Source organism: Hyperolius riggenbachi, chromosome 3, assembly GCF_040937935.1.
Source record: "Hyperolius riggenbachi isolate aHypRig1 chromosome 3, aHypRig1.pri, whole genome shotgun sequence".
In the NCBI taxonomy this organism is placed as follows: Eukaryota; Metazoa; Chordata; class Amphibia; order Anura; family Hyperoliidae; genus Hyperolius; species Hyperolius riggenbachi.
In genome coordinates, this window is record NC_090648.1 from 467028200 (window position 1) to 467158444 (window position 130245).

General features: G+C 45.2%; 1 protein-coding gene across 2 annotated transcripts; it reads left to right on the forward strand.

Moving 5' to 3' along the window:
• Nucleotides 1-52267: 52267 nt before the first annotated feature.
• On the forward strand, nucleotides 52268-120698 carry GYS2 (glycogen synthase 2). Of its 2 annotated transcripts, XM_068277955.1 has the most exons (16): nucleotides 52268-52631; nucleotides 64863-65044; nucleotides 66853-67044; nucleotides 70448-70633; nucleotides 74659-74803; nucleotides 76333-76450; nucleotides 80609-80729; nucleotides 86529-86635; nucleotides 90067-90126; nucleotides 92458-92536; nucleotides 99574-99687; nucleotides 102091-102217; nucleotides 110236-110331; nucleotides 113416-113579; nucleotides 114157-114237; nucleotides 120246-120698. In XM_068277955.1, exons 1-16 carry the CDS (start codon nucleotides 52511-52513, stop codon nucleotides 120468-120470), a joined length of 2118 nt encoding a protein of 705 aa, XP_068134056.1. In that variant the 5' UTR covers nucleotides 52268-52510; the 3' UTR covers nucleotides 120471-120698. The 2 variants fall into 2 exon arrangements, with proteins under 2 accessions (XP_068134056.1, XP_068134057.1); XM_068277956.1 differs by lacking the exon at nucleotides 66853-67044 and having other exon boundaries at nucleotides 52269-52631.
• The last annotated feature ends 9547 nt before the right edge of the window (nucleotides 120699-130245 follow it).

The window sequence follows — 130245 nt, forward strand, 5'->3', positions numbered from 1 at the left end:
ATGCAGTGGGCTGAGGGCTCACTGAACAGAACAGGTATGCAGCCAGGAAGAAGTTAAGCCTAACTAATCTTTCCCTATGAGAGACTGCAGCAGCTCGCCCTACTCTCACTAATGCAGGCACACGAGTGGCCATAACGGCCGCCGCTGCCTGCCTTATATAAGGGGGGGTGGGGCTCCAGGGGCTAGTGTAGCCTAATTGGCTACACTGGGCCTGCTGACTGTGATGTAGAGGGTCAAAGTTGACCCTCAGGTGCATTATGGGGCGAACCGATTTTTTGCGAACTTTTGCCGCAAAACGTTCGCGTGCGACACCCGCACGCGAACCACCTAAGTTCGCGCGAACCACGTTCGCCGGCGAACCGTTCGGCCCAACTCTACCGGTGAGTGGACTTCTTAAGGGGGGCATGGTGCCTATATGAATTTCTCTGTCAAGAGCGCAACTTCACATTTAAAACCGGATTGTATTGCTGGCCATAATCCAGTGACTGAGCTGCAGCACTTGACTTTCTGGTCTTTTTAGATTGCACATGTGTGATCTATATTAAAGAGACACTGAAGCGAAAAAAAATATATGATATAATGAATTGGTTGTGTACTATGAATAATTACTAGAAGATTAGCTGCAAAGAAAATATTCTCATATTTTTATTTTCAGGTATATAGTGTTTTTTCTAACATTGCATCATTCTCTAATATGTGCAGATTACACAACACTCAGCATTCAAAATGATTTTCAGAGCAGTCTGTGAACCAATGACCTTTCCTCTGGCAGAGGAAAAAGGCCCATACACACGTCGGATTTTAGCGAACGACCCGTCGTTTGAACGTTCCGTCGTTCGGACGTTTTCGCGTCAAATCCGACGTGTGTACAGACTATCGATCGTTGGTAACCAGTCTTATCACCCGAACGAAAGTCTGTACACGCGTCGGATTTGACGCGAAAACGTCCGAACGACGGAACGTTCAAACGACGGGTCGTTCGCTAAAATCCGACGTGTGTATGGGCCTAAAGACATTTGTTTACTTACTGTTGAGATAATAAAAGTCAGATAACAGCCCTCTCCACGACTTTGAAAGTCGTAGAGCTTAATGGCTTTTTTGCATAGAGATAACAACTGGAGTTTCTTAACTCTTCCTGTACTGGAAACAATTAGACTGATGTATCTGATCTTAATGTTTTATTTCTTAGCTGCTCTACACATACAAATCATAATATCATCATTTTTTTCTGCTTCAGTGTCTCTTTAAGGACATTATCGAATTGATTGAGTACAGATAGTGGACAGCTGATGGTTTATCCGTCTGCATGAACTGCTGATCATCATTATTTGTGGAGCGAGCGCTTTTTATCAATTTTATTGAAGGTTGTAGGTGGGCGGCCAACCACTAAAGAGATCAGCAACCCCAACTCCACTCCGGTGTCTAGAGGCACTGGGCGCGGTCACACTCTTAGCAAAGCATTCCAAGTTGGTTGTGAGGGAGGGAGAAAACCTAATCAAAATAGAGCACCCCTCCCAAAGGAGGATGGGTAACACAAGGGTGTAAGAGGCTAGTGATGATCATCATCAGCTAATTACCATTTCGCAAACATTTCCGCAACTATACCTATACGTAATTACGATTTCTAAATTCAGTTGATTTTGTATAGTCATCATTAGCAATTTCACGTAAAATGTTGCATCATTTTCACATAATTTCAAGTCAATAAAAGAATTTCCCAAAAATATCTTGTAGTTTTAGTGAAAATCGATTTTAACCCCTTGAGGACCACAGTGTTAACCCCCCCCCCCCCCCCCCTCCTCTCCTAAAGACCTGGCCATTTTTAGTTAAATAAGCCACTGCAGCTTTAAGACCAAGCTGCAGGGCTGCACAACACAGCACACAGGTGATTCCCCCTTTTCTCCCCACCAACAGAGCTCTCTGCTGGTGGGGTCTGATCGCTCCCCCGATGTTTGTTTGTTTTTTTATAAATATTTATTTGTATTGTTTTTAAATAAAATTTCGATTTTTTTTTTTTTTTTTATTTATTTTATTGCCCGGACACCCTCCCTCCTCTGGTCAGCTGATCAGCGCGTTCGGCTGTGATAGGCTTCAGCCCTACCACACTGAGCATTGCTTTTTAGTAGGTGGGCTTTTTGAGCTCTTTTAATCCCTTATACTTTCCTAGTGGGTTTGGGTCACCCCGAGCTATTTGGATATTATGTTGTACTGGTCCAATCCCGATCCCATAGAGCCATATCAATCCCTGCAATGCACTGATGATGACCAAAAGTCTGAAACAGGCTGTCTGCATGTTGGGTTGATGACTGGCTGTGTAAAGTAAAGCTATAGGCTTGCTATACACTAGTGGTTCTGGATGTAAGCCTGGCTTCAGGGGCATAAAGAGATAATTTGCATATTCAGTAGCGGTGCATCGTGGGTAACCACAGATGTTCACTTATTATGAATTATCGCAAATACCTTCTGTTTTAAGAAGGCAAGCCACACCAAGCATTGGTAGTGCAATTAGCATTATTCCATTTGCATAATGCATTATAGAGCAACGTGTCCTAGAGTGTACTATGTCACTTATGGAAGTAAAACTGTCACGTGCTGCCTGCAAATGGCAATGTCACCAAGCAGAGCCGGGACAAGGTCCTCCAGCACCCAAGGCTGAGACACCAAAGTGCGCCCCTCCATCCCTCCCACCCCAGCTGTCACACACTGATTGCTATTAGACTAAGAGGCTCCCCAGGGCTCCCAACCCCCCAACACCTTAATCTTTAGTTATCTGGTTTGCAGTCACTGCCATGTGTCCCTTTTCTTATCTCTCTGCTTCAAACACAATAGGGGATTAATGACTGAGTGAGTTGTGTGCCCCCCTCCTACACTGTGCCCTGAGGCTGGAGCCTCTCTCGCCTCTGCCTTGGCCCGGCCCTATCACCAAGGTTTCGTTAACGTCACTTGTAGGTGACAATATATTGCATACTGACATCACTGATCACGGCTGAGCTGTCACAAAGACGAAATCGCACACACTATCCAGATGGACGTACCTAGGAGAGGCAAGGCTGTGGCGTCACTGTGCGTTCCTCTATATGGTGGCGAGCTCTGTATTCCGCAACACACACAACACAAAAAACAATTATCTTAACAAATAAACACCATGCCATCTGCTCAACGGGGGAAAGCGCTGCGACTTTATTTGAGCGCGACGTGACTGAGATCATCCAGTGTCACATCGGCTGCAAATTGGCAGTAATTTCCCAAAACACAAACGTGGACGCTCACCCTGGAGAAAATCACACATAATGTAACGTGTGTAATTGAGCGCCGCACAAAAGTGACCTTCACCTGCCCGTAAGATGGAGCCTCATGCCGCACTGGAGAGACGAATTTCATTAAAATGGAAAATGTGAAGAGGGGATTAAAATAAAAAAAAAATAGAGAACCAGTTTATTAGAGAAAAGGTGGTTTGTTCTCCGGACAAATCAGGATGTATAATAGTCTGGGAGCTGCGCGAGTTTCTCCGCTACACACGGAATTATAGACGTGGAGAGGCAGAAACTAGCGGACGCAGCACTGGTATAATGGAGGAGACATCGCCTGTAATGCCCCTTCATTTCACTATTAAGTGCCACTCCGGGCATACAGCTGTAATTCGTGTATAAGCTAACTTCTCTGCCAAAGGTTTTGTAATCCTGTCAAGCCAGTGTTGGGATTCACACCCCTGGTAGGCTGCACAGCCGGGCTGATAACACCACATTTCGGCCCTGATGCTTAGGGACAGAGTTACCAAAAGGCACTGTAGGCACCTGCCTAGAGGCGCCTGATGATGGAAAGGCGGGTCACGGCTCCCCCCGAGTGCTTCACTCCCTCCTTCCCTATGCAGAGTCCTGATGAGAGTGTAAATGAGAGGTTACTCACCCTGCTCTTGGCATTCCACTGACGAGATCTCCCTTCAGTCTGGGGCACCTCTAGCTACTTGATACTGAGCTTACCTCTGGCTATCTAATGCAAAAGGGAACCTGTAGCTACCTATGTCGGCCAAGAGAAGTAAGCGAGAAGTGACAGCTGGGCCAGCCAGCACACTTGCAGTGCAATTTGGAGGGGTTTTGTCGGTTCATCGAGGGCAAAATCTAAATTGCCAGGACATCTATGCCTATATGCTCCTGTAAGGGTTGTTTATGCTGTAAACTTTTCTCATGAGTTGTCACATCTGGCCTTTTTCCTTACCTAGTTTATGGAACACATTTTTGAGGACCTGGTATAGTAAAAAGCATTTTGGGGAATGTGTTTCCTCCACGAAAATGGCAAATTTGCGTAAAGCGAAATTATTGGGAGTTTGCAGCCTTGATATGCTCTGAGGCACAGCCTTGCGCACAGGTGTGGCTAGGCCACGCATGTGCAGAAGAGCACAGCCGGCCAGATTACTGGGAGCCATAATAAGTGAACGGAGTGGATGGTGAGGGAGCCCTGGACGCCTCGTGGGGCTAGAGGAAGTCCAAGGTGAGTATAGCCATTAACAGCATCTCAGCTACACTTACTATTTCCGCCTTACCCGATCTCTCAGTGCACTCTGGGATGTCAGGTGTTGTTTCTGCTCACTTTGGAACACATAAGAAACAAAGTTTATGCAGTGACGCACCTTGCCAGCAGTAAAAAAAAACTAAATAGAAGGGCCCTTATTTATTACACTTTTTCTCATAAGTTTTCTGCTTTTTGCTATTTCTACTACACCTTATCAATAAAATGCCTTTTAAGCCACCAGCAAGCATGAAAATACTCAGAATAATTTTGACAGTAATTTTTCATCTATTTTTTTGGTATTTTTTTGCTGAGAAGTTATTTTAACCCTTTAGTAGCCAAATAAATGGTATAATATACTGTAACTGGAAAACAAGCAAGTATTCAGAACTTTGAAAGTAGTATATTGAGTATGTAAGAGTAATAGCATATAAACAGCATTCCACTTTAGCACTTCAGTGTTGCTAATGCTATACGCTAGAGTCAGACTATTATATAATGAAAGTACATAACTAGTGAGCGTATTTGTGTATCTGAAAGGTTGATTGAAGTGTATTTTCCATTTTTAAAGGGTAGGTGGCACTGTTGACAGTGTCTTCTTATGTAGGAATGATGTTTGATTTCCATAGCGAGATAATAGCTAGTCTTACTACTATCATCAGGTGTTGTATGAGGGATGTGTTTGTATAGGAAATGTTGCCTAGGTCCATATTGAATAGAGCTATTCTGGAGTTGGGAGCAGAGCCGGGACAAGGTCATCCAGCATCCTGAGACACTAAAGTGCGCCCCTCCATCCCCCCCATCCCAGCCGTCACACACTGATTGCTATTAGACTAAGAGGCACCCCAGGGCCCCCAACACCTTAATCTATGATTATCTGGTTTACAGCTACTACCATGTATCCCCTTTTCTTATTTCTCTCTGCTTCAAACACAATAGGGAAATGATAGCTGAGTGAGTTGTGCGCCCCCTTCTGCACCCTGAGGCTGGAGCCTCTCTCGCCTCTGCCTCGGCTCGGTCCTGGTTGGGAGGACAATTTATTTTGAGAAGATATTGATATTAATATATAATGGAATTTATGAGCTAATGTCCCCACTTCCCCACAATTCCTCCAGCACACATTAGTATATACTGTATTTTGGAGAGTAAGTATGGGGATTTGGGCAATCTTAAAACCAATTTATAAAGATGTTTCCAATGATAAGAACAATGGTTAATTTTTTCTAAAGGTTTCTTAACACTACATTGCACATCTTGTTTGGTTAATTCTAGATTGATTGTCGTCCCTCCACCCCCCTCCATAGTAACAAACACATCTAGCCCTTAAAGTGTAACTGAGATGGTGGAATACAAAGATTTGATACTTACCCAGGGCTTCCTCCAGCCCCATGAGCACCGATGCGTCTTCTTCCGTCCTCCCGAGTGCCTCCGTTCGGGCAAAATCAGTCCTGGTGATCTGGCTCAGTCATGCCAGTCGGCTCTTCTGCACACGCAGAGGCGGCAGTGCAAGAGGGCTACTGCAATGGACATCGGCGTGAACTGCGGTAGCAGTGGGTCAGTGCGGCATGATGTCGGTAAGTGCTGTGTTTAAACCAGCAGTCTCTGGTCCTTAAAGGGATACTTAAGCCAACTAAAAATAATAATTTCACTTACCTGGGGCTTCTACATGCCCCCTGTAGTCATCCTGTGCCCGCGTCGGTCCTCAATGATCCTCTGTTTCCCCGCCACGGCTTAGTTTCTGAGCCACTGTGCCTGTGCAGGACGCTGTTGCGGACGCGAGCAAGGATACGTGTGGCCAGAGCCGTGCAGGCGCAGTGGCCCACCAATTCCCAGTCGAGAAAAACGACCTGCGTGGGCACAGGATGGCTGCAGGGGGCTAGCCCCAGGTAAGTTAAACACTTTTTTTTTAAGTTTGCTTAGGTATCCCTTTAAGGGGCCAGAGACTGTTGGTCCGTCCTGCACTGATCCTCATTCCTCTTCCCTTCTCCACAGCTACTGAATGCATCCAAAGCCTGAAGGCGATGCGTCTGTACAGCATCAGTCAGTTCCATGGCCGGATTTATACTCTTAGTGCAATTAGGCCAACTATATTGTTGCTCCCCTTCCATGTGCAGTAGTGTTCCAACATTCCATGTGCAGTCCCCTCCCCCATATGTAATGTCCATGCACACCTGCCATTCTCTTTAATGTTCAGCTCTCTTCCATGTGCGCTGTCCCGTTTTGCAGCCTTCTCCATATGCAGCAGCCCCTCTTCCATGTCCAGCTGCCCCTCCTATATGTCTAGCCTCCCCCTAGGGCTGCAGCCGCCCAAGGCCATCCCACGAATCCGGCCCTGGTCAGTCCCCTATTTGCCGCCCGAGGATTTGTTGAAAGGGGTCCTGTGGGGGGGGGGGGGGGGGGGTGTTGAAGATAAAAACAGACATTTACCTGGGGCTTCTATCAGCTCCCTGTAGCAGTAATGTCCCGCGCCGTCCTCCTCCGATCCGCCATTCCCCGCTGCCGGCACCGGACAATTATTCGTCTGACAATATGAATAATGCGCGCTCCCGCTCGCATCATCAGAAGCTTACTGCACAGGCGCAGTATGAAGTATTCTTGTAATGCGCCTGCGCAGTAAGCTTCCACGGCCGCGCAGCCGTAGTTGGATGGCTACTGCTACTGGGAGCTGATAGAAGCCCCAGGTAAATGTCTGTTTTTATCTTCAACCCCCCCCCCCCCACTCACAGAACCCCTTTAACGATCCCTGATGGGTGACAGTAATCGGATGTGTGTACACTATAAAGATGAACAAATAAATCTTCTTATGTGTGACGTTCCAAGGTACAATGGCTGCGTTAGTCATGTCATGCTCATCATTATGTCACAGAAAGACAATCAGCCGTTCGTTATCTGTCATTTCCCAGATGAATGGAGGTTAATTGTGTGCTAAGTGTATCTCATCTGAAATATATAATAATGTAACTCTCTGCAGAATCCATTTCAATAACCGTCAGATCATTGTGTCCAATCCATGGCCGAGCGACCAATCAGAGAGGAGAGCTTTGCCCGCTCACCTCTGCATAGAGGCGCTACAGTCTGCACAGCTGGCTTAATTGATTAGATTGGAAATAGAGATGTATATTTGTGGAATCAATCTGCGGCTCGTTCCCGGGGTCTATTGTGTATGGAAAGGCTCCTGGTGAATGTGACCCACATAAAGAGTAAATTCACTCATCACCGCGCCACCGTGGCCCCATCCCACAAATAATCAACATTTATTTCACCGTAACTCTCACCTGAATTCTGAGATCGGAGAGAGACTTCAAACTGATATCCAGATACAGTGATAGCCCTACATCTCTTCTGATACACACTTACCTCAGATTTCACAGCCTGCTGAGGAAGGACGATGATTAACACACAGTAGCATTTTTGTTCTGTATGCCGGTTGTAATTCTAAATATCTGCTCTTACTCTATATGTATGGATGATGCACAGTAGTTCTTCTCCTGTCCTGTATGCTGGTTGTAAGTCTCAGTATCTGCTCTCACTGTGTATGTATGGAGGCTGCTCAGTAACACTTTCCTTGTCTTGTGCGCTGTATGCAACTCTCAGTATCTGCTCTCACTGTGTATGTATAGAGGCTGCTCAGTAGCACTTCTCTTGTCCTGTGCACTGTATGCAACGCTCAGTATCTGCTCTCACTGTGTATGTATAGAGGCTGCTCAGTAGCACTTCTCTTGTCCTGTGCACTGTATGCAACTCTCAGTATTCTGCTCTCACTGTGTATGTATGGAGGCTGCTCAGTAGCACTTCCCTTGTCCTGTGCGCTGTATGCAACTCTCAGTATCTGCTCTCACTGTGTACATATGTATGATGCACAGTAGCACTTCCCTTGTCCTGTATGCTGGTTGCAACTCTCAGTACCTCAGTACTTCCTGTGAGAGCGTGATTGGACAGTGCAGTGCAGAAGGCCAGACCAGCAGCGGCACGCAGAGCTCTCTGATTCTCTCAGACGGTAAGTGATTCCCGCTCGCTGACGCTGCTGGCTGCAATTTCGCAGGGGGGAAATGGAAGGGGGGCTACAGGTGAGGGGGGGAGGCTTTCCCCCTCCCCGCCACTCTGTGCCCACTGCCCCACCCCCTTCCAGCCTAGGGGCACCCACTAACTGGGGACCTGCCTACCTAAACTGGGGACACCTATAAACCTGGGGCTACCTAAACTGGGGACACCTATAGACCTGGGGCTACCTAAACTGGGGACACCTATAGACCTGGGGCTATCTATACTGGGGACACATATAGACCTGCCTACCAAACTGGGGACACCTATAGACCTGGGGCTGTCTATACTGGGGACACCTACGGATCTAGACCAAGTTGTGCCTGGGGCAAGGTCAGGTTTTGGCGCCTAAACTGCCATTCCTCATCTAAATTTTGCCGCCTTTTTAAGAATTCAACAAACTGCGCCTGGGGCAAGATACCCGCTTGCCCCCCCCCCCCCTAGATCCGTCCCTGCACCTATAGACCTGGGGCTATCTATACTGGGGACACATATAGACCTGCCTACAAACTGGGGACACCTATAGACCTAGGGCTGTCTATACTGGGGACACCTATAGACCTGGGGCTATCTATACTGGAGACAACTATAGACCTGCCTACCAAACTGGGGACACCTATAGACCTGGGGTTATCTATACTGGGGACACCTATAGACCAGGAGCTATCTATACTGGGGACACCTATAGACCTGAGGCTATCTTTACTGGGGACACGTATAGACCTGTCTACCAAACTGATGACACCTTTATACCTAGGGCTATCTATACTGGGGACACCTATAGACCTGGGGCTATCTATACTGGGGACACATATACACCTGCCTACCAAACTGGGGACACCTATAGACCTGGGGCTGTCTATACTGGGGACACCTATAGACCTGGGGCTATCTATACTGGGGACAACTATAGACCTGCCTACCAAACTGGGGACACCTATAGACCTAGGGCTATCTATACTGAGGACACATATAGACCTGGGGCTATCTATACTGGGGACACTTATATACCTGGGGCTATCTATACTGGGGACACCTATAGACCTAGGGCTATCTATACTGGTGACACCTATAGACCTGGGGCTATCTATACTGGGGACACCCATATACCTGCCTACCTAAACTGGGGACACCTATAGACCTGGGGCTATCTATACTAGGGATAACTATAGACCTGCCTACCAAACTGGGGACACCTATAGACCTGGGGCTTTCTATACTGGGGACGGACACCTATAGACCTGGGGTTATCTATTCATGTGTATGTGAGCCCAAAATGGGGGTGGGGGGAGAGGGAATGGGGTGGTGGTGGAGAGGGTATCGGAGGGGGGGGGGGGGAGGCAGGCTAAAGCTTGGGCCCTTAGTGTCCCAGTCCGACCCTGGTTTTGGGTCTTTATCATGCTGAAATACTGCCCTGAAGCCCAGCTTCTGAAGGGAAGGGACCATGCTTTGCTTCAGTATGACACAATACATGTTGGCATTCATGATTCCCTTAGTGAACTGTAGCTCCCCAGTGCTGGCAGCACCAAGCATGAGAGTAGGCAAGACACACTTGTCTTTGTACTCCTCACCTGATTGCCATCACACATGCTTGACACCATCTAAACCAAACAAGTGTATCAGGGTCTCACATAACATGGTTCCAGTTACCTATGCTCTTAGTATGCTTGTCTTCAGCTAACTTCATGTGCATCATAGAAGAAGCTTCCTTTTGGGACAACAGCCATTCAGACCAGTTTGAAGCAGTGTGCAGCGTATGGTATAAGCACTGAGAGGCTGGCCGACCTATTTCAACCTCTGCAGCAACTATGTCATCACTTGTACTGTATGTCTGGAAAGGACACCTCTGGATATGATGCTGAGCACATGCACTCAACTTTTTTGGTTGACTGTAGCCAAGGTTCCCCCATACGCAGGGTCGGATTTGTAAGTTTTACTGCCCAATGCCAACTATGACCAGAACCCGTCTGCCCGCTGCCGCCATGCATTAGAGTTTGCAGATAGGTGTCCAGGGACTGACCGCGTCTGGCTGCATCTGTGCCCCATGTGTAGTGTGTTTACAGGTGGGGCTGGAGGAGCAGAGGACCCATCTCGGAACCGGATGAGAGAGCAGGCTGCAGCGGGCGGCATGACTGATAGCACCCTGTTTGCTCCTTGTCTGCCCCTACTATACTGCCACTCACTCAGCCAGCCCCTAAACAAGGCTGAATTTCTCGTGCCCTAGGCCTTGACCTATTTGGCCTTGCCAGAAATCCAGCCTTGCCCATAGGAAACCAGAGAGCCCCCCCAGAAGTGTACTGCATATATGTATTTATGTTGCACAGTACTCCTCTTGTCCTGTACATAGTGTGTAATCAGGGGCATAACTACAAATCATGGGGACCCCCAGCAAAACTTTGAGTTAACTGTGCTGCATATGCATGGACACTGCACAGTAGCACTTCTCATTTGCTTTAGTTACATAACGACCGCGTCACGCCCATGGATGTGACCGCGGCGGCAGCCCCAGGACCGCCTAACGCCAATTGGCGTCAAGTCCTGGGGCTGCAGTTTGCAGGACATCGCGCACAGGCTGCGCCTGCATCTCCTGCTCGGGGGCGGAGCTCCTTCAGTCTCCGAGCTGGCGATCAAAGCTCAGGAGACTGTTAGACGGCGAAATCGCCGTCTTTACACACAGTACAGAGCTGCGATCAGCAGCAGCGCTGTACTGGGGACGGCCGTGTGACACGGCTGTCCCCCTGGGCAGAAGAGCACGATTGGCTCTCATAGGCAGAAGCCTATGACAGCCGATCGCCAGGATTGGCTGGCAGGGAAAGGGAGGGATTTAAAAAAAAATATATAAACATGGAAATAGTAAAAAATATAAAAAAGCACATAAACATTTATTTAAAAAAAATAAATAAACGTGGGGGGGGGGGGGGGGGGGGGTGATCAGACCCCACCAACAGAGAGCTCTGTTGGTGGGGAGAAAAGGGGGTGGGGGGAATCACTTGTGTGCTGTGCTGTGCGGCCTTGCAGCTTGGCCTTAAAGCTGCAGTGGCCAATTTTGAAAAAATTAGTCTTGAGCCTGCGCAGTACATTCCGAACCACGTGGCGGTGATTGACAGTGCCGCTCACGCAGGCACAGTAAAGGCCGACCTCCAGGTTGGCCTGATGTCATCACCGGGACCGGAAAGCTTCACAGGCGAACAGCTCACCGCGGAGCTGCAGCGAGGGACATGCTGAGAGCTTGGGGCTGGACGAAGCCCCGGGTAACTAGCGCTTATTGTCCTCATATCCCCCTGATGACTCCTTTAAGTAAACCAAGGGTCTTATCTATTTGGCATAAATAACTCACAATCCTTGCAAGATCCCTTGAAATGAATATATCCGGATGTTGCTAATATTTGTAAAAAAAATTATCTCTACCTCCTTCTGATTGTGTCTTCTAACATTGCCAGTCAATTTCAGTCAATGGGAATAGAGTCTGAAGAAGGCTTAAAGCTGAAAGCTTAATGTTTTTCTTTTAAATTAGCCAATAAAATAGAGGTTGCATTTTACAGACAGAATAATACTAATATAGTCAAATACAAGCTCTAGTCTGCAGCAATGCTTACAAACAGTGGATGAATGTTGTGTTTATTTTGCATGAAGAATGTGGGATGAATGATTGGCCAACTCACACACCTGTTTTATCAGGTCTACTGGTATCAACAAAAAAGCTCACAGATGTAAGACCTGACATCATCTCATGTCTGTGGGGCTTGTTAAGAATAATAATATTTGCTTTATGTATTCCTAGTTTAAGCCTAGGAGCTCCTGCACTGAAGTCCATACTCTCCTACTTCCTCTGGCTACTAGACATCATTTTGGTAAATGGAAGACAGGCTTTCTATTATGTTGACTAAAAAGCCTGTCTGTCCCCGTACACTGATTGGTGACCTCTAGAGGTCAGAGGGAGTGGGAGAAAATGCTAATTGATGAGACTTCCATATAAACGTGTGGACCTAGCATTACCTGGAACAGCTCTACAGTATAATACCTTTTTAAACCCCATTCCAAGGGTGTAAACTTGGAGGAAGACTGCCTATGATGCTGACTCCCACTATCTCCACTATACGACCTCTAGAGCGTTACACCACTCCACTGTTCACCTTGACAAAGCGGGGTTCCGTACAATGGTCCACAAAGTTGTAAGCCTTTATTAGATCAGTACAAAACAATGGTCAGACACACAATGGTCCTTATTCATAGCATCACTCCACTGTTCACCCACCTATGGACTAACAGTAACACCAACTTCTGTCTACAGCCACCCAGAGACTTACACCACTCCTACTGTCTGTCCACCCACTCCGGGGCTTATACCATACACACTGGCCACTAACCGTGGAACCTACACCCCCCCCCCCTCCACTCACCCAGAGATTTACACCACCTCCACTCTCCACCCAGCGAGAGATCTACACCACCCCCTCTATCCACCCATCCAGAGACCTACACCACCTCCACTCTCCACCCACCCAGATACACGCTCCGCCTACCCAGAGACCTACACCACCTCCACTCTCCACCCAGCGAGAGATCTACACCACCCCCTCTATCCACCCATCCAGAGACCTACACCACCTCCACTCTCCACCCACCCAGATACACGCTCCGCCTACCCAGAGACCTACACCACCTCCACTCTCCACCCAGCGAGAGATCTACACCACCCCCTCTATCCACCCATCCAGAGACCTACACCACCTCCACTCTCCACCCACCCAGATACACTCTCCGCCTACCCAGAGACCTACACCACCCCCACTCTCCAGAGACTTATGCTAGGAATACACGGTACCTTTTGTACCGTGTAATCGAGCCGCTGGATCGATTCCGGCGCGTCCCCGCTGGTGCCTGGATTGATTCCCGCTCGTTCCCTGCGGGCGCTTCTTATCTTCTCCTCGTTTTCTTCCATTGTCCTGCCCGCGGTATCAAGTGCGGAATCGAACCGGCCGGTGATTGGACACGTCGGATTTTATCAATCGAGCCATCAGCGGCTCGATTACACGGTACAAAAATGTACCGTGTATTCTGTGGAAAGAATTAATGAAGGTTTTATAATTAATTGTGTGTATGCTTTTTATATTCCTATACTGCTAATATAATCATTCTAAATGTAATAAAACTAGTGTGCTAGAGCGACATTTTGAGAATATGAGATATAGGGCTTGATTCACAAAAGAGTACTAACTGTTAGCACGGCCGTTTTCGCACGAATTTTCGCATTGGATAGAGGATAAAGCCGGCACCATCAATGAAGTATTTAAAGTATTATGCTCTTTTATTGATTTTCATCATAGCAATCCGTCACATAAGGATGCGACGTTTCGGGGAGGTCCCCTTTATCAAGCAAGTGACAGAATGAAAATGAATACTTTTACATTACAATTTATATGGAAGCCACCATGTAACCTCCAATCGTTGGTCAGAAACATTAGGACCAATGGGAAGGCCCAATCTAACATGCGGACCTGATAGAGACCTTGCAGATAAGGACAGAGCCAATGAGAAGAAGGAAACACTCACCTGCATGGAAGCGCCCAGAAACGCCGCGCACCGCCGTCTCCGCGTGCAACAGCCGCCATCTGTGGCCGAGGTCCGCCCCACAGAGGCGGGCGGGACTCCCACATTGGTGCGCGGCCGGGGGAGCGCCACGTGACCAGCTACGTCGAAGCTGGTCACAAGCTGGGCCAGAGTGGAACGCGGAAGTGGCGCGTCGCATGCGAAGACGCATGCACGCGTCAATCTCCAGCGCCCACGTGACCCAGCCGGCACCGCCCCAACCGCATCACCATGGCAGCAGAAGCTACGGATCCGCATCTGCACGGAATCCCAGGCGCTAGACATGCTAGACAAGGGGGAAAAGTAAATAACAATAGAGAGAAGTGAAAAGTATAGTATAAAAGACAGATACATACTGCTACTTATATCATCAACATCATAATTTGATCATAGGTCAGTATGGAAAAATCCACAGTAACAGCTAGACCCAAAATTATTAGGTCCTGAGAACTAGGTCATGAAGATATAAATACATATTGGTCACATCATAATAAAGATGATAATTCAAATTCTCTATTAAGACCCCGAGGGTCAAGGCAATCTAGTGCCCTGATCCAGTAGGCTTCCCTATATAGTAATTTTTTGATTCTACTCCCTCCTCTATTCATAGGTGGAATAGCTTCAATAATTTGGCATCTAAGCTGATTGACATTGTGTCCATATTTAACAAAATGTGACGGAACAGCTTGTTCCACAAGTTTGTTACGTATCATCCAAATCATCCAGGGCCGAACGTGGCCCCGCCCACACGCAAAAAATTTCATCAGGTTGCTATAATTGTGATACTCAATATGTGGTGTACCTGCTTAAGTGTCCGTGTGGACTTATTTATGTAGGACAGACCACATCCAAATTTAAAATAAGACTATCTGCTCACAAATCAGCCATACGTAACAAACTTGTGGAATAAGCTGTTCTGTCACATTTTGTTAAATATGGACACAATGTCAATCAGCTTAGATGCCAAATTATTGAAGCTATTCCACCTATGAATAGAGGAGGAAGTAGGATAAAAAAAATTACTATATAGGGAAGCCTACTGCCACTTCCGCGTTCCACTCTGGCCCAGCTTGTGACCAACTTCGATGTAGCTGGTCACGTGGCGCTCCCCCGGCCGCGCACCAATGTGGGAGTCCCGCCGGCCTCTGTGGGGCGGACCTCGGCCACAGATGGCGGCTGTTGCGCGCGGAGACGGCGGTGCGCGGCGTTTCTGGGCGCTTCCATGCAGGTGAGTGTTTCCTTCTTCTCATTGGCTCTGTCCTTATCTGCAAGGTCTCTATCAGGTCCGCATGTTAGATTGGGCCTTCCCATTGGTCCTAATGTTTCTGACCAACGATTGGAGGTTACATGGTGGCTTCCATATAAATTGTAATGTAAAAGTATTCATTTTCATTCTGTCACTTGCTTGATAAAGGGGACCTCCCCGAAACGTCGCATCCTTATGTGACGGATTGCTATGATGAAAATCAATAAAAGAGCATAATACTTTAAATACTTCATTGATGGTGCCGGCTTTATCCTCTATCTACGATATCCGTTTGGTACACGGACAGCCTAGGCACATTGACACTGAAGACAGAAAGGAGTGCCTCCTCTTCATTCACTACGAATTTTCGCATTGTGCGCGATCGCGAATCTTCGCGTGAAACAATAACGGTTTTCGCGAGCAAACACGAATTGTTGCGAGAAAACAATATCGATTTTGCGCAAAGATTCGCGTTTGCGCTTAAAAACGTTATCATTCCACGCGAAAATTTGCGATCACGCGCAATGCGAAAATTCGCGTGAAAACGGCCATGCTAACAGTTAGCACTCTTTTGTGAATCAAGCCCATAGTATTGTTTTAAGAATTATCACAATGTAACTAAATGAATTCAGATCACAGTTACTGCTTCCTTAAAACAGAAAGAATTTGCGATAATTCAGGTTGGAGTGAGCTTGAGATGTCTCCCAGTGCATCACTGCTGAATATATGCAAATTAACCATGAGCTTGCTGGTTAGTCTGTACCTCTCAGTGTTACAAGCCCTACTGCATAGGGCCAAATTAATCCATGCCATGCACTGATGAGGATCAAACAATCCGAAACAGTCTGTATGCATGTTGGATCATTATGGCTCTGTACAAATTAACAAGCTGACACATCATTGCATTCCAGCTGTTTTGGAGGTGTGTTTAGCTTCTAAGGGTACAATGGTTAATTTGCATATATTCAGCAGTGATGCACTGGCAGACATCTCAAGCTCACTCCAACCTGAATTATCGCAAATTCTTTCTGTTTTAAGAAAGCAAACTTTTGTTTTTCTTAACATCTTAGTAAGGGGGCTTTTAGGACCATTGTAGTCCCTTACACACTCCAATGAGTTCTGGGTCACCATGAGCCTGCTGGTTAGTCTGTACCTTACTGCTTCCAAATCTCTCTCCTACAGGATAACCTTCCACCTCCTTCAAACACCCCCCCCCCCCCCCTCTCCTTTTCAGAGGACGTAGGAAGCATTTTGAACCAGATCATGGGGCTGGCTTTCTCTGAGGTCATTTTGAGGAAAAGAAACTCGAAAGATATCCAAATTCAACCACAGCCCAGAGGTGGGAACAACCTTTGAATGACACGATGGACCCACCCAGCCAGGAGGACCAAGCTACCATAAGACAGTGATGATTGGACTTTTGGACTTATAAAAAAGAGACTGCCTAAAAGGAGGAATATATTAATTGGGATATAAAAAATAGAGCAAACAAAGGATATGTACTTTTTCCTTGTCGGTGAGGCTTGCAGTTAGACTGCTGTCTTTGTATGCTGGCATGTGGAAAAGTCCTCAGCTGAGTGAATAAAGATTCTACTTACATTGGCACAAATAGGAGGGTTGCTGGAGTGACTTATTTTCTTTCAACAATTCCTAGCATTACACCACTCTTCACTCACCAGAGACTTACACCACTCTCCACTCACTCAAAGACTTACACCACCTCCACTCGCTACTCACCCAGAGACCTACACCATCCCCACTTTCCACTCCCCCAGAGATTAACACCACCTCCACTCTCCACCAACTCAGAGACCTACACCACCACCACTCTCCATTCACCCAGAGACTCACACCAACCCCACTCTCCACTCAGCTAGAGACCTACACCACCTCCAGTCTACCAGAGATTTACATCACCCCCACTCTCCACCCACCCAGAGACTTATACCACCTCCACCACTCTCCACTCAGCCAGAGACCTACACCACCCCCACTCTCCACCCACCGAAAGACCTACACCACCCCCACTCTCCACTCACCACAGAGACTTACACCACTCTCCACTCACCCAAAGACTTACACCACCTCCACTCACCCAGAGACCTACACCATCCCCACTTTCCACTCCCCCAGAGATTAACACCACCTCCACTCGCCACTCACCCAGAGACCTACACCATCCCCACTGTCCACTCCCCCAGAGATTAACACCACCTCCACTCTCCACCAACTCAGAGACCTACACCACCTCCAGTCTACCAGAGATTTACATCACCCTCTCTCTCCACCCACCCAGAGACTTCCACCACCTCTGCACCTCTATTTTCCACCTACCTCACTATGTTCCCGCCCAGTAACTTAAAGAGAACCCAAGGCAAAAATAATTAAAAAATTACTTACCTAAGGAGAGGGAAGCCTATGCATCCTCTGGTCTCCCATTGCCGCTCACACCCTCAAGCTGATCGGGGCCTCGCTCTTCTTTTGGCACAAGCGTGGGTGTGCTGCAGTTGCACAAGCATGGTCGCACCTGCACAGTAGCACGGAGCTGTTAATGCCAACAGAGGAATGCAGCCCTGATCAGATTACCAAGAAGCCATTATCAGTAATCTTTGGATCGCCCACAGAGGCAATGGAGTAGTCACATTCGGCCACAAAGGGCCCTGGTGTAGCCCATATATGCCAAATTCGGCTACAAAGGATGACTGGTTTAGCCTATATATGTCAAATTCGGGTACAAAGGGCGCCTGTTGTAGCCCATATATGCCAAGTTCAGTTACAAAGGGTGCCCGGTGTAGCTCATATGCCAAATTCAGCTGCAAAGGGTGCCTGGTGTAGCCCATATATGCCAAATTCGGCTACAAAGCTCCTGGTGTAGCTGAAAAAACTAGTTTTCGTTTATAAAAAGGATGGTGTTATAGGCAAAATTTGTTGGGCTATAAAAGGGCTCTAGATATAGCTGAGAAAAGTGATTACTATGACCTAACTTATCCCTACTCTCACACAGAATCCACCCCTGATGGTGCCTAACCCCTCCCTGGTGGTGCCTAACCTTAAGAAAGCCCCTGGTGATTACTATGACCTAACTTCTCCATACTCTCACCCAGAACCCTCCCCTAACCCCCCAGGTGGTGCCTAACCCTAAGACTCCCCTGGTGGTGCCTAACCTTAAGACCCCCCAGGTGGTGCCTAACATTAAGACCCCCCAGGTGGTGCCTAACCCTAAGACTCCCCTGGTGGTGCCTAACCCTAACACCCCCCAGGTTGTGCCTAACCCTAAGACCCCCAGGTGGTGCCTAACCCTAAGACTCCCAGGTGGTTCCTAACTCTAAGACTCCCCTGGTGGTACCTAACCCTAAGACTACCCTGGTGGTGCCTAACCCTAAGACCACCCAGGTGGTGCCTAACCCTAAGACTCCCCTGGTGGTGCCTAACCCTATGTCTCCCCTGGTGGTGCCTAACCCTATGTCTCCCCTGGTGGTGCCTAACCCTAAGACCACCCAGGTGGTGCCTAACCCTATGTCTCCCCTGGTGGTGCCTAACCCTATGTCTCCCCTAGTGGTGCCTAACCCTATGTCTCCCCTGGTGGTGCCTAACCCTAAGATCCCCCCCACACTTGTGATGCCTAATCCTAATCCCCCCTGCACCCCCGAATCAAAAATCTCAGCTATAAAAGGGCGCCCTTTTATAGCAGAATCAAAAACCTTGTAGCCGAAAACCTTGTAGCCGAATAAAAAATATGGGCTACGAAGGGGTGCCCTACTGTAGCCGAAAACCTTGTAGCCAAATAAAATCTGAGCTACCAAGGTGCGCCCGCTTGTAGCCTATATCAAAACTTGGGCGCCCTTTTTCACCACCTTGTAGCCGATATTTGCAGAAATAACATTGATGTCTATGGAGGAGCCCTTTTCATACAGGAAGCTCAGGCGCCCTTTTCAACGGATCCCGCTTGGAGACTTCAGCAGGGCAAAAATGATGGTGCCACCCAGGGCCGGGCCGAGGCAGAGGTAAGAGAGGCTCCAGCCTCAAGGCGCATTGTGGGGGGACCGCACAGCTCTCATTCCCCTATTGTGTTTAAAGCTGAGAGAAATAAGAAAAGGGGATACATGGCAGTGACTGCAAGCCAGATAACTAGAGATTAATTGGGGAGGGTTGGGGGCCCTGGGGCTTCCTCTTACTCTAATAGCAATCAGTGTGTGACGGCTGGGGTGGGAGGAATGGGGTGGGGGCGCAGTTTGGCTTCTCAGCCTTGGGTGCTGGATGACCTTGTCCCAGCTCTAGTGCCACCAGAATCATGCTTTATTTAATGTGAACCTAATCAAGGGTGTGGGGAATATTCCAGAGATCAGAGTTACTACCACACAGACTACTAGCTGATGTCAATTCTTAACTAATGTGAGAGAAATTGTGAAACCAGGCCTCGTTTTCCATCTCATCTTCCAAAATGTTGGCTTTGGGCTGTTGGATTGGGCCACTGTTGGCATGTTTATGGCAGGCATATGAAGGCCCCTTACTTCTATGTACTTTCCACACCAAGCTAGTGTGTGGTATAGTCTCGATCCTCTTGAGGGAGAAATATAAGTTTGAAAGGGCCATAAAATTACTTGAAAAAACATTTTACGGAGATAAGTTCTGAAAGCTGCAACGTGGCAGGTGGCCACCGCTGCAGAGCACCCGATATCTCTCCAATTACTCAGCGAACATCTGAAACAAAACCGCCATTATCTCCCAGATAAACGCTGCCCACTTCAACACCAATGAACGCCTTTTATTGTGTCGATTTAGAAAGAGGAACATGTGCAAAACACTCTTATTAAAAACACAACAGATAAAAACCAGACAGGAATAAACCACCGTATGACAATGCACGCTAATGCATTGTACTAAAATCCTGATTGCAGCCCCCCGACAGGACCAAATGCTACAGAAAACACGTTTCAGAACAGGAACTGGATATAAAATGTCAGCCCTACATCATAATAATCATAATAAATACATAAATATAAAAGGTGATCCCGCTAGCAGCTCTCAGCGGAGTCCTGCGCGCACTGTGGCGGCGTTTGTTTGTCTTTCAGTTTCAGGAAGTAGCGTAGAAAATGAGTGCTGGACGTGGTGGGGATTCTCTTCACGGCCTGGCCGCTGCGATCTCTTTTCCCGAATCGTAATCCGAAGGGGTTAAAGTTAAACTTACTCCTGGTGAAGCGCAGGCGGCAGGCAATCTGCCCCTCTGACACACTCTCATGGATGAAATAGCAGATATTGGGGTGATCCGCCCAATCCTGGCCGTCAGCGCTTCGCACCAACGGGTAGGAGTTCCTCTTTGCTGGTAGTTCGCTGTTGGAATAATCAGATTCTGGAGGGAGAAAAATAAGGCACAATCAGGAGTACTTTAGGAGCAAAGTCACAAATCAATACTTAGATGTAGATGTATAGGATAATGCTGGAAACTGAGACCTACACTTCACCCCAAACATCTACCTTGCAGCTGTAGTTGTGGCCCATCCAGCTTGTCTGTTTTTTGTTTGTTTTTTTGATGTAATGATGTGTCAGCTTGTTAACTGTACAGATGAAGGGCTCATTCCCACTGGAGGTGTTTTGTGATTATTTTAAGCGCTGGAGATGTTCAAAATCGCTCTGAAAGCGCTTGTGCAATGATTCTCTATGAGAGAGTTCACATCTGAGCGGTTTGTTTCCGATTCGCTCAGCAAAACGCTGCCTGTACCATTTTTGAGCGTGCAGTGAAAAATGGCGTGGGATAAAGGCGCACGGAGACGCCGATAAAGTTATTTAAGATGCTATTTAGCATTTTATTCAAACTGTGCTGCAGCTTGAACCCGCCATAGAGCCGGCAGACTTTGCAGGATGATTGGCTCAGGCAATTGCCTGCAGCCGCGATGACTATAGAAGCAGGACTGTGCGCTGATAGCCCCATAGTTCCGGTGCTGTTACCGCTCCTCTGCCTGACCAAAAATCATGGAGCACAGTGCAAGCTGGTCAGGCTGAGGAGCGGTAACACCTCCGGAACTGTGGGGCTATCAGCGCACAGTCCTGCCTCTGCAATCATCACGGCTGCAGGCACCTGCCTGAGCCGATCATCCTGCAAAGTGTGCCGACTCTATGGCGGGCTTCACTACAAGGAGGAGGGATAAGCTGCAGTGCGGTTTGATTAAAACGCTAAATAACGTTTTAAATAACCTGCGCCATTTTTTAACAGTTAAAACGATAAATAGCGTTTAAAAATGTAACTGAATGCGGCGCTATTATTGTACCTGCGGTGCTGTGCACCATTATTATCTGCTCCGATTTTTGAAAATTGCTTTGTGCAGCGATTGCATTCGCCGCTTTAAGAATAAATACATTGAATTTATTCTTTTCCATGTCAAAGAGTTCACTTCCTGACTTGCGTCAGGGAGTGAATTATAAAAACGCTCGGGAAAAGTGCTTAGAGAAGCGCTTTTAACAAAACTGCATCTCCCACCCAAGCGCTGGGAGAGGGAAAAAAAAGCCTCCAAAAAAGCCCAATGCGGATGGACACGCGAGCGGAACGCAATGGGAATGAGGCCTAACAATAACCAAACTAGCATACAGAATGTTTCAGATTGGTTGGTCCTTATTGCATGGCATGGATTAATGTGGCTCTTTGGAGTAGGATTGGAAACACCCAGAGCTACAGACTACACAGCAAGCTCATGGTGGACCAGAAATCCTAGGAGTGTCAGGGCTTGTTCGCACAAGAGGCGTTTTTGGGATTTTTTTTTAAGCGTAGGCGCTTTGTACAATTAGCCCGAAAAGCTCTTACACTATGCTTTCCAATGAGATAGTTCTCATTGTAGAGTTCCGTTTGCCTGGCCACTGACAAAAGCGCTGCATGTACCATTTGCAGGGCGATTTGCCCTGAATGGAAGGTACAGGGAAATCGCAAAGCGCTTGAAAAAGCGCCTTGTATAGCGATTTCCCCAGTGCTTTAGTGAATAACTACATTGTATTTATTCATTCCCGGGGGCAAAGTAATTATTTACTGACTGACGTCAGGAAGTGATTTAAATAACTGCTCTGCTAAAGCGCTTACAAAAGCGCTTATAACACGCAGAGCAGAGCATTTTGAAAAAGAAAAAAATCGCTCAGCGCGGGCGAGAGCATGAGGGCAACGCAATGTGAACAAGGCCTAAGGGGCTACAATGGAGCAAAAAGCCCTTTTACTAAAACCCTATGCAAAACAGAAATTTGACTTCTTAAACCAGAAGGTTTTTGTGATTATTCAGGTTGGAGCGCGGATCAGAGAATAATGACGCACAGCGCCTATGCATAAGAATGGCGCCGCATTAAAAAGATACGCTTATCGATATTTATCGTTAGTACTGCATAATAATGGCGCACAGGGAAAAAAAGAAAAGAAAAACGGCACACACTAACGTTATTTATCAATAGTGGCACACACTAACGTTATTTATCAATAGTGGCACACACTAACGTTATTTATCAATAGTGGCACACAGTAACGTTATTTATCAAAAGTGGCACACACTAACGTTATTTATCAATAGTGGCACACACTTACGTTATTTACTAATAGTGCCGTTCATTTGCCAAACAGTAGATGTTATTGCCCACAGTAACGTTATTTATCAATAGTGCCCTACATAAGCCAAACTGCAGACGTTATTTAACTGCAAAACGGTGAATGGATTTAATGTAACACTGTCAAGGTTAGGGTTAGGCACCACCAGGGGGGTGGATAGGGTTAGGAACCACCAGGGGGGTGGTTAGGGTTAGGCACCACCAGGGGAGTGGTTAGGGTTAGGCACCACCAGGGGGGTCTTAGGGTTAGGCACCAACCAGGGGGGGGGGGGGGGGTCTTAGGGTTAGGCACCACCAGGGGGGTCTTAAAGTTAGGCACCACCAGGGGGGTCTTAGGGTTAGGCACCACCAGAGGGGTGGTTAGGGTTAGGCACCACCAGGGGGTCTTAGGGTTAGGCACCACCAGGGGGGTCTTAGGGTTAGGCACCACCAGGGGGGTGGTTAGGATTAGGCACCACCAGGGGGGTCTTAGGGTTAGTCACCACCTGGGGGGTCTTAAAGTTAGGCACCACCAGGGGGGTCTTAGGGTTAGGCACCACCAGGGGGGTGGTTAGGGTTAGGCACCACCAGGGAGGGTTTAGGGGTTAGGGATAGGTACAGAGAGGGTTCTGTGTGTTAACGCTAAATAACAATAAGGCTTTAACGCTAAATAACAATAAGGCTTTAACGCTAAAAACAATAAGGCTATAACGTTAAATAGCGATAAGCGGCAAACGGATTAGCGGCAACACCATGCGCCATTATTCGCAGGCGCCATTTTCAGATGGATCCGGTTGGAGCGAGCTCCTCTGAGATGTCTCCCACAATGCATCACTGCTGAATATGCAAATCATCCCTTTTTTGTTTCCGAAAGCTAAACACACCTCCAGAACTGCTGGAATGCAATTATGGGTCAACTTGTTAATTGTATAGAACAACAATGGGCAACCTGTAACTGTGGGTGTTTCAAGTCCATAATTGGATCGTTCAGTATTTTGAAATTAATTCTGCTGACCAATTAAAATCAGAGCCGGGCCAAAGCAGAGGATGGACAGGCTCAAGGCTCTGGGCAAACGGCTTCAAGGGCGTGGGAAGGGAGCGCCGACATCTATCGTCCCTCCCTCTGCTCGGGGCCCCCTCCTGCAGAATGTGTGAGGCAGTGTGTCTGTGAGGCAGTGTGCCCCCCCCCCCCCCCCCCAACCTCCTCCACTGTTATGGAGTGCAGCAGGAAAGATTACATGCAGCACAGTCTCACAATCACCTCCTCCAGGTTCCAGGCGCGGCAGGTCCCGCCTGTCCTCTCTGCACCATCGCCTCTCAGTACTTCCTGCCTCTCAGTTTGGGCTCTAGCGCCACATCAGACAAGCAGGAAGTACAGAGAGCAGCGGTGGTTTTCATCTCATTTGATAAAATATTGAATCAAGTCAATCTTTAAAGCGGACCTGAACTCAGAACTTCCTCTCTGCTGTAAAAGATACCATTTTTCATTACTTATACCATCCAAGTAATATATATATTTGCTTTTAACTAGGGATGGTTGGAAATGCTAATTTCCGATTCCACCAAAATTCCAATTTCCGCCATTGCCAATTTCCGGTTTTCTAATTTTCCGATTTTCAATTTTTCCGATTTTCGAGGAGTATTTTATTAGTAATTTTTAGCAATTTTCTGCGTTAGAGATTGGGTATCATTCATGAAGGAGTTGTCGGTAAGGAGAATCAATGCAGGAAAACACTGCTGGCGGATTTTTAGACTTCTGGGTGGGCATTCATAAAAATGTATCCAGGTGCGATAGTAGTGCGGAGATTCCCTGAACTAGGCTGGCGGTAGGCAGGCGGAAGGGTTGCGGAGACACAGGAAGCAGCCGAGTTGATACATTTCTCTGTGTTCCGCTCTACTGCAGCTGCCTGGGAGGTCTGTGTCGCCATTAACTTTACATTAGTATCGCCACATGAGAGGAAGCGGTATTCCCCGTCCTCATACCGCTTGCGGTAATCTTTATGAATTACCATTTTGTTACATTTGTTCCGATAATCACCGCACAAGGCGGTGATTTATCACTCTGCTCGGTAGTGTCAGTTTTTCATGCGGAAAGAGGCTTTATGAATGCCGAACTTGCTGAGTGTTCGGTAAAGTCAGCTGTTTTAAGCATTTCCACATGCGGAAATGCTTTATGAATGATAGCCATTGGCCTCAATTCACTAAGCTTATCTCCTGTCTTTAATAACTCTTCTAGAGTTGTTACCATGGTGATAAGACATGTAGTATTCAGGAAACATTTTACCTCAGGCAAACCTAAAGTTAACTCTTCTGTCTTTAAGTTAACTCTCCAATCCTTAAAATAACTCCAGAGGTAAAGACAGGCTGTTAATTAACTGCGTGTGAACAGAGCCAGGACAAGGTCCTCCAGCACCCAAGGCTGAGACACCAAAGTGCGCCGCTCCATCCCTGCCACCCCAGCCATCACACACTGATTGCTATTAGACTAAGAGGCGCCACAGGGCCCACAACCCCCCCAATACCTTAATATCTAGTTATCTGGCTTGCAGTCACTGCCATTTATCCCCTTTTCTTATTTCTTTCTGCTTCAAACACAATTAGGAATGACAGCTGAATGAATTCTGCGCCCCCTCCTACACTGCGCCCTGAGGCTGGAGCCTCTCCAGCCTATGCCTCGGCCCGGCCCTGCGTGTGAAAATAACTACAGAGGAGGTAACTTAACTACAGAGGAGGTAAATTAACTACAGATGAGGTAAATTAACTACAAAGGAGGTAAATTAACTACAGAGGAGGTAACGTAAGGAATGAAGAGATAAGATAACTCTCTCACTGTGTGAGGTAAGTTTTCTCTTGCCTTATTATCTCCAGCATGATCTTAGTGAATTGAGGCCATAGTCTCACGATTCAGTGATCTGATTAGTGCAGAAAAATTCTGCATTGTCTGGCTGGTCCAATGCTTCCGAGGTCTGTCGTTGGACAAACATTACCGAATTGCAGTAAATCGCATTTCCTTGGTATTCTGATTTCCATTTTCTGATTTCTGTTTTCCGAATACTGATCGAAAATGCCAAATTCCAAGAAATCCGAATAAGTATTCCCAATTTTAACAATACAGCAGCAATAAAGAGTTGATGCAACAGATGGAGGAGAGGTCCCTGGTGCAGTTACAATCTATGATGCACCATATGTGCAAGAGCACCAAACAGAGACCCCCCCCCCACCCACCTCCTCCCCCCCCAGGTCCCTTAGGGAGGTATTTCCCTCTTTACATTACAATCTTACCTGACAGATCTTCTATGGCGGCACTGGCCTGATTGGCTGTACAGCCATCCCAGTACATAGCCAATGTGAGGAGCACGAAGACACAAAGTCTGGCCATATCCACAGTCTGTAACACAAAATGTCAGCATATCATGTACCTGCTATTACAGCATTACACATCGTATCAATATAACCTCTCATACTTCTTCTAAGCATTATTGTTATTGATTTAAAGGAACACTATCAATTAGAACAACTTTTATTTTAATACTGTATGTGGTGGCTGGACGGTGTAATGGTTAAGGGCTCTGCCTCTGACACAGGAGACCAGGGTTCGAATCTCAGCTCTGTCTGTTCAGTAAGCCAGCACTAATTCAGTAGGAGACCTTTGGCAAGTCTCCCTAACTGCCTATAGAGTGCTTCCTAGTGGCTGCTGCTCTGGCGCTTTGAGTTTGCCAGGAGAAAAGCGCGATATAAATGTTATTTGTCTTGTTAGGGCGCACATTACCACAAGTACTAGAAACTATTTCCTTCCTCACACAGCTCTCCCTCTGTGCTGTAAAATCATCCTGTCCGTTCCAGATACAGTGTTGGCGCTGCAGGACTGGGCCATGTTCCTGGACAGGGGGGTTGCTGACAACTCCTCAGTGTATAGTCAAGGCCGGACTTGTACTCTTTACTGCCCAAGGCCACTGTCACCAGAAGCCCCCCTTTGGTATAGGTAGCGAGATGACCCCTCCCCCCTTCCTTCCAGTATAGGTAGCCAGATGTCGCCCTTAATCGCTCCTTTCCCCACCCCCCTTTAGCATAGGTAGCCAGCTTGCCTTTATACCACAGCAGCCACCAGTGTCACTCATTTCTCCGCTTGTTCCCAGTGCAGAAGCTTCATCTTCCTTTCCATCACCAATGCTGCCCAAGTCCATAGCCACCGGCGGCGGCCACAATGCAAACGAGCACAGAGAGCAAGGTGGCTGCTGGCAGCAGAGTAGCGCAGTCAGTAGCTCGCCTGATCTCCCTGCATTGCAGCATTTGTAAGCTTGCACCAGTTTAGCCTGCTGCTTTGGTGCCCTTGCTCCTGTGGTGCCCTAGGCCGTGGCCTAGGATGGCCTTGCCCTAAATCCGGCCCTGTGTATAGTTTATTTAAGTGGACCTGAACTCTTGCACAGGACAGAATGAAAACATAGAGAAATGCACCGTGTATGTATTTAGAGTTAAACCTGTCTAATTCCCCCTCATCTGTGACTGATCACTAGTGTAATTTGATCCCTCAGCTGTGTCAGCTGCCTGCCATGGCAGAGAGCTAATTGGTAAACATAGGATGCTACAAATATGTCTGCTTCCATGAAAGCAGGAAGTAGACAAACTGCAAATTCATTGCAAGATTTGTATTAGCTCTAACAAAGAAATGTTTTTCTTTAAAGGTTAGTATGCTGTTGTGTATCTTTTAGAACAGAGAGGAAGTTCTGTGTTAAGTCCACGTTAATCACCTTGCTGAAAGAATCTTAAGCCCAATCTACACAATACGATTCTATTTGCGATCTAATTAAATCCAACATGTCCGATCGGGATTTGATTCGATTCAATCGAATTGAATCAAACCCCGATTGGACATGTCGGATTTAAACGGATTGTAAATAGAATCGTAATTGAATTGCACAAAGAATCGTATCGTGTAGATGAGGCTTTATTCAGGTGGTGGTAAGGGGTTAAGTTTCCAGAAATGTGTGTTCATTATCTTCACTTCTCTGACTGATAAAGACCCTGGTAATGCCTTTGTAAACAGTGTCTCTCCCTCCCAGCATGCACAGCACTGAGCAGCCTAGGAAGTAGATGCAGCCAGGAGTGTAACATCACAAGCAGTCAGTCAGGAGTAGTGTACAGGTGAAACTCAAAAATGTGAATATCGTGCAAAAGTTCATTTATTTCAGTAATTCAATTTAAAACGTGAAACTAATACATCACATAGGAACCCTTTGACGGTATTTTGAATGAATTGGCAGATTAGAGTTTGACACTTTAAGCCTAGAATACTGAACCTTTTCACAATATTCATAAGATGTAAGCCATAATCATCAATAATATAACAAATAAAAACTTGACATTTCTCGTTTTGCATGTAATGAGTCTATTTCATATATTAGTTTCATATTTTAAGTGGAATTACTGAAAGAAATGGACTTTTGCACTGTATTTTAAGTTTTCGATTTTCACCTGTTTATCTCCCTGACTGCTAGTTATATTACAGCAACAGGCTACCTGTTACCTCCTCAGATCAGACTCTCTTGCATGCTGTGACACAGTGAAATATATCTGTGAGCTGTGTGAGGAATAAAGGATGATTTTAAAGGACAACTGAAGTGAGAGGTATACAGAGGCTGCCATATTTATTTCTTTTTAAACAATATCAGTTGCCTGGCAGCCCTGCTTTTCTTTTTGACTGCAGTACTGTCTGAATAACACCAGAAGCAAGCACGCAGCTAATCTTGTCAGATCTGACAATAATGTCAGAAACACCTGTTGCTTCATTCACAAAAGCGTGATAACTCGGTTATCACGCCTAAAAGCTTTGCACGTGCAAACTAGGGTGCTAAGTAGTTTGCACGTGCCTGGCGGCGATCTGGGAGACTGATGACACAGCAGAGCTCCTACATTCAAGAAGAGATGTGCGATAAATCTCCTTCAAAACCCTGCCCCAGGACTTGACGCCAATTGGGGTTAAGCATTCCTGGGGCTGCTGCCGCGTTCATGCCAATCGGCGTGACATGGTCATTGGGGGTTAAGTCGCACCAAATTTTTCTATGGTGCTGTATGACAGACAGCAAATAGTACATGCAGTTGCATGAACAATGGGAGAGTACAGAAAATACACCTATGTGATGCAGTTAACTTGCATAGTGTTGCTTTGTGTTATAATTGAATGTTAGCATACTTGACATTTGTTTAAAGAAGCTTTTGTAACAACAGGGAAATATGTGGTTTTTATACATCTGGCCTGTAGATGGCACTGTTACACTTGTTTAATGCATAAGATTATCTATACTGTTGTGGGTAGTTGGTTCCTGTTTTGCCTTGCTAGGAACACAGAGAGAAGACAGAGCTTATATAGAGAGTTGTGGGGTGGGATGCAGGTGTACACTGGGGCACCCCATCCCCCTGGCATAGTAACATACAGTTGCAGGTGTATGGGTGTGTAGTGGGGTGTGAATGAATGGGTAGGGGTACATGTGTAAGGGTGTGTTGGGGATGCAAGTGTATGGGTATGTGGTGGGGTTGGCTGCAGGTGTATGTGTGTGAATAGGTGGGGGTACATGTGTATGGGTGTGTGGTGGGGTGAGATGCAGATGTATGTGTGTGTGAATGGGTGGGGGTACATGTGTATGGGTGTGTGGTGGGGTGAGATGCAGATGTATGTGTGTGTGAATGGGTGGGGGTACATGTGTATGGGTGTGTGGTGGGGTGAGATGCAGATGTATGTGTGTGTGAATGGGTGGGGGTACATGTGTATGGGTGTGTGGTGGGGTGAGATGCAGATGTATGTGTGTGTGAATGGGTGGGGGTACATGTGTATGGGTGTGTGGTGGTGGTGGGGTGAGCTGCAGATGTATGTGTGTGAATGGGTTAGGATGCAGCTGTATGGGTGTGTGGTGGGATGCAACTGTATGGCTGTATGGGTGTGTGGTGGGGGCAGTGGCGGCACTACACTGGGGCACTGTGCCCCTCTGAGTCACCCCCTCCCCCACATAGTAACATACAATTAACTGTTTACAAGCTCCATCAGCATCTAAAACTGAACAGCATAGGGTCTGTAAAAAAGCTTTATGTTAGCCTGAGTCCATGTAAGGGTCTTATCTATTTGCCATAAATACCTCCCAATCCTTGCAAGATCTCTTGTCCCTTGTAATTAATGTATCTGAAAGACACTTATATTTGCAAAAAATCTCTCTACCTTCTGATTGTATGTACAAACATTGTCAGTCAACAGGAATAGCGTCTGAAGAAGGCTTACTACTAGCTGAAAGCTTACTGTTTTTCTTTTAAATTAGCCAATAAACGGTATTGTATTGATTCAAAAGTTCCTGTCAGTAAAATACAAGTTCTAGGCCCACATGCAATTCACTTTTTCACCTGTATTCACCTGGAGATAATTTTTAATCTCCTGTTTATAGTAACTTTTCAGCACTTTGCAAATTAAAAAAAATATCAAAAGTAGGTGGAACAGTACTGTCAAAAGTATTCAGTATATATCCTTGCTTCCTGTTGGCATATAAAACATTTTATTGACAAGGAGTAAAAATACCAACTTGGAAAAAACTAAGGAGAAAAAGTAAATTGCATATTGGCCCTAGTCTGCAGCAATGCAGGAATTACACACAATGGGCCATATGCAATTCACTTTTTCACCTGAGTTTTCTCCTACGAGAAAATTTTCATCTTCGATTTAAAATAATGTTTTAGCACTTCTCAATGGAAAAAAAGTATCAAAAAGTAGGTAAAAAGTACTATCAATATAATTTTGAGCATTTTTATGCTTGTTGATGGTTTAAAAGTCATTTTATTGACAACTTTCAATATATCACTTAGGAGAAAACTCAGGTGAAAAATGGAATTGCATATGGGCCATAGTGTTTCTCTCCCTCCTGCCTTTTCCCCATCCCCTTGCTTGTTGTAGAGTCATCAGACACAGGTTAGGGACTGGAATGATTTGTCTATGATCTGTCCACACAGGAGCAGCTTGTTAGCAAGTAAAGATTAAAGCATGCCAGCCAACTAGTCAAATACATCTGTAGGCAACTTTTCTTCCATAATATTGCCATCAGTGGTTAAGGGCTCTGCCTCTGACACAGGAGACCAGGGTTCGAATCTCGGCTCTGCCTGTTCAGTAAGCCAGCACCTATTCAGTAGGAGACCTTTGGCAAGTCTCCCTTACACTGCTACTGCCAATAGAGCGCGCCCTAGTGGCTGCTGCTCTGCTCTGGCGCTTTGAGTCCGCAAGGAGAAAAGCGCAATATAAATGTTATTTGTCTTGTCTTATCATTTGGACAATCTGCTCTGCTCAAATCCTCGGAGTTATGTTTGTAATATTTACATTTTGTTCCTATCATTACTGAACTAGTTTGCTTTAATTTTATCACCTGAGTTACCTGAGTTTATCACCTGAGTTAGGCAAAATATATCCAAAGCTCGCCATACAAACATTGAGTTTTATCACCCAAATTGGCCCCACCAGCCAGCCATCTTTCCCACTTTTGTGCATACTCCCCCCCCCCCCTCCCTCTAATTTGCAGCTGGAGCCACCTTTGGCTTGGGGTGCTGCTGTGTGGAGGGGTGGGGGTGCAGGTGTATGTGTGTGTGGCGGGGTGAGAATGTAGATGTATGTTTGTATGAGAGGATGGGAATACAGGTGTATGGGTGTGGTGGGGAGGGATGCAGGTGTGTGTGTGTGTGTGTGTGTGTGTGTGTGTGTGTGTGTGCGTGTGTGCGTGTGTGTTTGTGTGGTGGGGATGCAGGTGTATGTGTGTGTGGCGGGGTGGGAATGTAGATGTATGTTTGTATGAGAGGATGGGAATACAGGTGTATGGGTGTGGTCGAGAGGGATGCAGGTGTGTGTGTGTTTGTGTGGTGGGGATGCAGGTGTATTTGTTTGTGTGTGTGTGAGTGGTAGCAGTGGTGGAGAGAGGGTAGGAGCTTGGTGGGGGTGTGGTTGGTGTTTAGTGGGGTTTAAGGTGTATGTGTGTGTGATTGGGTGGGGAAGCATGTGTGTGTGGTGAGGGTGCTGGTGTGTGTGTGTTGGTTGTGGAGAGGAGGGGGTGGGAGCTTGGGGTCCTTTCACTGCAGTTCTTATAGAACACTGTCACCTTTTCTCTGCACTAGACAGTTCTTCTGAAGTTGTTTTGTTGGGGATAATATGTAATTAGCTTTCATTATTTCCCTGCATGTCGTGAAGCACCCACTAAGGCCATAGAGTGAATTTTGGGAGGCCAGATACAATGGTGATTGGTTGAGGTCAAGATGACACTTCTCTTGAGAAAAGATCACAAAACAGATGCACAGAGTGCTAATTACACGACACAACAATGGACAAGCACAATTATCAGTTTATTATCTAATACATCCGAACAACAGAAGTGAGAGGTCCCAAAACTTGTCCCCATTAACATCTTCCCCTAATTAGTGTCCTACTCTTCTCTGTCTTCACACTGGGGATTGTTATAGCAAATCCTTCACCCCTAATTGCAGCTCATCATCAGTCACTAAGATTATGGACATCTATCTAGCTTTTCAGATTGTCAGCTCTTGGGACTCAGAAACCCCCCAAAATTGATTTGTGAACCCTAACATAAAGGTTGGGAGATTTTTTGACTCAGAACCTAGAAAAATTCAAATTGTATGCATTAGTGACTCAGAAATTCAAAAATAATCCAGAGTGTGACAAACAGAATAAGCCACCAGGACTTAGAACCCATAAAAGAATTCAGATTGTAAGCTCTGCTGGCACAAAAACCATATAAAAATTCAGACTGTAAGCTCTTCTGTTTCTGGGACCCCTGACTCAGAAAAGACCAAAACAATTCAGATTGTAAAATGTTGTGACTCAGGAACCTCAACAGAATTCATATTGTAAACCACAATGACTCAAGAACTTCAGATTGTAAGTACTGCTGTCCCAGAAACCCTAATAGAATTCAGACTGACTTAAGAACCCAACTGAAGTCAAATTTTACATTTTTGTAACCTGGGATCCCCAATGGAATTCAGATGGTAAGCTCTTATGACTCGGGGATGCCAACAGAAATTAAATTGTAAGCTCCTGTGATGAATCCACACTAAAAGCTCTTGTAGCCGAGGACACATATCATCTTGCCCTGTCATCTATCTGCTTCCCATTTCTCCAAGGGAATAAGGTCCCATCCAGATGTTGGAGAATTGTCTCAAAAGGTGAAAATGTATTGGTCAACCTGCTTTATCAAGAAGGAACATTTTTATTGGAGACTGAGCAGAAGATTGGGTGAGTCCTGAACTCGTCTCAAAGTAAACTGCCACCTCAGTGTCCAAAAAATATGGACTACCAGCTCAGTCTTTAATACTGGGTACACACAATGAGATTTACTGGCCGATTTATTGTCAGATCAATTATTTCCAACATGTCCGATCTGCTTTCCGATCGATTCCCGATCATTTTCCGATCGATTTCCTATTGAAGCGAACGGAAATCGATCTAAAAACGCTCAGAAATCGATCGGAAAGCAGATCGGACATGTTGGAAATAATCGATTTGACAATAAATTGGCCAGAAAATCTCATAGTGTGTACCCAGCATTAGATGCGGTCATTCAATCAGATTTTTTACAATCAAATTATACAGAAAGCAACACAGTATGTGGGGAAAGAAACTGTTGTGAAAGAATTCTATAGTCAATTGAAATACAGAATTATCAATCGGAGTGTTGGACTTTTATGGTCATAGCTGAGGAGGGAAAGTGCCCTAATCAATCTGTTGATGGGAACAAATGAAAAATACCTTCAGGTTACTTATCTGATCGAATGATCGCATCTGTGGGAAATATTGTACCTTTAAAGGGCACCTTTAGGGCGTACAAGGAGAAATAGACTACAAACATTTTACAGAACTCCGAATCCTAAAAGTGTAGAGGGCAAATGATCCAGCTAATGGTGGCCACACACCATACAATTTTTCAGATATCTGTTCAATTTAAGAATTACAATCAATTTTTCTGACTGATTGTAACATTTCAAAAATATTCCAGCGGTTCTGGAGGTGTGTTTAGCTTCTAAGGGTACAATGGTTAATTTGCATATATTCAGCAGTGGTGCCTGGGAGACATCTCGAGCTCACTCCTACCTGAATTATCGCAAATTCTTTCTGTTTTAGGAAAGCAAACTTTTGTTTTTCAAAAATATGACCAATGTACCACACACGTATGTTAAATTTTTTCCCAAATATGATAAAAATGATTGGAAACTCTGAGAAAATTGCTAGGGTGTGTATATTATTAAATTGACAATCTAACACACACCATACAATCTTTAGAAAGATTGAAGAAAAATATCTGGCATTCCGGATCGATAAAAATCGAAGAAAACGGGAAATCCAATCAGATTTTTCAGTCGAATGAAAAAAAAGCTTTCGATTTTTTTTTGGGGAGATCCAATCGTTTTTATCGAATTACCGTAAAATCGGATCATTTTATTGTATCGTGTGTGTGTGGCCACCTTTACAGTGATAGTAAGGCAAAGTGCATGTTTCATGCAATTCCCAACATTATTATAGCATTTTCCCCATCATTGATGACTGCATTGGCCAACTACCTCCTATTGTGGATAATATCATTTCAGGTACCCTTTGACACATATATTTGTTAGGAGTGTGCCATAAAATAAATGCTTTTTTTAAAAAATATATTTTTTGATGCCTTTAATTATTATTTAATACTTATTCAGGATTGTTTATATTTGATTTATCATTTTTTTTATTTCAAAACTAGTTGTAATGAATAGATTATGACAAGTTCAAGGATCTCCTGGGCTCTGCTAAAGTATCTTCCGGGGTACACATACCAATGTGTTGAGAGGAAATATTGGGGGTCCCCAGTTTGTCACTCACCTGAATGCTAGGAGGCAGCAGAGTGGAGCTGGTCGGTGTGGAGCAGAGTTGCTGTGCTGCTGTCACTCGCCTGCTGTCACTGCTTCAGTGCGACTCTCTTCCTGGCTTTGATGAAATTATCACTTTCAAGAATGACAGTTTGTGAACAAATAGAAAGAAGATGTAACACAACAGGGAGAACACAGGGGTGGAGGGATAAGCAATGTTGTGCTACCACCTAGTGGTCAGTCTGCATAGTCCACCTCCTGCTGCTCCTCTCACTATATGATTTTTATTAATATTATTATTGTTATTTATATAGCACTTACATCTTCTGCAGCACTTTACATAGAATAAAGTCATGTCACTAACTGTTCTTCAGTGCAGTTTACAATCCAATTCCTACCAGGGGCGTAGCAATAGGGGTTGCAGAGGTTGCGACCGCATCGGGGCCCTTGGGCCAGAGGGACCCTGAAGAGCCTTCCCTCAACTACAGTATTAGCTCTCTATTGGTCCTGTGCTCATAATAATCACTTCTATAGATACTTTGAATAGTGGTAATCATTAACAAGCTGTTCCCCATCCCCTTCCTGCACCTCTAACACTGTAGTTGCCATTGGCAGGATTTGGTGCGCCGTATCAATTGTTATTTATAGAGTGCTTGGGGGGGCCTCATTGTAAAACTTGCATCGGGGCTCACAGCTCCTTAGCTACACCACTTATCCCTACCCTAGTCATATGTCCATCGTAGCCTAGAGCCTATTTAGTGAAAGCCAGTTAACTTATCTGTATTTTTTGGGGGAGGAAATCAGAGTGCCTGGAGGAAACCCACACAGACACAGAGAGAACATACAAACTCCGTTCAGATCGTGCCCTGGCTGGGATCTGAATCACAAACCAGCAAGGTGAGAGTGCTGTCCACTAAGCCACCATGCTGCCCAGGAGCCCAACAGCACAGTGATATCCACTACAGGGGATCAGTATATAATTCTGTTTATTGCCTAACTAAACATCATTTTGGTTGTAAAGCTAGGTACTAGTGTTGGTGTCCAAATTGTTGATAGCAAATTTGAACCACCAGAATACTACCGATTACTGCTGTTCAACACCGAACAAGTGGACAGGGCCGGGAGGAGTTTACCAACATGGGTGTCACGTTTCATGTGACCCTGATATTTCCTCCCTTTGGTCTGGAAGGTGGACGTATCAGAGTCATGGAAGTCGGTTAACAACTTGTGACCCTGTTTGCTTATTTGGCGCTGAAACTGGAGTATATGGATACTTCGAATTCGACATGCTGAATTTGCACACCAACGCTACTAGGTACACATGGTAGAGGACATTGGACAGAGGCAGCCATTAAGACCCATCACGGCCAAGACTATGACGCATACCAGACCCCGTGACATCGCCTAAAGATGCAGCCCATTGGATCTTGGGTTCCACAAACCTCTAGCACATTCAAATTCAAAGGAAGAAAGGTGGACTCCAGCACTCTCCAGGGTGAACTTCATTTATTAGTTACGAATAACAGGTACATGTACAACAAACACCCGTGGTCTACAGAGGTTTCTCGTGCCTCTTTCTTCAGGACGCGTAGTAACCTCGAGCACATTGTTCTTCTCATATACAATGAGGTTGCCACAACCAAACTTTCAGCTGATTCATGTTTGCTTTATTGCAGAAATTAAAATACAACGGATACACTTGATGAAGGGCACACAGTCCGAAAGGTTGGATTTTGATTTCTGCAAAACCTAAGAGGCAATAAAGCAAATGTGAATTGGCTGAAAGTACAGCAACCTCATTGCATATGGTTTGTCGACTGGGGTGGTGCATCTCCATACGTCGCCGACTCCCCCCTCCATAGCAACAGACCCATCACTAGCCTCTAGTTGTCCATATAGAGCTTGGTCCCCAAACTGTCACCCGAGGTATCAAATCACAACCCCTGTGGCTGATAGACATTAAAGGTGTGTAACTTAAATTTTTGAGAAAATGTTGTTCTCTTCTTCAAGCAAGTTAACACTTGAAAAGCCTCTGTCTGAGGAAGAGAACTTAGCTGACATGCAAGCTGGCAGGCAATCAGTCAATCAGCCAATAACATTGATCACCTGCACTTTCATTTTTTCATGGCTTGTGTAGATGAGAGCTGGAGCTGTTGTTGTGTTGCTGTGATTTCCAAATATAGCATGATCTGTTTTGCTGTGTATCTAAAACGGCGAAAGGCATGTGGTATGTGTTACAACCATGGTGCAAAAGCAGTAAACCAATGTCCAAATGTGGTCCAACCATAGCTCCCAACCAGTGGCGTAGCTAGGGATCCTGGGGCCCCATAGCAAAACTTTCCTGGGGCCCTCAGATGTATCTTCTTTTAAAGGAGTCATCAAGCAAGATTAACTACCCCCCAATCTACTTACCTGGGGCTTCCTCCAGCCCCTTGCAGCTGACATGTCCCACGCTGCAGCTCTGCTCTCAGCCACCGGCACGGGGTCCTCGCACGGTGCAGAGGGCAACTGCGAGGTCGTCCTTACAGTTGCCTGGCTTCCTGCTGTACTATTTGACTGCAGTAGTGTCTGAATAAGACCATAAACAAGCATGCAGCTAATCTTGTCAGATCTGACAATAATGTTAGAAAAACCTGATCTTCTGCATCCTTGTTAAGGGTCTATGTCTAAAAGTATTAGAGGCAGAGGATCAGCAGGCTAGCCAGGCAACTGGCATTGCTTAAAGTGAACCAGAGACGAAGCACCCTCATGTATTTTACCATATATAGCAGTGGGAACATTACAGAAAACACCCACCCTGCTCTCTGTTTCATTCTTCACTGCTCAGCCTACTTCTAATCAGCCCTGATAAAATCCTCAACTGAGCATTCAGTCTGGCTTTGCTATAATGACTCAGCTATAATGATTCATGAGCAGAGCCACAAGGGGGCAGGCTTGGGCTTGAAAAGACAGCACAGAAGACAGACTCAGCTATAAAGATTCCTGAGCAAAGCCAAACTGAATGCTCAGTGTGGGATTTTATCAGGGCTGATTAGAAGCAGGCTGAGCAGTGAAGAATGAAACAGAGAGCAGGGTGGGTGTTTTCTGTAATGTTCCCACTGATATATATGGTAAAATACATGAGGATGCTTCGTCTCTGGTTCTCTTTAAAGGGAAATAAATATGGCAGCCTCCATATCCCTCTTGCTTCAGTTGTCCTTTAACATAAAAGTTGGTATCCTAAATAATTTATTGCAATATGTCCCATTCTTGGATAGGTGCCACTGTAATGAGATCATCAATATATATCTGTCAGTGGTTTTACTATGGTTGATCAAAGTATACAGGGTTTTGAAAGTCAAAATTACGTTTTAAAAGTGATGTCATAACCCCGCCCTTTTAAAACACACCAATTCTGGTCTCACCCACTGTTTGCTGCAACATTTTCTTTTCTGGGGGCTCTGGGTGTATTCTGCTGAGGCAGGAAATTTGGACGCTTGTCAGCGGCATAAGTTTGGGCACCTCACAGGCGCCCATTGAAAAAAAACAAAAAAAAACAAAACAATTATATATATATATATATATATATATATATATATATATATATATATATATGTATGCACCAATGCATGTTATTTGCAGTAGCTGCATTTTTCATTGCAAGCTCCCCCTGCATCCGCTATTTATTGAACGCTGCAGGTGCCCAATTTTCATACCTATGGTGATATTTGCAATGGGTGCCTATGAGGCCCCTGATAATCATTATTTTGCAGTAATCGGCGTGCACGTGGTGTACACTCCACACCACGTGCAAGTGATTGACAGCGGCGCTCGCGCAGCTGCACTAGAGGACGACCGCACCATTGGGTATCGGGAGCCAGCAGCTGAGAGCAGAGTAGCGGCGTGGGACATAGCAGCTATTAGGGGCTGGAGGAAGCCCCGGGTAAGTAGTTGTCATTTTTTGGGGCAGCTCAGATATTCCCTTTAAGGTTAGACATGCATGGGAAGGATTTTTTTCTTCAACATGTCTGACATAGTCAAATAAAGATCAGCTGACCTAGAGGCACTTTACCTCCACACGCCACTCCCCCATCTTGTCTGAACATAAACAGGAGTAGCCCATAGCCAACACAAAGTGGAGAGGGTCCACGATCCAAAGAAGCATGGGGGGGGGGGGGGATTGTAAGTTTTGTCATTGGGAAAGTTAAAGGACAACTGTAGTGAGAGGGATATGGAGGCTGCCATATTGATTTCCTTTTAAGCAATACCAGTTGCCTGGCTATTCAGCTAATCCTCTGCCTCTAATACTTTCAGCCATAGGCCCTGAACAAGCATGCAGCAGATCAGGTGTTTCTGACAAATTTAGACAGATATGACAAGATTAGCTGCATGCTGGTTTCTGGTGTGATTCAGACACTTCTTTAGGCAAATAGACCATCAGGGCTGCCAGGCAACTGGTATTGCTTAAAAGGAAATAAATATGGCAGCCTCCATATCCCTCTCACTACAGTTCTCCTTTAAGGTTAGGTGTGGGGGGAGTCTTGAAGTACTCCTATACCTTACTTTTAACCTGTTGCCGACTGCTCCACGGCCATTGGCGTGAATGGTCTTCTATGGGTCTAGCAGGAGATTGCGCGCAGGATGCGCGCGCATCTCCCGCTTGGGGGGTGAAGCTCCGCCCCGCCTTCAGTCTCCGAGCGGCAAACCGTCTAATTACTTTGTTCAGCGCTGCAATCTGCAGCGCTCGGCTCTCATAGCCTGAAGACTATGAGAGCCGATTGGCTGGCTGGGGGGGAGGGAGGGGAATGGGGGGGAAATAAAAAAAAAAAGTTAAATTTATTTAAAAATAGTTTATATAAATATTGATTAAAAAAAATATACAATGTGGGGGCGATCAGACCCCACCATCAGAGAGCTCTGTTGGTGGGGGGAATAGGAGGGGGGAATAACTTGTGTGCTGCGTTGTGCGGCCCTGCAGCTTTGCCTTAAAGCTGCAGTGGCCCAATTAAGTAAAAATGGCCTGGTCACTAGGGGTGGTTAACACTGCAGTCCTCAAGTGGTTAAGACCTGTAAAAAAACCAAACACAGCATAATTCAATTTTTCCAGGTTCCCTTCGCTGTCTTTTCCGCCCTGTCAGCTCTCCAGTTCTGCTGCTGTATCCTCTCGTATCTGCTAACATTTTCACCACTTTGGCGCTGACCTGGAAGTACTTTTGGGTTACTTGCAGGTCAGCGTCATAGCGGTGAAAATGCCGGCAGATACGAGAGGACACAATGGGGGAACAGGAAAGCTTACAGAACGGAAAAGACAGCGAAGGGAACCTGGAGTAGATGAGTTATGCTGTGTTTTTTTTTTACAGGTCTTAAAAGTATGGTGGTACAAGGGGGCGTTCCTAGAGAGGTTTATTGCCATTTACTCCTTACCTGTATTCAACATTCTAGTCAGTTGAAAATTTCAGCTGACTAGAACTGGGACTCTTGGGGCAATAGACTGAGAAAATGGTGCTGTGACATATGTCACAGCACCATTCACACAATGGCACCTGGTGCAATCAAACCCCCTCTCAGATCAGGGGTACTAAGTGGTCGGTTAAAATTAGGCATGGGAGTGGGGAAGATTTAGGATGGTTGGGCATCAGCAGGGGGTTAATTAAGTTTAGGCATCGGTAGAGGGAGGGTTCAGTTCAGGGATGGGCCGAGGCAGAGGCGGGAGAGGCTCCAGCCTCAGGGTGCAGTGTAGGAGGGGGCGCACAACTCACTCAGCTTTCATTCACCTGTTGTGTTTGAAGCAGAGAGAAATAAGAAAAGGGGATACATGGCAGTGACTGCATGCCAGATAACTAGAGATTAAGGTGTTGGGGGCCCTGGGGCACCTTTTAGTCTAATAGCAATCAGTGTGTGACGGCGGGGTGGGACTCGGGAGGGATGGAGGGGCGCACTTTGGTGTCTCAGCCTTGGGTGCTGAAGGACCTTGTCCCATCTCTGGTTCAGTTACTTGTAGTTAAATATCGGTATTATTTACTGATATTTTACTATCGTAACTGCCAGTCTAACAATGTAGAATATCGGTAAATTTACTGATTTTTTTTTTTTGTACTGCCCCAAATTTCCCAGTACCTCTTTTTTATGCACACGCAATCCGCAGCCAAGCAGAGTTCCTGAGTGATGGTTTTGTAACATTCATTCATCGATGGCTGCTCACGTATGGCCGGAAATGCCCATTTACGATTCTGTGGAAATTCCAATGTCAGATTTTCTGTTTTTACGATTTCCGATTTTCTGATTTCCAATTTTTGATTTGCGTTTTCCAATTTTCGTTTTTTCTGATTTCCGTTATTTGAGGAGTAATTTATTAGTCATTTTTTGCATTAGAGAATGCAATAAAAAATGGGAAAAAATTGGAAAAATGAAATCGGGAAAAAGGAAAATCAGTCTTGTGATTGGTCAGAAATTTTAATTTTGCAGAAAAATTTTGCATTCTATTCTATGATTGGTCCAGTGCTTCCGTTGTCTATGATTGGGCTAAAATTACGGAATTGCAGTATATTGGGTTTCCGCGTAGTTGCAATTTCCATTTTCAGATGTCCGTTTTCTGAATTCCGATCGGAAATGCAAAACCTTCCGCAGAATCTGAATGAGGCTCACTACTGCTCTATAATACCGCCAATAAATTAGGAGTGGAAAAGTTTGCTGTTTGCGCACCTTTTGGTAGTTTTCCAGCTCTGGGACTGTCAGGCAGCCATATTGTCCTGCAGCTCCACTGTGCCTCTGTATTGAGCGGGACCGGCAATTACTATACACTAATAAAAACATTGAAAACCCTTTTTTTTCCTATAATGCCGTACAGCGGTCTCAAGGGGTGCAGGACTAGCGTCGTTAGAAAATAATTACACTTTGCCCAACTTTCAAATGAAAAACGTGTTTGGTCAGATGCCTGCCAGTGTCGGCATCGGGGGAAATCTCCCTTTAATTACTCGGAATAAATTATAGGTCCATCAAGAGGTCAGAGGCAAGTATTTGGCACCGTGGCTGCGGCAGAGGCACTGAGCGCGTCCGCTGCGTTAGCGGAGCGCAGAGTTATATTTCAAATGTTTTTGTTTGTCTGTTTGGGGAAGATAATGCCTTTTTTTTTCAGCGGCGCGGGATGTTTATAGCGTCATAAAATGCTCAGCGGAGAAAGCAGGCGGAAGGAGCGAGATCTGACAAGACGTTCTGTGCTCAAACCGCATCTAATGTCAAAACACACATCCATTTCCCTGCAGTAATTTCCCTAAATTTGCCATCTTCGCTTGCGGTTGACGTAAGTGCTGGAAGTTACAACGTGGGATCGCCGGGAAGTAATCTGGCAGAACTGTTGTGACAGGAAGTTCTCCCCGCCCACCTGCAGCGTTCATGGATGTCACTGAGAAGTCTGCGTACTGCACTGTGCGCTGCAAATCATGAGAGCTCATAGAACCTGAAACTACACCCAATGCTTAAAGGAGACAACTATAGCGAAAATCGTAAAATTTTAAATACATGTAAACACATTCAAATAAGAAGAACATTTCTTTCAGAGTAAAATGAGCCATAAATTACTTTTCTCCTATTTTGCCGTCACTTCTAGTAGGTAGTAGAAATATGACAAAACCGATTTAAAAGTCCATCTTCTCATGGGGGGGTTCTCAGAGTTTTCTTTATTTTCAAAAGCACTTAGGAAATGGCAGTTTCTCTGTCCAACGGCCCAAAAAAGCGTGAAGCAATCAGGGAGGATGGTCAGCATCTTTGTATACATTGTATGATTTTCGCAATAGTGATCCTTTAACTCCAAATTACCCCCTGCAAATGAATAGACCACACACCGTTTTAAGTTTGTCACTGAAAAAAGGCCTTTGCACTTCCTTATTGGGGTGCGGTGATGTCCATGTCCCCCCTCATATGTAGTGGTGACGCTGGATATTAAATCTCCACTCCGCTCCCCGCTGGAGCGGTATGTGGCTATGACAGTTTCCCCCACACTTCTGTCCACCCCAGCATGTGCACCCCCCGCTAGAGCAGTATATGGGAATGATTATGCCCCTCCCCAAAGTGTCCCTCCGGCAATTGCAGAGCATTTGCACAGTGAAGCGTTCACTTACCGATCCTCGCCGACAGGATTCATCTCCAGCTCCTCTATCGCAGTCTCATCTCTATGACCCTTGCAGTGGCACATGTAATGTGAGGCTCCATTAGAGAAATGGTTCTGCGATAGAGGAGCTGGAGATGAATTCTGTCGGAACGCATGCTGCACACATTTTTTGCAGAAACGCGCGGCTGACCCATTCACTTGAGTGAATGGGATCAGCCACGCAACGCATAGAAACGCGGATGGCGTGCGTTCGTATCCGAACGCTCGACCATCCGCGTTTCATAATGTGAACGTGGCCTAACCCTCCCCACACACTACCTGCCTGAAGCCTAACCCTAAGCACACACTACCTGCCTAATCCTAACCCCCCTCCCCCCGCACGCACTACTTGCCTACTGCCTAATTCTAACACCCCCCCCCACACACACACACACACTACTTGCCTAACCCCCACCCCCTCACACACTACCTGCCTGACCCCTAACCCCCACACACACACTACCTGCCTAATGCCTAACCCTAAGGCAGGGCGGCCATCAGGGGGGGGGACAACTGAAACTGCAGTGAGGGGCCCAGGGCTTCTGGCTGGGGGCCCTGGGCCCCCCTAAAGCGCTGAAAGGCCCGCATGTGCTGTCTGTGGCTCACTAACCAGCACACCGCTTTCCAGCACTGAGAGAAGAGTGACATCAGCGCTTAAATGTGGGGAGCAGATGAGTGAGCCCACTACAGAGGACTTTCTATACTGGGGCACCACCTATACCTGGCTACAGGCTACCTATACTGGGGGCACCTGTACCTGGCTAACCTATACTGGTGCACCACCCATACCAGGCTACCAATACTGGGGGCAACTATACCAGGCTACCAATACTGGGACACCACCTATAGTTGAATACCTATACTGGGGCACCACCTATAGCTGGCTACTTATACTGTGGGAACCTATACCTGCCTATCTATAGTGGGGGCACCTATACCTGGCTAGGGCAGGGGGATGAGCTGAGACAGAAGGGGACAAGAGGTAACACAGAGGGACAAAAGAGGCACAGGGAGAAAAGAGATGAGACATTGGGAACATGAGATCACACAGAGGAACACAAAAGAGGCACAAACTGAGGTGAGACAGAGGGGGACAAAAGAGGCACAGGAAGAAAAGAGGGGGACAAAAGAGAATGGATAAAGGATAAGAACGGCCCTACAAGTCCCTATCTCATTTGTTAACCGGGGACTACCTGTATTTTGCTAGTATTTGGCTCCACCCACAACATGCCATAGCCACGCCCACTTTTTGCTGCATCACGCGGTGCATGCCGCTTTCTTCAGTGCCGGAGCCATGCACATTTTTCACTGCAGCGCACTTCGCGTGCGGACACGGGGGTGGGGTGGCTAGTGGGCAGACACAGCAACCAGTGGGTGGGCCCAGGCCTGCTGTGTGAAGGGCCCCAAAATTTCTGATGGCGGCCCTGCTGAGGGGCTTACCGGTCCTGCCACTGTATGTGCCATGCTGAGCCCAGGCAGCAGAGCAGCTCCCCAGAGCCAGCAACACACATACACCAGCCCCTCCAGCGCGCACCCACACTGTCACACTCCAGCAGCCACAATACACACATATACATATATATATATATATATACATGTCCTGTCAGTGGGCGGGATCAGAGATGGCTGGGAGGTGAATTCTGGGAGGGGCTGAAGGACTGCTTCAGCCTATTGGAGAGTTGGTTAGCTGTGACTTACGGTGGCCACTAACAATACAATTCAGCAATCATTTACAAATTAGTCATATGAACAATCAGAAATTATCGTTTGGGACCACTGACGGATGAAAATCTCCTACCAATCTGAACAGATTAATGAAATCTATCAGATTTTTTGGATTGGTTAGGAGATCTTTGTCTGCTAAAATGGCCACTTATGATACAATTGGACGAACAATCGCTTACAAAGGTTATTTGTATGATCGATCGGAACTGAGGGTTTGGCCCACTAATGGACAAAATCTCCTAACCAATCTGATAAGAATTTTCTCCTAAGGCTTCTCCTAGGTGATATTTTCACATCCTATATAATAATTTCCCTGTCCCTGGCCTGCGTCCTCCTGTGTCCCTGCATCCTCCTGTGTCCCTGCGTCCTCCTGTGTCCCTGCATCCTCCTGTGTCCCTGCGTCCTTCTGTGCCCTCCTGTGTCCCTGTTGCACCACAGTCGATAGGCACCCTAGTGAGGGTATCCGTGTGCTAGGCTGATGTGATCTCTTCAACCGTCCTCCTGTGTCCCTGCATCCTCCTGCATCCCTGCGTCCTCCTGTGTCCCTGCGTCCTCCTGTGTCCCTGCGTCCTCCTGTGTCCCTGCGTCCTCCTGTGTCCCTGCATCCTCCTGTGTCCCTGTGTCCTCCTGTGTCCCTGCATCCCCCTGCGTCCCTGCGTCCTCCTGTGTCCCTGCATCCTCCTGTGTCCCTGCATCCTCCTGTGTCTCTGCGTCCTCCTGTGTCCCTGCGTCCTCCTGTGTCTCTGCGTCCTCCTGTGTCCCTGCATCCTCCTGCGTCCTCCTGTGTCCCTGCGTCCTCCTGTGTCCCTGCATCCTCCTGTGTCCCTGCGTCCTCCTGTGTCCTTCTGCGTCCTCCTGTGTCCCTGCATCCTCCTGCATCCCTGCGTCCTCCTGTGTCCCTGCATTCTCCTGTGTTCTTGCGTCCCCCTGCGTCCTCCTGTGTCCTTCTGCGTCCTCCTGTTTCCCTGCGTCCGCCTGTGTCCCTGCGTCCTCCTGTGTCCTCCTGCGTCTTCCTGTGTACCTGTGTCCTCCTGTGTTCCTGCGTCCTCCTGTTTCCCTGCGTCCTCCTGTGTCCTTCTGCGTCCATGCGTACGTTGTTCCTGGCACCCGGGCAGACTTTGGCCAGTGGTCATGGACGGGCGAGCACGTGAGTCGTGGTCGTTTGCTCTTTGCAGAAGGAGCTGCGGCTGTGTGCGTGAGGATGCAGGAGCATGAGGCACATGCCCATTGGTCTAGTGCCCGTTATTTAACAGGCCCCTAGGGGACACTCTTACTGTGAGCTGGAACTAGGGATGATCGGAAAGAACAAATTCCGTTCCGCCGGAATTCGCGGTTTCCGCCAGCGCTAAATTCCGTCGCTATGACATTTCCGCTGGAATTTTGCGAAATTCTGCGGAATTCCACATTCCGGCAGAAAAATTAAAGGAATCGCAAATGAATCTTTGTTTATGCTAACTGGTAGCCCATAGCAGCTGTTAGCTGTTCCCCTGGTCCTTTTTCTTCTTCCTCCGTCTTGTCTTCCAGGGAATTTTAGGATGTCAAAAGCCAGCTCACATACATTGACCATGGCCAGGAATTGAACCCAGGTCTAGTGCTTGGAAGGCAGCTCTCCTCACCGCTATACCACTACCAACTGAAGCTGAAGCCAACCTAGCATGTACCATTGTGATACACCCAAGAGAAAAATGAGCTTGCTAAGGGATTTGTAGGATGTCAAAAGCCCACTACATACATTGGCCAGGAATCGAACCCAGGCCTACCGCTTGGAAGGCAGTTATCATCACCATTATACCACCAACACTACACACTACAATGCTACTTGCTGAAGCCAGCCTAGCATGTACCAATGTGATATACCCAAGAGAAAAATGTGCTTACTTAGGGAATTGTAGGATGTCAAAAGCCAGCTCACATACATTGGCCAGGAATTGAACCCAGGCCTACCGCTTGGAAGGCAGCTATCCACACTATTATACCACCAACACTACACACTACAATGCTACATGCTGAAGCACTAGACCTGGGTTCGATTCCTGGCCATGGCCAATGTATGTGAGTTGGCTTTTGACATCCTACAATTCCCTGGAAGACAGGAAGGAGAGGATGTTTGGAAGGTTTATGAAGTCTCTGGAGCTGAAATTGCTATTTTCCTGCCGAAATCCGTTTGAGGTAAAAAAAAAAATTGCATTCCGCGGAAATCCGCATCATTCCACGGAAATTCCGCTATAGCGATATAGCAATTCCGTTCCGTGACGGCGGAACAAAATCACCAAATTCCGCTGGAATTGTGGAAAACGGAATTCCGCTGAATTTTTTGAGCATCCCTAGCTGGAACGCAGGACAGGAAGAAGTTTGTAGATGCAGTGTGTGGATCATGGCAAAGTGAGTATTTGATGACCCCTCAGAAGCAGCACGTGGGGAGGACGAGCTGTACCCTCAGGGGCCCCAGGTCAGGTCGCACAGGCGACTGCTGCCCCTGCCTCTCAGCTAACAATACAGCAGTCAGAGGCTCACAGCATGGGTCACTAAGTAAAGGCAGCCTCTCTGGGTCACCTCTCCTGGTTCCCTCAGCCCCACATCCTCTTCTGCTGCTCTAGCTTCTATTACTGCTGTGACTTGGAGTCAGTGACTACCTGAGGTCAGGCATAGGGTGTGCTGACGGGGTGCTCTTTTTCTATATCAAGTCTAATGTCCAGGATCCTTAAGTGGCTAAGGACTCATTGACATCACCCAAGAAGAGGAGGAGATCCTCGGCATATGAAACCTTTATCTTTAAATCACCCATTAGGTTTATCAGATATCAGCTCAGCCCAAGTTTCACAATTGCCACATGCCAAATATAATACAAAAAAAAAATGTATGGAGAGGGAAGGCTCTGGAGGCAGAAGTGAAGGAGGTGTTTGCAGCATGTTTAGGTAAAGAGTAGCATATAGTCAGTGTGACGTGCTTAGGCAGGAAGTGCAGTGTGTGATAGTGTGCAGGGCAGTGTAGTGTGTGGTAAGAAAGAACTGCCAGGGGCATAACTAGAAATTCATAGGACCCCGCTGCAAAAAAAATAGCATGGGGCCCCCTTGGTCTCTGAACCACATGAGGGTCACCTGATTGGGAGTCAGCAAATGGCAGCAGAGAGTGTTCTGCTGTGAAAAAGCGTCTGGAAGCAGGAAAACATTACAGACACTCCCGCTACTCGCTAACCTGCATGGCGGGAGGAAGCGGCAGAGACTTTTTTTGAGCGAATGGGTAGATTTTTTTGCTAATTAGCTGCACTTACCGTTGGGGAGAAGAAGGAGGGCCCTCCAGAGCCTCAAGGCCCCCCTGCGATGGCTGGGGTCGCAGGGGTGATTGTTACGCACATGGCACCACCATATTCCCCTCTTTCACCGAGTCCATGAGTCCCTGCTAATCAGATGGATGTGTAACAGAGCAGGATCATCCACAAGGCAACCTAGGTGAGTGCCTGGGGCCGGTGGTTATCAAGGGACCCAAATGCTAGCTTCTCTGGGACATCTCCCCTCTCAGCTTACCAAAAGGATTAAAAAGGGCAGCCAAAGTTACTTCCTTGCCTAGGGCCCCATTGCGAATCCTTGTGGTGGGTAACGCTTTTCCTGTCCTACAATCCTGCAGCAGTAACTATGAGGTGTCATCACAGAGATACATTCTTGCCATCAATCAGTTAATGATGCGCTGCTATTATTTGTAAGTTAATTACGTAGCCTTTATGTCAGTTTTTCTGAGCACACAAAGTGTATCTATGTCACTCTACAGCACTTTATGATGTGACAGTAATGTTATAGTACATGGTACTCCATACTGGGGTGGGGGCATAATGTATAAAGAAATGAACGTCATTGTCATTATCCAGTGATGAAAATTCTAGGAATTTTCAGTCATTTCTCTCAGAAAGACACAAAAAATCCACTGAAATGTCTATTTCTCTGTTCACTTATGCCTGAAGTGAGAGGGGTATGCAGGGACAGCTCCAGCTTCAACATTTTTAATTTAATTTGTTTGGGGGGAGGGCGGGTCATGGTGGCTGGTGGGGCCCATCTGGGTGATCAAAATCGATGTTTGTATTGTGAGCTTTAGATATTTTTAGGTTAACTCAGGTGAAAAAATTAAGTCTAACTACTAGTTCAGCAATCCTGATTCGAAGCTCTGGCTGTCGCCAGCACCCAAATTAACCACAGAGCGCCACGATTGCCGCAATTCTCATTACAGCCCATGGCGACACCCAAGTGATTGGTGCAGCGCAGTGCCAACATTAGCTGATTCGCCCTGCCACTAGTCTCTTGGGTTACATAATGCCCTTCCCAGGGCCGGATTTACCATAAGGCAATGTAGGCTCGTGCCTAAAGGTGCCTGATGATGGAAGGGCAGCTCACTCAGGGGCACCTCTAGCTACTTAATACTGAGGGTACATCTGGCTACCTAATACTAAGGTGCATCTGCAGCTACCTATGTAGGTAAGTAAGGGAGAAGTGACAGCTGGGACACCCAGCACATTAGTGGGGTTTGTAGGTTCATAGAGGGCAAACTCTAAGGTGCCAGGACATCTGTGCCTATAGGCTACTGTGAGGTAAATCTGGGACTGGCCGTATCCCGCAACACAACACTGACAAACAGGACCCTGCTGCGGAGTGCACCAACAGGGTCTTATGCATAGCGCTGCCCCCCGCTCAGTGACGTACAACCTGCTGGGCAGGAAGTGTGTCACTGTGATTCCTGTCAGCCTGCACATGCGCCCCGCGCCACACTGTGCTTCGTCGTTTACACTACGGGCATCTCCAATAGACCCAGGGCCGGATTTGCACTCTCTGCCGCCCAAGGCCACTGTCACCAGCCGTCCCTCTTCAGTATAGGTAGCAAGTTGACCCTCCCCCCCCCCCAGTATAGGTAGCCCGATGACCCTTCCCCCCTTTCCCTCCTGTATAGGTAACCAGATAACTCTCTTAATCCCTCCTTTCCCCACCCTCCCTTTCAGTATAGGTAGTCAGCTCACCTTCACAATGCAGCTGCCATCAGTGTAACTCATTTCTCCACTCGTCTCCAGTGCAGAAGCTTCCTCTATCTTTCCGTCTCCAATGCTGCCCATGTCCATAGCCGCCGGCCACAATGCAAGCGTGCACAGAGAGTAAGATGGCTGCTGTACAGAGATGGCTGGCAGCAGAGTATCACGGTCAGGTGCCCACCTGATCTCCCTGCATTGCTGCATTTCCAGGCTTGCAAATGCTGCACCAGTTTAGCCTGCTGCTTTGGTGCCCTTGCTGCTGTGGTGCCCTAGGCCATGGTCTAGGAGGCCTTGGCCTAAATCCGGCCCTGAATAGACCTACATTATCCCAAGTAGTGTGCATCAAGCGTGGTGCTTTTGGTGACGCGATGTTGCCCTTGCATTGGATTGGATACTTCCAGTGCACCCCAAGGGAACGCAAAATGTGTAAAAGTTTTCATAGACTTTCATTGCTTTTGCGGCCCCGTTGCTGCAAAATAGGGTAACGCAATGCAGGTTTACCCTGCTAGTGTAAAAAGGGCCTAAACATTTTTGCATAGCTCCCAATTGTCCCTCTTTTGGAGGACAGTCCCTATTTGGGAAACCAATCCCTCTGTCCCTCTTTCTCCCTCATTTGTCCCTCTTTCTGGACTGATGTACAGATCTATGTAAATATATGGATTTTTCTACTGAAAAGTGTGTTTAATTGACTGTAAACTTTTTCCCCTTCCTTTAAATTGACATATTTCTTATTTTCAAATGTTAATATGAAGGAAAAATAATTATAATAGAAAGTAACAGTGTAGTTTGAATTATAAAACAACATATACAGTATTTCTTATGAAATCTTTATGATATGCATGACTAGGGGTGTGATGGGGGTGTGGCAGCGGTGTGGCTTAAGTGTCTTAAGTGGCTTAAGGCCCTCTTTCTTATCTCAAAAAGTTGGGAGGTATGATTTTTGTTTATTCTGTTTTTTCATAAAAGAAGGAGCCTCTCCAGCAACAAAACAACCCTTTCCAGATCCAGCTAGAAGCACAACAAAGTTTGGAATGGCGTTTCAAACCATAGCATATTCCTCATGTACCTGACATATAAGAGGCTCACCCCCCCCCCCCCCCCCCCCATAACCAGACAATTTTTAGGGTAGCCGTTCATGTGACTCGCAGTTTGTGTTACATAGCCCTAATCATCTCCCGTCTGCCCTAGTCATCTCCCGTCTTGACTACTGCAACGCCCTACTCTGTGGTCTACCAAAAAGCAGACTGGCACCTCTCCAATCCCTACTAAACTCTGCGGCCCGTCTCATCCACCTCTCTTCTAGATCCTCTGAGGCAGCCCCTCTCTGCCAATCCCTCCTTTGGCTACCAGTTGCCCAAAGGATCCAGTTTAAACTTCTCACACTTGCATACAAAGCTCTACACAAGCTATCACCTCCATACATTTCCTCTTTGATCTCCAGATACCTCCCCGCCTGGACCCTCCGTGTCCTCCAGCCTAGTCACCTCCTCTCACTCTCGCATCCAAGACTTCTCACGGGCTGTCCCTCTCCTTTGGAACTCCCTCTCTCAGCCGGTTCGTCATGCCACGAGTCTGGAAACCTTCAAACGTACGCTGAAAACACACCTCTTCAGACAAGCCTATAATTTGCTATAGGCAGCACTGAAGGCACACTGGCTCACCCACTAATCCTGGTGTTTCCTTCCCCTTTGTTTCCTCCCCACTACCCTCTAGATTGTAAGCCCGCAAGGGCAGGGACCTCCTCCTAGTGTTTCTCATACTGCTGTTATTTTAACATATGTACATGTACCAACTACATATCAACTATGTATGAATCTGTATTTATTCTATTCAATGTCATGACTGTACAGTGTCTTGTATTTCTTATGTATATTTGTTCCCCATTATTTGTTTGTACTATGTACAGCGCTACGGAAGATGCTGGCGCTTTATAAATAAAAATAAAATAAAATAATAATAACATAACGTGTTCAGAATGAGTATACAGTATAAGAAAAAGAGCGTTGGTCGGCACTGCAAGCATAAGCGGTTTATTCCATTCTCAAAGTGCAATCAGCAGTATTCCAGATACTAACACATGCAGCAAAAAAGTAAACTGGTGCTCATACGGTCCTGGTGCTCAGTTCAGTGGGTGGTGGGTGCAGGGTACAGCTGCCTTTCTGCACCCACCACCCACTGAACTGAGCACCAGGACCGTATGTGCACCAGTTCACTGTTTTGCTGCATGTGTTCTGGAATATTGCTGATTGCACTTTGAGAATGTAATAAACCGCTTATGCTTGCAGTGCTGACCAACGCTCTTTCTTCTATGAAGGCAACTATACTTTTAAGTCGGAGCACGCATAGCATGGTGATACGAATAACTACCCGGACCTGGATGACACAGTTGTAGCCCTCCTTTGTATATTGCAGTGCCAATGCTCGACTCTGCTATTTTACCTTACAGTATATATTGTACCTAGCGTTGTCATAGTCTAAGTCCAGCACGCTGTTGTAGAGGATAGTCCAGATCTGGCTAATAATTGGCTGGGAGAAGCCTCCTCTCTGATTGTTGATACAAGTCAAGGCTCTACTGTTTGGCCTCTCTCCAGATGAGGATTTGACGTTCAGGAGACCTCTGATCAGCTTTCATTCAGGATCCGTCCACTTAACAAGTCTGCTGGGGATTTGACTGCCGCCGTTTAATGCTTTGTGTCAGGTAGAGAAGCAGTAAGCTGGGGATTATCCTGTAAAGTGGGCCTGTCTTATTCTCATGTCTTAGTGAGGCCAGCGTGCTGGAGAGGGACAGTGGTCGGACCATCGCATTGCGGGTGACAGAGAAGACGTTGGTTGGGATAACGCAGCCATGAAACTAAGCAGATCCCTTTCCATCACCTCTCTCAATGGCCTACCACAGTGGGATGAAGAGGACCTTCCTATAGAGGACCTGCTGCTCTTTGAGGTCTCCTGGGAAGTTACCAATAAAGGTTGGTATTTCTAGGATTAGATGTGAAGGATCACAATCACCAGCAACTGGTGTTATAGGCCCACCTAACTGGTTTTGATAAATCTGCCTTGCTGATTCTGACTGGTTGCTCTGAGCAGCTAGGCAAGTCCTGTTTTGCACCAGAATTGCTTCAATTATCTTTTTTCTCTGGTTTTAATAAATTTGTCTCACTGGGTACCTAAACTGCACCTACACAACACAGGCACTTAAACTGTGCACAAACTGCATCTAAATAACACCCTACATGCATGTAAAATGTACCTGGAGAGCATGACAATTGCATGGAATTTGCAAAAACAGGCCACCGAATAAACTGCAACTATCTTTTTGTTGATTCAAGCCATGTTAGACACATAATAATCCCTCCATACTCAAGCTCAGAGGCAGGGCCGAGGCAGAGGCGAGAGAGGCTCTAGCCTCAGGGCGCAGTGTAGGAAGGGGCGCACAACTCACTCAGCTATCATTCCCCTGTTGTGTTTGAAGTAGAGATAAATAAGAAACAGGAATACATGGCAGTGACTGCAAGCCGGATAACTAACAATTAAGGTGTTGGGAGGGGGGGGGGGGGGGGGCCGGGGCACCTCTTTGTCTAATAGCAATCAGTGTGTGACGGCTTTGGTATCTTAGCCTTGTGTGCTGGGGGACCTTGTCCGGGCTCTGCTCAGGGGCGTAACTACAAGAGAGACCCCCTCCAATAAAAGGGGTCCATCCTTAAGTTTAGGTGTTTTTGTGGCTACACTTGTTATGGGTGTGAAGGTTATGATGTCCACACTTGTTTTAAAACCCTTGTGAGATGGGCCCCCAGTCTATGAGGGTCACCAGGGGTAGGCAAGGGAAAGGGTGTGAGCATTGGGGTAGCCATTACAGTTTTGCTGGGGGGGCGTCATAATTTGTAGTAATGCCCCTGCTTGGGCTGATATTTCAAGGAAACTAGACCACTTGAATCAAATCTACTTGAAACATTTCAGTACCTGTCAATCTCTGGGTGACTTTCTTGTAGTTTACTGATGATCAGCAATCTTATAGGGAGAGGTAGTAAATCCCTAAATAGACTGGTGATGGCAGTTCGGGGGTACACAGAGTCATACTCAACTGCTTTCCTCCAATCAATGTTCTCCTTATTGGGAACACCAGGCTGTTTGGCCACAGGAAAAGCACGTAGTGTGGAGAGCTGGGCTGGGCCTGCCTGGAAATGGCAAAGTATTTTTTCCCATTGGTTCGCCATTTCGTTGTGTGTTGAGAATAATGAGTGATTTGGTTCCCAAAGAGGGACTGTCCCTCCAAAAGGGGGACAGTTGGGAGCTATGCAATAATCCGCAGAGAATTTACCATTTATCTTCAGTCTTTGGGCTTGATTCACTAAGACAAATAGCATGCCTTATCAAAGTTAGCACGCTTTATCAGAGTAGCATAGCGAGCGCTACGAACCTGCAGGGGCTCAGGGCAGGACGAGCGGAGCTCTCGTCATTGCCAATTAGCAGGCATAAGTTAGCTAAGCTACTCTGATAAGGCTTGCTAACTTTGAAAAGGCGTGTTAACTTTGATAAGGCGTGCTATTTGTCTTAGTGAATCAAGCCCTTTAAAAGGGGCCCATACACTTGCACGATTTTCCACCGATATACAGCAGATTCGACCACTGTGATCGAATCTGCTGTGAAATCGTTGCGCAAACGCTGACCGAACGATCGATTTCCATCTGAAATCGATCGTTCCCGTCGATCTGTCCGCGCGGAAAATTTTGCTCGATCGCCGGCAGCTCGTGAGTGCATCGATAGCGGCGTTTGAATGTCCGACAACCGACGCTAGCGGCAATACATTACCTGTTCTGCCGGTGTGTGTCGCTGATGTCCCTTCTTCGTGCTGGGCTCTGGCTGGCTTCACTTACTTCCTGTCCCGACAGGAAGTTTAAACAGTAGAGCGCCCTCTACTGTTTAAACTTCCCCTGACAGAAAGTAAAGTGAAGCCAGCCAGAGCCCAGAGCAGAGAAGAGATAGCGGAGACTGGGGGACTCACACTAGCTGGATCAGGTAATGTATGCGGGGGGGGGGGGGGGGGAGGGGGGCGGTGGCTGCAGCAGCTCCACAGATTGTGAACCGGTTTCATAGTGAAATCGATTCAAACTCTGTTTGCAGTGTAGGCAGCCAATAGAGCACTCTTTGATCAGATTCTGCTGGTCGATCTGGTGGCAATCGACCAGTGTATGGCAGCCTTAAGTCTTATTTACAAAATGCTTTCCTACAATCCGCAAAGTGAATTTCAGGGGACTGAATTCACTTTACAGTGTAAGATCCATGCTGTGAAATCATGTACACCAGGGTTAACAGAAGATGAATGGGGAAGGTCATGGGACTATCTCCAGCCTCTGGAGGTTAATGATTGCTGAGGTCTGTTTACTGACTAAAGAGAATACAGGACCAAGAGTTGTGGATAATTCGAGGCCATTCACAGAAAGGGTCAGAAGGCAAAGTGCAATCACGTGACTGCTGGGATGGTGGTGGTGGTGGGTGGGTCAGGGGTCAGAGCCAATGTTGCACCTGCAGGATGGGTCATTGGACTGCGCACAGGTGTAATGTAGTGGACATTGTGCTGTATTACTCTGTGTGAGTGCTAGAGGGCAGCATAACACCACAGTTTCAGAATGAGCAAGTGTAGTCATGTCATTTGCTAACCATTACATAGGCTCTGTAGTGACATATAGTAGAATGTAGTAAATTATTCAGGATATCCACTTTTAAGTTAATTACCCTGGATTCAGCATCACAAACACTTCCTGTATCTATATTTAGCTGTATATTGGTATGTAGGGCAGTACGGTGGCTGAGTGGTTAGCACTCTCGCCTTGCAGCGCTGGGTCTCTCCCTGATTTTAATCCCAGCCAGGGCACTATCTGCACAGAGTTTATATGTTCTTCCCGTGTCTGTGTGGGGTTCCTCTGGGCACTCCAGTTTCCTCCCACACCCCGAAAACATACAGATAAGTTAACTGGCTTCCCCATAAATTGGTCCTAGACTACAATACATACACTACAGGATATATACATACAAAGACATATGACTATGGTAGGGGATAGATTGAGAGCTCAGTAAAGTGAGAAGACAGTATACTCTGTACAGCTCTATATAAATACTAAATAATAATGTAGCCCCCCTCCCTCCCAGTGAAGTCATAGCCTAGGCTGTTTAGCTATGCGGAATTCTCCTGAGAGACCAGGTATTATTTCTAATGGCTTCGGAGCACAGGAGGAGTAAACACCTGGCAGGACTAAAGTTGTTACTACCTGTGATAAATGTCAGAATGTAAATCAGGGTGAGGAAAGATTTTACAATGGGCAAACACTGACTAAATACATAGCTCCCAAGGGCAGCCATCAGGGGGGGACAACTGACACTGCAGTGAGGGGCCCAGGGCTTCTGGGGGCCCGGGCTCCCCAAACACTGGAAGGGTCGCCTGAGCTGGCTGTGGGCCTGTGGCTCACTAACCAGCACACTGCGTTCCAGCACTGACAAAAGAGGCACAGGAAGAAAAGAGGGGGACAAAAGACAATGGAGAAAGAATAAGAACGGACCTACAAGTCCCTATCTCATTTGTTAACCAGGGACTACCTGTATTTTGCTAGTATTTGACTCCACCCACAACATACCATGGCCACGCCCACTTTTTTGCCACATCTTGCTGTGCATGCCGCTTTCTTCAGTGTCAGAGCCATGAACATTTTTTTGCCGCAGCGCACTTCGTGCACGGGGGTGGGCACAGCAACCCGGGAGGGGGGCCGCAGACCTGATGATGTGTGAAAATTTCTGATGGCGGCCTTGCTCCCAACTGTCCCTTTGTTGGAGAGACAGTCCCCCTTTGGGAACCAAATCCCTCCCTCTTTCTTCCTTATTTGGAAATATCTCCTAAAATATATGTATTTTTCTATTGAAAATGTGTCCAAATGACCCTAAACTTTATTCCCACCCTTATGAATATATACAGTATTTCATACTCTCAAATGTTATTAGGGAAAAAAACTAGGTATGATAGAAAGGACCACTGTGGTTTGAATGATAACATTTTTATAATATGCGTGATGAGGGGTGTGGTGGGGGCATGATTAGAGGTGTGGCAAGGGCATGTCTTAAAGTGTCCCTCTTTGTTAAAGTGGATCCGAGTTCTTGCACTGGACAGAAGTATTTATAGAGTTTATCCTGTCTAATTCCCCTCATCAGCACAAGTTGTAATTCATGAATCTAATTCCCTGTGTCAATAATCACCGACATCAATGAGATGCCTGCGTCATTGTATCTTCCAGAGTAACACGTCCACGCATTACTTCCTATTCATTTACTTGTTGTATCCAAATAGTAAAATTACACCTACATTCATTTACTTTAATAAAAATACACATATTTACATTTAAAATTAACCCCTTAAAGGGAACCTTAACAGAGATATATAGGGATGTTTCCTTTTAAACAATACCAGTTGCCTGGCTATCCTGCTGATCCCTTTGGCTGCAGTGGTGTCTGAATCACACACCTGAAACAAGCATGCAGCTAATCCAGTCTGACTTCAGTCAGAGCACCTGAACTGCATGCTTGTTGAGGGGCTGTGGCTAAAAGTATTAGAGACGCAGGATCAGCAGGAAAGTCAGGCAACTGGTATTATTTTAAAAGGAAAAATCCATATCCTTCTCAATTTAGGTTCCTTTTAACTCCCACCCTCTCTCATAGTTACCTAAATAAAATAATCTGCATAAAAAAAGGACAATTAAAAAAATACATAAATAGTTACGGTACTATTGCATTAGCCGGGCGCAACCACCAGGTGGCGTTAATTACTATTCCCCCTCCAGGCCGCCATGGATAGTAGGGAAAGATGTAACTCTGGTGGAGTTTTATCGCCACCTAGTGGATGCGCCCGGCTAACGGAAAAGAACCATAGTTACCTTATTAATATTTATATAGCGCCGACATCTTTCGCAGCACTGTACAGGGTATATATTGTCTTGTCACTAACTGTCCCTCAAAGGAGCTCACAATCTAGTCCCTACCACAGTCATATGTCTATTTATGTATTGTGTAGTGCATGTGTATTTAAGTCTAGGGCCAATTTCGAGGGAAGCCAATTAACTTATCTGTATGTTTTTTGGGGTGCGGGAGGAAACCCACACAGACACAGGGAGAACATACAAACTCCTCGCAGATGTTGACCTGTCTGGGATTCAAACCGGGGACCCAGCGCTGCATGGCGAGAGCGCTAACCACTACGCCACCGTGCTGCCCATAGGGGCTGATCTTTCTTTGAATGTATGTCAAAATGCTATATTAATATTATGTATGAAGCTATGGGATGATAATTAGTGATGGACGCAAAATTGAAAAAAATGCACCTGTATTTCCAAATAAAATATTGGTGCCATACATTGTACTAGGGAAATATTTTAAATATTATTTTAATAACCAGGACAAATGAGCAAAGAATATGTGTGGGTTTTAACCCTCCTGGCGGTTTATTAAAATCCGCCAGGGGGCAGCAAAGCCGTTATTAAAATTGTTTTTTTTTCAAGTAGCGAGACAAGGTCTCGCTACATGATAGCCGCTGCTCAGCGGCATCCCCCCAGCCCCTCCGATTTCCTCCGGCGATCGGAGATCAGGAGATCCCGTTCAAAGAACGGGATCTCCTGGAGGGCTTCCCCCGTCGCCATGGCGACGGGCAGGATGATGTCATCGACGTCGTGACGTCAAAGGGGACTCCGATCCACCCCACAGCGCTGCCTGGCACTGATTGGCCAGGCAGCGCACGGGGTCTGGGGGGGGTGGCTGCGGCGCGACTGCTAGCGGGGGATCGGCGGGTAGCGGCGGCGATCGGATTGCACACGCAGCTAGCAAAGTGCTAGCTGCGTGTAGAAAAAAAAAATTATGCAAATCGGGGCCTGAGCGGTGCCTTCCGGCGGCATAGCCCGTGCCCAGCACGGGCTTACCGCCAGGGAGGTTAATTACGGTAGCATGTATTATTTTAAAACTATAATCGCAGAAAACTGAGAAATAATGATTTTTTTTCCATGTTTTCCTTATTTTTCATGTTAAAATGCATTTGGAATAAAATAATTCTTAGCAAAATGTACCACCCAAAGAAAGCCTAATTGGTGATATAGATCGTTTTGTTGTGATATGTAGTAATACAGTAAAGTTATAGGTGAATTAATGTAAGGTGAAAATTGCTATGGTACAGAAGGGTACCCTCAGTAGTGAAGTAGTTAAAGGTTATTATGCTGTTGCATACTTTTTAGAGCAGAAAGGAAGTTCTGAGTTCAGGTCCCCTTTAACTCAAAAAGTTGGAAGGTATGTAAATATATTATAAAGTAATATTGTAAAAAATAAGCAATTTTATTCATTATACTATTTTTAGTACAGGTCCTCTTTATTTGACATTTTTTACATAAAACAACTAAAACTACATACATCGGGCCTGATTCACCTGACTGCAGTAATATTGCTGTGCACAGACATGCACTCAGCAATATTACTCGTACTTCCGCCAGTAAGTACTGCAAGGTACGCTATTAGTACGGCTTTGGTACTCGAGAAGTGCAACTATTGCTTTGGTAACGCTTATTACTAACAATTGTTAATAAATTGTTAGGGCAACAGTTCTGAGGAAAAGCACTGCACAGTCATGCTGTTTGGCTGTAGCTGAACAGCAGACACTGTTCTAACGAAGGGAAGAGGGACGGGGGTGGTTAACTAGCAAGCAAAGTCCTGTGGTGCAAAGAAGCAAATAAGACAATGGCTATCATTCATGAACAGGCTGTCAGTAAAGAGAATCAGTGCGGGAAAACACCGCTGGCGGATTTTTAGACTTCTGGGTGGGCATTCATAAAAAAGTATCCATGTGCGGAAGCAGTGCGGAGATTCCCCGAACTAAGCTGGCGGTAGGCAGGCGGTAGGCTTGCGGAGACACGGAAGCTGCAGAGTTGATACATTTCTCTGTGTTCCGCTCTGCTGCAGCTGCCTGGGAGGTCTGTGTGTCTCTATTCACTTACATTGGTATCGCCACATCAGAGGGAGCGGTACTTCCCGACGTCACACCGCTTGCGGTGATCTTTATGAATGAACATTTTGCTACAATCACCGCACAAGGCGGTGATTTATCACTTTGCTCGGTAGTGTCATTTTCCCATGCGGAAAGAGGCTTTATGAATGCTGACTTTGCTAAGTGGTCGGTAAAGTCAGCTGTTTTAAGCATTTTCACATGCGGAAATGCTTTATGAATGATAGCCAATGAGGCATTTGGTAAAGTTCTCATGTTGTTTAGAGAATGCATGACAACAAACCATTACTTACAGTGACAAAGCACATACCTCACAACTTTTTGAGATAAGAAAGAGGGACACTTTAGAAACTCCACTGAAATAACGTAATTAAAAAAAAGTGCTTAATTTTTACAATCATTATTTATAAATAATTTAGTCAATGTTTGCCCATTGTGAAATCTTTCATTTCCCTGATTTACATTCTGCCTTTTATCACATGGTGACATTTTTACTGCTGGCAGGTGATGTCTGTAGTAAGAGATGATGCATTTTTGGCAGTTGGAAACAGCTGTTATTTCCCACAATGCAACACGAATCGCACAGTGTGATGTTAGAACCATGGTCCTGACATCACACTGTGGGAGGGGTTTCACCACAAAATCAGCCATACAGACCCCCTTGATGAACCGTTTGAGAAAAGGAAAAGATCTCTCATGGGAAAGGGGGTATCAGCTACTGGTTGGGAGAAAGTTCAATCCTTGGTTACGGTTTCTCTTTAAGCCATGCCCCTGTTACACCCCTAGTCACGCCCCACCCCATACCCCTAGTCATGCATACCGTAAAGATTTCATATTGAAATGATTTTGTTTGAGAATTCAAACCACACTGGTCCTTTCTATTATGGTCCATTTTCCTTTATATTAATAATTGAAAATAATAAATATATAATTCTAAAGGATGGTAATAAAGTTTGGAGTAAATGAAACACATTATTCAGTAGAAAAATACATATATTTACAAAGATGTGTACACCGGTCCTGAAAGAGGGACAAATGAGGAAGAAAAAGGGACAGAGGGAACTTTGGAAGCCAGATTTCTCTGTCCCCTTCTTCCTCATTTGTCCCTCTTTCAGGACTCATGTACACATCTACACAACCTTTTTATGTTTAAAAATAGTGCCAATTTAGGGGTCAAATTACCATTCATCCATGCCTTAATGGAAGTAGAAATTGAGTGTTAGAATTCCACACATTCTGCTGAGAATAGCTCCTTGGTACCCCTTCAAGAAGCTGTCACCCCAGGCGCCTGCCTGGGTCGTCTATGCCTAAAAATGGCCCTGAATGAGGCTGTGATGTAGGAAATGATGACAGGTAGTAAAGGGGGATGGTGGTTATGTAAACATGCTGATGCTAGGGCTCTTATTGCTGGGAAGTGATGGAATAAGGGCCGTAAGGGCCAAAAGTGCAAGTGCATCTTTACTTACATGGGGCTTCTTCCAGCCCCTAGAAGTCTGTGTCCCTCGCCGCAGTTCTGCTGTGACCAAGTCTCCTATTCTCCCCTCCATAGCAGCCATCTGCGCACACATGTAGCTCGCAGTCGCGATCCCGTGGCCAGGAGTGTCCTGCACAGGAGCAGTAGCACTGCCGCTACGGAAGGAACAGCATGAGACTTGCTGACTGCAGAACTGTGGGCCACAAACTCTTCTAGGGGCTGGAAGAAGCCCCAGGAAAGTGAAGATGCACTTTTACTTTTGGCCTCATGTATATTTAATTATATTTGAACCTCCAGTATATTTGAACCTCCAGACTAAAAATCTACTCAGCAGCACTGAAAAGCATCAGAACTTTGTTTTTCTCACCCAAGTCTCATTTTTAGCTACACAGAAGAAAACTGCCCGGGCATTTTTCACCTGATGCTGTGCAAAACATGATGGGATTTCTAATGTTGTTGCTCTCCTTCTGCTGTTTTGGCGCAAATTTGTTTTTGTTTTTTTTTTATTCTGAATTTGAGATTTGAAGCCTAGCGGTGCAGCTGGGAGGGGTGATCAGAACACAGGACACTTGGAACTGTGTCTCATGCTCCTTGTCACCTCCTTTCAACCAAAAAGATGGCTGCCCCCATGAAAAAGATGGCTGCCTAAATGAAATCACAAACATTTGCCTGTTCTTTTAAATCAGGGTGGGTAAGAGATTATATTACCTATCTATTTTAATTAACATAACTAATGTAACTTAATGACAGTGTGTTTGTTTGGCTGAAGTTCCCCTTTAAACAACAGATTAAAGGTTAAGAAAATGTGGTGGGGGAGGCTGCACATCCCTAAACACATGCTGCAATTGAATGGTTAATCTCATGGGCATACACCGGCTCTATTAGACTGAAAAATGCATGCCCTGCATCCAAAACAGCCCCGTTTCTATGGGCGTGCGATGCGTGCAATCGCCCGGGGCGCTGGATTGTTGTGGCCGGAGGGGGGCGCTGTGGTGGTGGGAGCGGGCATAATAGTAATAACTCACCTTTCTTCATCTTCATCTGAATAGCCGATCTCACGCTGCTTCAATGTACTTCCTGTCTCGGCATCTGTCCCAGTAACAGCGCCCCCTGTGATGATGTTCCGCATGTCAACACAGGGGGCGCTGTTACTGAGACAGATGCCGAGACAGGAAGTACATTGAAGCAGCGTGAGATCAGCTACTCGGCTGAAGATGAAGAAAGGTGAGTTATTACTATTATGCCTGCTCCCACCACCACTGCAGCACCTAACTACCTACCTAATCTATACTGCAGCACCTACCTACCTAATCTATACTGCAGCACCTACCTACCTACCTACTCTATACTGCAGCACCTACCTACCTACCTACTCTATACTGCAGCACCTACCTACCTACTTACTCTATACTGCAGCACCTACCTAATCTATGCTGCAGCACCTACCTAATCTATACTGCAGTGCAGCACCTACCTACCTACCTAATCTATACTGCAGCACCTACCTAATCTATACTGCAGCACCTACCTACCTACTCTATACTGCAGCACCTACCTACCTACCTAATCTATACTGCAGCACCTACCTACCTACCTACTCTATACTGCAGCACCTACCTACCTACCTACCTACTCTATACTGCAGCACCTACCTACCTACTTACTCTATACTGCAACACCTACCTAATCTATGCTGCAGCACCTACCTAATCTATACTGCAGCACCTACCTACCTACTCTATACTGCAGAACCTACCTACCTACTCTATACTGCAGCACCTACCTACCTACCTAATCTATACTGCAGCACCTACCTAATCTATACTGCAGCACCTACCTACCTACTCTATACTGCAGCACCTACCAACCTACCTAATCTATACTGCAGCACCTACCTACCTAATCTATACTGCAGCACCTACCTACCTACCTACTCTATACTGCAGCACCTACCTACCTACCTACCTAATCTATACTGCAGCACCTACCTACCTACCTACTCTATACTGCAGCACCTACCTAATCTATACTGCAGCACCTACCTACCTAATCTATACTGCAGCACCTACCTACCTACTCTATACTGCAGCACCTACCTAATCTATACTGCAGCACCTACCTACCTACCTACACTATACTGCAGCACCTACCTACCTAATCTATACTGCAGCACCTACCTAACCTATACTGCAGCACCTACCTACCTACCTACCTAATCTATACTGCAGCACCTACCTACCTAATCTATACTGCAGCACCTACCTACCTAATCTATACTGCAGCACCTACCTACCTAATCTATACTGCAGCACCTACCTACCTAATCTATACTGCAGCACCTACCTAACCTATACTGCAGTCACCTACCTATCTATCCTATACTGCAGTCACCTACCTATCTAACCTATACTGGCACCTACTTATTGAAGCTATACTGCAGTCACCTACCTAAGCTATACGGCAGTCACCTACCTATCTATCCTATACTGGCACCTACTTATCTAAGCTATACTGCAGTCACCTACATAAGCTATACTGCAGGTACCTACCTACCTAACCTATACTGCAAGCACTTACCTATCTAACCTATACAGCAGGCACCTACCTATCTAACCTATTCTGCAGTCACCTACCTATCTATCCTATACTGGCACCTACTTATCTAAGCTATACTGCAGTCACCTACCTATCTAACCTATACTGCAGGCACCTACCAAACCTATACTGCAGGCACCTACCTACCAAACCTATACTGCAAGTACTTACCTATCTAACCTATACAGCAGGCACCTACCTATCTAACCTATACTGCCGTCACCTACCTACCTATCTAACCTATACTGTCACCTACCTATCTAAGCTATACTGCAGTCACCTATCTATCTAAGCTACCTATCTATATTGCAGGCACCTACCTATATAACCTATACTGCAGGCACCTACCTTCCAAACCTATACTGCAGGCACCTACCTATCTAACCTATACTGCAGGCACCTACCTAACCTATACTGCAGGCACCTACCTACCAAACCTATACTGCAGGCACCTACCTATCTAATTCATACTGGTGGCACCTACATAGCTAACCTAAACTGTGGGCACCTATACCTGGCTCTATGGCGGGGAAGGGGGGACGATTTTTACACACTCGCCCTGGGTGAAATTTAGCCTAGAAACTGCCCTGATCCAAAACAAGTGCTAACATTTATTACACTAGGAGGAACTTTAGCTTCCAATATGGTTTGCATGCAAAGTATAATGTACTAGACACTTGCGCCACGGAGAGGCAAACCTCCGGGCAAGTGACCTAACCTAAATTAAAACAACATATGTATAACCTTGGGAGAAGCTAAGCAAAAAAATGTGCTATACGACTGTCTCCCCCCCCCACACACACACACAAATACACACATATACACACACCTAATAGGGTGCCGTGAAGCTGATATACCCCAAAGCTGAGGGACTAAACAGACCTAGGGTGCTCAGTATATACAGTACACTGGAAACAGAACCCACTCAACATGTTTCACCTATGTAACAGGCTTCGTCAGGAGTATACATAGACTGTGCATCAAGTGCAACATGCATAAAAGCCCCCCACCACACCAAAACAACATAGTCTCCCCCAGCAAATTTGCTCAAGTCAGAGCTCGCTCTATGGATGGCATCTATACTTAATTGTTTCCTGTGCTCTGTTTCAGTCGGAGGAATCTACACCGTCATCCAGACCAAAGCCAAGATCACAGCGGACGAATGGGGGGACAATTATTTCATGATGGGCCCCTACTATGAACAGAATGTGAAGACGCAGGTGGAGATCTGTGACCCCCCGCGGCCGGCCATCAGGAAGGCCATGGACTCTCTGCAGAGCCAGGGCTGCCAGGTAGACAATTCTACGATGACGCTAATCTGCTTTCAGGGAATTAACAGACTTCTTAACACGCGTAGATTGTTAAATTCTAAATTCAGTCCAGAGATCCTATTACTGCTTCCCCCCTGTCACTGATCCAATTACCCACAATGCCTGCCGCCCCCTGTATATTTTCCTGGCCACGCAGGGGTCACCTCTTCTCCTTATCAGGTGTGTTCCCTTACATGTCAGCGCTGTGTAAATACATCCAAACCTGATGCAATGCCAAGAGATAAAAAGATAAAAGACTGGCTGCATGCATTTTTGTATTATTTTCTCAGTATTGCACACAAGTTGACACACTATTTATAGTATCTCACACACGTGAGTACAACTCTCCCATTTTTGTGAATATTTTAGTTCTGTATATCTTTTCACGGGACAGCCCTGAAGAGATGACAATTTGGAGTTGATTCACAAAGCTTACTTATTTCTCACCTTAACTGTAAGGAGAGCTAATGCATTAGAAGATAAACAAATAGGGAGAGGTAACATGAGATGGTTCACTTGCTCCTATTTATACTTACGTGGGGCTTCCTCAAACCCCATGAGTACCATGGCCTCCCTCGCCGTCCTCTTCGGCCCCTCCGTTCTCACGCTATGCCCCTCCGTTTGCCTGGCAGTCGCGGGCTTTTGTGCATGCGTGGCTAGGCCATGCTCGCACCCCTTGTAGCATTCCCGCCGCCTGGAGCATTCTGTACCTGCTTGTACAACAATGAAAATGTTCTGTCCCAACTAAATAATTCAACACACAGCCATTAATGTCTAAACCACTGGCAACAGAAGTGAGTTGCCATAGCCCTCTTGGTAGCCTCTCTGACCAATTATGTCACTTAAGGTGCATACACACTCCTGATTTCTTCAAACGACGGGTCGTCAGACCCACCCTCAGGGTGGCCGTTCTGACGAGTGATGACAGATTGCCAGTGTGTACAGTCGAGCGGATCAGTCAAAGCCAGCATTATCAGCCTGCCGACAGACTGTACACACGGGGAAACTGTCGGCAGAATGGCTGCCCCACGGGTGGGTCTGACGACCCGTCGTTTGAAGAAATCAGGAGTGTGTACGTGGCTTAACTCTCCCTCAGAGGAGCTCATAATCTAATCCCTACCATAATCAAATATTCATCATAGGGTAGGGCCAAATTAGGGGAAGCCAATTAACTTATATGAGTGCTACAAAGAGGTTCTTGGAGGTGCTCGTATCTTATCACTAGAAGCTGCAAGGTACTTTTTATGGATGTTATTAACCTGAGGAAGTGGGTAAAGTCCACAAAACGCATTGTCACACCGTTTTTTTCATTTTTTCTTAAAAGTTGTATTGGCTACTATTCTTTAGGTGAGGTAAGCCATCTACTACCTCTCCCTTTTTTAAATGGATTTTAAACTGTTTTTAATACACCTTTGGGCGCCTCCATCTTCAGTTTTACTGTTCACACCTCTGTTGGGTGGTTGCTTTTTACAGTCAAGTCCTCTTATGGAGCATTTCCTAAGAACCAGGAAGAGTGCGACCGGTGAGGATCATAACAAACCCAAGCCAGGGCAGGAATCTCTCTGCATACCATATTGGTGGTTGCATATAATTGCAACCAGGATAGTTAGTTTACTCTATCTCCTGATATCTCCTATAGCCTCCTATATTGAACAATTGGCTCCTGTTTTCTCTTCTTGTGTTTTCTTGGTCCTTGGATTCAACAGGTCCTTCTTTATTTAAGGTATTTTGTCAACCTCAATGTAATTTCCACATCCAGGGTGTCATTTGAACATTCTGTGCTCTTTCAGGTTTATTTTGGCCGCTGGCTGATTGAGGGAAGTCCGTATGTGGTGCTGTTTGACATCTCCTCTGCAGCCTGGAACCTGGACCGCTGGAAGGGGGAATACTGGGAGGCGAGTAACGTGGGCATTCCCTTCCATGACCGAGAAGCCAACGACGCCTTATTATTTGGATCACTGGTGGCCTGGTTCCTCAGAGAGGTACTGTGCCTTCCTGTTAGCTGCTATGCCAATACCTCTGTTTTCTCATTCAATAATCCTTCCACCCAATCCTTCCACCCAAAGTATGTTATTGGGGACGCTGCTGTAATATTGTTCAACCACTTCATGGCACAAGCTGTTTTACCCTTATAGCCAAGAGCGATTTTCACCTTTCAGTGCTGCCTCCATTCATTCGGGAATAACTTTATCACTACTTATCATACCTAAATAATCTATATCTTGTTTTTATTCTGAACAAATTAGGCTTTTTGTAGGTGATATATAGTGTATGTATATATATATATATATATATATATATATATATATATATATATATATATATATATATATATACAGTGGGTTGCAAAAGTATTCGGCCCCCTTGAAGTTTTCCACATTTTGTCACATTACTGCCACAAACATGAATCAATTTTATTGGAATTCCACGTGAAAAACCAATACAAAGTGGTGTACATGTGAGAAGTGGATCGATAATCATACATCATTCCAAACATTTTTTACAATTAAATAACTGCAAAGTGGGGTGTGCGTCATTATTCGGCCCCCTGAGTCAATACTTTTTAGAACCACCTTTTGCTGCAATTACAGCTGCCAGTCTTTTAGGGTATGTCTCTACCAGCTTTGCACATCTAGAGACTGAAATCCTTGCCCATTCTTCTTTGCAAAACAGCTCCAGCTCAGTCAGATTAGATGGACAGCGTTTGTGAACAGCAGTTTTCAGATCTTGCCACAGATTCTCGATTGGATTTAGATCTTGACTTTGACTGGGCCATTCTAACACATAGATATGTTTTGTTTTAAACCATTCCATTGTTGCCCTGGCTTTATGTTTAGGGTCGTTGTCCTGCTGGAAGGTAAACCTCCGCCCCAATCTCAAGTCTTTTGCAGTCTCCAAGAGGTTTTCTTCCAAGTTTGCCCTGTTTTTGGCTCCATCAATCTTCCCATCAACTTTGACCAGCTTCCCTGTCCCTGCTGAAGAGATACACCCCCCGAGCATGATGCTGCCACCACCATATTTGACAGTGGGGATGGTGTGTTCAGAGTGATGTGCAGTGTTAGTTTTCCGCCACACATAGCGTTTTGCATTTTGGCCAAAAAGTTTCATTTTGGTCTCATCTGACCAGAGCACCTTCTTCCACATGTTTGATGTGTCCCCCACATGGCTTGTGGCAAACTGCAAACAGGACTTCTTATGCTTTCTGTTAACAATGCCTTTCTTCTTGCCACTCTTCCATAAAGGCCAACTTTGTACAGTGCATGAATAATAGTTGTCCTATGGACAGAGTCTCCCACCTGAGCTGTAGATCTCTGCAGCTCGTCCAGAGTCACCATGGGCCTCTTGACTGCATTTCTGATCAGCGATCTCCTTGTTCGGCCTGTGAGTTTAGGTGGATGGCCTTGTCTTGGTAGGTGTACAGTTGTGCCATACTCCTTCCATTTCTGAATGATTGCTTGAACAGTGCTCCGTGGGATGTTCAAGGCTTTGGAAATCTTTTTGTAGCCTAAGCCTGCTTTAAATTTCTCAATAACTTGATCCCTGACCTGTCTTGTGTGTTCTTTGGGCTTCACGGTGTTGTTGCTCCCAGTATTCTCTTAGACAACCTCTGAGGCCCTCACAGAGCAGCTGTATTTGTACTGACATTAGATTACACACAGGTGCACTCTATGTAGTCATTAGCACTCATCAGGCAATGTCTATAGGCAACTGACTGCACTCAGATCAAAGGGGGCCGAATAATTATGCACACACCACTTTGCAGTTATTTATTTGTAAAAAAAAAGGTTTGGAATCATGTATGATTTTCGTTCCACTTCTCATGTGTACACCACTTTGTATTGGTCTTTCATGTGGAATTCCAATAAAATTGATTCATGTTTGTGGCAGTAATATGACAAAATGTGGAAAACTTCAAGGGGGCAGAATACTTTTGCATTGATTGATATAAATATATATATTTTTAGTAATATCTTTATTTTCAATGTATTTTAAAGGAGAAAAAAAGGAAAAAATAAAAAATACACTATTCCACCAGATAGTTTTATAATAAACAGTGCTACTGTAGATAAAACCTACACATTGTATGTGCCTATGTATCTTGGTTATTACAACATTTAAATTATGTTCCTATCCTAGTACAATGTTTGGGGACAATATCTTTTTTGGAAATAAAAGTGTATTGTTTTTGTTTTGTGTGTTCTCATTCAATAATTGCAAGTCCCTATTGCAAAAAATTAACAGTAATATGTCCTCATAACATGCATATTTCGAGAGGAACTCCAGTGCAATTAATCTAATAAAAAAGTGCTTCATTTTTGCAATAATTATGTATAAATGATATAGTCAGTGTTTGCCCATTGTAAAATCTTTTAAATCCCCGATTTACATTCTGACATTTATCACATGGTGACATTTTTACTGTTGGCAGGTGATGTAGCTGCTGCTTGCTGTTTTGGCAGTTGGAAACAGCTGTAAACAGTTATTTCCCACAGTGCAACAAGGTTCACAGACAGGAAATTGCCAGGAGTACCTCGGTACTCAGAGGTTCTTATGGGAGGGGTTTCACCACAATATCAGTCATACATCGCCCCCTGGTGGTCTGTTTGTGAAAAGGAATACATTTCTCGTGTAAAAGAGGGTATCAGCTACTGATTGGGAGAAAGTTCAATTCTTGGTTGGAGTTTCTCTTTAAAAAGCTGAGTCCCTAGGGTAAAAATTAATGTATTAAATTTATGCTCCCGCCTTGCGCTCCCATCAGGACTCACTCAGCAGTGAATGGTAAATGGAAACCAATCTAAGGACTTGTGTAATGAATAAACATCATTACAGTTCTTTCTTAAAAAGGTTGTAAAAAGTTACAAAGTCTCTCACACAGTAAGTCTGTTACCTGAGATATTTGACCTTCTGAGGTGACAGGAGCTGCTGTGGAGAAACTTTGGTACGTTACACATTTTAACACATGTATAAAACTTGTACTCCATACCATTCCCATTAAAGTTGTTCCCTTCCCTAAGGGTTGGTGCACACCAAGAGCGCTTCTGAGAGCTTTTAAAAACCCCAGCGCTTTAAAAAGCGCTTGGCTAATATTTGAAGGGATGGATCACACCAGAGCGATGTGATTTTCTGCCAAACGCAAATGCAGATCAGAGCAATTTTCCAAGTGTTTTTGTTACAGAAGCTGTTCAGTTACAGCTCTACTGTTACAAAAAAATAAAAATCGCTACACCAAAATGCTCCAAAAATCTCTAGGCATGATTAGAAAATTGCTAGGCACATGCCTAGAATCGCCTAGAAACAATCACTTCAAAAAGCACTGAGTGTGTTTTTTTACGCTAGCACTTTTTGGTGTGCGCTGGCCCTAACTCTGATTTCTGATCTCTCCAGCTAACAGATCAGTTCCAGGAGAAGCCAAAGCTCATCGCTCATTTCCATGAATGGCAGGCCGGCGCTGGGTTGGTGCTCACTCGCTACCGCAAGCTTCCTGTGGCCACGATCTTCACCACCCATGCCACACTGCTGGGAAGGTACCTCTGTGCAGCCAGCGTGGACTTCTACAACAAACTGGACCAGGTGAGGCTCTTATCTTATAAAGATAACCTTTATACATGACGGGTGTACATGCACAGGTCAGCTCAGGGCCAGATATACAAGAGACCTGTAGGCACAGGCGTTCTGGTGCCCTAAACTCCACTCCTGGCCACACCCCCAAGTAAAAATATTCTGAACTCTAATCCCTGCCTTATGCCATTTACTGTTCTTAGAAGCTTACACTGTAATCACTCTCATCCTTATTGAAATGAGACTAGGATTAGGGTGTAAGTACCTGAGGTCAGTGATAGGAGGCATGGATCAGACTGCAAGCTCCTGAGATCAGTGATCTGGGGGGGGGGGGTGCCTCTCCAACATAAGGCACCTGTAGGCATGTGCCCACAGTTCCTTATGGAAACTCTGGCCCTATGTACTGGGAAATTTCTTCCTTTCAGAATTTTCCATCAGATCTGATAATGGGGGAGAATTTTCTACCTACGTCTTAGTGAATATTATTTAGTTGTCTAAACCCAACTACATCTCAGGCAATCTAACCCTTTGGTTAACGGAGCTGACATGTGACGTGAGGTGATAAACATGGGTAGTAGTTTTATTTAGAAATTGTCTGAGGTCTTGTTTATTTACTGTTTTCATTGCAAGGGTTAATAAACCACAGCATTTAGGCAAATAAGGCAGTTGAGCAGCAAAATCAGCCATGGCTCTCCCAAAACACAGAAGACAAATCACTTCTAATAGACTGAGGAAACACTGCTAATAACAAGACAGGGCTGAAGAATACAGTTCGCTATTTCTTCTGTTTTTCAGCTAAATCAAGTAGATTTTATTTCACATTGATTTGGTTGCTGTTCAGAATTCAGTCTTGGAAATACAGCTTTTAAAGGGAACCCAAGATGAGAGGGATATGGATGCTGCCATATTTATTTCCTGTTAAGCAATACCAGTTGCCTGGCTGTCCTGCTGATCCTGTGTCTCTAATACTTTTAGCCATAGACCCTGAACAAGCATGCAGCAGATCAGGTACTCAGACGACTTAGGTTTTTACTGGATGAGTGAGCCCCATTTCTAGCGGGTGGATGGACCGGAGGACTGCCCTGGGAGCTGTGAGGGTAGCGGGGGAGCAGTAAAGAAGGGAGTGCAGCAGCAGCACATGGGATTCAGCAGCAGGGAGAGGGACCCGACTCCTCCCTCTCATCGGGTCCAACTCCGTGCTCCTCCCTCCATTGAAGACAAGTGCGGCAGCTGCAGCGGGAAGCAATTTTAACACCCTCGCCCTGAGAGCAATTTAGCCTAGAAACAGCACTGGAATTAGGTATATGCTTGTTCCAGGGTTTTAACTCAGACACTACATATGCCAGAAGATCAACAGGGCTGCCAGGCAACTGGCATTGTTTACAAGGAAATAAATATGGCAGCCTCGACATCCCTCTCACCTCAGATTCCCTCAAAACTAAAGACAACAATATTCATATGTTGTATACAACAGAAAGGGCTAGAACCTCTATGAAGTTTTATAGCTGTCTGTGTCCCCACTGAAAATGTTTCCCTTACTTCCAGCTGTGTCCCTAAAGAACAGGAAGTTTGTTGAAGCATTACTGCAAGGTTACTGAAAGCAGTAACTTAAAGAGGAACTCCAGCCTAAACAAACATACTGTCATTAAGTTACATTAGTTATGTTAATTAAAATAGATAGGTAACATAATCTCTTACCCACCCTGTTTTAAAAGAACAGGTAAATGTTTGATTTCATGATGGCAGCCATCTTTTTGGTTGAAAGGAGGTGACAGGGAGCATGAGACACAGTTCCAACTGTCCTGTGTGCTGATCACCACTCCCAGTTGCTAGGCAACGTGAATAACAACTTCGGAAATCCCATCATGCTCTGCACAGCATCAGGGAAAAAAAGCCCGGGCTTTTTTTCTTTGATGGGTGGAGCTTAGCTAAAAAATCAGCTAAAAATGATGCTTTGGTAAGAAAAACAAAGTTCTGATGCTGTGAAACTGTTAAAGAAACACCAAGCCTTTTCAGTTCTGCTGAGTAGAATAGTCCGGAGGTTCACTTTAAGGTTAACTGAAAGCTATGTACTCACTGGAAAGAGAAATTGTGTGAATCAATGAATGATCGTTCCACGATCTATCTGTCAAGATATCAGATATAAGAGACCCCCTTTATACTAGGAGAGGTAGAGCTGATATACAAAGCAGATGCTCTGTTGCGGCTGTAGATTGAAGGGTGTCGGTGTTGCCCTTTGTACACGGTCAGTCTTTAAAGGTTAAATATGGGGAAGGAGGTGGATTTTAGTCACATGCACTAAATGACAGCTCTGACCTTCCTGATATCACATTAAATGTTCTGAACAGTCTTCAGAGTACTGCGGACCCCCCATCACTCACCCACCTCACCCGTTCACCACCCTTGTGGCCTTTGGGCTTTGGATGACCTTTCCCAGCCACAGACACCCTCATTAGGACATCTCGTAGATAGAAAATGTTAGCATTTGTCAGAAAGTTCCGGAACAAATAGAGGGATGTCCAGAGTAGGAATATTGCGCTGCGATCATGTCTGCTATTACTGGCTTGTAAATGTCAGGCGCTCGGCTGGGGAGGGTTGGCGGCTTGTTACTGAACTATGCAGTCTGAGGGAATAGCATGATTCATTGTCATCACAAACATCTCACAGGTGACCTTCACGTTACCTGCAGATGGTAGAGGCGTTGTACTACTACATCTACAGTAGTTCTACTGGGCATGGGGGTCTCTGATTCACAGGGGTCTGGGATACAGGGAGATGAAAGTCAAAGGTATAGGGGTATATGGGGTCATAGTTAGATAAGGGACTCTGGGGTACTTGGTTCTCAGGTATGGCGTTTTGGGTTTCTACTACAATAAGGGTGTGTGATGACCACACATTATATCACATGTGCCCTACCCTTCTTTCTAGTGTTATGCTGACCCCTTTCAACACAAAAATACTGCACACTGCATTTTTACTGATATTTTACTGTCGCTAAACCTAACCCCTATTCTTACTTGAATCCTCCTGCTATCGATGCCTAACCCTAGCCAATCCCCAAAATTACCTCCTGGGTGCCTTAAATACTTGCTTTAATACTTGGGACTGGTGTATTTGAAGTACATGGGATACCCCGAAAAAAAATGAATCAGATACGTGCCTAAAGGGAGGGAAGGCTCTGGGTGGGTCCTATAAAGCGTTCCCACTCCTCTCACGTTCCCCGTTTCCAGAGCTGGACTCCCCAGTAGCAGTATTTGACCAACCTGTCAAATACTGTTCTCTGCCACTGCAGGAGGCTTCAAAAGTCTTCGGGAGCCCGAGTGCTCCAGAAGATGGGTGGCTCCACACTGCGCTAGCGCACTCTCGCACGCTCACGCATGCGCAGTACAGAGCCGCCATCTTCCAAAGCCTCCAGTGGGGGTGGTGATGAGGAGAACAGGGAGGTTCTATAGGACCCAGAGCCTTCCCTCTTCTTAGGTGAGTATGTGCTTTTTTGTTTTTGGCTTCCCACTATCACTGCACATTTTATACTGTCTTGTTATATTTAGTAGGGCATTATAAATAGTATCATCCTGATTTAAAACTTCTTGTTATATTCATAGTTACATAATGATTGGTTCAGAAGTTACAGGCAGTGGCATAGCAATAGGGGGTGCAGAGGTAGCGACCGCATCGGGGCCATTGGGCTGAAGGGGCCCCATGGAGCTCACCCTCAAACACAGTATTAGCTCTTTGTTGGTCTTGCGCTTGTAATAATCCCTTCATTATATGCTTTGAATATTAGTGATCATTAACACACTGTTTCCCATCCCCTTCTTGCACCTCTGAGTCTGTGATTGTCCTTGATTGGGTTTGGCATGCTGTATCAATTGTTGTGTTGTATAGCATGCTTGGGGGGCCCCAGTGCAAAACTTGCACCAGGGCCCACTGCTTCTTAGCTACGTCACTGGTTACAGGCTGCTACACATTAAATGTAATGACTTCCAACTGCCTGTTTATTCAAAAATCCTTTCTGTTTTGTATCTTCATTGATACAGTTTGATATAGATAAGGAGGCGGGAGAGCGTCAGATCTATCACCGCTACTGCATGGAGCGTGCCTCCGCCCACTGCGCTCACGTCTTCTCCACCGTCTCCCAGATCACTGGCATTGAGGCCGAGCACATGCTGAAGAGGACAGCTGGTATGATGTGCAGGAACAGGATAAGATCAAAGTGGCCATTTAAAGCGGAATATAACCCAGAATTTCTTCTTTGCTTTAATAGATTATTCACAGCATATTATATACAACCAGCATTTTTTTTTACTAGAACATCATTCAAAGGGTTAAACACAGGCTTTTGTTTAGAAGCTTCCCTGCCAGTAGAGATGCAGCATCCGAATGTTAAACAATGTTGTCTTGTGTTTACTTAAATGTATCAAGTAAGGAATGTGACACATTCTCTGACTGTGGAGAAGCTCCCAGACACAGACAGAGAGTCAAAGCATGTCTGCCTGAATGAATGAATTAATTAATAAAAGCAGTTATTAATAAAATGTAAACTCAGCTCACAAAGCAAAAAACTGTACTTTTGGGAACAGATAGCTTATAAATGAATAATAATACTGATGCACAAATGCAAATATGATAACCGTATAGCATATAAAAAGTAGGAAAACATGTTTTTATTGAATATTGTGTCCGGGTTTTAAACCCGCTTTTAAAGAAAGTCAGGAAATTATTGAGCACCTTAAAGAATACCCGAGGTGAGAGGGATATGGAGGCTGTCATATTTATTTCCTTGTAAACAATGCCAGTTGCTTGGCAGCCCCGGTGATCTTCTGGCATAAGTAGCGTCTGAGTCAAAACCCTGGAACAAGCATAGCATTAATCCAGTAAAACCTGACCCAGCCGAGTCAGAGTACCTGAACTGCTGCCTGCTTGTTCAGGGTCTATGGCCAAAAGTAATTAGAGACACAGGATCAGGAGGACTGCCAGGTAACTGGTATTGTTTAAAAGAAAATAAATATGGCAGCCTCCATATCCCTCTCACCTCGGGTTCCCTTTTACAAACTCTTACAACTGAACTCTTTACAAACTCTGACAACCAGCCCTACCCCTGGGGGTCTGCTGTGGAACCTGGGCACTGGTAGGCCCCTATGTGATCACCAGGGCCGGTTCCGTCATGAAGCAAGGTGAAACACTTGCATCAGGTGCAGAAATTACAGGGGCAGCATTTTTGTACTGTGAGGGAGGTGAAGAGGTCATCATTGGGGAAAAGCAGCTTGTTGTGCTGTGTGAGGAGTCTGACAGTGAGTGAGGAGGGGGAAAGCAGGAGAGCAGCAGTGCTTCCTTTAAATTAAATGAATCAGAGTAAATTGTTGTATTCTGTGTGATCATTCCAGATCAGGAAGGGGGGGGGGGGGGGGGGGGGGGGACAGCGCATCCTTACAAGTTTACCTCAGGCAAAAAGTCTAGGACCAGCCCCGGTGATCACCCCCATTCTTCACACCAGAGGTTGAGGAAGAATTGATCTGTGATATGGTGATGACTACATGAACTAGTACAGTCAGTTAGCAAAGAGGAATGGTCACACAGGTGTCAGGTACAGTCCTGTATTACACTTGCTGCTTACAAAGAAAGAAAAAGTGATCATTGTTTGTATCAAGTGATTTCAGTATTAAATATGCATACATATATATGATATTTCATTGACTGTTTTTTTCTTGCAGATGTCATAACTCCAAATGGACTAAACATTAAGAAGTTCTCTGCTGTGCATGAGTTCCAGAACCTGCACGCCATGTACAAATCCCGCATCCAGGAGTTCATCCGCGGCCACTTCTATGGGTATCTATTGCCAGGTTACAGCATCACCCAGTGGGGTTCCATCCAGTGGCGTAGCAATAGGGGATGCGGAAGCTGCGCCCGCATCAGGGCCCTGGGACCAGAGGGGCCCACTAGGGGCCTTTCTTCATTCATCTTCTTCTTCTTATTATTTATTGTATTTATAAAGCACCAACATTTTACGCAAGACAATAAATAGGGATACATACAATGTAAACAAGGGGAGAGGTAGCAAACGGTTATACAACATAGCACAAGGTTATAGGTACAAACAGGGTATAAGATGCATGATCGTGTGATTTTACAGAGACCCAGCAAATGAAGTCCGAGTTAGTCCATGAGAAGGGTGTCATTGCTGGGGCTGCACGATTACGAAGGTCACATGTGGGGGCGGGAGAACCCTGCTAAAGGCTAACAATCTAAAGGGTGGGGGAGGGACACCTAAGGTAGATTTTTATTGGTGATATGCTGATAATGGACACTTCTATATATGCACTGAATAGTGGTAATCCTTAACAAGCTATTTTCTTACTCTGATTACACTTCTCTGACACTGCAGCTTTTCTTGATAGGATTTGGGTCTCCATAGCTATAGAGGGCCCCATGTAAAACTCACACTAGGAGCCCAATCTCCTTAGTTACGCCACTGGTTCCACCAATACGATCTCCCAAGTTCCCAGCTCTGCCCTGCAGCAGCCCTCATAAGGGGGTCTCACTATAGCCACTAATTTATTGCATATCACACAGGCTTTTTTTATGGTCACAACAAACAACTAGGACTAGTATCTCTGGCTTTGGAATCTGAGGATGCCAGTGAGAGGCCTGAAGATGTCACTGTTCTACTTGTGTACTGCATAAGATTTTCTATACTGTTGTGGGTTGTTGGCTCCTGTTCTGCCCAAACTAAACACATAGGGCCTGATTCACAAAGCGGTGCTAGTGAAAAGCCCTCTATCACGCCTAAACTCTGTTTAGGCATGATAAGTTTAGGTGTGATAAGTTTAGGCATGATAAGTTTAGGGGCTCGATTCAGTAAACCGTGCTAAGTGTTAGCACGCCTGTGAAAAGCCCTATATCATGCCTAAAGTTAGTTTAGGCATGATAAATTCACATCTAAAGACTTTAGGCGTGATAACTAGGGTGCTAACTGGGTTAGCACCCTTTACTAAATTCACATCGCGCGCACAGTCCCGCACGCAAAACTTTGGGCGCGCACCGCGAAAACAGCGCACCCGATGCGCCTATAAGGTCGCATTGGGTGCGACCTTAATGTCGCACCATGTGACGTTAAAGTCGCATGCAATGCGACCTTATAGGCGCATCAACGCACCGTTTTCGTCGCACCGCGATGCGACATTTCACGCACACCGCGCTGTGGGCACGCAAAGTTTTCAGTGTGGGACTTTGCGCGCGATGTAAATTTAGTAAACGGTGCTGACCCAGTTAGCACCCTAGTTATCACGCCCAAAGTCTTTAGGCTTGCTAACTGGGTTAGCACCGTTTACTGAATCAAGCCCTAGGTGTGATAAGTTTAGGCGTGATAAGTTTAAGCACCAACTGGGTTAGCACCGCAGTGCACAGCTGATCAAAAGTTTTGCGCTAGCAAAGTCTGGTGCACTTTGCATAGAGTTTAATGGCGCTGCTTTGCGTGCGGGACTTTGCGCGCGATCTAAACTTATCTAAACTTATCATGCCTAAACTTATCATGCCTAAACTTATCATGCCTAAACTTATCATGTCTAAACTGAGTTTAGGCATGATAAAAATGGTTATCACGCCTAAAGTCTTTAACTGGGTTATCACCGCTTTGTGAATCGAGCCCATAGAGAGAAGACTGTATAGCGAGTTAGGGAATGCTCTAAAGAAATAAATAAAGCAAATAATGGGTTATATAACTTATTAACTATCATTTGTCAAGTGTGATGGAATGCTCTGATCTTGTTTCACATCAAAATCCACCATCTTGTCAAGTAATCACACCCGATCGACTTATTACACAGACAGGCTGCTCATTAACATTGATCCAACTCATCAACACCTAATTAACTTTTGTAAGTCTGGGTCAATATTGATGGACTACTGATATAATAAGTCAGCTGCGTGCTAATATTGATTCAGGAAATAAGATGACAGACTCTGCATGGGACAAGATCTGACAGCAGTACAGCTGCCTGGCAGGTCCTCTTTATTTCTCTGTATAATGGCTGAAGCCTGACTTGATCATTTTGAATATGCCAACAATCTGTTCATTGATTAACTTACAGTTGATTTTGGACAGTTCATGGTCCAAAAGGGTGAAAGAGGGGTTTAATTTTCCTTGATCAGATTACAAGTAGATTATAGTGTTTTGCAAAAGTATTCGGACCCCTTGAAGTTTTCCACATTTTGTCATATTACTGCCACAAACATGAATCAATTTTATTGGAATTCCACGTGGAAGATCAATACAAAGTGGTGTATGCGTGAGAAGTGGAACGAAAATCACACATGATTCCAAACATTTAAAAAAAAAAAAATACCGGCAAAGTGGGGAGTGCGTAATTATTCAGCCCCCTGAGTCAATACTTTGTAGAACCACCTTTTGCTGCAATTACAGCTTCCAGTCTTTTAGGGTATGTCTCTACCAGCTTTGCACATCTAGAGACTGAAATCCTTGCCCATTCTTCTTTGCAAAACAGCTCCAGCTCAGTCAGATTAGATGGACAGCGTTTGTGAACAGCAGTTTTCAGATCTTGCCACAGATTCTCGATTGGATTTAGATCTGGACTTTGACTGGGCCATTCTAACTCATGGATATGTTTTGTTTTAAATCATTCCATTCTTGCCCTGGCTTTATGTTTAGGGTTGTTGTCCTGCTGGAAGGTGAACCTCCGCCCCAGTCTCAAGTCTTTTGCAGACTCCAAGAGGTTTTCTTCCAAGATTGCCCTGTATTTGGCTCCATCCATCTTCCCATCAACTCTGACTACCTTCCCTGTCCCTGCTGAAGAGAAGCACCCCCAGAGCATGATGCTGCAAACACCATATTTGACAGCGGGGATGGTGTGTTCAGAGTGATGTGCAGTGTTAGATTTCCGCCACACATAGCGTTTTGCATTTTGTCCAAAAAGTTCCATTTGGGGCTCATCTGACCAAAGCACCTTCTTCCACATGGTTGCTGTGTCCCCACATGGCTTGTGGCAAACTGCAAACGGGACTTCTTATGCTTTCTGTTAACAATGGCTTTCTTCTTGCCACTCTTCCATAAAGGCCAACTTTGTACAGTGCATGACTAATAGTTGTCCTATGGACAGATTCCCCCACCTGAGCGGTAGATCTCTGCAGCTCGTCCAGAGTCACCATGGGCCTCTTGACTGCATTTCTGATTAGCGCTCTCCTTGTCGGCCTGTGAGTTTAGGTGGACGGCCTTGTCTTAGTAGGTTTACACTTGTGCCATACTCCTTCCATTTCTGACGGGGTCTCTAGGCAGCGTGAGCTGCAGGAAATGGAGCTACAGTAGCACTGCTCTTTACCTCTCTGCCTTTACAAAAAAAGCCACTCTCTCTGCCTGGTGAAAGTGAATGAGCAGTGGGACGGCGACTTCAATCACATTGGGTCCGCAACACGCCAAACACTATGATTGCGATGATGTAGCACCATAGTAACAGCGGTAATGACATTAGTGGGCACATTTAGGGCACCACTGGTGGGCACACTGGAACCCCAGTATTGGGGCACACTTCAAAAGATTTGGAGCACGAGCCCCGAATCTTCCTCCCTAGCAACATACCTGGTGGCTAGCCTATAGGCTAGGGACGCACCTGTACAGAACTTGGCTTGAACCGTTGCCTAAGGAATACAGTCCTGATATTCATCATATGTGTGTACCCAGCTTTAGAATGCATACTACACACATCCATTTATGGTTGGCCAATTTTACCACTTCCATCTAGTATGATGGCCAACAGATTTTGAATACTATTAACAGATTGTGTAAGTAAGCTCTCATACTGTATGAAAGTGGTAAAATCAGCCAATCAAAATTGAATGTGTGTATGCAGCCTAACAGCCTGTGTTTGGCTCCATTCTCTGTATTCACTGTTGGATGACGTTGTGCATTAGAAATACAATATATAAATGATACATAATTGATACAATGACTTGTGTTCTCTGAACTCCATTCAGGCATCTGGACTTCAACCTGGAGAAGACGCTCTTCTTCTTCATCGCTGGGCGATATGAATACTCCAACAAGGGGGCGGATATCTTCCTGGAGGCCCTGTCTAGACTTAACTTCCTGCTGAGGGTGAGTTTCCTCATGGTAGCTTCTAGTATCCTGACTGCGGCACCATTCTGTCCAATACAGACCTGAAGAGATGGGAGTAGTAGCGCCACTGTGAGGTGTAACAGCAGCTCTGCAGTATAAACATAAGGGTAATGCTCAACTCCCTACTGCAGGCCATTTGCACACCCTTGTCACAAAATGCTCCTGGCCACGGGAGCACGATGAGGGAGCGCATGGCCAGGTCGCACATGCGCAATGAATTGCAAGTCGGGCAGAGTACTGGCCTGTCCTCATTCATCTCAGGTTCACTTTAATACCGGATATTTACCTCAGTAGTAAGACGCCTCTGGATGGTCCAGAGGGCGGCTTCCAGTTCCTCTTCTGAGGCTCCATTACTGCTCTGGACCTATTTATTTTTGTGCCTGCGCTCCTGTCCAAGTATGAACTTCTCTGCACAGGGATGCGCTAATTAGCTTCATGCATGCCCAGTACAACAAATACCCTCATGAATTCTCACACAAGGAATTTGCTGCACATAGCAGAAAGCATTGCACCTCTGGATCAGTAACCTGCAGTAATCAGTCAATGACCACACTCACTAGGCATTCTGCCTTCACTAATCCTGTGGCAGGGCCAAAGCTGTCTCTCCCAATACCATAAAAGTGATAAATATGAAATAAGATTTGCAAAACTCACTATAATGTATGGTTTGAATTGAGGGGATTGCTTTTCATAACTAGGGATGATCAATGAGATGCAAATATTCCCGAGTTCATGCAGATTTATGTACATTTTTATGCAAATATATGCAGCTTGAAAATGGACCAATCAATTTAAACCTGGGTGGGACTTGATTGGTCCATTTTCAAGCTGCATATATTTGCATAAAAATGTACATAATTCTGCATGAACTTGGAAATATTTGCATCTCATTGATCATCCCTACTCATGACAATGGAAAATATTACTTGAAATACATTTAAGCTGAGGTAAACTAACACTTTAAAGATCCTGTATTATTCGCCATCGGGCAATGCGTCAGCTAGAGGGACACTGGTACATAAAGAGGTTCAGTGACAGCACTGATATCTTCATCACATTGTCACAGTTTCCCTAGAGATAAGTACTATGATGTCACACGCAGGACTGAGAGATCCGTTATTCTAGACACTCAGCGCCTTCCAGCCGCCTGATGTAAACTGCGCTGTGTGGAGACAAATCCCTTTCCTCGCTGGCTCCTGAGAAACACTGGGAGCCAGAGCAATACTGAGGCCTCTAATGGTATAAGGAGGTCAGCAGGGAAAGTATCCTCTACAGTAAAATCTCTGGGAGCGCGGCATGCAGGGCCGGCCCTAGGTTTCACAGCACCCTGAGCCAAACCTGATTTTGGTGCCCCCCACATGCCATGCAATTCACCTTTTCTCCTGAGTCACCTCCTAGGACAGCGGTTTCCAACCTTTTTGAAGTCGTGACACATCACGCCAAATGCTCAGATCTCTGTGACATGTCACATATGTATAATAGAAAAATACTATTAATAACCACAAAACGGATGGAAAGAGTGCATTATCCTAAATACACTTAAAAAGGAAGTCTAGAACCTTTCAGGAATATTAATAAAAACAATCAGTGGGACAGTTAGGCACCCCCCCCCCCCAACCCCAATTTGGAATGTTAGCACAGCACGGACAATATTCACCACACGTTATAGCCGCAGTGCGCCCCCCCCCCCCCCCCCCAAAAAAAAAACAAAAAAAACACCCTCAGACTCAGTATAGGTAGGTAGTCAGGTATAGGTGCCCCAGTATAGGATCTCATGTGTAGGTGCCCTCAATATAGGTAGCCAAGCATAGGTGCCCTCAGTATAGGAAGTCAGGTGTAGGTCTCCCCCATAGGTAGCCAATCATAGGTGCCCCCAGTAGGAAGTCAGGTGTAGGTCTCCCCCCATAGGTAGCCAGGCGTCAGTAATTCCAGTATAGGTAGCCAGGTGTTGGTGCCCTCAGTATAGGTAGCCAGGAGTAAGTCCCCTCCCTCGGTTAGATAGCAAGCTCTAGGTGCCCCCTTGGAAGTCGGTACCCTGAGCGAAGGCTCGGGTCGCTCAGGTCAAAGGCCGGCTAATGGTGTCATGGGCAAGGCGGAGGTGAGGGAGGTCACGGCTGAGACTTAGCGCCCCTTTTTAAACGGGCGGACTAATGCTTAGTATAGTATAATCTCGTTATAGTAAAGTCCTAGGGACCAGGAAAAGTGGTTTAGTATATCAGAAGTTTACTATATCAGAAATTGTCCAAAAATAACCCCGCATGCCCTGGTACATTCTCTGCTGCAAAGGAGTAACTTTGTCCTCCCATTGGAAGTACAGTACCAGCACTCAGTGGCGGCGCCAGGGGGGTGCTTGGTGTCCAAGCACCCCCAAAGCACCCCCTGGCGTGAACTGACTTCAGGCGTCTAAGAGACGCCGAGTCAGTTCACAGCGGCAGCCCGAAGCAGCAGGGCAGGGCTACGGTAAGATGGCCGCCCGAAGCCCTGCTCTGCAGACTTGGAGTCTGCAGTGCAGGGCTTTGGGCGGCCATTTTCCCGTAGCCCTGCTCGCCGGGTATTAATGCAGGCTGCAGGCAGGAAGTCACGTGAAGGAAGAGGATCGTGGGAGCTGCAAGGAGGTCGGGAGAGGAGGAGGTCGGAACAGGAGGTCTTCTGACTAGGTGAGTAAATGGGTTTTTCTTTTTCAGGTGGTGCTGCTGATTGTGGTGGTCAGAACTGCTGAGCATTGTGCATATTGGGGTCAGATCTGCTGAGCATTGTGCATATTGGGGTCAGATCTGCTGAGCATTGTGCATATTGAGGTCAGAACTGCTGAGCATTGTGGATATTGGGGTCAGAACTGCTGAGCATTGTGCATATTGGGGTCAGATCTGCTGTGCATTGTGCATATTGTGGTCAGATCTGCTGAGGATTGTACATATTGGGGTCATATCTGATAAGGATTGTGTATATTGGGGTCATATCTGATAACGGTTGTGCATATTGGGGTCATATCTGATAACGGTTGTGCATATTGGGGCCATATCTGATAACGGTTGTGCATATTGGGGTCATATCTGATAACGATTGTGCATATTGGGGTCATATCTGATATCGATTGTGCATATTGGGGTCATATCTGATAACGATTGTGCATATTGGAGTCATATCTGATAACGATTGTGCATATTGGGGTGATATCTGATAACGATTGTGCATATTGGGGTAGTATCTGATAACAATTGTGCATATTGGTATCTGATAACGATTGTGCATATTGGGGTCATATCTGATAACGATTGTGCATATTGGGGTCATATCTGATAACGATTGTGCATATTAGAGTAATATCTGATAACGATTGTGCATATTGGGGTCATATCTGATAACGATTGTGCATATTGGGGTTATTGAACGTGTTTTTTGTTCAAATCTGCTCACATTACGTGTATTTTTTTGAGAAAACCTGCACAATTATGTGAATTTTCTGGGGAAAGGGTCACCAAAACTTAGGCCGCTGGTCTCCTCTTCTACATTGTCACTGATGCACACTAAACTTCCTGCTTAACAGGAAGTTTAGTGTGCATCAGTGACAATGTAGAAGAGGAGACCAGCGGCAAGTGAGAGGCGCCGGCGATCGGAACCAGGGAGGGAGGTGAGTTGTTCTCTCCGCAGTCTGCATTGGAGGGGGGAGCACGGAGGGCGGCCCGGAGAGGAAGGGAGGGAGAGGTCGGGCTGCCCTCCCCGCGGCTCCCCCTCCACTATGAGGGGGAGGAGCACCTACCTATCTAGCCAATAGTGGGGGCACCTACCTATCTAACCTATACTGGGGGGCACCTACCTATCTAATCTATACTGGGGGCAGCTACCTATCTAGCCAATACTGGGGGCAGATACCTATCTAGCCAATACTGGGGGCACCTACCTATATAACCTATACTGGGGGCAGCTACCTATCTAACCTATACTGGGGGCAGCTACCTATCTAATCTATACTGGGGGCAGCTACCTATCTAATCTATACTGGGGGCAGCTACCTATCTAATCTATACTGGGGGCAGCTACCTATCTTGCCAATACTGGGGGCACCTACCTATCTAACCTATACTGGGGGCACCTACCTATCTAACCTATACTGGGGGCACCTACCTATCTAATCTATACTGGGGGCAGCTACCTATCTAGCCAATACTGGGGGCACCTACCTATCTAACCTATACTGGGGGGCACCTACCTATCTAATCTATACTGGGGGCAGCTACCTATCTAATCTATACTGGGGGCAGCTACCTATCTAATCTATACTGGTGGCAGCAACCTATCTAATCTATACTGGGGGCAGCTACCTATCTAATCTATACTGGGGGCAGCTACCTATCTAATCTATACTGGGGGCAGCTACCTATCTAATCTATACTGGGGGCAGCTACCTATCTAATCTATACTGGGGGCAGCAACCTATCTAATCTATACTGGGGGCAGCTACCTATCTAATCTATACTGGGGGCAGCCCCATTAGTGTATGTGTGTGGTGCGCTCACACGCAAAGAGGATGAATTGGGGGGGGCGCCAAAATCTGGTTATGCTCAGGGCGCTGTGAAACCTAAGGCCGGCCCTGCCTCCAAGGCGGGACTTGCAGCGCCAGCCTAAAGAGAGCAGCCGCCCATGGGTTTCACGCTGACATATGACGCATTCGCCGCCCAATTTTTACTATATCTATAGTCAGCATCACATAGGAGCCAAAAAACATGTTTAACAGAAGTTTTATTATATCAGAGTTTACTATACCAGGCGTTGCTCCTGTGGATTTATAATGGACATTGGCCAGGATCTGGAGAGGTAGTTTATTATACCTGGATGTTTACTATACCCGAGTTCATTGTAACGAGATTATACTGTATGATGAATACAGTATGACAAAATAAAGAAAAATTCTTATAAACTATAAAATGTATAACAATAAAACAGAGACGGGCCCTTCTCCACTACCAGCATTTTTTGATCTGATTAAGATCGCTTGAACGCTAGTTGTAGTGAAATGGATGGTTGGATACCACAGCGAGCCGAGCATTACCATCAGTGGGATCCGTTTGCAATGTGATTTTTGAAGGAGCAGAGTGGTCTGTACAGGCAGATAGGCACCCAGTATAACAAGTTAGAACTCTTTACTGAAGAGAAATATGCAGAGATTTATCATACACCACCATCAGGAAATGTAACTTACTTAGAACAGAGAGGATGACAGAGAATACAGGAAGTAACAACCCCATAAAGATCATCATCACATTTTACACACAGTGACATCTTGTGGTTGTTTTACTACACTGCAGTTGTTAATAATGTTCAATCCCTAACAATTTTCTTGCAAGCCCAGTCACCGTCCTGCTGCATTTTCCGTGCGATCGAGCTCCTTAACTTTGTATAGAAGTAGGAGGAGTAGGAGTGATCAATAAGATGCAAATATTTCCGAGTTCATGAAGATTTATGTAAATTTTTATGCAAATATACACAGCTTGAAAATGGACTAATCATTTTAAACCTTGGGTGGACTTGATTGGTCCATTGTTAAACTGCATATATTTGCATTAAAATGTACATAATTCTGCATGAACTCGGATATATTTGCATCTCATTGAGCTTCCCCAATGTTCCTCAGTAGAAGAGGCAGTGATCCCCACATCTCCCGGCTGAGTCAGAAGAGGAACTGTGTCTGTTTTATGTGGAGGTGGCAGCCAGACACACAGACGAGATCTGCTGGTGCGTGGACGATTCTACAAAGTTCCTGTTTTTTGTGTTTCCCAGGTCCATCGCAGTGATGTCACCGTCGTGGTGTTTTTCATCATGCCGACAAAGACAAATAATTTCAACGTGGAGACACTGAAGGGCCAGGCGGTGAGGAAACAACTCTGGTGAGGAGAAGTGCCCAGGCACAGGTTTACAAATGTCATGTAATACCTGTTTGTATGAAATGAGGCTTACTCTGTTAAAATTTCCTGGCTTAAAATTTTTATCTACTGATCAGAAACAAAACATAGTACAAGAGTCAGTTGAGGCCAGGGTCGTTTCTGGGCATAGGCCGTGCAGGCAAAGCCCTGGGGTGCCCTCTAGTGTACAGGGCACAACACAGTATACTGCAGTATCCCCATATTGTATTCCAGCCTCCTCAGTAGTAGTATTCTTGGCTCAGAGCCTTTTCTTGCCGTTTTAGTGACCCAGGCTAGGCAACATTTGACATTTTTGTTTCCCCCCTTCAACTTGTGAATAAGAAGCCCTGTACATTAGTTAGATTTGCATGCTCCAATAACAAATTAATAGGTTATATACAGAAATGATGTTGTTTTGAGAAATATGTCTATAGAAGATATATTAATGATTACTAGGCCAATACACCTCATCAGCTTAGACTTATTGATTCCACATAGCAAACCTTTTCAATGTTTATTATAAGGGTTGTGTTGTCACTTAATTACAACATTATACTGTTTAAAGAGACACTGAAGCGAAAAAAAAAATGATGATATTATGATTTGTATGTGTAGTACAGCTAAGAAATAAAACATTAAGATCAGATACATCAGTCTAATTGTTTCCAGTACAGGAAGAGTTTAGAAACTCCAGTTGTTATCTCTATGCAAACAAGCCATTAAGCTCTCCGACTAAGTTAGTCGTGGAGAGGGCTGTTATCTGACTTTTATTATCTCAACTGTAAGTGAACTGTTTACTTTTTCTCTGCTAGAGGAGAGGTCATTACTTCACAGACTGCTCTGAAAGACTCATTTTGAATGCTGAGTGTTGTGTAATCTGCACATATTATAGAATGATGCAATGTTAGAAAAAACACTATATACCTGAAAATAAAAGTATGAGAAGATTTTCTTTGCTGCTAATCTTCTAGTAATTATTCATAGTACACAACCAATTCATTATATCATATATTTTTTTTTCGCTTCAGTGTCTCTTTAAGTACAGCCTGGGTGTGCACAGATAAGAAGATTGTCCAGAAGGGTTGCAACTATCAATACAAACCAAATCTAACACAATTACAGCTTAATTAGCACATTAACAGAATCTTCTATAAAAAGAGAAACACCTAGAGCCTAATATAGTGTAGTGTGTATTGGATTTGATCAGGGCCGGATTTAGGCCAAGGCCACGTAGGCCATAGCCTGGCCTAGGGCACCACATGAGCAAGGGCACCATAGCAGCAGGCTAAACTGTTGCAGCATTTGCAAGCTTCCAAATGCTGCAATGCAGGGAGACACAGGTATCGCAGGAATTGAACAGTGGCGCCAACAGGATAAAATATGCTAAAAACTTTAAAATTGCTGAGGAGACAGTGATGGACTTACCTCCTCAAAGCAGACATGAAACTGTCAATTTTCAAAGGTTTAGATTTATTACTATACTCCAAAAAAAACAGTTGCAACGTGTTTCGCAGGCGTGGTCCCGCTTCATCAGGCAATAGAGGATGGAGCATACAGCAACAAGTGTCTATGTCTCAGCCTAGCGCCTCTGTCCTCTGCTCAATTCCTGAGAATCTTTCATAAGATTGTTATGGCATTTAGGCTTCCTTTGTTATGCTAACCAGGTATGCCCATTCAGGTGTTTAAATGGCCATCCATCCCCTACTTACTGGAACTAGGAGTTGTGTAAAAAGAATTCCAAGAACAGCAACAACCTCTTTGGGAACCAAATCCCTCTGTCCCTCTTTCTTTCTCATGTGTCCCTCTTTCAGGACTCATGTACAGATCTGTGTAAATGTGTTTATATGTGTATTTTTCTCCTTAAAAATGTGTTGACTTGACTAACTTCATTGGCATCCATTAAATTGATTCTTATTTTTAAATGTTAAAATGAAGGAAAACTAATCATGATAGAATGGACCAGTGGGGGTTGAATGATAAAACTACATCTTTTGTATTCTTTCTGATATGCATGAGGAGGAGCGTGGTGGGGACATGGCTAGAGTTGTGGCAGGGGCGTGCTCTTAAAGTAATACTATTGATTAACATTTTTTTTAAATTAAGATGAGAATAGTTTGTGAAGTGCTCCTAAATACTGCTGTATACATTTGACTTCTTATCTCTTTGCTCATGAGGGTAGGGGGAATCCCTCTCCTTACATCTGTTAACCCTGTGTGTGAGACAGGTCTCACTAGCTGAACGGCAGCTGCTTGTGTCTCTCTGAATGGAGCTGTCTGCACAGAAAGCAGAGGAAATGTATCTTGTTTGTAATTGGGTGTGAAACCTGACACCTGAGGCTTTTCATATAACTCTGTAGTATCACAGGCAAATAATTGCACTGGCTGTGTAATATTGAAGCAGAGCCCCACCTTTGCAAATGAATCATTCCAATGCAGCTAAAATCTACACACAATGAATTAAAGCTTTTGCCTCCGATATTTAACATGACAAGTAGGAAAATGTTTACACAGCTACTTAGACATTATTTATACATTGTTATTTTGACAACACTTTGTTATTGATAGTGTTCCTTTAAAGTGAACCTCCGGACTAAAAATCTACTCAGCAGAACTGAAAAGGCTTGGTGTTTCTTTAACAGTTTCACAGCATCAGAACTTTGTTTTTCTTACCAAAGCATCATTTTTAGCTGCATTTTTAGCTAAGCTCCACCCATCAAAGAAAAAAAGCCTGGGCTTTTTTCCCCTGATGCTGTGCAGAGTATGATGGGATTTCCTATGTTGTTATTCACGTTGCCTAGCAACTGGGAGAGGTGCTCAGGACAGTTGGAACTGTGTCTCATGCTCCCTGTCACCTCTTTTCAACCAAAAAGATGGCTGCCATCATGAAATCAAACATTTGCCTGTTCTTTTAAAACAGTGTGGGTATGAGATTATATTACTTATCTATTTTAATTAACATAACTAATGTAACTTAATGACAGTATGTTTGTTTAGGCTGGAGTTCCTCTTTAAGTGTTCCTCTTTCTTATCTCAAAATGTTGCTAGGTATGAGTGCATCCACTTCACCCTGTCCATAATGTGTGTGTGTTTATGTGTACAGTTGAGGAATGAGGGTGACAAAGGTTTCCTTGCTTTGCACACCAAATTTGTCAGAAATGGCGCTATGGCCACTGCCTGGTTTGCTTCATCCCGATGTTCTGGCTATAGGGGGCGAGCAGCACAGGCAGTCAGTGGAGGAGACAGACAATGTCAAATCAAGGAACGTCAAAAATTTGTGCTAAAAATGTGGATTTAATGTTTTCATGTATGTGCCTGTTCTCAGCCTGATGCAGTGCAATGTTGAGGGGGCGGCTGTGTTGTGTACATTTCCATGTTAATTCTTTATTCTTTATGCGCACTTTATACTGCTCGTTACAGGGACACGGCGCACACTGTGAAAGAGAAGTTTGGGAAGAAGTTGTACGAAGCATTACTCAGGTCAGATTGAGATTTGGTAATGCAGAAAACAGCTGATCTTACCGATCACCTTGCCAAATGCTAATTCACAAAACCTATCACCGCACTGAAAACTAAAATTACTCACTGGTGAGGTGGATTACCGACTTGTGTGGTAAATACCTCAAGAAATGTCAAGAAATTGCAATAAACAAAGATTAAAGCATTCGGAAAATCAAGTAAAGGCCTATTCACACTATAAGCTCTTTTCTGAGCGTTTTGATTAGCATTTTTTAAAAATCGCTCCCATTCACTTTAATAAAAATCGCGAAGATTTTTCTGCAATTTTTACTGTGATTTTAATGAAAGTGAAAGGGAGCGATTTAAAAAGAAAACGCTAATCAATCGCAAAACGCTCAGAAAAGCACTTCTAGTGTGAATGGGCCCTTAAAGTGTTCAGTATTTACCTCCAGCTCTGACCAGCCGGCAACTCACACTCTCCATATGGCAACATTGACAGATGTAGCAGACAGCCAATAGGAAGAGCCAGGCAGCCAATAGGTAGAGCCACACAACACTGCCTCTCGCCTGATTTGGTCCGATACCCTGGAAGGTGGAAGGAAACTTTATAAAAGGCTTTTCTGCATCCCTTTAGATGTGAATATCTGTATAATTTATACAGAAGAGCTCCATCTGGTGGCTGCAGCTCATCTAAAGGGATGCACTGGGCAGAAAAACCCGGACTCATGCACACAGATTCACAGCTTCCTGCCTGACCTGCTCCACAGCTGGTGACACTTAGGCCCAGTGCACACCGAGCGGTTTTTGGAGCGATCCGCCGGCCGCATCCACCTCTAAAAACGCTTGTCTAATGTATTGCAATGGGGTGGTGCACACCGGCGGTTTGCGGTTTTTGCCAAGCCGCAAACGCGCCTCCTGCTGCGCGTTTGCGGTTTTCGGAAGCGTTTCGTCCTCAATGTAAAGTATAGGAAAAACGCAAACCGCTCTGAAAAACGCTAGTTCAGAGTGGTTTGCCAGGCATTTTTGTTACAGTAGCTGTTCAGTAACAGCTTTTACTGTAACAATATGTGTAATCTGCTACACAAAAACGCACGCAAAACTGCTAGGTATGTTTAGAAAACCTCTCTAAACATACCTAGAATCGCTATGAAATCAGCTCCCAAAACCGCTAGCGTATTGCGGATCTGCTAGCGGTTTTGGTGTGCACTGGGCCTTACCGAGCAGGGCTTAGTGAATTGATGCATGTTTGTTCTGTAAATTACAGAACTTAAACCACATGCTTGAAATCTTAGTGTATTTGGAAAAAAAGTGTAAAATACCGAATGCGGTATTTTCAGTGTCGGACTGGGAGGTGGAAAAACTGAGTAAATCCACCTGCTGGCCAAGCAGCAGTAACCCTGTGTTATCACTCCCAATAGAAACCTGCAGCAAGTCTTCACTGTGAGCAGCAACACCTGATAACTGCTGCTTGGCCAGTGGATTTCCTCAGCTTTTCCAGCTCCCAGTCTTAGGCCTGGTGCACACTAAAACCCGCTAGCAGATTTCGAAACGCTTTGTCTTTTTTTTTCTGTAGCGTTTCAGCTAGCATTTTGCGGTTTTGGGAAGCGTTTTTGGTGTAGTAGATTTCATATATTGTTACAGTAAATCTGCAAAACGCCTCCCGCTCTGGTGTGATCCACCCCATTGAGATACATTGACCAAGCGTATCCGCAGCCGCAAGCGGCTGCAAAAACGCCGCACCAGCCCTTACACTGGGTATTTTACCGACCTAAATTATTTTACCGAAATGCCTTAGTGAAAGTATTCAGTATGAGAAACTTTAGTGGATGCAATTATTAAAAAAATAAAAGTGTGATTTTATTTACCCCTCAGAAAAACCCATATCACAAGCTCAATTGCACTTGGACTTTATTCAGCACTAGTTGTTCAAACAAGCAAGGACAGGGTTCTTTCACCTGCTGTTTATTGTTGTAATTGCTGTATGTATGGTTTGTTAGATACTGTCTATATACTGTGTAGGATTTATCTATGCTATCTACCACCTCTGTATTATGCACCCATGTTTGCAGAGATGGATTAAGATGTAATGCAGCCCTGGGCAAGGTAGTAGTCTTTTTTGGTAAGCTAAAGTGGAGAGAGGTTAGAGAAGGTGGCTGGTGGGCCCCTTGACACCCAGTAGGCCCCAAGTACCTGCCTAGCTTGCCAGGTGGATAATCCTGCTCTGCATGTTTATAACTTACATAGTACCTGTAGATGTCCTCGCTACACAAATCGATAGTAATAAGTGAATGCATCGTCTGTGCTGCATCTTGTCAGAAATGTGACATCGTTATATCATCATCTACTCTACAGAGGGGAAATTCCTGATCTCAACAAGATTCTGGACAGAGATGACCTGACAATCATGAAGCGGGCGATCTACTCCACCCAGGTGTGACGTTACTGAACTTCCTCTAGACCAGGGGTGTCAAACTCAAATACACAGTGGGCTGAAATTGTGCACTGGGACCAAGTCACTGGCCAACCTCAATGTCTACTGGCCACCTTCCTACCGTCTAAACTTCCCAGATGTCTAATGCTCCTTCCCCCCCTCACCCCCCCTCTCCAACCCCTACACAGTTCCATATTTTCTAGAGGTCCTCTCTCCACTATACTGTTTCCTGGTGTCTACAGGCCTCTACCCTAGGCTATACAGTTCCCTGGTGTCTAGTGCTTTTCCCCCACTTTTCCCCAATATGGCTTACCTCGGGTTCTAGGGCTTCCTCTCCAGTGTAGCTTCCCTGGTGGTCTAGAATGGGCCAAGCATAATGCAAAGTGGGGAAACCATTTGAGGGCCAAATTTAATGGCTCTGAGGGCCAAATTTGGCCCGCAGGCCGGAGTTTGACATGTATGCTTTAGACCAGGTATGTCAATCCGGTCCTACGAGGGACGAGATCCGCACACATTTTTGATACAGCTCAAATGAATTGATGGGTCTGAATCAGGAAGGTGTGGTCCATCAGGTAGAACACATTCCTCTCTTTGGCCTGGGGCACACCAGAGGAGTTTTTCTGAGTGTTTTGAGTTTTTAAATCTGCTGCTAATGCTATCCTATGTGTCTGTGCACACTGGAGCAATGAGGTTTTGTATAAAACCCCATAGCATTACATTGGGAAGAGCTTTTAGAGGTTTCAAAAGCTCTTCCCAATGTAATGCTATCTGGTTTTTTACAAAACCTCATTGCTCCAGTGTGCACAGACACATAGGATAACATTAGCAGCAGATTTAAAAATTCTAAACGCTCAGAAAAACTCCTCTGGTGTGCCCCAGGCCTTTCTCAGTCCTTCCTAAACACTGGCATCTCTTTCTTAGTCCATCCTAAACACTGGCATGGATCTGGCCCTCCAGGCCTGGAGTTCGACACATGTGCTTTAGACTAAGGATGTCGAACTCCAGTCCTGGAGGGCCATATCCATGCCAGTGTTTAGTGATGAACCGCACCCTCCCTGATTCAGTTCCAGCATTCATATCACTGATCCACTTGAATTAATGTAGCCTGTATGGAATACGGTGCATTTGTATATTGGCTTTCAGGACTGATGTAATTTGATACATTGAAAGTAAGCAAAGCTAGCAACAGGAATCAGGTGGCTCCCATATGCATGTGATCAATGATTGCATGAGGATTTGTGAGTGTGACTGAGATATAGGCTGTTTTTTAGAATTGATGTAGAGGAGCGCAGTGTATGCATACACTGGAGACTCCATCCTCTCTCTTTTACAATACTTTTTATCTTTTCAAAAATTATTTGTATATCTCCAGGAGAATTATATTAATTAGCAATAAAGCTTTTCTACTCTACATAATATTGGTGGTGGTGGCATATACTCATTATAGATTGCGTAACTAACCAATAGCGCCTCCTTCAAACATAGTTTTTTTGTCATATTGGAGGTGGGTTAAGGGGACACCCCGGATCCTGAAGGATTTGCAGCAGGAGGAATCCTCCTCCACAAGGTAGTTAGGAGATTTGGGGCTTGATTCACTAACTGGCGCTAAGCCGGTTAGTGTACCTTGTCTGAGGTTAGTGTGCCTTGTCTGAGTTAGTGTGCCTTATCTGAGGTTAGTGTGCCTTATCTGATGCACAAAGCTACATCGCGCACTGCACGATAACATCGCACCCGCTATACTGTACATGATGCGACCAGGATGCGACCTAAACGGCACATCAGTGCACCGTTATCGTCGCATCATATACAGTATAGCGGGTGCGACGTTATCGTCGCACTGCGTGCAAAGATCGATGCATTACGCTGTGCGCGCTGTGCATGGTGCAGTGCGCGATGTAGCTTTGTGCATCTTTTAGTGTGCACAAAGCTACTTAAGTAGAGTGACCAGACGTCCCGGATTGCCCAGGACGCGTCCCGGATTTGGGGTCCGCTGTCCCAGGCTGCATGAGGTCCCGAGAAACGTCCCACTTTCAGCAGCGGGACGTCCCGGCCTCGGGACTCTGGCCATTCTCTCCTCATGAACTGGCAGCGGCGTCTATAGACGCCGTGCTAGTTCATTGCCCGCAGCCCCGCTCCAGCCTCGTCTTCCGGTGTCTGTTCTGACACCGGCAGGCGAGCAGGGCTACGGCAAGATGGCTGCCGAAGCCCTGTACTGGAGACTATTTGTATCTCCAGTACAGGGCTTCGGGCGCCATCTTGCCGTAGCCCTGTCAACGCGGGAGATATACAGGGGGAAGGTGGTCCCGGGAGCAGCGCGCCAGAGGCCGGAGACTTCTGCCAGGTGAGTAAATGCTTTTTTTCCAGGTGAACTTTGCCCGCATTGCATTTCTTGTCTGGTGAAATGTTTGCCCGCATTGCGTTTCTCGTCTGGGGAAATGTTTGCCCACGTTACGTTTCTTTTCTGGTGAAATGTTTGCCCGCAGTGCGTTTCTTTTCTGGTGAAATGTTTGCCCGCAGTGCGTTTCTTTTCTGGTGAAATGTTTGCCCGCAGTGCGTTTCTTTTCTGGTGAAATGTTTGCCCGCAGTGCGTTTCTTTTCTGGTGAAATGTTTGCCCGCATTGCATTTCTTTTCTGGTGAAATGTTTGCCCGCATTGCGTTTCTTTTCTGGTGAAATGTTTGCCCGCATTGCGTTTCTTTTCTGGTGAAATGTTTGCCCGTATTGCGTTTCTTTTCTGGTGAAATGTTTGCCCGCATTGCGTTTCTTTTCTGGTGAAATGTTTGCCCGCATTGCGTTTCTTTTCTGGTGAAATGTTTGCCCGCATTGCGTTTCTTTTCTGGTGAAATGTTTGCCCGCATTGCGTTTCTTTTCTGGTGAAATGTTTGCCCGCATTGCGTTTATTGTCTGGTGAAATGTTTGCCCGCATTGCGTTTACTTTCTGGTAAAATGTTTGCCCGCATTGCGTTTATTTTGTACTGACATGTTTGCCCGCATTGCGTTTATTTTGTACTGACATGTTGCACGCATTGCGTTTATTTTGTACTGACATATTTGCCCGCATTGCGTTTATTTTGTACTGACATGTTGCCCGCATTGCGTTTATTTTGTACTGACATGTTTGCCCGCATTGCATTTATTTTATACTGACATGTTTGCCCGCATTGCATTTATTTTATACTGACATGTTTGCCCGCATTGCATTTATTTTATACTGACATGTTGCCCGCATTATTGTTATTGTTATTTTGTGCTGACATGTTGCCTATTGCGTTTATTTTCTGGTGTCCGGGGTAACTGTTACTGCATTTATTATTTAATGGGCATAGATGGCTATGTTTGCTGCTTTGGGGTTACGGTATACTATTAGCATCACACAGTTTCTGCACACCCATGATGCAAAGTCTCGTTTGTCCACATCATGGCGTAAACACTGCTTTCTTATGCCTCGCTGTTACATCATTACGTTAGCTCCGCCAATACAATGTCATGGCCACGCCCATTTTTCGTCGCGGCGCCCCCTCCCCCCAGTCTTCGTCGCTGCGCGCTCCTCAGTCCTCCCTACTTTTCGCCCACACCCCCCTCCCCGTCCCAGGGTGGACCCACAAAAATCTGGTCACTCTAACTTAAGGGGCACTAAGTTCAGATAAGGCACACTAACCTCAGATAAGGCCCACTAACCTCAGAAAAGGCACACTAACTCAGATAAGGCACACTAACCTCAGATAAGGTTAGCGCTGTAGTTTGTGCCCACTAAGTGATGAGGCACACTAACCGGCTTAGTGCCAGTTAGTGAATCAAGGCCTTTGTCAGTGGCGCCCTTCATCTACCTACTTTGACTCAGTTCCATCATTCATTTGAAATGGGCAGAAAATATATGAGGACCTCTGTCTTTGAGTCACTAAGCCATTTGTATCAGTCATTTATATCTCTGACATATATCTCTGACCTTTATCTCTGAAATAGTTCTTTTTGTTACCTATAGCCAGTGGCATAACTACAATTATTATGGGGCCCGCCAGCGAAACTTTAATACCCTCCCCAATGTCCCCATGTGTCACCCCCCTTCCCTTCCTTCATGGCCTTGGGGTCAATCTCACAAGGGTCATGGTGTGGCCATCATTATCTTCACACCCATAACAAGTGTAGCAACAAAAACATCTGACCTGAAATATAGCCCCCTGCATCGGAGGAGGGGAAGGTACGTAGTTGGGGCCTTCACAGCACTGGTTCCCCCTCCCACCCCCTTCGACCACAGGGGCTTCTCTCCCCTCTAGTTATGACCCTGCCTATAGTTCTAATACCCAACAGTGACAGCCACGGGGCTCTGGGTTCCAGTGTGTTTTTACACTTGGCACCCGACCCGTGACCTTTATATGTAGCAACTAATATGATGCATGAAAACCTGCTAAGGACGCCTGCAGCATCAAAGAACCATAAGGAAGAGAGGGGGACAGTTTGTCAAAGTGAACCAGAACTCTTGCACAGGACAGAAGGAAAACATGGAGAAATTCACCCTGTAGAGGGTTTATCTTGTTTAATTCCCCCTCATCAACTAATCATAAGTGTAATTTGATCCCTGAGCTGTGTCACCTGGCTGTCTCGGCAGAGCAGCTGATTTGTAAACACAGGATGATAACAATATGTCTGCTTCCATGAAAGCAAGAAGTAGACACACTGAAGATGTATTGCAGGATTTCTATCAGCTGTAACAAGGAAATGTTTTTCTGTTATGGTGCTGTTGCTTATCTTTTAGAGCAGAGAGGAAGTTCTGAGTTCAGGTCCGCTTTAGTGATTACCACAGATAGAGGTGATCATTACCAGCACATCACAAGTGAAGATCTAATACTGCAGTTGAAGGAAGGCTCCTGTTGAAGTATTATACATTGACAGCAAGACATCTTGCAGGAGCTACAACACTAAACAGAATGTGTCTGTCAGCAGAGTGCTTGGTTTCGCTTCCTTACATGTTTCACCCATTTGTTGTGTTGTTCCAAATTCAAGCACATTATCTTTTTTATACAGCTGGGTGAAATCCATCCTGTAATTGCGGTGACCAGATTTTTGTGGGCTTAACCTGGGACGGGGCGGCGGGGGAGGGGGGGGGGGGGTGGCTGGGATTGGAGGTCGGCGGGGGGGGGGGGGTAGGTGGCGTCGCGCTAAGCGTGCCACCCCCGAAAAGTGGGGGGCTGCTCGCGCCGGAAAATGTGGTGGCCGCGCAGCACTGAAAAATCGCCGTGGCCATGAGTCCCATGACATTCTATCGCCGGACCTAACGTAATGATGTAACAGCGAGGCATAAGAAAGCGGTGTTTACGCCATGATGTGGTGAAACGAGGTTTCGCATCATGGGTGTGCAGAAACTGTGTGATGCTATTTAATAGTATACCGTAACCCCAAAGCAGCGAACATAGCCAACTATGACCATTAAATAATAAATGCAGCTACAGTTACCCCAAACACCACAAAATAAACGCAATGGGCAACATGTCAGCACAAAATAAACGTATTGCGGGCAACATGTCAGCACAAAATAACCATATTGCAGGCAACATGTCAGCACAAAATAAACGCATTGCGGGCAACATGTCAGCACAAAATAAACACATTGCGGGCAACATGTCAGCACAAAATAAACGCATTGCGGGCAACATTTAAGCACAAAATAAACGCATTGCGGGCAACATGTCAGCACAAAATAAACGTATTGCGGGCAACATGTCAGCACAAAATAACCATATTGCAGGCAACATGTCAGCACAAAATAAACGCATTGCGGGCAACATGTCAGCACAAAATAAACACATTGCGGGCAACATTTCAGCACAAAATAAACGCATTGCGGGCAACATGTCAGCACAAAATAAACGAATTGCGGTCAACATGTCAGCACAAACTAAACGCATTGCGGGCAACATTTCAGCACAAAATAAACACATTGCGGGCAACATGTCAGCACAAAATAAACGCATTGCGGGCAACATGTCAGCACAAAACAAACGCATTGCGCGCAACATTTCAGCACAAAATAAACGCATTGCGGGCAACATGTCAGCACAAAATAAACGCATTGCGGGAAACATGTCAGCACAAAATAAACGCATTGCGGGCAACATGACGGCATAAAATAAACGCATTGCGGGCAACATGTCAGCACAAAATAAACGCATTGCGGGCAACATTTCAGCACAAAATAAACACAATGAGGGCAAACATGTCAGCACAAAATAAACGCAATGTGGGCACATTTCACCTAGAAAAAAAAGCATGTACTCACCTGCCAGAAGTCCCCTCACGCAGCCAACCTCTGGTGTGTGTGTAGCTCCCCCAGACGATCCTCCTCTAATCTCCCGTGCTCACAGGCAGAGCAGGGCTACGGCAAGATGGCACCCGAAGCCCTGTACTGGAGACACAAATAGTCTCCAGTATAGGGCTCCGCCTCCGGACGCCATCTTCCCATAGCCCTGCTCTGCCTGTGCCTGCCGGAGGACAATGCAGGCTGCTGAACCGGGGCTGCGGGGAATGAACTAGCGCAGCGTCTATGAGACGCTGCGGCTAGTTCATTCAGTACGGTGGCCTGAGGCCGGGACGTCCCGCTGATAAAAGCGGGACGTTTCCCGGGACCTCATGCAGCCTGGGACAGCGCCCCCCGAAGGTGGGACACGTCCTGGGAAAAGCGGGACGTATGGTCAGCGTACTGTAATTCACACTATTACCCCACTAACATTGGAGGCATCAGCACACCTTTCATTCATCACTTTAGGGCCTGATCTGGACAGTGTGTATTTAGTAGTTGAATGGGACCCGGAAAAGGATGACATTGAACTGGGACCTAAGCAAGATAGCAGTTTTTGCCCACCGCTTATGGTTACCTGGCTTTTTTAGTTGGATTTGGCAGGAGCTAGCATCCACTAGGCCCCTAGACTCTCTCCAATTTACACTCTCATCAGGACTTTACATAGGAAAGGAGAGAGGAAGGCGCTCGGAGAGGGGACTATGGAATAAAACAGCAAAGGTTTCTAATTGCTTTCTGTATTCCAGCGCCAGACACTGCCGCCCATCACAACACACAACATGGTAGATGACTCAACAGACCCCATTCTTAGCACCATCAGACGCATCGGCCTCTTCAACAGCCGCACAGACAGAGTGAAGGTGGGTGACGCGACCGATGATCCGGAACTTGTTTCATTCATCTGTTAGGATTCTACTCAATGGCCTCAATTCACTAAATTTTATCGAACACTTTATCGAACGTTTGATAATTTACCTCATGAGTAAATTCTAATTTTGAATTAACTACGGTGTTATAGATTTATTGAATGTTTTATGGATAAAATATTTGATACATCTATAATACCTTAGTGAATTCAAATTTAAATTTTACTCATGAGGTAAATTATCAAACGTTCGATAAAGTGTTCAATAAAGTGTTCGATAACTTAGTGAATTGAGGCCAATGTCTGTCCATTCATCATGTATCCATACTGTGCAGATCTATACATTGAATATTTGATTGCTGGAGTGTGAATCTGAATAATAAGAGTTCTTTAATAATTAACTTAGAAAATAAAAATTTTACATTGGATATTATTTTGGTAGCAGAAAAAAAGGACGCTGGTGGCTAGTGGACAATTTGGGCGCCACTATAGACGCTAATGAGAATAACGTTAATACAGCGCCCAAAGCAGAAAAATGCGTGCCTGATAAATATTGTTTTCAACATTAGAACATTACAGTTTTTGAAATATATGATGGTTTTGAAGCTTGCAAGGGTATGTTTTTTTGTCATATTATTTCATTTGTATGTACAAATGTTATGTTATCAAATATGTTATCGCTTTTATGTTTTAAAGGGTGTCAGGAAAGGGGGTTTATGGATAGGCACCACCAGGGGGAGTCTTAGGGTTAGGCACCACCAGGGGAGACATAGGGTTAGGCACCACCAGGGGGTCTCAGGGTTAGGCACCACCAGGGGGTCTCAGGGTTAGGCACCACCAGGGTGGTTTTAGGGTTAGGCACCACCAGAGGGGTCTTAGGGTTAGGCACCACCAGGGTGGTTTTAGGGTTAGGCACCACCAGAGGGGTCTTAGGGTTAGGCACCACCAGGGGGGTCTTAGGGTTAGGCACCACCAGAAGGGTCTAAGGGTTAGACACCACCAGGGGGGTGGTTAGGGTTAGGCACCACCAGGGGGGTTTTAGGGTTAGGCACCACTGGAATGGGGGGTCTTAGGGTTAGGCACCACCAGGGGAGGGTTCTATGTGATAGTAGTGATAGGTTAAACTGTATTATTGAGTAATGAAACGGTTTATAAAGTAAATAGCTTTTCATTTTCATTTCCTGTCTGTTACAACAGTAATTATTGTTTACAAGTTTTTGACTTCACTTTGCGCCGGTTGTAAACGATCTTTAACGTCTATAACTATTTCGTTATCCACCCGTCATCTTTTTTCCTTGCACTTTTACTTCATGCATGCATTATTTTCCTGTGTCTGTATCTGAGAAATAAATACTTTGTGCAAGTAATAATGAAGATATAAAGTCAGCGCAGGTCTATAGTAATACAGCTTTCATCATTTTCTGGTATACAGGATCTTCTAACAAAAAGGTAAAGAAGTAAGGCTTACCAGATTCCAACAACCCACATTATAAGGTTGTAAACGAGTTTGATAGATGGTCCGTAGAACTTTCAAATGGTGTTGTTTCACCAGCGATGTTGCACACCACAGATTCCTCCAGAATATAGTAGATATCCTGAGGTCGCAGAGACTCGCCAAAGGGGAGTCCAGTAGGATAGTGACATGAAAGAGATGTACGGCACATCTAAGTGTAAACCGTCTTTATTACATAACAAGTAAAACAATTTAAAAACAAGGATAAAAAAAAGAACTCACATACGAGGCCCATGCACTGGGAACCCCGAAAAAGTCTTCTATTGACCATTTTATGCACGTTACTTTTTCGGGGTTCCCAGTGCACGGGCCCCATATGTGAGTTCTTTTTTTTATCCTTGTTTTTAAATTGTTTTACTTGTTATGTAATAAAGACGGCATACACTTAGATGTGCCGAATATCTCTTTCATGTCACTATCCTACTGTACTCCCCTTTGGCGAGTCTCTGCTCTAATCTACTATATTCCGGAGGAATCTGTGGTGTGCAACATCGCTGGTGAAACGACACCATTTGAAAGTTCTGCGGACCATCTATCAAACTCGTTTACAACCTTATAATGTGGGTTGTTGGAATCTGGTAAGCCTTGCTTCTTTACCTTTTTGTTAGAAGATCCTGTATACCAGAAAATGATGAAATTCATTACTTGTGTGGATTTTTGGGCATTGTCCTTCTCGGCTGCGGTCGCCTTCTGCCTTGGCGCTGACACTTGTTGTTTATGCAAGTAATAATGAAGGCCATTTCCCTGTAGATAGATCGTCTGTCCCATTTTGCAGTTCTTGTTTATGATCTTTTCTGACAGATACAGTATCACAAACATTTTAGAGCGTGCCAAAGCCAGTAAGGTAACAATCATGAAATGTGTGTGGTGGCTTCTCTTACAAAGGTGGTTGTGCATCCTGAATTCCTGTCCTCCACCAGCCCACTCCTGCCTCTTGACTACGAAGAGTTTGTTCGAGGATGCCATCTGGGGGTCTTTCCATCATACTACGAGCCCTGGGGATACACACCAGGTGAGTGACCTATAACTTCTGGTTAGAGTCATAGAGAAGTGGCCTATAACTCCCTCTCTCCCGGAGAGCAGAGCAGCAACATCAGAGTAACTCACCTCTCCAGAGCCCAGCGCCGAAACTTAATCCTCCCCTTCTTTAGGGGCAGTGTGCCTTTCTGTCTTCAGCCGGCATCTCTCACATGTGAATCGCCAGCTGCAGAGAGAGGCGCACAATGGCTGACGGAGGGAAGGATGATGTTTTGGTGCGGGAGCCCAGAGAGATGAGTGACTCTGGTGCTCTGCTCGCAACACTCTGCAGTGCCCAAGCAGCTGTGGACCAGTCAGGTTTGTGGGCTGGAGGCCAGCACCTATTAACACCTATTAAGTTCTGGCCGCCCCTTCTCTTCTGCCACCCTAGGCCTGGGCCTGTGTGGCCTAACAAGTTGGATCCTGTCCATCTCCCTGCACTTTCTCTCTCCTCCTCTATCTCTCCTCTCTCCTCCATCTCTCTAGCCATAAGGAAAAATAAACCATCCATAAGGAGCACACAGAAGGCACTAGAGGTGTCTGGCTTTGGCTTTCCAGAAAGTGTTGCATCATTGTCCTGTCAGAGTGATTCATCTTTCCCCAGGGATGGGAATTCCTGCTGTCCTCAGAGCTGATAATAGCTAATCCCTCATTCTCTGTTTAGTGTAATGTGTTATTGATCAATCATCCTCTAAACATTAAATTCAGTTAGTGAGAGTTATTTACAGCAGGGAGTTCCCAATTCAGCAGAGACCATAAATCACCATACTCAACTCATTATAGTCATAAAACACCCACAAACTAATCAAAGACGTCTCCTGAGCGATTTACAATTCATGCCTCTTGTAATACTTCTAGCTGATGCTGCAGAAACTCTGAGGACTGATCCACGAGAACTAAGCAGATATGAAGTTGTAAAAAAAAGTCAACTAAGCCCTCCGAAAATATATTTGGTGTTTTGTAATGCTGGATAATAAAGGTCTTTTTTTCTGGGGGACTTACATCTTGTGGTGGGTGTATAGGAAATTATGTCATGCTACAGGGTGATCTTAGCGTGTTGTATGTGATCCCATATGATAAAGGAAGCCCCAGAGTGGCAGAGGTGACAGTATGGTAATGGTGAGGTCCCCTAGATCAGGGCAGACCCAGAGTGGCAGAGATGACAATACAGTAATGGTGAGGTCCCCTAGATCAGGGCAGACCCAGAGTGGCAGAGGCGATAGTACAGTAATGGTGAGGTCCCCTAGATCAGGGGAAACCCAGAGTGGCATATGTTACAGTATGGTAATGGTGAGGTCCCCTAGATAAGGGCAGTCCCTGAGTGGCAGTGGTGGAAATAGGGTAATGGGGAGATCCCCTAGATGAGTGCAGCCCTAGAGTAGCAGAGGTGACAGTACGATAATGGTGAGATTCCTCTAGAAGAGGGCAGCCCCAGAGTGGCAGAGGCGATAGTACAGTAATGGTGAGGTCCCCTAGATGAGTGCAGCCCTAGAGTAGCAGAGGTGACAGTACAATAATGATGAGATTCCCCAAGAAGAGGGCAGCCCTAGAGTGGCAGAAGTGACAGTATGGTAATGGGGAGGTCCCCTAGATGAGGGCAGCCCCAGAGTGGCAGAGGTGACAGTATGGTAATGGTGAGGTCCCCTAGATGAGGGAAGCCCAAGAGTGGCAGATGTGACAGTATGGTTATGTCCCTTGTATGACTTCTAGCTGATGCTACAGAAACTCTGAGGACTGATCCACGAGGACTAAACAGATATGAAGTTGTATAAAAGGGCAACTACACCCCCAAAAAATATATTTTGGAGTTTTGTAAATGCTGGATATTAAAGGCATTTTTCTCTAGCGGACTTACATCTTGTGGTGGGTGTATATGTCATGTCACATGGTGATCCTAACATGTTGTATGTGATCCCATATGATGAGGGCAGCCTAAGAATGGATGAGATGACAGTATGGAAATGGTGAGGTCCCCTAGATAAGGACAGCCCCAGAGTGGCATAGATGACAGTATGGTAATGGTGAGGTCCCCTAGATGAGGCCAGCCCCAGAGTGGCAGAAGTGACTGTATGGTAATGGTGAGGTCCCTTGGATGAGGGCAGCCCCAGAGTAGCAAAGGTGACAGTACGATAATGGTGAGGTCCCCTAGATGAGGGCAGCCCCAGAGTGGCAGAGGTGACAGTATGGTAATGGTGAGGTCCCCTAGATGAGGCCAGCCCCAGAGTGGCAGAAGTGACTGTATGGTAATGGTGAGGTCCCTTAGATGAGGGCAGCCCCAGAGTAGCAGAGGTGACAGTACGATAATGGTGACGTCCCCTAGATGAGGTCAGCCCCAGAGTGGCAGAGGTGACAGTATGGTAATGGTGATCTCCCCCACATGAGGGCAGCCCCAGAGTGGTAGAGAAAGCAGTATGGTTATGGTGAGGTTCCCTAGACAGCGTAGCTTCAAGGAGCGCACGTAGACTAAGAATGCAGGCTACGCTGATAGTAGCGTGCGCTCGTTGGTTTAACCCTTGCTGCTTAGTGCAGTAATCTTTAATGAATCAAACCCATAGTGTGGTGGCAGAGGTGACAATGTGATAGGGTAATCTCCCAGTGTCAGAGTTGATAATAATGTGGCAGTCTCTCCTTGTTCTAATGTCCGCTCCTTGTCTTTCCTTTGTTCTTCCAAGATGGATTCCTTGGAAAGTGGCGTAGGAAGTAGTTAAGTGGGATCAATATTTATGTCCTCTGGGAACAAATGTAGTGGATGTAAGTGTAGATTAATGGCAGAGAGGAGAATTTATACAGAGGACCAGCAAAGAGTTACCTCATGACTCAAGCACACGTGTCACCTCACCGTACTGACAGTGTGACATCACACAGCTCCAGCCTGGTCTCATACTTCAGCTGACAGGGATCGGGGAATCACTGAATCAGGGGATCTCTGCATAACCATTTATTAAACTGCCAATCTGAATCTGCCATAAAATGTAAAATGTACAGCAACTGCACCAGTACATCACATGTCCTCCAGTAGGGTGTCAAAATCCTAGGAGCCATTTTTACAGTATTCTGTAGAGTGTGGAGACAGGATTACAGCCTCATGTATGTTTTATTTCTGTCTGTGTCCTCTTAAAGCGAAGTCCCCTCAGTTCCTGTTCCTTTCAGACATACAACTCACAGCTCAGCGCTGAGTATGCCCAAGAGAGGAAGTGACACACTGACACAGGCTGAAATAAAAACTGTGTCTGTGCATGTCCAGTAGAACAAAGACGCTGATCCACAGAGGGGAAAAGCTGTACACCAGCAGCTTTGTTCTACTGGGCATGTGCGGACCTAATTAGTGCATGCCCAGTCGTGTCCATTTGAAAAGGGCGCCTGGTGTAGCCCATATATGCCAAATTCATCTACAAAGGGCGCCTGGTGTAGCCCATATATGCCAAATTCGGCTACAGAGAGGGCGGCCGGTGTAGCCCATATGCCAAATTCTGCTACAAAGGGTGCCTGGTGTAGCTGAAAAAAACTAGTTTTTAGTTTATAAAATGGATGCTGTTATCTGCAAAATTTGTTGGGCTATAAGAGGGCTCTGGAAATAACTGAGGAAAGTGATTACTATGACCTAACTTCTCCCTACTCTCACAGAGAGCCCTCCCCTGATGGTGCCTAACCCTAAGACACCGCTGGTGGTGCCTAATCCTAACCCCCCCCTTGATGGTGCCTAACCCTAACCCCCCTTGTGGTGCCTAACCCTAATACCCCCTGGTGGTGCCTAACCCCCCCCTCCCCCGTGATGCCTAACCCCTTCCTGGTGGTGCCTAACCCTAAGACTCCCCCCCCCCCCCCTGGTGATTACTATGACCTAACTTCTCCCTACTCTCACACAGAACCCTCCCCTGGTGGTGCCTAACCCTAAGACCCCCCCCTAGTGGTGCCTAATCCTAAGACCCAGGGCCATATTTACCATAAGGCACTGTAGGCACGTGCCTGCAGGCGCCTGATGATGGAAAGGCGTCTCACTCCCTTCCCCAAGTGCCTCCCTCCTGCCTTACCTATACAGAGTCCCGAGCAGAGTGTAAATTACAGGTAACTCACCCAGCTCTCGGCATTCCACTGACAAGATCTCTTCAGTTGGGGGCACCTCTAGCTACTTAATACTCTGGCTACCTTATGCTAAGGGGCACCTGTAGCTACCTATGCTGGGCAAGGAAAGTAAGGGAGAAGTGACAGTTGTGCGGTTCAGTAGGGGTTTGTAGGTTCAAGGAAGGCAAAGTCTAGGGTGCCAGGACATCTATGCCTATAGGCTCCTGAGATGTAAATCCGGGCCTGCTAAGACCCCCCCCCCCCCCCCCCGCTTGTGATGCCTAATCCTAACACCCCCCGCCCCCCCCCCCCCCCCTGCACCCCAGAATCAAAAATCTCAATTATAAAAGGATGCCCTTTTGTAGCAGAATCAAAAACCCTGTAGCTGAAAACCTTGTAGCCGAATCAAAAATATATGCTACAAAGGGGCGCCCTACCGTAGCCAAACGTAGCCAAATAAAATATGGGCTACCAAGGGGCACCCGCTTGTAGCTGATATGAAACCTCGGGCACCCTTTTCACCACCTTGTAGCCAATATATTTGCAGAAATAACATTGATGTCTATGAAGGTGCCCTTTTCATACAGGTGGCTCAGGATGCACTCGTCCACATCCGGGAGCACAGCAGGAAGAAGGATATTTAACAGCCTCCAGTCGAATAAATTAAGGAGGACCATTGCTGGAATAGCGGAATATGCAGGGCCGGTTTAAGCAACAATGGGGCCCCAGGGCAAAATAAACCTGGGGGGCCCCCCCAACATATACCCCGGAACAAAAATCGGCATTAGGGGACCTTTTTTGCAGCTGGTATAGTCAGGGTGTGAAGTCCCAATCGGTCAGAGCTCCACATTCTGGCTATCCCAGCCTGCATGGGGGACAAGGGGTTAAAAAGTTTCAGGAGGGGGGACCCCACATAATTTTTTTTTAAAAAAAAAATTCCCACACTCTAAGCATAAGAAAAAATTGGGAAAATAGGAAAAAATGCCAGGGATCTTCATACAGCCATATTGCGGCTGTATAGAGATCCCTAACCAAAGCACTGTGACTGCGTATAGACCCCCTGGAAACCCCGTCAGGAAATGTATTGCGCTTTCGTTTGATGCATGTAAAATTACACTACCGTTAGGTTTGCTACTAAAAGTGACATTTACCGCATTTAAAACTATACTTTTTTCCTTCTAAACTTTAAAACCGATTTTCTCAAAAACTATAAGGTCTTTTTGAAAAAAAAAATTTCCTCTTATTCCTAATGATCTCCTTAACATATCCTGCAAATTTAGGGTTTCTAGCATTTAAGGTGGATTTGCAATTAACCATTAAAGTCGGCCGGTTTTTAAATGTGTTTTTTTTTCCTTTGAAACTTTAAAATCGATTTTCTCAAAAACTATAAGGCCGATTTGAAATTTTTTTTTCCTCTTGTAGCCACTGGGGGCCCCTACAAGCTCTGGGGCCCTGGGGCAGCTGCCTACTTTCCCTTAATGGTAGCGCCGGCCCTGGGAATATGGGAAGCCTCTAAAATACCCAGAGGCTTCCCACTACTGACGTATTTTGTTTTTATTTTTAGTAATTTGGCCAGACGCACACCTAAGATTAGCGGTATTGCAGAAACCAGCCTTCATATGACACCGCGCCACGATGCGGCAACACAATGCGGCTAGTGATATACACCCTGCTGGGCAGGAAGTACATCACTGGAATTCCCGTCGCACCGTGCCCTTGTCATGCACACATTCTGCGTCCATCCGGCAACACCATGTCACATCACATGAAGTGTGCAAGTCTCCATCGACTTGCATGGCCCTTGCCGCAGGGTTGTGGTGGGGAAGAGTAATGTAGTGCGACTTAGTGTGCAAGTGTGCAAGGTATCTCAGAGGAAACTACTTTCATATGGCTCTACAGCTGTGGTGGTCAGCTCATGGTATTTAGGTGGTCTTACCTGTAGCCTCTAACATCACCAAATGGTTATATACCGGAAACTCTTGGCTAGAAACAGGACAACCACAGGCACTGTATGATCCTAATTCTGGATTTATTCAAAACCATATCACAAGTTAGGCTTCCATGCTGCAGGCAAGACAGCCCTTCATCATAACTGTATAAACTCTTTGTCTTGGTCCTGAAATCCCATAATTAGAGTTGTTTTAAATGTTGTCTGGCATCGTGCTGCCACATTTCACAGGTAAGTATATTTTGAAATGTAAAGAGGTGTTTAGGGTCGTTGTTAAGTTATCCACCAGTGACTCCTGTCCACTCATTTTGGACTTCATGAGGCAACAATCTACTTTCTGCTGATAGTTTGTTGTGGAATCTTGCCCTATCACTTTTCATAAGGTAGCACTATTGGTGGTGTGCTAAGGTTCCCCAGCTACGTACGTCTTAACAGGGTGCCACAGTTATTTGGGTGCCAGGGATAGCCGCTAGTAGCATACTATATTCTACTATTGGGCAATGGGTAATACGATAGTAGAATATTGGACATTGCATTGTGACTAATATTTTACTATCGCTAAACCTAACCCTAGTCTCACTTGAACCCTCCCTCGAGGCCTAAGTGTAACTGACCACTTAACCCCACCCCGCCGCAATATTTGCCAATATCAGTGCCGCCTTCACTGCCAAATTCACCCTTTGCTGATTTATGTGCCGACAATTATGGTTTTTATTGGGTGCCATAGGCGGCAAAATTACCTACTGGGTGCCGCTAGTCGCAATGGACATTGTAGGGGCGATTTAACTGGCGTGCCAAAACAGAGCAACACTAAATGTGATGTTACATTACTCTGAAGCTGGTTTCCCACATGGTGTGGTGCAATTTGCGGGTGGCAGAAGAGCCTACCACAGTGCATCAAACAGCACCATTGCATGCAGGTTTATCCCTATGGCAGATAGTGCCAACAAAGAAATCAGCACGCCTCCGCCTCCTCAATGTGTATGCAAGTGACATCAAGACAGAGGTGCTTTGCTTTGAAATAGACCTGCATAGTTATATGCTCCATTCATAACCTGATGAAGCAGGATATACCTGTGAAACGCGTTGCACAGCACTTTTTGGAGTATGTACAGTAAGTAAATATTTTTCTTGAATAGTATCAACAGTTTATTGTGTCTACTTGAAGGAGGCAAGTCCACCACTGCCTCCTCTATTTTTAACATTTTTAGCGACTTTAATCCTTCTGGCACCTCTGTCTGCTTGTACAATAAGTGACATCAGGCATCACTTGCATCTGCCCTCTGTCACGTGCACGCTTCCAAACAGGAAGTGCATCACGCAACTTCACCATTATGCAACGTGCGCACTGCAATGCTACCTCAAGGATCTATAAAGATTATTGTAGTGCCATTGACTCTAAGGGCCCTTTTCCACTAGCGTGATTGCGTTTGCTGAATCGCAAAAGCGCAAATTACTAGTGATTTTAAAATCGCTTGGGTTTGCTAAATAACATAGGAATCGCGGTAGGTTATTTCCACTACCGCAATTCGATTTTTACACAAACGAGATCGCACGTCGGAGCGATTATTGCCGCGATTTTGCTATGCCCTGCAGTGCATAGCAAAATCGCAAACGCTATCGCAGGGGGAAAAAAGGATTTTGCTGAATCGCAATCGCTAGCGTTTAGCGCTAACGCTAGTGATTGCAAGTGGAAAAGGGCCCTAATGCAGTTGTGCATTGACCGGTACTGCTCGGCAACGCACTGCAGCGCCTGCATCGGCAGAAGCACTTCCGTCTCACCGTGGGTACTGTAGCCATTCTCATTGAGATTAAGGGCCACTGCGGTGGGAAGCGGCGAGGCAAATTGACACAACGTCGCAGTGTGAAAGGGGCCAAACCCTTACACTAACCCTCGCACTAGCAGTCACTGTAGCCATTTCGCTGTGAGATCAGTGGTAGGTGGAGCCAGCCATTATTATCCAGTGAGTGTTTCCGGAAGTGACGATCTTGTTGTCTTGCAGCGGAATGCACGGTGATGGGGATCCCCAGCGTCACAACCAACCTGTCTGGCTTTGGGTGTTTTGTGCAGGAGCATGTGGCAGATCCGGCTGCTTACGGTAAGAGAATAAATACACTGATCTACCATCTATACAGCACACGTATATGTCTAGTTATGGACAGCCTACTCTACAGCTAATGATATGAAAAAGGAACACTGAAATAAGAGAAATATAGAAGTTGCAATAATACTGCCATATTTCAAAAATTCCATTTGACCGTCGTTCAGCTTCATCTGAAACACGTAGGTGACCACACACATAACAATTTTTTTCCGATTCAACAAAACCGATCTAATTTTTTTGTTGATTACATGTTCCAAGGTAGGATGTACCACGCACGCGTGTTCAAGATTGCTGTAACTACATAAAATACATTGCATATGGCGAAAAGGTTTCACTCAATAATTAACGTTTCATCTTTTTGATTTTTAATATGAATACCTTTTTTAACATGGATTTTACAAATGCGACATCTCTGTTAAGCTGGCCACACGATAAAATACATTATCCAATTTTATGGCAATGGCATTTTCTTTGATATAAATAAGTCGATTTAGAAGTGGTGAATTTTTCTGATCAGTTTTTATGAAAATTGAATGGTGTAGGGTAGATTGTCAGTTTGGTAATGTATAGACCCAAGCATTTCTTTCAGTGGTTTTAATATTATTTTTTTTGTCACAACTAGGGAAAAATTGACCAGGTGTGTGGTACATTGGTCACATTTTTTAAATGGTATAATCAGTCAGAAACATTGCCTGTTGCCTGTTCATTCTTGAAATGAAAATAAGTTTAAAAAATAAGTTTAAAATATTGTAGGTTGCGCTGCCACCTATCAATATCTCATTCCTCATAATTTTATGTTTAGTATTACAATTACCACTGAATACCATATTGCTTCTTAAATCTAGGTGCACACATAGCAGAACCGCTAGCGTTGCGGAAAACACTGCGTTTTTGTCAAACTCATATAAAAGACGTATTGCCGTTTTTAATGCGTGCGTTTTTAAAAACACAGGTTTTGTTGCATAATCTTCAAAAATACAGCACAAACGCACATAATGAAAGTCAATGGGAATGCAATGGTATGCGTTTTTCTATGCGTTTTTGGTTAAAAAAAAAGTTGTTTTGTGATGTATTTCCGCTTCCTGTTGTCTTCCTAGTGATTTGCATAAAACGCAATTAAAAAATGCATGAAAAATGCATATGCGAACCGCAAACGCATTAAAAGACATGCAAAGGACTTGAAAAAGGCATCTGCAGTAAAAAAAAAAAAAAAAGTAAACACACTAAACACAACATAAAATGAAAACATGACATAAAATGCAGCCTTTCATGTTATGTTATGTGTGCACCCAGCCTCAAACTTAATTGAACAGACTTTTATTTCTGCAACCACTCACCTGCACAGAACATTTATATCGCGCTTTTCTCCTGGCGGACTCAAAATGTCAGAGCTGCAGCCACTAGGGAGCGCTCTATAGGCAGTAGCAGTGTTAGGCTTGGAACGCACTAGGAGCGATTTTCTGAGCGCTTTGTGATTTGAAAAGCTATTGCTAATGTAATGCTGTGGGTGTGATCCCACTTGAGCCATGAAGTTTTATAAAAATCCCCCATAGCATTGTATTAGCAAGAGCTTTTTCAATATGCTAGCGCTTAGAAAAGGCTTCTAGTGAGTTCGAGCCCTGAGGGAGTCTTGCCCAAGGTCTCCTCACTAAATAGGTGCTGGCTTACTGAACAGGAAGAGCTGAGCTGAGTTTTTGTTTAAAACATTAAACAAGTACAATGCAGTTATATTTTATTATTATTCTACCTAACAATCACTTTTCCATGTATTATTTTCACTTTACATACCCCACTATTTCCATTGTTTTTTATATACAAATACACACTCTCTTCTTATATCCTTTCTGTTGTTTATACAAACAATAAATAAAGTTTGGTACGTACTCAATAGTTATATACAATTTATTTAGGTTGAATACAGTTCGACAATCTATAACACACCATACAATTCTTGGTAAAGTTGGTCTGAATTTTACAACATGTTCAATCGTAAAAAAAATCGATAAAAGTGGAAATTCAAATTTCCCAAAATTCAGATTTCTCGATTCAGAAATAAAACATTCATTTTTATTGAATTGCAGTATAATTAGGGAACTGGAAAGTTGTAACGTATGTTATGTAGCCACCTATAGCCAGCCAGTCCCCTGATCTGCATACTGGTTTTCCATCAGTGTATGATAAAGGATTAGAGGCAGAGGTTCAGCACAACAGACAAGAAAGAAGCTTTTTCCAAAATGGAAATCGATAGAGATGGAAATCACCGTGGCGTGATTTGCCAGAAGCAAACTTCCATCCCATAATGCCCAGCTTGACCTCTGACCTAGGGTCAGCTGGCCCTTGGCGTTCACAAAGTGGCATGTAGAACACGGGGTCGCAAACACAGTCACCATGGCTAACTTATCTATTGAGTAGATTACTTCAGCTCAGAGCTCATGGTTCACATTATGGAATAGTGGGAGGTGGCTGCTGGCAAATTCCATCCCTGAAAATCAACAATGGCGGCTCTATATTTCTTTCACCTCAAGGTGTTTACCATTGCTATATTACAAGACGCAAAAGAGATGGTATGGTGCAATTTATGTGAAACTGATGTGATGTTAAAGGAGATTGTTAGAAACTGCTGCCATGTTACACGACACTGTTAGAAACTGCTGCTATGGTACACGAGACTGTTAGAAACTGATGCCATGTTACAAGAGACTGTTAGAAACTATTGCCATGTTACACGAAACTGTTAGAAACTACTGCTATGGTACACGAGACTGTTAGAAACTGATGCCATGTTACAAGAGACTGTTAGAAACTATTGCCATGTTACAGGAGACTGTTAGAAACTACTGCTATGGTACACGAGACTGTTAGAAACTGATGCCATGTTACAAGAGACTGTTAGAAACTGCAGCCATGTTACAAGAGACTGTTAGAAACTGCTGCCATGTTACAAGAGACTGTAAGGAATGGCTGCCATGTTACGGGAGACTGTTAGAAACTGCTTCCATGTTACAGGAGACTGTTAGAAATCTGTCAGGCAACTACAAATAGATGAATAAAGCAAGTTTTACTTCATGTAACCTTCAGGGATTTACATTGTGGATAGGAGATTCCGCTCACCTGATGAGTCCTGCAACCAGCTGACTCAGTTCTTGTATGGGTTCTGCCAACAATCCAGACGTCAGAGAATTATCCAGAGAAATCGAACAGAACGACTATCGGACCTCCTCGACTGGAGATACTTGGGCCGAGTAAGTGCTAAGTGATTTGCTTCATGTATGGATGCTGCACAGTAGCACTTCTCTTGCCTTGTATGCCAGGTGGGATTCAAAATATCTTTCTATGTATGGATGCTGCAGAGCAGGGCCTCTCTTGTCCTGTTTGCCAGGTGTAATTCTTAGTATCTGCTCTTATTCTATACGTAATTGAAGAAATTAATGACCGGCACCATCGATGTGTCCATCTGGGGCTCATCAAGCTATCTATACTATAATAATAATAATATACTTCAAGCTATCTATACTACCTAATCCTTGGGGGCACCAGTTACCTTTGCCCTAGGGCCCCATTGGTGCTAGACCCGACCCTGGATGCTGCACAGTAGCACTTCTCTTCACTTCTCTTCTACTATTATTTTATATGTATGGTCACATCACCTTCATCAATTCTCTTGCCCTGTATAGCAGGTATAATTCTCAGTATCAGCTTTTATTTTGTATGTATGGATACTGCACAGTAGCACTTCTCATGCAGGCAGTATGTGATGCCTGTATAGTGGTTTTCTAGACAGTGAACGGTTACACTGACTTATCACTTGATCTCTCACAGTTCTACATGCATGCGCGCCACCTGGCCCTCTGCCGAATGTTTCCAGATGAGTTCGAGATGGAGCCCAGCGCCCCACCAAAGGTGAGCAGAACAATATGGATGGGAAGGAGGTCACATGGTATGGTAGGTCTATTTACAGCAAGCAGTGCTTCAAAGGTTGGATGTTATTGTATCAGGAGCCTCTGGCACCCACATTTCCCCTGTAGCCTAAAGGAGTATGGGTGTCTACGGCAGGCCCAAATGGTTAGACATCGGTAGAGGGAGGGCTCTTTGTGAGACTAGGGTTAGGTTTAGCTGTTGTAAAATATGGGTATAATTTACTGTTATTTTACTATCAGAATTAGCAGTGCAAAAATAGTAGTATGGCAATTCATTCATATAATTCATTCATCCATTCATAATGCCATGTGCGGTAAAGAGATTTGTAACCGTGGCTGGATTTCAGGCAAGGCCACAAAGACCATGGCCTAGTGCACCAGGAAAGAAAGGGGCGGGCTGAGGGCAGCAGGGAGGCAGTAGCAGTTAGCTTGCTTAAAATTCATCCTGCTACACAGAGTTTGCACATCTGGGTGGGCGGCTACCAACAGCCGGAACTGGCACTCAGAGAATGAACGGGCGCTTGCAGTGGTCTCCGAGCTGCCCGTCACTCACCGAATGTGTTGCCAAGGAGCTTACAATCTAATCCCTGTCATCATGTCACTAACAATCTTTTGAGGAGCTTATAATGTAATTCCTGCCATCACTTCTCTAACTGTCCTCAGAGGAGCCTACAATCTAGTCCCTACTGCATTGTGTGTGTGTGTGTGGGGGGGGGGGGGGGGGGGGGAGTTTAGGATAGTGTTGGTCCGGGGGAAGCTGGTTATGGTGGGCCTTGTGCGGTAAAAAGTATAAATCCGGCCCGTTTGTAACAAAAAATTACCAATAGCAGTAATTACTGTTTTTTCTTCCACATTCACAATTTTTTTGCCAAGTACGAGTAAAGGTCGGTAAAATAGTGCGGTAACATGGCGGTGATAGTGAAAAAAAGTTATTAAACTTTCTTTAATTGGTTTGGGACCACGGTAAGTAGAATCTACTCCACATCTGTGGCTCTCTAACTCTGATGGGGCATTGATTCTACGCCGCGGCTTACTGCTGTCCCGAGCTCATCGCTGCTCCTGGAAGAAGTAAATTTGGCTGTCATGTGACAGCCGAGCTTCCTCCTATCGATCAGGAGCCAGTCGCTGGCTCCTGACCCACTGATCCCTGTGATCGGGAAGTGAAAAAATGAAAAAAAAGCCTCTTGTCCTTAACCTCCTGCCGACCGCGTCACGCAGATAGGCATGGCCGTGGCGGCAGCCCCAGGACCGCCTAATGCCGATCGGCGTAAAGTCCTGGGACCAGCTAATGCAGGAGATTGCGCGCAGGCTGCGCGCGCATCTCCTGCTTGGGGGGCAGAGCTCCGCCCCGCCTTCAGTCTCCGAGCGGCAATCGCTGCTCGCGAGACTGTTAGACGGCGTGATCGCCGTCTGTTTACATGTACAGCGCAGCGATCAGCAGCAGCGCTGTACTGGGGACAGCCATGTGACACGGCTGTCCCCCTGGGGGACAAGAGAGCGATCGGCTCTCATAGGCAGAAGCCTATGACAGCCGATCGTCATGATTGGCCGGCTGGGGGGAGGGAGGGGTTGTTAAAAAAAAAAAAAAATAGGCAAAAATAATGAAAAAAACATAACATAAATATTTATAAAAAAAAAAAAAGAATAAACAACTGGGGGGCGATCAGACCCCACCAACAGAGAGCTCTGTTGGTGGGGAGAAAAGGGGGGGGGATCACTTGTGTGCTGTGTGCGACCCTGCAGCTTGGCCTTAAAGCTGCAGTGGCCTATTTTACTAAAAATGGCTTGGTCACTAGGGGGGGTTTAGCACTGCGGTCCTCAAGAGGTTAAAGGGACCATAGGCACCTGTTCCAAATGAGTTGAAAATGCAGAATAGGGGCTTGATTCACAAAGTCGTGATAACTCTTATCACGGTCACGCTCGAGTTATAGCACGCGCGTGATGTTTTTCATGCGAAACCGGCCACGATTTAACGTGCAAAACGCTAGCGCTACCATGATAACAGTTATCACGGCTTCGTAAATCAAGCCCTAAGTGTGTAAAATATTGTTTTCTGTAGAAAAGTCTAGCAAACACTGGGCTCTAAACTACATGAAATTGGATGTGAAATGAAAAATACCACCAGGTACTTACTTACAGGTGATAGAAAATCGGTAATTAACAATAAAACAAGACACTCTTTTTTTTCATTAAGAATTTCATTTTTTGCAGAATTTAAATAGCGGTCTTTTTAACTGACATGTCATGGCACATTTATCACTTTTTATTGCACTCTTTCCGCAAACGGTAATTCATTGTGAATGTGAACATGATCGTACTTCAGTCGGTAATTTTCTTACATTTTGTTATGAAATGAGGTAACTCATTTTGTGAATGGAGGACATTATTAGTAAATTTATCCATATACTACTAGCGGCTATTTCAGGCACCCACATTTTCAGTCGCCCTTATTGCCTGTATGCCATGGTCCGTACCTTAGATCCGGCGCACACATTCCCAGTCCAGCATTGGCATTCAGCTTGTAGTCCTGTTTAGACTTCTCTTTCTTTGTCTCTCCTGTAAATATAATTTTATTGGGCCCTGATCAATAGCATCATAAAAGGTGCAGGAGCAGATGCTGACGTGGCTCCTGTATTGACTTCGCTCATAACTTACACACCAAAAGAGATATAACGGCAATTAGGTTCCATGTAGCGAGCTATAAAACTGTCGAATGAAGTCTGCAAATAATGTATTTTCCTCTGCAATGGGCATCCGTGACTCAGTAACTCTGCAGGAAATAATCTTCCCGTTAATGGACTCGGACCCCCGGGGGGGGAGGGGGACATACTGCAGGAAAGGACACAGACAGTAGATTATTACACACTCTCAAATAAAGGACTAGTGGGGAGTCTGGGGACGATTCATAAAACCTAGTATCATAAATCCTCCTTGTTCTTCTACAATTTCCCATAGCACTTTTTTCTTGGTTAAAGGGGAACTTCAGTTCAGCCTAAACAAACATACTGTCATTAAGTTACGTCAGTTATGTTAATTAAAATAGATAAATAATATAATCTCTTACCCACCCTGTTTTAAAAGAACAGGCAAATGCTTGTGATTTCATGCGGGCAGCCATCTTTTTGGTTGAAAGGAGGTGATGGGGAGCATGAGACACAGTTCCAATTGTCCTGTCTCCTGATCACCCCTCCCAGCTGCGTGGGCTAGGCTTAAAATCTCAAATTCAAAATAAAAATAAAACATTTTTGCCCCAAAACAGCAGAATGAGAACAACAACATCAGAAATCCCATCATGCTTTGCAAAGCATCAGGGGGAAAATGCCCGGGCAGTTTTCTTCTATGCAGCTAAAAATGATGCTTGGGTAAGAAAAACAAAGTTCTGATGCTGTGAAACTGTTAAAGAAACACCAGGCCTTTTCAGTGCTGCAGAGTAGATTTTTAGTCTGGAGGTTCACTTTAAGCATGGAAGGGGGAAAAGAGGCTCAGTGAACGGTATTGCGGTCTGGTTGTCAGAATACACTGCTGGAACATTTCAACACCTCATTCAAAAAAAGTGTGAATAAAACTTAATATAATAGAAAAAAAACAAAACAAAAAAACCCTCAGCTATAGACAAGACACAGAATATTTACATTGCGCTTTTCTCCCGGCAGACTCCAAGCATTTCAGGCCTGCTCCACAGGCAACCAAAATCATTAGGGAGCCTTTCCAACGGACTACTGACTGTTTTACGTACTGGTTTGAGACAGTATGTGAACCCTGGTCAAGGGCTCAAATTCTACTTCAAAGACAACAGCCTTTCCAGTACCCTGCTTTAGCTGATCCAGCTATAGCTAAGCACTGTTCAATGGAGAGAGGATAGGTGGGAGGATGGGGTTTCACATGAACAAGTGGCTTCTGTCAGCCGGGTCAACGAGAAGAACATTCTTGTTGTCGGTTGATGGATTCTCCAATGAGATGGATTTGAACGACCATCTCAGCGAAAGATTGTCTAGCATGCATACGAGGCTTAAAGAGATCCAGAGGTGAACCTCTGGTAAGGAAACACATACTTACCAAATAAGGGGGATGCCTCTGGATCCTGTAGATGCTTCAAGTCTCCTCCCTGTTCACTAGGACCCTCCAGAAGATCCCCTCCTCTTCATGCACGAGCCTGGGCTGGCTGCACCCACCTTACCATGGCCACTCCTACGCAGAAGCAGGGAGCTGCTCATGCATGAAGGGCACCAGCTTACTGCTCAGGTGTGGCCGAACTCGTCCAGATGCAGTATGACCACGCTTGTTCCTGCAGAGGTGGGCGGACCTATTATTCAATCCGAAAAGTCCTTATTGGAATTCTGGGTGGTCCCTGAGCGGTGACAGCATGGGAAGCCTCTTCACGATCTAGAGGCTTCCATCTTCTGAGGTAATCATGCTCAGGTACACTTTAACTTCCAAGATGCATATTACCGTTATTAGGCATGTAGGCTGTCATTTTCCACCGTACTGTACAGAGTACATTGAACAAATCACATCACTCAAATTGCGAAATGGACGGGCGGCATAATAAGTAAGGGAACCCAGAATGGGAAGGTTACAATGGATGACATAGAAAGTGCGTAGGGAAGGCACACATATTAAAGGGAATAAACAATGGCGGAAGTTGGCTTGACTTAGCAATATCATGAGGGAGCCCTCAGAACCGAATCCTCTCCACTAGTGGCTCCTTTAGGCATGGGCCTGCTGTGCCTAATGGGAAATCTTACCATCCATTAAAGTAAATCTGAGGTAATTTTTTTTCTAAATATACACTTCTTGGTGTTCTAGAGATTTTTCAGTCCTCTTCAAGCTCCTTTCATCCATGTCTTGCCACTGAATGCCCCATTTGGAATTTCAGTCTCTGTACTCACTCCTGCAATGGTGTGTGTTGCAGTCGTGGTCAGGAGATCCTTTCCAAACTTTACATCCCAGGATGCTCTCAGCCATGGCTGCTGTGCACAGTCATGCAGGAGCAGGATACTTGAGGGCAGGGGATGCTCCAGGATTTTTTTTATTAAGTGTGCTATGCAGGTGCTGGATCCATTGGCAGAGTAGCTGCCGACCTGAATGGCGGCCAGATGCTCCACCCAAGCAGCACCACCATTCACTCACCTCTCCACTTGCCTCCAGAGCTGAAGCTTCCCTGAAGCTAACGGCGAATTCACGTGATAGGAAATACCGGCTGCCGACACAGATACACAGTGGCGGCTGATGACTGAGGGAAAGTGGAAGCTTTGGCACTGGAGGTGAGCGGAAAGGTGAGTGACTCTCTCTCACTGGGCTGGCTGTTGCTTGTCCTCTTTCCTCCATCTGCTGGGCTGCACCAAACTTCATGGGGAAGCTCTGGGGGTGCTGTGAAGCTGCTGGCGGGTGCTATAGCACCAGCAAGCCCCCTCCCTGGCGCCACCCCTGCTGAACCCAACTTGTCCTAGGCGCAGGCAGGTATGGAGCATACAGGGGCAAGATGGATGAAAGGCCGGACAAATGAAGTAGCCTGGAGGGATCTGAAGAGGATCTAGAACAGTTACTCTATCCTCAAGTACCCCCAACAGTGCATGTTTTGCAGAAAACCTACATATTAGAGAGGAGGAGCAACACATGGCAAAGGTCAAGGGAGCTGTACATGGAAGAGAGGGCTACAGTACATGGATAATACACATGGAAGAGGGGGCTGTACCTGGAATGGGAGGGGCTACAGTACATGGATGATACACATGGTAGAGGGGGCTGCACATGGAATGGGAGGAGCGCTGCTACACATGAAAGCGTAACCACAACATAATTGGCCTAGGGCCACAAAATGTATAAATCCTTTCTAAGGAGGGGGAATTGTCAGAATAGACAGTTTAGAATTCAGTCTGTTATGTAAATAGTCTATTTTGGACCTGTTTAATCAGCATTTCTATCTCTTGTGAAGAAACAGTGGATGCCTTTGATCAGTAAATATTCTTAAATTATTTTCTTCTCTAACAGACGGAGGGCTTCAGATACCCCAGACCGTCCTCTGTGCCCCCCTCACCCTCCGTCTCTCAGCCCTCCAGTCCGCGCCCCAGCGATGATGAAGAGGAGGATGAGGATGATGAGCGATATGATGAGGATGAAGAAGCGGAGAGGGATCGCCAAAACATTAAGTCCTCATTTGCCCTGGGCCCTGTGTCCCGGGGGAGGAAGAAGAAACATGGAGAATACAGGAACTGAACCGTCACACAGCGCACGTCACCCAAAACAACCTGCTTTTACTTTTGTGTGCCGCATGAGGGCCTGAAGAATGGTGATACACTGCGCCCCCTGGTGGCAGGGCAAGGAACAGCCTGGTCAATCCACTGTTGCTTTAGCCTAGCCCTAGACATGTCATATTCATATAGCTGGTGTGGCATCTTCAACAATTGTATATTTGTAATAGGGAAATAGATATTTCTGTGTTCATTCTTGCGTGTGTCTGCCTTTATTACAGAAAGGTCTACTCTGGGAATAGGGCCTTTTAGCTGGCAAAGGGTTGGGATTACCTTTTTTCCTAAATTAACCACTTCACCCCAAAGGGGTTTTTACCCTAACGGACAGGAGCGATTTTCACCTTTCAGTGCTCATCCCTTTCATTTGCCAATAGCTGAATCACTACTAATCACAATGAAATGATCTATATTTTGTTTTTTTCACCACCAATTGGGCTTTTTGTGGTTGATATTTGTTTTCAGGAATTACTTTATTTTCTATGCATTCTAAAAGGAAAAACAAGGAAAAAATGAAAAAATACACTATTTCTCCCCTATAGTTTTAATATAAACACTGCTACTGTGCATAAAACCCCCACATTTTATCTGCCTATTTGTCCTGGTTATTACAACATTTTATATATGTCCCTAGTACAACGTTTGGTGACAATATAGTATTTGGAAATAAAGGTGTATTTTTTCTTTGATGTTTTTTTTTCCCACTATTTTCACGCGCACAGCGGCAGCAGCACTGTCTGACTTATAGAAAACGTCCTGAAGCCATTAAGAGGCTTTAGCAGGACGTTTTTATAAGTCAGCTTGTCATTAAAGTGAACCTAAAGTCACTTAAAAAAAACGAGATTAACTCACCTGGGGCTTCCCTCAGCCCCCTGCAGACGATCGGTGCCCTCGCAGCTCCGCTCCGATGTCCCAGGACCCGCCGGCGAGCACTTCCGGTTTGGCCGTCACCGGCCGACAGGGATGGGAACGCGAGTGATTGTTCGCGTTCCCAGCCTGTATATCGCCCCCTATGCTGCTATTGCGGCCAGGAGGTCGCAATAGCAGCATAGGGGGCGATATACAGGCTGGGAACGCGAACAATCACTCGCGTTCCCATCCCTGTCGGCCGGTGACGGCCAAACCGGAAGTGCTCGCCGGCGGGTCCTGGGACATCGGAGCGGAGCTGCGAGGGCACCGATCGTCTGCAGGGGGCTGAGGGAAGCCCCAGGTGAGTTAATCTCGTTTTTTTTAAGTGACTTTAGGTTCACTTTAAGTGGTTAAACAATATTTTGTATTTCCAAAGATAGAGGAATCTATCTATTAGGAAGCTGATTGCCGTGCACTTCCTTTATCGAAATGTAGTGAATTCGGCCCAAAGATTGATAATTCACCTCCTACAACCTCAGATCAAAATGAACCAATAACCTGACCACCCCCTGAGAGTCCAACTAAAAGCCGTTAGAGCCAGAGCCCTTTGTCATGCTGCCTCTACCCTTCGGAATGCCTTGCCAAACTTAATAAAGACAGCTCCAACCCTGGGCACATTCAAATGAAAACTGAAAAGCTACCTGTTTCATCTGGCATTTATGATCACATAACTTTTTACCCTGTAGCACATCACTATGCACTGATCTGAGACACGCTTATGTGCTTTGGGTCCTCAGGGAGAAAATCACTTTTCAAATGTTTTGTTGTTGTTGTAAAGCAGAGAAGTAGAGAGAAATTGCAAGTTAAAGTGATATTAAAGTGGTATGAAACTCAGCATTTCTTCTTTGCTCTAAAAGATTATTTACAACATAAAATCTACTACCACAAATAATTGTATCAGAACACAGATAAGGTAATCAGAGGCGCCAACAGGATAAAAATTGTTAAAAACATTAAAATTCCTAGGGAGGCAGTGGTGGACTTACCTCTCCTGAAGCAGACATAAACTGTCGATTTTCTAACACATACAAATGTATTCACATACTCCAGAATACAATGCAACACGTTTTGCAGGTATAATCCTGCTTCCTCAGGCAATAACCAGGAGGAGTATATAACAGTATAGTCACGTGGCAACTCTAGGCGCCTCTGTGAGTTGCCACGTGACTATACTGTTATATACTCCTCCCTGTTATTGCCTGAGGAAGCAGGATTATACCTGTGAAACGCGTTGCATTGTATTCTGTAGTATGTGAATACACCACTGCCTCCCTAGAAATGTTAACGTTTTTAACAATTTTTATCCTGTTTGCACCTCTGTTTACCTTATCTGTGATGCCTGAGTCCACCCCGGGTGGAGGGGTGCTATACCCGATATCTTCCAATCTACAGAGAACAACATCTTAATCCTGAGTGGGGACAGGTCTTAATATCCCCACCTGCATTTACAGTGGTTGCCTATAAAGTAACCCTGGTTTGTGAGTATTACGATTTACTTACTTTCATTTACCTTTGATTATACATAATACACTATACCGGGCTCTCGGTTTCCCCTTTCTTTATCCCTAACTGTAGCAGAACAGTATTCAAACAGTTAAACACAGTACTTTTTTCGTCAGTGGAAAGCTCCTTGCTTCAGTGGGCAGCTACATTCCTTTGTCTGCTACATTCCTACTTGTGTTGAAAATGAGTTATTTCTGCTGTAGAAGCAGAAAGCTGAGTGATCACTAGATAGATTTTAATATAAATACAGCAGCTATGCAAGAAAATACAATGGCAGCTTTCAGAGCAGATAAACTGTACTTTGGGAGCTTGTAATTTGTAAACAGACAATATTACTTGTGCACCAAAGCAAATATGGTTACTGTATGGGTAATAAAAAGTAGGAAAACATGTTTTACTGAATGTTATGTCAGAGTTTTATCCCACTTTAAACTCTAAATAAGAAGTTTTAAATCAGGATGATACTTTAAATAACATAAAACATGTTTTTAAAAGAGTTTAAATTTTTAAAGTAATATCTATAAGTCCCTGCCTTTCAATCATTTTTTGTAATTGTTGTTCAAGTGTAAAAAAAACATTTGCACTGTACTACCTTTGCAGTAGAGGCTGTTTTATCAATTGTGCTGCTGATAAGATGCAATCACAGTTATTGCATGGAAGGAGCATATTGTATTGGTCATGTTTTCAAAGCTACTGTTTACTCTTGGAAAGATTTTATCAGTTTGTCCCAGCTTGACCTCCTTCCTCCTTGCAGTGACTGTAATTATATCTTATCAACAGTCTCTTCCTCTGTTGCCTGAAAAGGCAAAAAATAACCAGTAAAACTATACAGTGTAAAATGTTTTTTTACACTTGAGCAATTACAAAAATTTGTAAGGCGGAGTCTTAAGGGGCCCATACACTTGTCGATTTCTATGGAATCGATTGATCGAAAATGTAAGTCAATCTGCTGCTGGCAGCAAATCGATGGCCCATAGATTTGCATTGGATCTAATAGTCCAATATTGCATTTAGATTGATTTCCAATAGATTTCATTCTGAAATCTATTGGAAATCTGTTCCTAGTGTGTGGCACACATCAGATAGATTAATGTCAGATTCGACTTGACAGGCATCTGACAGAAATCTATCTGATGGTTGAATCTGCTGCAAATCTATAAGTGTCCCAACAAGATATGTTATTAAGCGCTCAAAAGGTTTGGATAAAGTTCAGTCTTAAATGTCACCACTCAAGTAGTCTTCAATCTGCTGTGAGGTAGACTCTCAAATGTCCAGGAACACAGGACCACTTCCACAATATCCAGCCAACACGTCATAAAGAGAGAAAAATAAAGGACATAGCGTAATCCAATACTTCAAAGATTGCCCACCACCTCTAACGTGCAAACAGCCAGCACCTGGTGCAATGACACACTCCCCCTGTGCGTCCGCACTCACCCAGATAACCTCCAATCGATCCGGAGGTATGGATATGTAGGTATTACGGGGATCCGTGAACCAGTCACGTTGCACATCAGAATAGCCTTCAGCCAATTCGGAAGTGGATATATGCCGGTAATACGGGATTCCGTGAACTAGTCACGTTACCAATCTAGACTCAAAAGGAAGCTCCAATAGTGTAAAACCTTTTAATAAAAATTTAAAAGATACAAGGATGCACTCACAAGGATCCAAAGGTCATGCGCATGTAACAGTTTGCTCTAAGCGGTCCCGGATAGCCGCTGCTGTGTATGCCGCCTCGTCTCCCTGCGTCTCCTCACCAGTGCCGGTCACGTGATGCGTAGCTCCGCCCTACGCGTTTCGTCATCAATATGACTCATCAGGGGCTAACGCATCATTACTTTGCCAGCCATTATAAACCACCCCACCTCCCTCCCCTAAAAAGAAAATCCCACCTACTATTTTAAATGGGACATTCAGCTGCAATACACATCAGCGCTCATCGTTGGGGGTAATAGATGTGCATATACAGCCTGATTAAACACAAACACTAACAAGGTAATAAAACCATAATAAAATAGAAATAAAAACAATTACCTATACATCACTAAACAGAGGCCATTACAGGATATGATTGTTCCTTACATCCTAAACAGACGGTGTCAAATTTGATTAAAGACACACATCAGTTCCTGCCACTAGATGGCAGTAAAGCTGTCCAATAGATAAAATTCAAGAATTACAGAAAAGTTCCAAATTCCGCAACAATCATATCCCTTACATAAATCAATCATTAGCAATAAAACAATTGATATCAAGGTCTATGTTCAGACCATATGGTGTAAATGTATCAAGGTCAAAAATCCATTTAGTCTCTTTTTTGGATATTTCTCTAACCCTATTGCAACCTCTCCAATTAGGTGAAAGCTTTTCTACCGCACAGAACCGCATAAACGCAGGATTGCACTGATGTTTAATTTTAAAATGGGAAGAAACACTGTGCTGCTCAAAACCTTTAGTAATATTGGTGATATGTTCACCAATTCTCTCTTTTAGTGTCCTGGTGGTGCGGCCCACATATTGCAGGCCGCAATCACACCAGATCACATATATAACATATGTTGAAGCACAGCTTAAAAACTGCCTAATTTTAAACGAGCGCCCATTAGAGAACGAAACGATCTCCTTAATCTTTTGTCCTTTTGCTAACCTACAACACCTACAGCCACGGCAGGGGAAAAAACCAGGTAACTGCCACCCTGTGGGGCCCCCCTCACTCGGTGGGGCCACACAGCTTGGTGCAAGTTGGTTCTTAAGGTTGGATGCCCGTCGATAAATAAAGTTTGGCACTGGTGGTAAAACACTCCCCAGGATATGATCACTCTGGAGGATGTTCCAGTGCTTACGGAAAACTTTCTCGATTCGTCGATGTTGGGCTGAAAAATCACTGAGAAAGGAGAAAGCTTTTGAGTCATCTCTCCCCCTCCTCTCTCCAGTGTGAACCAACTCAGACCTGTCCTTCTCCCCTACCACTTTCTGCATCTCACAAAGCCATTCCCTATTATATCCCTTCTCCACAAACTTGGATATCAAATTATCAGATTGTACATAATAATCATTTAATTCAGAGCAGTTTCTCCTAACACGGGTAAATTGGCCCTTAGGGACACCTTTGAGCCATTGCGGATGATGACAACTAGACGTATCAATAAAGGAATTACGGTCAGTGGGCTTAAAATGACACTTCGTTCTAAACCCTTCCCCATCCCGCGAGATACTCAAATCCAGGAAATTGATACTTACCTGACTGCATTCTGCTGTAAGTTGAATGTTTGGTCTCAGGTTATTCAAGTTCTCTATAAAACCCCTAAAACTTACTTCATCCCCACCCCATATAATCAAAAGGTCATCTATATATCTTTTCCAGCATAATACATTAGACCCGCCCACTTCAATGGCCTCCTCCTCCCACAGGGACATGTATATATTTGCTAAACTCGGTGCATACGATGCCCCCATGGCGCATCCAAATATCTGTTGGAAGAACTGATTTTTATGCCAAAAATAGTTATGCTTTAAAGAAAAATCAAGCAGAGATAAAATAAATTCCATCATTCTACCCGGAACGTCAGTATGTCGACACAAAATGGTCCTTACCGCTTCAATACCCTCCTCATGCGGGATATTGGTATATAAAGACCCTACGTCGGCCGTCGCCAATAACACCTCACCCTTAAATCTCAGGTCTTCCAACAACTGGATAGTATTTTTGGTATCTTTCAAAACATATGGCAAAGAGGGGATAATGGGCTGCAAAAAACTATCGATAAACTGACCCACCCTATGGGTAATAGATCCCACCCCACTCAAGATGGGTCTCCCAGGGGGGTTCACCATGTCTTTATGGATCTTTGGCAGCTGATATAATACTGGTATACGTGGGGCAGATGGAACTAAAAAATCACTCTCTTTCTTGTTGAGCAATCCCATAAGTAATCCCTCATCGACCAATAGGGCCAACTCACGTTTATACTGAAAAGTGGGATCACAAGACAATTTCCGATAGGTGCGTTCATCAAAGACAAGCCTATCGAGTTCCTTAAAATATTGATCTTTCCGTAATACCACTACCCCCCCACCTTTATCAGCAGCTCGAATCACCAAATCCTTCTCCTTCAGGAGACTATTGACAGTGGTGCTATCAGAGTCTACTCGCTTAATATCCAATCGTTTGAGATCCCGTATGACTTGTTCCCTAAAGTTATCAACAGCATTGTGTGGGGAATTATCCTGTGGATTAAAAGTAGACGCATTTTTAAACACCACCCTTGTCTGTGAACTAACAGGGTTAGCTCTGTTATTAGGGCCCTCGTTTTGAAGAAAATATTTTTTAATATTCAATTTTCTAGTATAACGGTGAACATCCACAAAGGTATTAAATTTATTCAAGTTATTTTTCGGTGCAAACTTCAACCCTCGGTCTAACAACTTCATCTCTTTGTTATTAAGATCAACACCGCTAAGATTAAAAATCCCAGCTCCTACTACTGCTTTCTTTTTTTGTTCCCGCCTACCTGCTCTCCTCCCCCTTCTGCGCCTCTTTTTCTTAACCCGGGAGATTGCTCCCCCACAAAATCTTCCCCTCTCCAATCCTCTCTCCAGTGTCGGGGGCCCGGGGCTAAAAAATGCGATTGATCAAAATTTCTTTCATCAGTAAAAGATTGAAATCTGTTATATACTGGCACAGGTTGGTAATGGGGTTGTCTGTTTCCTCTATTCCATTGGGAACTCCTATTATACTGATAGACATTTTCGCCCCTCCCTCTCCCTATATTCCCATTTCTTACAGGGACTGTATTCTGTCCACGCCCTCCTTCACCACTTGGATTATTGTTAACAGGCTTAGCACTATTAGCTTGTATTTGCTCAACAGCCGCCTCCTGCTGGCCATTCTTGTTGGCCTTCTCAGAGAGTCGCTTTTGAACAATCGGTTGCCACTTATATGCTACCTTTTTCTTATGGGCCTCATTATCACGTGCAAATTTGCGCTGTTTATCTGCTATGATATTTTTTTCCGCTACTGCCAAACTGTCCTGAATTTTCTTAGTACGTGAGATATACTGCTCTGTATTCTTATAGGGTTCAATCTTTGTTCTAATCCCCTCAATTTCAGACCCCAACCTATCCAATCTACCCGTTTTCCTTTTTATTAAGAGATCCATCAGACCTAAACCACTTCTGTTAAAATATTCTTCCCATTCTATGGTATTCTCTTCCGTATCTTCCCCATCATCTGGGGTAATATCCCACCTTAGTTTTTTTGGAACTATTCCTTCCTTTTTGTATTTTTGGAGAGTAGCAATGTCCCACCATGTTTGTTGTTCTTTATTCATAGTGTTGTGTAAGGTCTTAAAATCACTCTCTAAATCGATCACACCAGGAGCTGTAGCTTTAAAAATCTCATCAAGGTCATGTGACCTCCTACTCCTACTTTCAAATAGATCCATTGCAGCAAACTATAAAATGACAATACACCTCAAATAAAAGAAAAGAAAAGAAAAGAAAAGATCTATAAGTGTATGCCCACCTTTAGGCTGGGTTCCCACTTGCATCGAATCACGTGCAGCCAGTGGAAGGGGACAGTGTAGTGTCTGCTCCAACAGTCCGCTGTAGTCCGGCTGGAGCCCATAGTTATGTGGTGATAGTGTACGCATCTGCCTGCCCGGCTCAACACATAATTCAGACTTTTATTCAGCACAACAAATTGACAACGCGTTTCAAGGCCAACAGCCGCTTCATGGGGTCAGTAAACAGTGCCTTAAAACATAAAACATGGGGCTCAGCATTCAAGGTCCTACAAATACATCCTAGTCTGCACCTTAGACATTTTTTTTACAATGTTTCAAGTATGAAGAAGTAATTTAGTAATGTTTGCTTGCCTAAACACAGGGGGGGGGGGGGGGGGTGTTTACTTAGTACAACATTTCTAAACTACATCTTCTTTTTTGAAACCATATAAAAAATCACTAGGATGCAGACTAGGAGATAATTGTAGGACCTTAAGTACTGAGCCTCAGGTTTTAAGTCACTGTTTACTGTCCCGATGAAGCGGCTGTTGGCCATAAAATGCGTTGTCAATGTTTTGTGCCAAATAAAAGTCTGAATCATGCATTCAGTGGATCTTTCAAGGTAAGCCGAGCCTTGCCATTTATTTTACTCTTGTCTTTGATTTTTACCTCTTCTCCTGATTTTGCTTGGGCACCTCTCGCATCATCTTGTTCTAGTTACCACCCCATTCAGGATTTTACACATTTTTTATGATTTTTAAAATTCAAATTGTGAGAGCTGCGACCAGACTTGACTTCCAAAGGCCGAGTGGGGTCGGTACTTCCCCACATGCCCATACTAGTGGTTGCCTAATAGGGATGATCAATCAATGAGATGCAGATATTTCCAAGTTAATGCAGATTTATGTACATTTTGTGTAAATATATGCAGCTTGAAAATGGGCCAATCAAGTCCCACCCAGGTTTAAATTGATTGGTCCATTTTCAAGCTGCCTATACTTGCATACAAATTTACATAATCCTGCATGAGCTCAGAAATATTTGCATCTCATTGAACATCCTTTTTGCCTAAATTGCAACACACAATTGTGAGTATTAAATTACTGTCTGTGGCATATTTGATACAACATACTGCACCAGATTGGGCTCCTGTTGTGTTTTTTCTCCAATCATTATTATATGTCAATCCTCAGGCCATAGTCACACAATCAGTGCGACAATGTCCACATTCCATTGAAATAAAGTTGTATTGTGTTGCAGTGTGATAATATTTTGCATCGCAATGGAACACAACGGATGCAGTGTGAAAAGAGCCTTGGCTTTGAATCACTTACTGCATGGAGTTTGTATGTTCTCCCCATGTTTGTGTGGGTTTCCCCCTGGTGTTTGGATCTCCTCCAGCTGGTAAGTGAATGTGTGGCACACAGTAATGCAAAACATCAGAGTCAAACTCTGGCCCGTGGGCCAAATCTGGGCCTCAGAGCAATCAATTTTGGCCCACAAGTGGTTTCCCCACTTGGCATTGTGTTTGGCTCAGTCTAGACCACCAGGGATGCTATATTGGAAGTTAAGCTCTAGATTACCATGGAAACCATATGGGGGAGGGGGAGAAGCACTAGACACCATGAAGCTGTATAGGGAAAGGTGGGTGGTCACTAGACAGCAGAGGACTGTATAGGGCAGGGAGGGGGCCACTAGACACCAGGGAACTGGTACATATTGCTTACTGACAATGATTTTCTGCCAGGGAATTGTGAATGATTGATCTAGTGCAGGGCTGTCAAACTAAAATACAAAGTGTGCCAAAACTGAACACTGAGATCA

Coding starts and splice junctions, on each gene's coding strand:
- GYS2 (XM_068277955.1), top strand. CDS start 52,511: ATGAAACTAAGCAGATCCCTTTCCATCACCTCTCTCAATGGCCTACCA. Junction 65,045..66,852: donor TGCAGAGCCAGGGCTGCCAG/GTAGACAATTCT, acceptor GTGCTCTTTCAG/GTTTATTTTGGCCGCTGGCT. Junction 90,127..92,457: donor TTGTACGAAGCATTACTCAG/GTCAGATTGAGA, acceptor TCTACTCTACAG/AGGGGAAATTCCTGATCTCA.